The sequence below is a fragment of the Chelmon rostratus genome, chromosome 6 (genome assembly GCF_017976325.1).
Source record: "Chelmon rostratus isolate fCheRos1 chromosome 6, fCheRos1.pri, whole genome shotgun sequence".
Classification (NCBI taxonomy): domain Eukaryota; kingdom Metazoa; phylum Chordata; class Actinopteri; order Chaetodontiformes; family Chaetodontidae; genus Chelmon; species Chelmon rostratus.
Genome location: NC_055663.1, coordinates 8662863 through 8773900, shown reverse-complemented (window position 1 = coordinate 8773900; position 111038 = coordinate 8662863). Strand labels below are relative to the sequence as shown.

Here is a 111038-nt window from a genome sequence, read left to right as displayed (position 1 = left end):
GCATCTCCTGCCGGCTTCAGAGCGGAACAGACGGCGCAGAGTCACATCGAAGGTAAATCACTTCCTCTGCGGGCTTTAAGGGAGCTTTCTCCTTTTCATCCTCGGGAAAAGTTTGCTCATGTGGGAAAAGTTTGCATGAAGGCTCCCTGATAGGATTCACGCTCATTAAAATGTTTCCTAATAGTGCTGATGGCTTTCTTTTCTTTCCTCTCTCCCTCAGATGCAGAGGTGCTTTGGGATTTTTTGCGTGTCGCTCATCTTTTGCGCAACTCTCTCTGAGACCATCGGCTTGGTCATTGCGGTAAGAAGTTCAAGATTCAACACAGCTCTCACAAAAAGACGCAAAAACAATGTCAAAGTGACAAATAGAAAATATAGAATAACAATATAAAAATACCTAAATTCAGAATATGAAATAACAATATACAAAAATGTCAAGGTATGAAGTTTACAGTTTATAATATCAGATTTGAAAAGACAGTGACTTGATATAAGGAGAAAAATGTCAGTATGCTGTAATAGTTGCACTGTAAAATGTGTAGTATGGCAATAGCAATAGATGGTAAAGTGTGGAAGTGAAGGCCTATTTATTGTATTTACTTGTGTTTACTAGTGCAAAGATATCAGAAATAGGCAATAAATAAACCAAAACCTAAGATGATAAAACTGCTTAAACATGAATATATCTGTCAGTGTCGTTAGTCGAGGTGATACCACTCTGGGGTAAAGCTGCGTTTGGGTTTGTGCACCTGTGCGTGTGCATGTCTGTGTGGGAAAGTCCAAAAACACCTATGTGGAACATTCCACAGGTAAACAGGTTGACTGGTAACGGGTGATAGCATCATGATTGGGTATGAGAGGAACATCCTGGAAAGGCTCAGTTGATCATGAGCGAGGATGGAGCAACACAGTGTTTACACTGCATCACAAGAACAAGAGTTCATTTATTGATCTGACTAATTCATTTATTCAGGCTTCAAACATACAGTCAATATGTGGCTATTTTATATTGAGAGAGACTTACAGCACACTTGGTGAAAGAGAGGACATATCAGAAACACTCGTTCTAACAATCAACAGTAAACACACGTGTCTTGTTCCATGATTTGATCATTGTGTGTCTGTGGATCCTGCAGGCGAAGGAGAAACGTGGCTGGACTCTGAACAGTGCTGGCTACCTGTTAGGTCCCCGTAAGTACTGCCTGTGTGCACACACACACACATAAACACACACACCCTACTGTTACAGTGCTGTTATCCAAAACCTCACTTCAACACATTTGGAAATGTAGCTTGAGATGATGCGTGTTTAAAATACTCCACATTTCACTAGAGTTAACAGAATTTCTAGGGCACCTACTCTGTTAAATTATGTTACATTATTTTGGTTACTATTAGGGAATATTTGGCCCTGGTCTGCAATTTTCTGACAACATTTTTTAATGCAAATAAGTGTACTTTTCATTTGAGATCAAGCTATTTTTTACATCTTTTATTCTCATGTTTTATTGAAATTTTGGGTCAGACCAGTATACTTGACGTTGGGCAAATCCTTCTTTCTAAACATATTGACACTGTTGATTCATTCAATCATATTACTGTTGCAGCGGTCGGTAGTTTTTCAATGGGACGCTGGTCTCTTGAACAGTGTTTGGACTAACTTAAACCTCCAGAACTGGTGAAATGTGCACAGCTTGACTATGTGGCAAAAAACTAACCCCCATCACTCAATATCCGACACTCTCTTCCATGTCCGAGCTGCTGATGAACTTTTTTCTAGTTGAATGTAATCTTACTGTCTCTATGCATCATTCTGCCTCTGAGTGCTCACACAGCATCTGGTTTGTCTTGTTGAGTTCTTCAAGTTCTTTAAACACAAAGGCATCAGATGACTAAAATCCAGGCCATGGTCAAGTGTCAGTAGCTAATACCATTTAACACCTAAATGTCCAGACCTCCTTTACCAAAGGCTGATCCAGGAGAGAGGCACTCTCCCTAAAACATAGAAAAAAGAATAAAATAAATGACGCTTGGAAGGATATAATCTGGTCTTTTCAGACTGAAAAACATAAAAAGTGATGCTACAATGGCAACATTTTCAGGAAATCCAGCTAGGATATATTGCCCTCAGCAGAGATCCATTCAAAGTCACAGCAGGTAGCACAGGAGCGCCTGCACACATTTGGACATTTTAGACCATTTTCACTGCAGACATTTGGACTGGTCAGAGCAGGAAAAGTGCGAGTAGAATTAATAACATTAACGATGGCTGCTTTCTGCTTGTGTGAGCCGGTTTCAAGACTCATGCTCACTCGCTGACACGGCTCACCGGGACACTTAATGGAATCAATGTTGTTATTTCCACCTCTGCTCTAAAATGCCTGTTAAAGGTCTGAACTACGTCTCTAAATTTATCAAACACACAGCACACACATTTTAAATTCTTACTCGACTGGCACTAAAGATGCTGCATAAAGGTTCCATGTAAGATTGTTGCTCTCATGGTGACTCTCGCTCTCACTCCAAGACAACAAATAAATTGTTAAATAATGACCTCACGTGCACCGAGAACATCATTTTAAAAAATCTGACACGGCGTAAGATTGAGGAAGAGCTGTGACTAATCTGTTTGAAACACTTGCTGGGTGTTGTTAAGGAGGCCGGAGGTCTCCTGTGTTGCCTGAAAGTGTTGCCTCTGTAACATGGCTTATGAAAGAGACTGTTGAGCTCATGTTCTGTGAATCAGTGCTGCTCTGTTTCTTTATCCCTGTCCACTGTCTCCTTTGTGTCAGACAATTTAGTGTCATTTAAAGATTGCCTCATTACCTTTAGAGGACACATTAAGTGAACACTGGTTATCCAAATGCACGCGTGTGTGTGTGTGTGTGTGTGGTCTTACCAATGTGTGGGGTCCAAATCAGTCAAGAACAGGAACCCTGGAAATGTTGTCCCTCTGTGTGTGTGTTTATGTGTGTGTGCGTGTGTGTGAAGCCCAGGTAAAGGTTGCTCCTGCCTCATCCTGTGTTTCAGGTCGTATTGATCACCTAATTCAGATAAAGGATTCTCCCAGTGCCAGAGGCAGAGACGAGCTGGTCACTCAATGTAAGATAGAAACGTACGGCCGCTGCAGGGCCTTGGTGTCAGGCCGGGAATTGCTCTGTCCAAACATCCCGCCTCTTAGCTGCTTCTGTCACTCATCAGGGGAGGACATCTGTCATCCTACTGCTGTCTGTGCTTATGCATCCAAACGTTGCATTTCTCTCTGCGCTTTAAGCAAACGTATTCATGTTGATCTTCTATGATCTGTCGGGTAAGGAAAGGTGTGGCACAGAGGGAGGATGAAATGCTGACAGGATGGGAGGAACAGGAAACTTGCTGCTACTCTGTCTTGTCAGCATTCATGCATTTTTCTGACATGGTCGCCTCCATTGCGAGCTGGTGCACCAGATTAAATAGCCTTAACAAGTACTAATACTTAGCTACCACACATTTATAAACATTTATGAGCTGAACTGATTTCACAAATGTTAATAATGGCTTTTATTTAGATGAGACTTTAAGAAGGATAGTTATAGGTTGTTGGCCCATCTGTATTTCTTTTAGCCAAGCAGGAGGTTTTGTAATTAACAAACAAAAGCATTTGGCAGCCTAATTCTTTATTTTTAATTTTAAATAAAGCTGAGTGTTTCTGATGGGCCCTTTTGATGTTGAATCCATGAAACTAATCATAATTGAAATTAAAAGAAGTTTCACTATTAATAGAAAATGCACTATAGAACATATCATTATATATAATATGTTAAAGCACTATAAGACATACTGATTAATAATTTGAATTAATACATGACATTTAACCTTGCAGAATATATACTATTAAATGTAAAGACCAAAACACTGAGGGTCCATTGAGACAAGAGGAGCAGTTTATACTTGAAAGACAAAACCATTAAAATCCATTATTTTTCTGCTCCTGCGTCATTTATTTTAATTGGACTTTTAAGTTTATAGCTTAATACACACACACACACAGTGTGCAGGGGGCAACAGGTCAAGCACTACTTCAGCTAATGATGAAGCACCTAAGATGAGTCAAACAATTCCAGCCACTTATTGTCCCTCCTCTACGCTCACTCGTCATGACCACTCAGAGAGCAGTGGTGTGCTAAAAAGAGAATATACCTGAAAAAGACTCAAAATCAAAGAAAACAGTCTAATAAAGAAGATATTTTCTGTAGTTAAGTTCATTAGCTTTATCATCAGCAGGCTCACATACCTAAAAAACTATGTGAGCCATAAATTCTACTTCTCCTGAGTTATTATTAAATTAGAGTATATTAGTAAATGAGACAAGCTATTTCTTGGCCAAATACTCATGTAGAACCTATAAATATGACGCATAAAAAAAAACAAACAAGTTCCTTCCTTGCCTCATTTCCCCCTGCTTCCAGTCTTTGTGCTTAACTAGGCCAAACATACTCTCATTCACTATATGGGAGTCCTGGACGGTTCTGCACTGAGACCTGAACCCTTCTGGTACCGATGTCTTTAAAACCCAGCCCAACCACACCTTACCGGTGCTCCCAAATTTGAGACGTAAACCCCACCCGTGACCGGAAGCTATATTTTTGCCCACATTTCTGATGGTTAGGATTAGCATAGCTCGCCAGGCTACTGCACTGCATCGACTACACATACGGCCTCTTTCCCTCTCCCTTGCCACTGAGAAGGGGCATTTCTTAGAAAAATATGTTTGAAAATAACCCCACTGCAACAAAGCTGAATGTAGCAGAACTAACTCCTGCGTGACTCTTTTAAAAATGACACAGTAGCGCTACCATGAACCACTTAAACTGATTAAAACATGGTTAAGGATGAGGACAAAGACATGTCACTTTATCTGGAGACTCCTGAAAAGTCAGTGCCTCTCTTTAAGTGCGTAGGCTTCATGGGAATATGCTGAGAGCTAATGATGCACCCACCACCATGGCCAAGCAAATCACTTTGCTTATCCATTACTTTATTTTCATTTCTTTCATCATCACTATTCTAACGCATTTCCTTGTTTGTGAAGACTGCCGTCCATCCTATTTTAAATGTGTGCTTTTTTATTTCTTCAGTTGTTCAAATCTCTGTTTTACTGCAATTCCATGAGCCAAGCCCTGCAGGTGGTCCGTAAAAGTTTGAAAATTGAACCCAACAGTTACAAACCAAACACCATGCTGAAATAACCACGTGTACAACAATGTCCTTTAGCTCTTCTTACGAGAATTAGGTTGAGGTGTGCACTGTGTATGTGTGTGTCGCTGTGGGATATTTAGGAAATGTGTGTGTTTTCGGTTGTTATTGTCTTAATTTAGCACTCAGTTCAAACTTGGTAAATTCAAATCATTTTCTTTTCTCATTAGATATTTTCAGTTCAAGCAAATCTAAAAAAAAAAAAAATCATTCGCAGCTGAATACAGGAAAAGCTGGAGCAGCTGGAGATGATTTTCTTGCAGATGAAAGATGAGAAAATAAAGAACTAATCGCTGTAATTCTTTTACCAAGTTGAACTGCACTTTTAGCTTTTTGCTGCATTTCAAGTGAACTGAGCTTAGGGCTGTAACCAGTGGAATCAAATGTTCAGCTGAGCCCTCTGCTGTTTGTATGACTGTCGACTGTGATCACTCCTCATTGTCCAGATGGGATAGATGGACACAGGACACTAGGAGACAAGGCGGGTCTGGCTGGAAAGAGGGACATGGGCCAGGAGGAGGACTTCAGAACAGGTCTGTCTGTCCGTCTCACACACACAGGAACAGGACAATCTTCCTCTATCTGCTGTTACACAGAACACTCTGTGGTGTGTCGTACAGTACGATAGTGCCAAAACATTAACAGGGAGCTGGAAAAACATGTCGCAATTTTTGATCGTGTGAGTTATTGAGCACTTTCACAAAATCAGAAAGTTTTTTTTAAATCTTACTTCAAAAAAGGGCTGAGTTTTGAAAAAAGTTGGACAGCGTTTTCAGTACAACTTCGCAACCACCAAGAATCACCATAGAAACCACCTAATACAGCTTATGATCGACATAGCAACATTTCAGAATTTCCTGGTAAATCATTCAAAGATGGTTCAAGTTTAACATGTCAGTTCTTCAGTCTGCTAACATGCTGTTCATGTTTCATTCAACTCATCATTCCAAGTCAGAAGAGTTTATATTTATTAGTTCTGAAATGGGTCTGAAAGTTGAATTTACTTAAAATTTTTACTGCTTAACGTATTCACTGTACTTAAAGCCACTGATTAAAAATAAGTTGATTCTACTGAATTCGTCCAGGGTGTCTGACAGTGCAAACACCAAGGCAGCCAGATGGTAACACCCCAGCAAACACCTAGCAACACTCTAAAAACCACCCCAGAAGTCCTGTCAAACCGTGCTACCAGCTGTAGATGACATGATAACAGGCTGCACTTTGTTCCTTTACCTCCACAGGCTCCCTGAGGATAGCAGATGGAGACATCATCCACACTGTCATCGACTTCCTGTCATACCTCAAACTTAAAGGTAAGATCACTGCTTCTGTTAACTAAATCTGAAAGTGAGAACTGATGTGAGAAGTCTATGGGCGTGTTAAAGAGTGTGCTGCAGAGTAGTACTGCATCTAAAAACAAATCAAACTCTGGAAGAAACAACAAGCAGAGATGGATGTTGTGGAAATAATCATGTAAAATAGTTGTACCATGCAATTAATTGCTTAATGGCTAACATGTGATTAGGAGACTTTTTTCACAATCTAGTTCTTCCTATCTGTGACAACCCACGAATGCACCACTTTGTCTATATCTGTTAAACACGGAAACACTCTTCTAATAGAATAATCCACACTGTCAACAACATTACCTCACCGATTACCCCCACCACCACAAAGCTAAAAATGACACCAAATTCACTATCAGGTTTAGAGGCACTGTAATAAGACGATAAGATAAGATAAGATAAGATAAGATAAGATAAGACTATTAATCGCCAGCCGGGAAAATTTGGGTGTTACAGGGAGCAGGCGATAGCTGTAGGAAAATAACAACAGAATAGAGAAATACAAATATGTAAAAAATATATATTGCCTTAAAGAACTATAAAAAATATTGCCATAAAAATATACTGCGAAAAGTTGTGTAGAATATTCACAGTTTTAACAGGAATTGAAACTGCACATGGTGGGTATGGATAATATAAGTACAGCATTTACACTATTGCACAGTAATAAATATATATGCAGAATACTGGTATATACACATAGGTGGAGTTAAAGAGGGTGAAAAAGTAATATTGCACCAGGTAATTTGTATATGATAAATCACACATCAGTGCAAAAACAGTCTGAATATGGACCCAGTGCTGCATTAAGCAATGCTGGAGTACAGTGAACACTTTGGCAGCTGTTGGTACAAAGGACCTGCGGTGCCAATTACTGTAATCAATATAATTACAGCATATTAAATATACAAAACAACCCTCAAGTGAACTGTGGTTAGGATGAGAATTCATAAAAGAGGGATAAATGTGAGCCCGAATTTGACATTGATCTATAACAAGCAATACACTAAAACCAGCAAAAACTCGAAGGCCCGCTAACAAGCCTCAGACACTGAATTGTTAATTATGCTCCACAGTAAAAAAGCATGAGATGGAACAACATACTGATACTTTTGCTGTTCTCACAGTCTCACCATTAGTGTGGTTAAAAACCTTGAACCTGACAAATCTCTTGTCTGAGTAATGTTATCTTTGCCCTAAGAAATCCATGTTTGTGTGTGTGGTTACAGAGATGGGAGCCTTGGACAACCTGCCTTCCTCTGTGACATCAGATGAACTGGCCAATCCCTAATGTTCCTGCCTGTCTGCAGTTCATCTCCCTCTACCCAAGTCTATGTTTCTGCTGTCTGGGCTCCCACTGCCCTAAATGTCACCTTGTAGCTCCATTCACACTCTGACTCTGAGTTTGTCCTGGTACCAAAGATCTGATTCTGTATCTCTTTGTGAAAGAGACTGATTATCGCCCAATACAAATATCAGATCTTTCTGCTCCTGTGTAAATAAAACTTTATATCTGCCAAAGGTCAGTTGGAGTCTACTGACTGTAGGTGGATGTAGGTAATTAGGGATGTCTGTTCAGAAATCAACACTGTATTATCATCTTAATATACTATCATCTGATTTAAGAGAATGGAGTGAATAAACAAACAAATGGCACTGGACAGCTTGAGTTTATTTCTTTCCACCTGTCACAATCGCAATATTTATCACTTAGATTAAAAAAAAAAAAAGTAATATATGCTTCACCTTATTTATTTCAGTGTAAAATGTCTGAATTCCCAGTTAACAGTCAGGTTGTACAGCTTGCTTTACTGCTTTGAGTAAGAGCACTGACAAAACACGTTTGTTTCACATTAACTTTGGAGAACAGTCCTGGAGAAGCTGTACCGCAGTCAAAACATAAGTACATATGTTTCCTCATTTTAATGTTGAAGCGTATGTAAAATGACTGTAGCTTCACTCTACACTTTGTGTTCGTCCTCATAATCTTGACCATCAAAGTGGGTGAGATTAATTTGTTACATTCATTCACTGACAAAATAAATTTTATGCTTATGTCTGTTCCCTTCTTCCTATGTGGAAGCCTATTTCTGCCAAGAAATGATGAAAAAAAAAGCCATTGGCACAATTTTAAAAAAGCAGCGGGCCAAGAATAGATCCTTGCAACGCACCTTAAAGAAGCTAACTTGGACCTTTTTGACATGTAACCATCAATAACTACAAACTGTACAGACTCACATATATAACTAACAAAACATTTGAGAACATCCTGGATTTCATATCTTTAAAGCCTGAAAGACAAGAATGTTACAGTCAATATACGTAGCAATTTTTTTTTTCAATTAGCCAGGCTACACTGCCTTGATTATATGTTTTGATTTTATAGAGCAGGTTTTTGATTACACCATAACACAACATGTATTATGCGAACTGGGTCACACCCAGTGCTTCACTTTACCATGCTAAGTTTTCTCCAAGGCAGTCCTTCCTTCCATCTATCTATCTTATGTCTCTCCTCATATCATCCTCTTTTAACTGGACAGTCATGACAAATTGTGCATGGCCTGCCCTTTGTTTTCTTTTTTGGCAATCTGATATGTTGCTATTTACATTTTCATAGAGCCAGGCACAGACCTGTAATTTCATGAGAACAAATACTACTGCATCCAGCTGCATAAATGATGATAGGCTCACTTCGCTGTGAGACTAAGAACCAATCTGATGTTCAGAGGAACAAAACTTCTTGACATTCAAATCTTGTCTAACTGGCAAAAAGAGCAACTTCTTAAGTACCTCTGCCACTCTTAATTTTGTTGTAATGTGAATGCATTGTAAACTCCCCAAATGATAGTCCAGTAGGTGGCAGTAGTACACATCTTACTGACTATAGGCTATAGCAGTTAACCAAAAGCGGGTATGGTTGATAAGCAATCGTGTGTCTAATACAGCCACCTACTGGACTATTATTTTAGCAACCGAGCAGCCGGCTGTGAGTGTAAACAGTACACACACTTTATGTTAAATTGTATTTCACAAGAATATCAATAATGTATCAACAGAATGAAAAAAAATCACACAATTGCTTTGTTTGTAATGAGTACACCAGGCTGTGAGTGAAATTTCAAAACAAAGTTAGCATGCATGCTTCTGATACTGCAATCATAACCTCTATGTCTACCTTTATAAATAGAGAGAATTAGATTATTATTAGCTGTCATGCTGAAGATAGAGTTGGTCTTTTTTAAAGAGCTCCAGGAGGCCTACTCCTTCTTTCGTAAGATACCTGGCATCTAGAAAAAATATTCTGCATCAATTCTAACCATGGTGTTGAAAGGTGTGTGCATAAGTGCATACATGTGTGCATGCATGAATGTGCGGTGCATGTGAGGGTCTTGAAGTTATATTAGAACACAGCTCTGTGGCATCAAACCAGTCAGAGTTGTGTGTTCCCACCAGAGTTTGCCTGAGGGGTCCAAACAGAGAGATTTCTGCATTCGACCACGAAAAAAAGGAGAAAAGAAACGAGAAAAAGGAGAAGAAGGAGAAAAAGGAGAAGAAGGAGATAAAGTAGAAGAAGGAGATAAACGAGAAGAAGGAGATAAAGGAGATAAAGGAGAAGAAGGAGATAAAGGAGATAAAGGAGAAGAAGGAGAAAAAGGAGAAGAAGGAGATAAAGGAGAAGAAGGAGATAAAGGAGAAGAAGGAGAAGAAGGAGATAAAGGAGATAAAGGAGAATAAGGAGAAAAAGGAGAAAAAGGAGATAAAGGAGAAGAAGGAGAAGAAGGAGAAGAAGGCTCCAGGAGAGAAGCCAAACAGTCTCATGTTTGGAAGGTGCTGTTGTCTAACAACAAGGTCAAGGTTCAGGACCAGGTCCAGCCACTGGCCTGATAACATCTTCTCAACACCTTTCTTTTTCCTTTTATTGTTCTTTAAATGACTTTCTGAAATTAGCAATAAATTATCAATAAATATTGCATGTACACTGTGCTGCGTGTTTCCACTGTTTTATCTGTCTGCTTATCAGAATGAATCCTTGAATAACGATGGTCCTCGTTGCCTGTTGGACTCTCACACGGTGAGGCTGAAAAGGAAGCTGACTTTCTCTGTTCCTGACAAACCAGATTAAAGTGCAACACACACATTGCATTTGGCACGTCAGCTGAAGGCCACACACAGACAGCAGAGGTGCAGAGGCATTAGTTAGCCAACATTGCACACCCAGGCAAAATCTTTCATATTCTGCCCTCTGATAAAACACACACATACCATTGAATACAAAGCTTGACAGGCCACAGTAGAGTCTTTCAACCTCTCCCTGCTAATAAAACACAGCCCGAAACATTCAGAAAGACTTGGAACAGTGAACAGTTGGTGAGTTTCTAAAACTTATAATGCAGGGCAGTGGGGTTATAAGTGCATATAAGTTATCTCATATAAGTACACATGTTTATTCCTACAAGTCTAACATTGAAGCAATAGATATTTAAGTTATGTCGAATTATTTTCGACAGAATTTGCAGTTTATATTCTCACCATGTTTCCTCTGCATGGTTGCTGTCTGGAACTTTTTTCAATTTTTTCGAGCTTTGTTAAAAATCTGACTTTAGATCTTTTTTTTAAAATATATATATATATATAGCTTAGGTACTTTCGATACCATCCAACTTGTAATTAACTGAGATCGTTCTGTTTTAAACACATCAGAAAAGTATCAACGTATCAATACTGTTGACAGCCTTAGATGAGATTATCTCTCACTGATGTTTGTCAGTTTGTCAGTACTGCACCTGTTCACATTCAGCAGAATGTTGTTCCATGCGTAAAATTAGAAGAGAAACAGACATGTTAAAACAAGTTATGGATTTTTCAAAAAGCTCAGTACAGTAGTAGCACAGTATAATCAGTAGAAAAAAAATTAAAGTATAAAAGTACAATAATTAAACTGATAACTGACAACATTGTGCATTTATATGATTTTGCTACATTCTGTCTCTCAGGGTCACTGCATTTTGTGCTTCTATCATTTATGCTTCACTACCACTTTCTATTTCATTTTTTATCATTAGTTGTTGTTTTTTACTGATTTCTATCACACCACATTCCTCTTCTTAAAAACAATGATAGTTTTCACTCACTCTGTGGCAACAGGCCATCAAGCTTCCACCACTCTGAAAGCGAGACTGAGACATCACAGAGAGAAACCAGCTAATCTGGAGGTGTACCTGAATCTTGTTTGACTTTATACTTTATATACTTCTATCCTAAGAAGCTCCTGTTTGTGGCAGCATGGATGATATTTCTGCGATATGCTGCTCAAAGGATAAGCAGCTCTCAAAAGTTACCCCAAGTTCTTTGCCATTGACTTAACATTGGCACCAAGTGCACCCAGGGAAGACTGTGTCTGTAGCTTGTGGTGTTCTGGACCAAAGATCAAAATCTCTTTTTTATGTCTATTAAAATGTAGGAAGTCAGCTGCCATCCTGTCCTCGATGGAAGGGAGATTATAACACATACAATACAACAGCTCAGCCTCATAAATAATTGTATCTGTACATTCATATAAGAGATGGAAGTAGTTGCAGTGTTGCATGTTGATACAGACAGTATGCCACTAGATGGCACTGTTGAGTCATATTAAAACAACCGTGCCATTTGTGTGGTACTCTTAAAGCTCACTTCCCCTCTTTTTCTTGAGGTGCCCTGCAAATTTGGGAGGTTGTAAGATAAGCAAAGTAAAGAACTTTTTATCAAGTATGGGTTTCATGTCTTCACATTCAAATTGTCCAGCAAATGATTAGGATTGGGGATCGAACCTTTGCTGCCTTCATGGACTATCGGATATGATATAATTCGTTGATTAGGTCTGGCATAAGGTCAGGTTTGCCAACATGTTTAAGACTTTATCGCGCACCATATCCCAAATCTTTTTTTTTTCTTTATGAGGGCAACACACATTAAACAGCATTTCTGTAAATGTTCCAGTGTTAGCCAGCTGGCTAATTACAGCTGCAGTCTATTGGCGACATGCTTTGAATCCAATAAAGTCACAGGATGCACACAACGAAGACAAGAAGACGCCACAAAGACCGCAAGAACAACTTAAAACGAAAAGGTCTGACATGTATCTGAGAGTGCGCTCGCGCGCGCTATTACGAGGGGCTCGTGAAGGCATCGTGCCTATCACATGGCAGGTGATAGTTGAGGAAGCTCGCGCTCCAGTGCAGCGCGGAGTACAGACGGGGGTCGACACAACAGTCCGGGGCACCTTGCATGTGTGAGTGTGTTTTATGTGTGAGTGAGGGGACATGTGTGTGAGTGAGTGTGTGCGTGTTTGCGTGCTCACGTTACCTTCAAGTGTCCCCCTCAAACAAAATTAAAGGACTGAGTTTGACAGAGCCTCACAGGAGTCGCATTTCGTAAGTAATGTACAACTGAATGCAGCCAGTGACTGTTGTAGTCCGCCTCTGTGGTACACTGTGAGCTTAGCCTGCTGTTGATGTGAAGTGTCTTATTGCTAATTTCTGTGGGGATATCTTTGAGTAATACAGTGAGAGCGTGCTGTGGGAGACAAGTTTGCCTCAAACTCAGCATTTGAGTGTACCAGACATTAGACAACACCATAAATGCTAATTTAAGGGACTGTCATGAGTTTTCTTCGGCTGTCAATATTGAATAATTGTCCGGTTTTAGCATGAACGAGCTTTAAGCTTCTTCTTTTTTTTTTTTTTCAAATTGTTCCTGCTTTTCCGAAAAATAAATCCCATGGCTCATGGACTGTTGTTCCTAGCTAAAAACAATGATAATATAACTTTAATATTTATATCTGGACTTCAGTGCGTGCTGTAGTGAGCTTGCAGTGATTTTGGTACACTTTCATGTACTGTGCTAACAGGAACTAAAATATGCTAATGCTAACACTAGAATATTCCCATGTTAATGTTTATTCGTCTGTGTGGTCACCCTACCATAAGTATTTCATATTGCTCATCCTGTAACAGTCATGTACTGTAGCATGTGTAGGATAGCTATGGAATACTTAATATGCACTTTTGTTGTTTAAGATATACTTTTTTTTCCCCCTGGAAACAGCAAATTTGGCTTGTGTACGAGCAACATGCTCCAGGATAGAAAACATTATACTTTCCTTGTGACACTGGTGCCTCCCCGCTTGCTCAGTCATGTATTGTCAGCTTGGAGCTATTAAATGACGCTTAGTTGCACTGACACATGCTGTGTAATTGCAGATCATCAATTTCTGACAGCGAGTAAAGGAGGGAGGGGGCGAGAGAGGAGGGAGGGAGAACAAGAGGGGGTGCTGATATGCTAATGGAATAATATAGAGGCTGATGTGTGGCTCCCCTCTGCTGAAGCATCTGCTGCATCTAACACTGGAGATGGTGTACACACACACACGTGCACGCACACACGCACAGACATCACAGACAGGCGACTTGAGAGAGCTGAAGGAGCCTCCTGCCACTGAATACAGCAGGCCGCTGCCTCTTTTCTATTGCAAATCTCATTTAAAAGGGAGACAGTTGAAAGGCATCATTGCCGCTGTCAACAGTGAATTGATTAAGGCTGCTTTGGTTAGCACTTGGGTGGCATTAGCACTTAGAAACAGCAGAGGACATAAAAACACAAGCTGAAGTGAAGTGGCGATAGATAAATGCCCCAAATTTATAACTTCATTGTTGTAAGAGTTAGAAAACAGTGTGTCTTGGCAGTATTAACAGCCTACTTTGCTGTAGGTTTTGGAGCCATGTCTGTACACATATGCATGTGTGCATGATGGCACTCATCCCTGTGATTAAAGCTGCTTGTGTAATACCAAGAGTGGTGGTTTTCTCTGCAGCCATGTAGGTTTAGATGATTGCTCTGTCATCTTAACCACTGCTCATTATTACGCCACGACTGTAGTTCAGTGGAGGTAATCTGCTGTTTCCTGATGGTGAGAAGAGACACGGGAAAAAAGATACATGAACAAGAGGCGACGGAGAGATATCGGCGAGATTAAGGCAGAGAAATGGCGAGAAAAGAGAGATGAAAGAGGAAGCTCAGATGGAGGAAAAGGGTAGAGACCAGGAAGACAAAGTCAGGCTGTTAATCTACAAGGAATAATCCTCTGCTTGCTGAGAGAGCAGAAGAAAAGATAGTGGCAGAGAGAGAAGGAGAAAAAAAAGCAGAAAAATGAAATGATTGTAGTTTATTAGAGGGTATCTTTGGTTTGCTGTCAAGGGAAGGAAGATCGGAGGAAAGGAAATGAGAAAAGAGTGGTAGAGAGGAGCAGAGGATAGATGCTACACAGGCTATAGTCATATTCCTGTCAGAGAGAAAGAGACATTAAAAGAGTGCTTCTTGGCCCTCGCTGGATTCCTGGAAAAGAGAAAGAGAATAGAGAGAAAGTAAAGGATGGATTATTCATTTAATTTTTTCCGACATTTCTTTGCTTTTTTGACAGTCCACACCACAGCGACGTAACACATAAGTGGGTGAGGGATGAGTTAAGGGTTTAACATGCGATAAAGCGAAGTATTGTGTTGGTGGAAATGCTCGATAACCTATATAAAAATATGCAAATGTATTTTATCACCATGGATTGTCATGGAGCTTCACAACAACTTTAATCCCCTTTCTGAGTGCGGTAACTGTGGAGCCTGTACTGTCTGGTTTTGGCACGCTCTCTTAAAAGATACTTAAAAGAGTGTTGTTCTATGAGGGAAGAAGCAGGAGAATAATATGGGTTTGAGGTGACTCCCTGGTAGGTGTTTGACTTTGTGCTGCTGTTCAGAAAACCAAACCTGTATTTGTTTATAGGGGCATTATCATCTTGGCAATAAGGGAGCCATTTTTAACCGATAGAATGCCCACGGTTCACATGGTTCACAACAAAAAAATAACCTATAAATTTGCAAATATAATTTCCTACATTTATACTCCATACTTCTATCAATATAGGAAATAGTTATATCTCTATTGTATTGTTTGCTGTATGTAATAATTTAATTTCCTCTGCGTGGAATTTAATAAAGTTTTTATCTTATCTTAAAAATAATAAATATAATGGAATCAGTTATCAGGGTTTACAAATTAATGGTCTAATTTAAAAAAAGTAATGTAATATACTCACACCACTTAAACGTTTGATATGTTTTGACAAATATTGTATTTGCTTCTTTAATACACTGACTGATGTTCAGTAGTGTTTTTTAGGAGAACGCTCACTATAAATATGAACATACATCCACTGATTTTTTTTTTTACCTGGACAAGTTTGCAAAGTTTGCAGTCTCTTTTTAGTCCTGAGTAGTGCCTGCAGGGCTTCCTCTCAGGCCGCAGGTACAACCGGCCAAACCAGGACCAAATATGTCAGCTCATCGTCCGCTGCTGCTTGTAAAGCCTTGGTAATACGTGAAAGTGATGCACATATCAACAGTTTTATCAACTCATCTTTTGGCATCTCTACAGTCTGAAGAGCCTATGTAGAGAGATTTTAGAGGGTAAATAAGACTGAAACCTGAATAAAGAGGGGGACAAACATAGGATTTTGAAAAGTGAGTACATGTCAGAGCCTTACCCTTGGTAAGACCAACCTTTGGACCTGCTCAGTATGATTTGTTTGCATTTGTAATTTGTAGTAATGTTCATTCAGTTTTACATTTCTGTTATTGTGTTTCTGTTAATCCATTATCGGGCCTAACAAGTGTTGAATGTGTTCCTCCTGTACAGAGGGTTGTGTTAGTGGAGTTAAACTGTGCAGCTTCGTACATGTTGAATAAAGGCAGAAAATGGAGGGCAGTAGCCTTATTACTGACATTACTGAACCGACCTGCAGCCACCGCATTTCATCCTTCTCTCTTTTCATAAACATGTCTTCAGAATTCACTCCACGGAGGCACCAACTTTGATTAGTCTGTGACACAACAGTGAAACCTCTGAAACAAAAAAAGTGACTCGGTCCAGTATTGCTGACAGGGATGGGCGGCAGGGTTGAGTACAGGAAGCGTTAAAATGGCAAATAAAGATGGAAAGAAGGGAAATAGCTGTGTCTTTAACCAGCGAGTGGAGGATAAAAGCTTGTATTATTCGATTTTCTTTCCATCAGCTCTTACTGTGCTCACTGAGAAGAACAGGGAGTGATTGTCAGACTGCCTAGATGATGTAGCACTTTAGGAGCAGAGCCAGCTTTATTAACACATTTCACAGTTGTTAAATCGTTTCTGCCTTTCAGCATTAATAGAAAGTTAAGTATGTGCTTTTACAGGTTGGGTGTAAGGGTTGTATTGATGCTAAATTTGTTAATTCTTGGGCATTCACTGCTCTGAATACATTTCACACGACACGTGATCCTTCTCTAACAAAGTGAGGATGTGAGCATCGCTGTAGTAAAATCTATCTCCGTTTGACTTGTCAGAAGCAATTTCAAACAGACCAGCTGACGAGCAGAGGAGCGAGGAGGTGAGGAGGGAAGAAACGATGAGGGAGAGAGGGCAGGAGAGGAGCAGCAGAGGAAAGCATGCAGGGGCAGTTTGAGAAAAGAGGGATGGTGGTAGGGAGGAGAGGTCAGTGCTGGACGACAGCTGGAGTCGGGGAGAGGTGATGGGTATGAGGTCCAATTCTTTTAATGCTTTTCTCTTTTCTTTGTTTTCCTTTTGTGATGCTCAAGAATCCACTTTGCTTCACCCAGTGAGTGGAGTGTTTGCTTATGTGCTTTGCTATGAGCTATGCTATATTTGATCATTCCCCTTACAAAAACGCAACATAGATTGCGTTTTTGTAAGTGCTCCTCTGCTACACGGATGTGATCCTCTTCATGCAGTAGTTTAACTCAGACCCGTGGTGATAGTCACCCTATGGGACAGGTCCCATGTCAATATTTGATCTGGATTTGATTTCAGCGTATTATTTGTCTTAGCTCTACCCTCAGTTGCAAGTATTTCCAATGCATATACTGCACTGACTGGTCTGTGTTGGGGTTTCGGCGTATGATAGCCCGGTGTTTTATTCTGCCTTTTGGGAAAGTTTCACATCTGTGTTTTACTGAAGCAGCTTGGAGATCTCAGCAGCACCAAACTCACGCAGACACACACATCCATAGAGAGAGAGAAAAACTCATGAGGCCTAAATGAGTGTATTATCAATCATATCTCAGTTTGAAATGAAATTGTTCAGTTTCCTTAAGCGAGAAGATTTCATTGCACAGATAAAATGTGTGAATTAGGAAGAAAGAATGAGATGTAAATGGTATCGAAGCTTTAAATATTTAACCCAGTCGCTGGCTTTTCTGGTGTCTGTGGAGACATTAATTCACGTTCTTCTCTTTTCAAATCAAAGTGGAGACCGGAAGCAAACTTTAATTTGTTTGAGCATTAGTCCTCACAAAACAGATGGAGCAATAGCTTCTTTTTTAGCCCAGATGCAGATTGTTGTGTCTCCATCCACAGCAGCACAACAGTTTGTGTGTGTGTGTGTGTGTGTGTGTGTGTGTGTGTGTGTGTGTGTGTGTGTGTGTGTGTGTGTGCGTGTGCGTGTGCGTGTGCCGCCTTCATGATGGCATTCACCTGAGACAGGCATATGTGGCTGATGCTTGTGTGACTGTAACATTAGCCTGTAACGTGACCGCTCTCTGTTCTTGTCCACATGGCTTGCTAACAGGTCGTGACTCTGCCTCTTTGTAACTCTAGTCTAACTCTAGTATCTGTAGCCAAGGTGCCGGCCTCTTATGTGTAACACTTCACTCTTTTGTCCGGCTCTACATGCTTGGCTGTCATTGTGGAGATAGAAACTTTTATCACCTTGCTACCTAGTGCTTAGTCTTTTTTCAGTTGGTGGAAAATTGTTCTCTTTAGACTGAATTTGGATGGAGGCTGATGAGGACGCCGGTTGACTGCACTCACAAAGCTGGTGGGAAAAAAACCTCGAGCTCCTTTGAAATCAACTAGCACAAATGGTTCATGGTCTCAGCTGGTTTACTCCACTGGGGCTCCAGCATGGTGCGGCTCTGGCATTCACCAGTATTGTTATTATTGCGTGCTGGTCGAGGTCTGATTTCTGAAGATGATCACCTACCCAAGACATTTCGCTTAGCATCTTGCACTTTCATGTAAAATTTGAATTTGTCAGGTTTTGGGGTGACTGGCCTGATGATGACAAAGGTAGGCTTTGTGTGGAAAAACTGTACTGACAGAAAGCTGGCTGTGTTTTGGCTCAGAGAAGCATTTCATCCAATTATACACATAAAGGTCAGTTTTCTTGTCATGAGGAGGAACTCTCAGCCTGTAAAAACAGTTGTATATATAGTTGTATTCTGTGCCTCTGAAGGAGTTCTTTCATGTAAAAATGAGAAATAATACTAGAGACCATCTTGTGATGGGATCACACCAGCCGCATCGCCCATCAATATGTTGATGTTTCCGACCCATGAGTATTCAGTACTCATTACTGCATTATTACATGAGTACTCAGTGTTTATGGGTCAGACCACACCCATCATTGAACTCCGCCTTTCATTTTGATCTCAGTTACACACCTGTGGAGTTTCATAACTGCATCTTGCACAGTTGTGATGTTGCCGCAAAATCTGTCCATAGATGCAAAGATGCACACACACGTACTGTACATACACACACATACATACACCTGCCTGCCATACAAGTACTGAAAATCACTGTGATAGTTCTTGCTACAGTAGGTGTCTGCAGGACCACATTTTGCCACAATAGCACAGACAGACAGACTCGATGGTGAAAACAACAAAAGTTACGCTATCACAGGTGGTAGAAAAGCAACCCAACAGCACAGCACATTGCTCCCTATAGGGTCCTGCAATTTAACAGAAGTGCAATACAACACTGATTTCTGGAAAGATGGCCTGTAGGTCAAATCCTGGCTAAGATATTCCACACCTGACCCACCCCTTCACATAATTCAGAGGCACTATCAGACCTTGAATTTATTCAGCATTGTAAAGTTAAGGTCGTAATGACTGAAACTTGATTCTTTGCTCAGATTTGGTATTCTGTGGCTAAAATTATAGTGACACTTCAACATAAACGATGTCGACAAGGCTTAAATTATCTGACATATAATGACATATTAATGTAATGTGCCAGCTTTAGATGTTAAAGAACTCATAACAAACAACCAGCAGTGGCATTTTACCTCTAAAATTTGAGTTTAGTAGTGCACAGTATATAATGGCATGTGAGTGAACTGCCTCGATAGCACATGTGCCTGTTCCTCCCATAATGCTTTGCTTCCTCATCTCATCAGCTTCAACAACGTGGCAGAATGAGTCCACTATCTAACTGTCCAAGTTGTTACTCTCAGTAGCTCCCATTGGCTTTTTCTGTTCCCAGCTAAGTGCCGATTGGTTAGTCCCAGCTGTCACATGAGGTCGTGACAGTCTTTAATGTGTATGTTTTAAGTGGTGTTGACATGTTGTTTTTACAGCACTGGCTTGCTGACACTGGTCTTTGAGCTCTCTGCTGGTTTTTATGCCTCAGGCTATTTCATGGCTTTAGAATGAACTGGAAAATAAAATCTGCATGTGCTCTCCTCTGCACAGCTGTACTTCCTATTCCAGGTGTTGCTCAGAATGAAGCCAAAGTTTGTTTTTTTCCTTTTATTCTGCACAGGAGAGATTTGAAAAGGCAATTTTAGTTTTGTTATGATGCTAATAAAGTATGAAGTTTTTTCCTCAGGCAAGGAATATATGCAATGAGTCTGTCCTCCTGTGATTATGATCCTGGAGTTGTAAAAACAAACCAACAAAAAAACCTTGAGCACCACTCTGTGAAAAATAAAGCTCCAGAGAAGAGGGACCACCAAAGTTTTCATCTCTGAGCAAGTCAGAAATACGGCAAATAATGTTGTATCTTGAGACTTAAAGGGAAAGATGAAGTGATGAGTCAGTGGGACAGGTCCTGCGTCAGGAGACCTCTGTACCATCTCCGCTCTGTTTTGGAGGCCCTTTCTGGAACAGAAATAAAACAGGTTTATTACATTACTAGTAACACTTGTTTTTATTGCATTTAGACTCATGCCAGGAGTGAAACGTGCACAGAAATGGTGTCAAAGTTAAGACTTTTCTTTTCTTGCTTCCAGAAACTTCTACCATATGTTTTCTCTCTATTACACTCAGCTTTTTGAAAGCCTCATAAAAGAAAATAAGTATGTCGGACTGGCGACTCTCCACTGGAGCCCCATCAGACTAGATTTTAAACTAAGAGGCCGGTGCTGTGTATAAACATCTAACATCATGTAACAAATTTACACATCAACCTGATATTGCACACCTGGAACAAAGCTGGAGCCGGATCATTTATAGACATCACTGGCATAATTGATCAAAGTGAATACTGGGTGATTCTACTTGAAGCATTTTCCATTAGCAGAAACGAACAGTCTGGTTTGTTGATGGCTTAAAAGACTCCAAGGAAGGAAAGTTGTTTACACGAGAGAGCGAGAGCTTGAGAGCAGTGGGTGTGGATAAGTAATGTCCTCACAAACAGTGCAGTTCAACTACTTTGATTGAGCTTCCTGTGAGTATAAACTGCTGAGACAAGAGTCAAATAGTAAAAATAGTACAAGTAAGTAAATAGTAAATAGTACAAATAAATCTCTTGAATAAACTGTGATAACTTATTGTTCTGTTGCTAACTGACAGCTAGCTCGCTGTATGTGCAGCTAGCGTTTCAGTGGTGAGCCCACCAGCTGCTGTAGCTTCATCACATCAGCGGTCGTCTGGAAGTCTTCTAGAACAACATATTTTGCATGTGGATGAACTTGGCTGAGCCACTTTCAGGTGTGACTGGGCCAGAATTGATGCAAATGAGCAATCGGCTTGTCGGTTTAATTTATTCACAGTTTTTGCCTAAAATCGAAATTCCACCAGGTGCCTAACATCCGCGACGCGTCCGACAGAGCTGAGCGCTGCCATTCTAGACAAGGCTTGCAATTCCACTGAATGCGTAGCGTCTCCTCTTCAGAAGTGTCCCTGAAGCGTTATACGAGCGAGTCTATTTTTGACTGACAATCTGCACAGAGCAGATCGAGCGAGACAGGAAGTCAAGCACAGGACCGGTGTAGAGAATCTGGTAAATTTTCTAAATAAACCACACAAAGAAAGAAAGTATGAAGCCAATTTACCCATCATAGAAGCACAAATATCAATGGAAAATGAGCAAACAAGTTAACAAAATCAGGCAGGCAAAATGATCTGCTTCTGAAAGCTCCTGGTGGGAACAAAAACGCAATGCACACGTGCCGGTGAAATCTCAGAGTACAACCTTTCCCTCCTCCTTGTGATGCTTTTAAACCACAAGCTTGAAAACTGTCAAAACTGTTTGTTTTTCTTTTGTTTTGTTTTTGGCAGTAGCTCTTAAAATCTTCGAAAGTCTTTATTCTATATCAAGGAATGTGGCTGCTACAGAGACCCTACTGTACGATTTAGGATGTTAGCCAAAATGCTTTCAGACCGAGAGAATGAAATGTAATTGTCACATAAATGACATCGTAACTTTTCAGTTTTTGTGATGCCAGCTGTGTTGTTGAAGATAGTCATGCTGTGTGCATTCAACTGCAGATGTCAGCTTACAGAAATGCGGTGTTGCAGACACAGAGGTTGCAGGCACATGGAGAGGAACAGGCCAACACTTACCAGCGCTGTGTGTACGTGAGGCTGTCATTGTGCTCTACCTGACAAACTCGCTGCCACTGCTGCGGATGTGTGTGACAGAGCCGCTCAACCTCTCTTGTCAAAGAAATTTCACTCTGGTCATTGCACCGACGCACTCTTTCATGTATGAGACCTAACTAACGATCATTTGTTAGCCAACTAGTGTGGAAGGTTTTTGAGGTGAAGGAGCTAAATTTAGCCCTGGAAATGTTGGGTTTCATCAAACCTTTTGCCGCTGTTCTGTGGAAACTGTGGACGCTAAAACGATCCACACTGTGAGAATCAGTGTATGCAGTTGCTGCCTGTTGATTTTTAGCCTTGGCTGCAGTTTGATTTTGCTCATTTGCCACAATAATTTAATAAAGATGTTGTCTGACTGCTTGGGTTTGGACAATATTTAACATTAAGAGGAACGGTTCTTAGGTGTTCCAACACTAGACTAATAGACAAAACCCAACGCTAGTCAGGGATAATGGAAGTTTCTCATACAAAGCAATTAAAGTAAAGGGCTCAGTTGCCACAATAAAGATGAATTGAACTGTGGTGCATTCAACATATTCTAAGTGAGTAACAATGACGGGACCATACCTGCTTCTGAATGAAAAGCTCAAAACAGCCAAATATAAATAGAGATCTGGGTTTAGGCCTGAAGCTGACCTAAACAAGCTGGCGTTATTTCTGTGATGCCTCACATGTAAACTGATGAAGAACACTGAAACATATGTGCAATTACACTTTTATTCATTTCCATTAAACTCTAAACACTCATGTTCTGCTTGCAGGACCAGGGACCAAGCGGACATCGTCCCGAACATTTAGCTGTCTCGGTAGACCCTTATGTTTCCGCTCATGGTATCATGTGTTTCAGATTTCAGATTCAGATTCAGATTCAGATTTCTTTATTGTCATTGAGCATGACATGTCAATGAAATTTGCATTGCAACCCCCATTAAGTCGTGCACTTCTTTCGATTGCCATGCACGAAATGACGGATTGCAAGTGTGATGATTTATAATCATAAGCAAGTAATTCTTCTGGGTTCAGTCATTCCACGGCACGTTCACATCCACACAGTGGAGGTCGGACAGAAGCATTTCATGTTATTGTCTTCAAACCCTGTGTCATAACCACAGTGACACCAGTGAGCACACAGTCTCTGGACACTGAATGACTTCCACAGTCACAGGCTGCCTTCATATCTGGTTTGTTCGAATTCGTAACAGTGGTACTTGAGAGAGCATACATGTTTGTCTTAGCACCGATATGCTAGTTTAGCTCAAGTTTTATTGTTAACACCAGTTGCTTCACTACAGAGATGACCAAGTGGTGAAAATGAAAAAGAGAGAAAGAGAGAGAGACTGAACTTAAGGACGGAACAGGGAACATCCCCGTCTTAAATGTCAGTGGTTCCGTCGCATTGATGTTAATTGGTGAAGAATCTGGTGTTTCTTGTTGGCTTGGCTCCACACACACACACACACACACACACACACACACACACACACACACACACACACACACACACTCGCACAGAGTTGTATTTACCCTGTGTGACAGGAGGGCCTGGGGGGCTTAGGTCTGGCCTCTAGCTGGTGACACTAATCCAAACAGGCTAAGCCAAATGAGGAGGAACGGTAAACTCACACACACACGCCCCTCAGAGTGTGTGTGTGTGTCTCTCTCTCTCTGTTGTGTATCTCTGTGTTAATGTTTAAGCCGTCTTCTCAGCCGTACAGGTTCACATGCAGTCTGGCATTTCCTGTTCTCAGCTCAATAATTGAACCTTGTGAAGGTTTTGGTGATGTTGGAATTTCAAATGTGGAGATTCCCACTTTGCAAAACACTCGCAGCTTTCTGGAAATGTTTGACAAGTAGCTTCACTCAACATTTAACATGTTACGTGTGATCTTTTGGCTAGTTTTTGGTCACTGCATGTAGTTTTGTGCTTTAGCGTGATACTCTTACGTAACTGTGAAGACTTTTTTTGAGGAGGTTTCATCATTTGCATGTGTAATGTATGCACATCCAAATGTCTTGGCCAGATTCTGTATATATGTGAGCACGCTGGAATAATGTTCCCAACCTTCTGTTCCTGTCAGCCGAGTTAGAAAACAAACTGCAGATGGAACATTTTCTTCGCATAGATCTCGACTGTTGCCGGTTCACTGCCTCACCTCCCTAAAATTTCCCTTTGTGTTATTATCTTGAATGCAGTGAAGCATGAACCCACCTTTATATTTACAGTGAAAAGTAAAAAAAAAAGAAAAAAATCTTCCACGTGCATACTGATTAAATGATGGAGTTTAATTAATAGCATCAAACATGATTTAGTCAAGAACATATTTTCATGGTCCTTTTGGGATGCTGTAGGGTTTAATATCTGGTTTACGTTACAGTGTATTTATGTTATTATTCCATGTATAAAGTCTGCCACATTTTCAGTGAAGCAATGAAACACAGACGAGAAATGGAGTAGTGAAATGACAATACTGTCATCTGTTGAAAATAGGGATTAGACATTAATCAAGGACTTAAAGGGCTAATATTAATGCTTCTCTTTAGTTTATAGTGCTGCAAGCTCATTGTGCTGGATGGAGATTTTTTGTTTTATATCAAATAATAAAAGGAAAAGAGTTTCTGCTGAAAATCCTTTTTGCTCATTTTACTTTTTCACATGACAGTAGGTGCGAAAGGGATTCACCAGTTAGATGAGCAACAGAACATTAATTGGCAGTAATTTTGCATTAGTTCAGGTCATATGTCAAACATCTCATCATCTAATGTGGGGATTTGTTGTGTTTCTCTGTTTTATATCATTGTAAACTGAATATTTTTTGGTTTTGGACTGTTGGTCTGACAAAGCGAACAGACGCAGCCATCTCGGGCTCTGGGAGCCTGTGACGGCCATATTTCACTGCTTATATTTCATAGATGAGAACGATTAGTGGATTCATGATTGTTGGTTGCAGCCTCAGTGACAGTCAACGTTCAGACCGACATTAGCCCTGCCTGAAAAAACACAGCTGCTGTATTAGTACTGATCATCACAATGACTGATTAAATGATTGCCACCATGATCATTTTCCAGAGTAGCAACATCCTCCCTCATAATATAATAAACCGCTGTGCAGCGTTTGGCTCTTCCATAAGCTTCAAACTCGTGGGTGTATTACTCAAACTGTACTTCCTGGCTCATATTTCATCGTCTCAGCAGTACCTGCAACAACACAGCACCTTGCATTTCTTAAACACAGTGTTTTCTATCTGAATGCCTGCTGATAGAGCAATATTTATAACGTCTGCTCACCCTTTGAAGGTGTGGAAGAGAAGCTTCTAACTCTAAAATTCCTACACATTTCATGTACATTAGATTATGTTATGTAGGGGCATGTTAAGGGCAGTATAATCCAAAGAAAAATAGCCAAATCCATGCTTGACAAACGTTGCTAAATTAGCCTAGCTTGCTTTCCAAGATCAGACCAGCTGAACTAGTTAGCCTGCCACTGAAACTGTTCCCTTTGTCACAGACAAAAGTGAAAAAAGTCAGCTGCAGTTCAGTGAGTTTCAGTCGGCCTTTGACAAAAAAAAACCAAACTCACAATGGCTAATAAGCAGTGCATCCCATATTGCTTTCCTTGACTCTTCATTTTATTTTTGCCTCCAGAGCAGCCCTGCCTCTGAGATATGTATACTGAACAAAAAGTGCAATCTGTACTGAATTAGCAGTCAAAACATTATAATCATTATAATGATTCTCTGGAGCTTCTCCACTGACTGAATGAATAGTGGGCTGACACTGGGGAAATTACTGTGAAAATGAGGATGTTTCACTGACATACAGCCCAGTTGTGTGTGACTGTGTGTCTCCATCCTCTTCTGATTACAGTAAGTCAGCTTGATGATAAGTAATAAGCTATGCTTATGATAATAGTCCAGAGGCTAAGTGTCGTACATCAATCCGCTCAGTGTCAGCTCATATCAGCTCTGCTGTTTGCCTTTGTTGGAGCAGCTCTGCCTGGGGTGAAATCTTTTTACCACTGTCTCTTTATAGTTCATCTCTTCTTCACTTCGCCTCTTTATCTTTCTGTTTCTGTCACTGTTGATCTGTTTCTGTCTTGCAGTACATTCAGTTGCATCATGTTGTAATATTTAAATGCTTTTAATCATTACATCCCAGGCAAAGTTGCCTAAGAATCTGTGAGAAGAATAAGTGAGCCAAATGCTATTTGATGGCATTTGCTGCTAATACAGAAGGTTTACTTGGAAGTCATTAATTATACTGGCTGTTGTTCATTCCAACGACCAGTCCAAAAACACACGCATGGTTCCTTTACAGGGTTAATCTATTGATCTTAGCTGTTGGTGCCCTTGGGCGAGTTGTTACACTGATGATTACTAGTCAAGCTGCACAACTGACACTACAAGAATGTGGCAGTACTGGACCCCTGCCAGCAGTTTTAGGGCTAACTGCAGCCTTGCAAACTGTCCTAAACATAAGAGGTGTGCGGTTGACTTGTGTGTTAATACAGCAAGGTGGTGTGTTTGTTGCGAAGTCTGCAATTGCTTCACTATAATTAACAACCATGTGAAATGACTAATCGGCCCTCTGACAAGTTTCCCTTTGAATGAGAAATGAAATCCCAGGGAATCATTATGGGTTACAGTAAAGGTTTCACACACACTGTTGTTGTCTCCTCAGCGTTGACACCTCCTCTTTGCTGGACCGCATCAACAACACCAAAACTCTTCTCAAAAGTGTTCCTGGGCTAAAATTAGGTCAGAAAGTGGTTCTTTGCTGTAGTGTATCTGTCTGAGGGTCAGAGCATTATAGTTGTTTGATAGCGTTGTGATGGGATATGGTTGCTTGGACTTGTTTGTTGTTCCTCTACCCTTCCTGTGACTCTTGTCAACGGCACGCTAGTTCAAACATGGAAAGATCAACTCAAAGTGCGCTCCATGAGTACTAGTCTTTATTGTTGTGTATTATTGTGTGTGAGGGTACTCCCACCTTACCTCAGTTTCCCCAGCGTTTTTTATTTGTAGGTTTTTCCCATCATATGATTTACATGTGTTGTACACGTTGACAGTTGGGGGTATTCTAAAGGAGAAAGTTCACATTGCTTTTTGTTAGCCTCATGCTGATCATCGACTGGAAGTCATGTGTTGCTTTGTGTTATGGTTCATTACCCTCACTCTGAGGGCAAAATAGATTACAGCAGAAATGAGAGCAGAAGACAACTGGACTGACCAGAGAATAACACAGAGCACGGTCAAAGAGGAAAGAATCAGATAATGTATGAAGGGAGCAGAAAACAGAGCCATATTTCCTTGAGAGAACTGAGCAGAGCTGAATCAAATGCACTTTAGCAGGACTAAATAGGACAATAAAGAGCAGAGCAGCTCCACACAGAGCAGTACAGATGAGTGCAGCGCTGGGAGTCACATGAAACTATATATTCGCGCTCCCCCAGCAGCCATGCATCAGCCACGGTTCACAGATCACACACTACCCACAGTCATACACTAGAAAAGATAATCTAACCAGTGTTCAAGCCCACGGACTTAGCTCTGAGAGGATACTTTTTTTATATAGCTTTTCTCTCTTTCCTGTGTCTGTGTGTTGGGCTGGGAGTCAGCCTGAGGAGAAAGTAGCCCACTTAGAGAAATAATCTTACTAAATAAAAAAGTTCTGCTTCTTTCTGTCTTCACAAAGCAGAAAGTGTGTCGTCATGCCAGTTAGACACGTTCAAGGTCAATATAAAGCTGCCTCAGCAGCGAGAAGAGGTGTCACACAATATTGTTGTAATTGTTTGTAATTCAATAATTTGCCCAAAGCACTTTGTTTTACCACGAGTGTGTTCATGTGCAGCATGGCTGACCTTAGTGAAAATCAAAGCAGAAACTGTGGCTGTGTTGGTGCCTTGCTCTACTAAGCCTACTGTATAAAACTGTATGCAGAATCACTATCATATAGCCAACTGGGTTGCGATGGTATGAGCTTTTCATGGTACGATAACTGAAGTGTTACACTGACACGGTGTCCTGGTGTCATGGCATACGGTATTACACAAGTATTATTGACAGGATTTTTTTGACACTTTAATTGTGAGTTCACAAAATATCTGACAGACATGAAACTTGCTGTAATCTTAAAAAGAATTTGATAGATAAGCTAATGTACATGAAATGGTAGCCGCCAATTTTCATAGCACGGTGTGCTGTGAAACCAGCTGCAACCCTGGTGGGCTACAGTTTTCATGCTACCACAATCGGCCGCCCGATCAGCTAACACAGCCTCCTGCCTTCACACTGATCCTTGATTATAAGTGGGTTGGATTCTTACTTGGCTCTACCTGTCAGTGACACTAAGTTTCTAAAATATTTAAGTGGTATTACATCAATGATAAGCTTCTGCAAAGGAACTGATGCCTTGGAACCTTTTGCATCTCACTTGGTCAAAAATGTTTTGACCACTAATCCCATTTTAAGAATAATTACCAGCTTCTTAGTTTGAATAACATCAAGACCAAATCTGAAATCTGAGGCTGTGTTAATCAATATTTTTATATTATATTATTAATGTGAAAGAGGTATCTTGTAGTGATGAAACCTGTAACGAATGATCATCCGCTTTTGCAGTTCCCATCGGCTCTACTCATGTTGTGTCTCAAGTTGGCACCTAGCTGGTGAACATAGTGGAGCATTTAGCATCAAGCAAGTTGTGTGCACTAAACCACAACTGAATGTAGAGTAAATATCAAATATGTAAATGGCAGATAGGTTTGCTAAGACATTAGCTTGAACAACTTTATAGCCAGATAATATGTCAGTGTTGCGATTCCACTACAAGCTCAGTTTATGTCTCGCTTGACATAAACTGCAACAGCCATACACTGTAGTCATGACAACACACCTTATTCACTTCGATATGTCACAGCAGGAAAATCGCAGGTATAATTAATAACATTGTTAACGGCTGCATTCAATTTAGATGAGCCAGTTGCACAGCATGCTGGCTTACCGGATTAGTCTTAATGAAACTGAGGCATCATTAATGTTATTAGTTACACCTGTGCTTTTCCTGCTGTGCAGAGTCCAAATCTCTGCAGTGAAAAATGTCCCCTGCAAAACCTCATTTTAACTCACCTTTGCTGATAAGCTATGGCTCGTCTCCACGTTGTGCAAAATGCTGCAAGAAGACTTCTGACCAGCTCTGAAATGAATCAATTGTTTGTGCAATTGTGTAATATTTTTACTCAACTTTTAGCCTTTTTAACTCTTTTTGCTTTTAACCCATTTCAGCTGTTTCCTCAGCCTCCTCTGTGTGCTTTTCTTCGCTCTCTCCCTTATCTGCTTTATGATGATCTTTATCGTATTATTTGACTTTTCCTTATTATTGCTGTGTGGTGCTTCTCTGTCCTCATATGCCTGTCGTCACTTTTGTTTAGAAATGTGCAGGATGAATCAGGCTTACTAATACTGTTTTGATGAGACAACCAAAATGGCGCGGGTCCATGCAGAGACAGGAATTGGCAAATCAATAAGGACAACAGCGGGCGGTGCGGCAGAAGTGTGTAATGAAAAGAGGAGTTATTTACAAAAGTTTTTATGTGCATGGCTTTAAACCCCAGTGGTTTCTCAAGGTTTGTCAGCTTGTCGATGTGCAGAGCGGCAGGAGTTGTGCAGAGCAGTAATGAAGAGCAGAGCTGGATGACAGTAATGCACTGAGGCCTGGTGATGCTCCTGATGGAACTAATCATGAAGCTGATAGCAGCAGAGCCACTCGGCTCACAGACAGCGAGATAGCCACAGCTTCTGGATGGGCGCTTGCTCTAAGCTGTGGGCAGCTGAGCACACAGACACGCTCACTGCCTAATCACTCACCTCCTCTCTCCTCTTCTCCCTCTCCTCTCTCTCTCATACGGTGATCTCTGTGTGGCTGAGTCGGACTGAGACTGGAGGTGAGAGGAGGCGTGAAAGCAGCAGACGCACTGCTTTGTTTTCTGTTGTCACAGGTGCAGTACATGAGAAAGATCTCTTGATATGATCGTTTGCATACAGGCACCGAGCAGATGTTTCATCACAGGGCATCTTCATGTTCAGATATTGGCTAACCATTGGTGAACCACTCTCACACCTGATTTGAAATCCAGTCGTGGAAACTAGATTGTGTGTTGGTGTCTGACAGGTGAAGCATCAGTGTTATTTTTTCTGTCTGAGTGGAAGATATTGTTGTAAACCCCATTGGTGCCCACCCGACAAGGCCCCAGTGTAATATCTGAAAGAAAAAGACTGCAGACTGCTGGATTTAAAGATCTTTTAGGTGGTGGCTTAATCCTCTCAGAGCAGGAGGCAGTAGGTGTTTGCATAGGGGGTGTGTGCATGTGTGTGTGTGCGTGTGTGTGCGTGTGTGTGCGTGTGTGCGCGTGTGTGCGCGTGTGTGTGTGTCCATCATGCATTGTTGTCAGTAAACTGCTCTGTCAACATGGAAACACAGTTGACCTGCTTGTTTTGATGACATCTTGTTGAAAAGTAGCAAAACCTCTTGATTTTAGGTTGATTCGCATTTTTAATTAATTCAGCATGAGCCGTTTGACTTTCTTAACTGTCAGCATTGTGAAAAAGTAGTAGTAGTAGTAGTAGTAGTAGGCACGAATTCGTAGTTGCCTTCCAGCACTTTGCTAAATTGTACGTGCTGTCTGCTGCAAACAGTAATCCAAACAATTCTTGCCACTGTCCAAAATGTCCAGCTGTAAACATTTCAGGACTGGGTATGTTATCAGCACCTGATAACATTTCTTTCATTCTTGGTGAAGCTGTCCAGATTGTGCAGACAGCCAGCTCGCCTTTTCACTCAGAAGAGACATGTGTCAACAGCGAGGCGGGTGTAGCTATGAGAAACAGGACACATAACGTCATGTTTGACGAACTTGTTTTTCTGGACTGTATCTCCCGTCCTGAGAAAAGACGTGTCTGTTTCAACGTCCTTCTACTAGACGTGAGTAACAACTCAGAATGTGATTTAAGATCACAAGATCCTGCCCTTCAGTTTAACAGGGATTTTCCTTGAATACCTGTCTGCGTAAAATGAAAACAATGGCATGATTATTTTGTGTGTAATTATTATTTAGAGAGTAATCCACAGCAGTAACTGCATGCTAATGCAATTGCTGTTTTTGTGGTAACAACTTAAGTAAACTATGTACTTAGCTTAGTTTTTCACACAGTTACGAAAAAGGCAAAACACATCATGTAACAATTGGCAAATCTATGGTGGCCCTGAAAGCTCAATGCACTGCAACACACGTGCAAATAGACGACATAACAGAAGCTGAGAACGAATACTTGTTATCTCGAACTCACGAGGTAATTATTTTATCATCTCAAGATAACTAAAGGCTGATTTCTCAAGATACTGAGATGCTTTATCTGGAGAATACAACTTCCTAAGATTCATAAGAGTGGACCGTGACATACACACACTGCTCTGTGGGTGGGTTTGGGAGTTTCAAAGTAAACATCTGAACTTTGGCCGTTTGCTGTAAGAATGTTTCCCCTAGTGAGTTGATATGAGGGGATTTACATAATGGCTCATTATTGTAAGGGATAGTCTTACATCCAGTGGTCTTTGCAGATGTGTGGACTGTCCAGGAGGCTACAGCCAAACAAATTCTCTTTGGCAGAGAGGAACTGGAAAACCACCCACATTGTTGGGTGTTTGAGTGGCATAATAAAGTATGTATATAAACAAGTACGACTGTAGTACATTATGATGCGCTGATCAACAACAGGTACTCATGTTGTGATATTTTCATCTTAAGTCAGTTGCCACAGTTGTCAATACACCATCAACAGGGCCACCGTACAAATCTCAGTTAAAAAGAGATAAAAAGGACAGTTTCTCATGTCTGTGTTTCAAACATTCCATTTTCAGCTCAAATATCGTGTGGCTAAAGAAAGCTCAGAACATTTTCATCCAAAATTTGCCTCTGAAGCAGTTCCATTCATTAGACGTGTCTTTACCAAATTTAATCCAAGATCACGAGGAGCTCCAGAGAGCGTCACAGACACGGACACACCCTCACTATTCTGCCTCTCACTCGCTTTCCCACAAGCGCACACACACAAGCTGATTTCCACACACACAGCAGCAGTTGCACAGATTGTGAAAAATGGGGGACAGGGTTGTGACAGTTAGTCTTGTCAACTCTGTGCTAGAACAGGACAGTAATCTCTATATCAGCACCTTGTATACACACAGCGTCACAATGGAACACACAGTCATGAAAACCCAATAGTTTCCTTGCGTACACAGTGCACACAATCTTTCTCCCTCTCTCTCACACACACACACTCAGACAAAGGCATTATTGTCCTGCTGAGGTCAGGTCAGGTTGAACAGAGTCAGTCTGTCATAGTGTCTGCATGGTGCTGTCACCCTCTGTCTCAACATGACTCGTACGTAGCCATCTAGAATTATTAACAATAAAATTACCATGCTTTTTTCAAACACACACATCTGCATATGCACACACACATGCATCATGGAAGCAGCTTTGACCAAAAAATGGGAGAATTGTGATGGTGCCACAGTTGTAATGACAGCATGTTACTGTACGTCTGTTGACTGTGTTTTTTACAGATTGCCACTGTCAGCTGTCATGATAAGTTGTGGCTGTGAAAGTTAGCGCTAATGTAGATGAGCATTAGGCTGCTCTGCAGGGGGGTTTATGCTCCCAAGGCGTCAGTAGATTACATCACTGTCCTTCCCCTTGATTTCCGCATGTTGATGCCTGTTTGTCTGTAAGTCAGCATGACAGCATGACAGAGGGATGAGCGCCTTGAAGGAGAGATGACAGAAGGGATGAGTGCCAAGCAATGATGGGGTGACAGGAGGGAGGAAAAGCAGGAAACAAGGATGGCAGAAGCTGGAGGGGCAGCCAGAGGCAGCGATGATAGATGAAAAGTCAATCCTGCTTCGAGGAATTAAAAAGTGTCTCTGTGTGTGTGTGCGTTTTGTGAGGCTGTGTGTGTGTGTAATCGGTCCTGGTGACTTCAGTATTGCCTGCAGCGGTGGTTTTCACAGACAAGTGTGCCTGTATGGGTTTATTCATATGTAGAAAATAAAATAAATAAACACAGTATATGGTATCAGTGGGGAAATCCTCAAAACTTAGCAAACAACCTAACTTGCATAAAGCAGAGCTTGGGCATTTGGAAAACTTTTAACTTTTTGGACCTCTGTTGGTGACCAGTAGAAATTGCAGCAACAATTTAACTCCTGCTCATCATTCAAGCAATCATTGAGCATTGGTATTGATCAATAATCATTCCCTCATTCTCTCAGTATTTTATGGTCATTTTATTACCTGCAGCAGTAAAGCAAAATACTTTATTGCTCTTTTAATTAAATGTACCTGCATTAAAAAAAGATCAGAGATTATTATGTGCCAAGATAAACATTATCCATGAAGCATCATGTGATGTGAAAACATTATTATGTTTTCATGTAAGTGGCATCATGGGCAGCTCTTTCCAGCTACAGAAAATATTCCATTACAGATCACTTAGATGTAAATGGTAAATGGGCTGCATTTATGTAGCGCTTTTGTGGTCTAATGTGACCACTCAAAGCTTTACTACACCACATGCCACATCCAATTCAGCAGGGTTCAGCATCTTGCCCAAGGTTACTTTGACATGTGGACTGGAGGAGCCTGAGATCAAACCATACTTTACATACTACACAACGACATCTATTTCATTTTCTCTTTCAGCACAACATCAGAACACCTGAGATCTGATGCTTCCTGCCATCACCATGGAAACTGAGGCCAGTCACATGCTGGAGGCGGCGCTGGAGCAGATGGATGACATCATCGCAGGTAAGCCGTGTCACCCCTCTCTCAGTAGCGACATATTCTCAAGTGTGTGTGTGTGTGTGTGTGTGTGTGTGTGTGTGTGTGTGTGTGTGTGTGTGTGTGTGTGTGTGTGTATATAACTGAGGTCATGTTTGCTGCAACTAGTTCAGCCTTGGCCAGCAAGCTTTAACTAGTGGGGTAAATGTTTAATGTGCTGCACTGACGGCATGTGGGAAAACAAGAGTCGAGCAGAGCGACAGAGGGAGAGACAGAGACCGGAGACTTTGGGTTATTGTGAATTCCTCAACATTACATCAACATTTTCTGTGACTCATAATTACCACATTTGTGACACTCGTGCATCGAGGATTGTGTCCTCTCACCCTCAGAATCAACATACCAGCTGATAATGAACCTCATAGCACGAGTGGACAAAAGATTATTTACAGGTACCACTGTTGCATCTGACGCTCATCAAGTCACTCCTGTTTGCCCAAAACACACTGACCTCATCGAGCACTCCGAGTTTGCTATTCCGGCTCTCAGTGACCACAAATAGAAATACATTAGAAATCCCATTAGCGATAACATCAGCCGCTAACAAGGAAATTAGAGACACTTATCAACAGAATTTAGATATGTTGGTCATATTGCATTCCATGATCAACATTTCTTTTCTCTCTGGTTAAGCATCATGTGGGATTATTAGTGAAAGCGTCCCACTGGATAACAAGAGTTGGACCCAGTTTTTGCCATTAACCCCTGGCCACAGTTTAGAGTGGTCTACAATAAGAATATATATATATATACTGTGTGTGTGTGTGTATATGTGTGTGTGTGTATATATGTATATATACACACACACAAGAATAAAATGGATGAGAATACTTTTGAGATTAGAGGCTGTGCATTTGTAGTACTTACAGCTCAGACAGCATGAACAGGTAAAGGTAATCAAAAGAAGTATATGGCTGTGTATAATGGCATTGCCACAATATATTACTAATGACAAAAGAATACAAGGATCCTTGAGCTGTAACCCAAATCTACACTACTCATTATTGTAAGCAGGTTTTACGCTGGACCAATGGAAACTGGATTTAGGCCAACATTCTTTTATAAACACACATAGGTCAACTGCAAAGCTCTTTGGATGAAATCACTATATAAATGCAGTTTGATAAGGATACCTTAATTTGTCATTTTAGTGAACTGTCATCATACATATGTACTGAGCAGGACATGAAAAATAAACTAGACAAATTACACAAATTGCGTAATGAAGGCACTGTTCATAAATGACCTCAAACATATCTCTGACATTTCTGTACAGACAGTTGTTTTGACACAGCTTCTTTCACCATGAGGACTTAAAAGAAGCAAGAAATGGACAAAATACCATTTTAAACCATAACATCTCCTCAATCAAACAAGTAGGTTTGTGGTCCTTAGAGGCTTTAACACCTTGACAGTTAATGTTACAACTAGACTTTTAGAGCTTTTTTATTTTGGACTATACAGGAGCATTATACAAATCTCAGTAGCTTTGCCCAATATGTCTGTATTTTTAGATGAGCACCCCTAATCTTTTGCTTATGCAACAGTCGTGTGTATAACTGGTCTTTGACCTTTGACCTCCTTGTGGAAGAAATTGTGTGTAAATACTGTACAGTAGTAAATGTACAAGAGATTCAAACCTGACACTCAAAACAATATCAAATAGGTAACTTGTGCTCCTACTGCAGTTGTTTTCTACCTGTGCTGGAGGTGGTGCTGTAGTTTGTATGTAGACTGAGTTGCAGAGAGCATGAATAATTTCCTCTGTGTGCTCTGGCCCAAATACACTGAAATCTGCATGGATGGATGGATGGATAGAGAGATGAATGGGAGAATGGGTACGTGATCTGTTTCTCTGTTCATGTTGTAAATGCTCATGTTCGCATCTCCCCAACCAGCCTGAAGATATTTGTTAATACAGTGTGTAGTAAACGCAGCAGTGAGTTAGTCCCACTGTGTCACTGTTCATGCTTCAACCTTTAATACCTACTTTGTGCCTATCCTACATCCTACATCCTGCATACTATCTGTCTGGGTAAATGACTATGTAATATTTCTTTGGACTATTTAATCTGTACAGTGATAACCCCACAGATTAGAAGTGATCTGTTTCTTTATTGCACTCGTGTACAGAAAGAGTTAGCTTTCAGCTCGCCTTTTTCTCTCAGGCTCTGTTTTACAGAGATATTCAAACAAAGGTTGTTTTCATTATGTGCTCTGTAATAATATGTTTGAAAGCACTGTAATGTGTGGCTGTTTTTCAGAGTCACAGTTATTGTAGTGCATCCAGATGTGTGTGTGTGTCAGGGAAATGATCCAGGTGACACATGGACATTTTGGAAACATTCAAGAGGATATATGGCTCTGATTAAATTCTGCTTTCCAAGTATTCAAAGCTCCAGTCTAGGTCATCTTATAAAATGGCTGGTAATAAAGCTAATGGAGTAGTTTTGTATTGCAGTCACGGTTCAGTTTTTATTTTGGTATTAATGATCTTTCTGTGGTAAGTGATTGTCTCTCCTCTCCTCCTCTCTTCCGCACACTCTCCAGGCTCGAAAGCTGCTGCGGTGGAGTTTTCTAACAGCATGTATGACCTGGGATCTCCCGTCAGTGCTGGTCCGCTGCAGGTCGTCCAGTTAGCCGAGGACCTTAAACTTGCCTTGGAGCTCCAACCCAACCAGGAGGGAAGAGACAGCCTCAGAGCACAACTACCTACAGAAACAGCACAGGCTCTCATGGACTGGCTGCAGACCGGAGCTGTGAGTACACTGACTGCTTTAAATCCACTTCCATCTTACTGTGACATTTGGTCTTGTTTGAAGTCTTAAGATAATGCTTTCTGCAGTATAGAGTTCAAAAGTGTTATTGGGGCCATGTCAACTCGAGATGTCACATTTGATTTATCCGTTTCACATCAAGCTGCGTCATAATGTGTCTCTGTGGTGATTTTTTTAAAGTCTTTTAATGAGCAGTCAACAAGAATTTGATTCCAGTTTGTGTAATATTATTTCAGCATGATGGATTGTCTGTGCTTTGTGTTGTTTTTAATCTTCTTTGGTTCATTTTTTTAAAACACAGCAAAGAGCTGAAGATGAGCATCAGTCCAGAGTATAGATTCTGCTTGGCTCGTTTTGTTGTGCTCAGCTTTTCAAGCATGAGGAACTGTTTTCTTATTCCCATAAAGCCTTGTCTTTGTTGTTGTTTTCTCTGGTAGATTACATTCTCACTCCCAGTGAACCTCAGTTCTCTTGGAGAGTGGCTCATACTTTGTTTCAAGGTGCTCAGCTTGTTTAGTCAGTGCCTCCAAAGTTTGAATGACATTTGTTTCACATGCACAAGTCCTAATGCACCTAATGTCATTAACAGTGAAGTTATTGATGACATTTAAACTTGAATTCATTAAATATGTGACTTTGGCTCTCTGATGTAGTATCGCTGCTCATTTTCCCTGAAGCTAAATGATCTTAATATTATATTTGGGCAAAATATAATAATTTATTCTGACATTAGGAGAGGTTCCCTTTAATTCAAGTGGGACAGGGTGCATCCATTGTTAAAGACTGTGGGAATCAAGACAAAAATGATAAACTCTTAAAAGAAAATATTAGGATCTGGTCCCGAAGCACCCACAGAGGTTGTGTGGGCCGTATGTGGCCCACAACACCATTTGATTCAGCCCGCAAGGCACTTCAAAAATACAAAAAGCAATGACCTTTTTTCAGTGATAAAGAGAGTAACATTGTTAACTAAACATGCTTTCCGAGGGATCCATGAACACAACACACACATAGAAGTGGATATCGCATCAATGTCAGCAAAACAAGTCGATGCAGAGTTTCGTGCTTTCCAAGAGAAATGATCAGACAATTATTTTTTGTTGAAGTAGAAGGCAAACCAGTGTTCCAAAGTTAGTTTATGGGGACGAATTTGCAGTGATGAAAAAGGCTAATCTTAAGAGTCATTACAGCCTGAAACATGCTAAACTGGATGAGCTGCAAGGACAAATGTGCATGAACAAAGTTATCCTGTAAAGTTGGGGCTTTCACAAGACCACATTCAGACAGAGACAGTGTTATTTAGGCAAGTTTTTTGGTGAGCGAGCTAATAGCTAAGAAACCTCATTCAGAAGGAGAATTTGTGAAGGAGAGCCTTGTTGCTGCTGCAGAGCTGCTAGCAGCAGGCAAATTAAAACTGTTCCAAAGTGTCAGTTTGTCTGGAATAAGTTGTAGAGATGAAGGAAAACCTGACGTGGAAACTCAGTGATAGCAAGTGTCTGTGTGGTTTGTCCATCATGGTGGACCAAGAACCTCTCAGAGCTGGACCTCCAGCTCCAGCAGCTTCTCAGCTCTCTGCTTTCAAATGTGAAATCATTTGAAGTGAAATTAAAGCAGTTGCAACTGGAAAGAGGAAACACTGCATTTTCCTATTCTGCAAGAGCAAAAGCTGATTTGACATCTGAATATGCTGCTGAGAGTGAAAACTCCTTCATGTGTTTCATGAGGGGTTTCAGAACATGAAATGTGAACAAAAGAAATGAACATATTTGCTGTTTAATGTGGAATCAGCTGATGCATTTGGCAACCTACAACATGAAATCATTGAGCTGAGAGCAGCTCTTTTCTTGGTTCTCCTTAAGACTGACTGACCCAGACTGACCCAAACCTGGAAAACCAGCTGCGAGTAGCATCACCATCGTCACTGCCATCTGACATCAAACACCTTCCCAAAGAGATGACATTTCTGGGCCCTTGATAGGAAAAAGGGTTCCCACCTTCATTCATTTAGTGGCAGTAATAACTGTTAATGTGCTAGCTTTTGTTTCAACCAGGCTTACACATGTCTACACCGCAGGTGTAGTGTGAGCAGTATGTTAGCAAGCATCAGCTTCACTGTTCCATCTGTTTGTACAGAGAATGCGTCACGCCACAGTATTACTGTGGGTCATCTGCATTTGGCAGCACTTTGAGCTCAATACACAATCACTGTAGGTAGGCCTGTATAATGGAAGAAAAAAATGCTTTGGGGAAAATATAACATATTTAAAGCAGCCTGTACAGACAGCTGGATTCATCTGAATAAGAGCATATCTGTTTTGCTTTGAGCTAAATGTTAATGTCAGCATGCAACATGCTCACAATGACAAAGCTACATGCCAGTGTTTAAAAGGTATAATGCTTACTCTGTTCATCATTGAATTTAGTGATTTTACAAATTGGCTGAGGCTGATGGGAACATTGTTTATCCAATAGTTGTAAAGACATTTCACTCAAAGCCACAAATTGGCACCTCATGGTGGCACTAGAGAAAAAGCCAGAAGATCACCAAAGTCAGTAGGATTCATCTTCTGGGGACCATTAATGTCTGTACAAAATTTCATGGAAATCAATCCATAAATTCAGTCTGGACCAAAGTGATTAGCCAACTAATGGACTGGCATTGACATCCATAGAGTCACACTGATAACAGGGCTAAACAGCTTGCAAAACCTTTTAGATTTCATTTTTCTGTGTCAAAAGTTTAGTTTATAGAGCTGCTCGTTTTCAATTTGTGCTGAAACTCTCACTATCCTCACGGATTACACAGCTGGGTTAGAAAGTGCACTGTGCGCTCAGTGTACCTGTCTCTGTGAATAAAAGTTGTGTTCACCCACACGCAGAACATCATGCATTGCTTGGTGATGCACAAGTTATAGAAGTATATTCATCATGATGTTTTGGTTGGCTATCTCTGAGAAATGGAGTCAAACGTGCAGCATGCTAACACAAGAAACAGCTGTAATATGCTGAAAGGTATCTGTCAGCAAGGAATACTTGTGTTTGTAGTGCACAGTTTTTGGTCTTCTCTCAAGAGGATGGTGAATGGCTGCCATGTCTCAAGCTTTGTTTTGTTTTGTTAATTTTTTATTTATCATGTGCGCAGCCCAAAGGAACCCTGTCACACAATATGATAGAGAACAACTTTTGCTCATCAGGTTGTTGGTGGACAACACTTTCTCTACAATCAGCAAACAATAAGGCCCTACACTGCCCCCGGCCTTCAGCAAATCAAATCATGTCTCAGATCTGCTTTTCCCTGCCTATAGGCTGAGACTAAAGCAACACACAACAATAATATGGACCATTCAGCTCAGGACAACAGTACTGATACATACATGGATGTGGTCATTGGCTACGTTGGCAAATGCATCAATGTCGTTGTACCAAGGGCTGCTATACCAACATTCCCTAATCAGAAGCCCTGAGTTAACGGGGACGTCCCTGCCAAACTTAAAAAACAGGTCGACACACACAGGTCGGGTGATTTGATACAGGAAATCCAGCTGTGCAGTCCAGAGAGCTATCAGCAGTGTCCAGAAACAATACACAAACTGATCTAACTACCATACACATCTGTTGGTTGGAGGGAGCTTGAGATCTAAGAATTTAATTCTTGCCTGCTTCACTGTGATTGTTGTGCACGTGAAAATAAAGAACTTGAAGTTCTTCCTTCCACGTTAGAAAAGAGAGGCCGGATTAATCTGTTCATTCACCAGGGGTTAGAACAGGAGGCTGGTTTCAGAGCAGTGCTGGTCCAGGATCCCAAACACAAATCTGCTTTCATTAGCATATTTTTCTGCACCGCTAATGTTCACAGCCATTCTGTATTAATGCTTGTAGAGTGTGTTTGTGAATTAATTTGTTCAAACGGATGTTCTTGATGATAGTAATCGATCATGTGCTGTTCTCCCAGTAGAGGGACAGCTACAGCGGGGTCACACAGGTTCATCTGAAGGGTCCGAGGGAGAGGGGAGGAATTTAGCTGCTGTGCTACAGAACAGCTATTCTCTGCTGCAGTAGGTTGGCATGTCCCTGTTAGGATGAACTCAGGGCTCATTTGGTCTCTGTCCCAGTCTTACACCAGCCTCTTCATCTATTCGCCTGTTTCTTCTGCTTTGTTCTTTGTTTGTTCTTTCGTTCTTTCTTCTATAATATATTCTTGACTAAATACTGGAAAGGAGCAACCTGAATGCAATAAAGATATTAGTTATGGCAGTGCAATCATGATCACTCATTTCAGGTTTTGGGTAAACACTTGTTCATCATGTATTATTTTGAATTCATTTGTATTCATGTACTGGATTCATGGACTCCGCTACATTCCAAGCAAACGGTCAATGCTCCACACTTGTTGCTTATGTCGTTCTTACAGCCTGCATAATGTAGTGACAGATGCATGCATAAATTATATATTTTATTTATTGGCACCTTTCCAAACAGTTTTATAAAGTGCTTTACAAAGGACAAACAAACTTAAAACAAAAAGAGGCATCCATTAAGACATCCATTACATATATAGAATAGAATCAAATGCTCAAAATGCAAATAAATAAGATAAAAAATATAAAATAAACAAATGAAACATAACATAATAAAACCTAGTGGAAATGTGTTGCCCTGTTCCAGCTTGGGTGTAGCTACAGGGGCTACATGGCTCTGATTGTAACGTCTTGTGTGGAGCTGTAAATTTGGCTTTAGCGATTCTTTACATACATTATACCATCAAGTAAGGGTTGAGCTCAAAATAATAAGACTGATTGTTCTGACGTGTCTGCAGTCGCCATGTTTTAATTGCCATCCTCGTCATTACTCTTCCAGCTACAGTTAATGTTTTCAAAGGAAGGAGGAGAAGGAGGGAAGGGAACAAGGGGAGAGGTTTGGAACGGGTTCCATCAAGTTTTCCTCAGAGACACTATTACAACTGAACTATTATCAACTTCCTGCGCTGAGCTCCCTCCCTCACACCCTCTGCCTGTCCTGCGTGGCCTTCCAGCCGTTCTGGCTTCTCTGTTTACAGCTACCCTCACTATTTTACCCCTCTCTCTCTCTCTCTTTTCCTTCACTCTCTTCCTCTTTCACTGCACACTGCTACTCTCCCCTCTTCCCCTCTCACTGCTGCTCTGCATGTTTGAACACCCTCCCTCCACTTTCTGACGTGAGTCTGTTTGTAAATGAGGTACTTAGTGTAGTAGTCAGGCTCTGAAGGCTCTTACAAGAGGACTGGGTTGCTCAGGACTGTTAAGGTACGTTAAAACTGCTCAAATAAGTTGAAAGAAAGTTTTTAGCTGTTTTGTGACATCCTGGCTGAATTTGATGCACTATTTGTACAACTACTTATCACTTTTGTTTCTTTTTTTGCAAATCACAAGGGTGATGCTTTGAATTTCTAGCTTCTTTCTCATTTCACTGACATACAGCTGTTAGATTCAGTCTGCTGCTGTTGCTGGGTGTTGTCCTGCAGAGGCTGCTGTTTTCTGCTCAGAAAGCCGTGTGGAGTTTTACACGCTGCTTGAGACGGTTGAAGCTGAAAAGGGAAAGTGGAACTTGGACCCAGTTCAGCAGCTTTTTGAGCTCCTATATTGTTTCAACAGCAGATGTCTCACATGTTCCACACAGCCACTGGCCAACCCTCCCTCCTTAGGCTTATTTCTTTCTTTGATTCCTCCAACTCTCTCTCCCCCTTTTCTCCCCGCTCTCTCATTCACCCTTCCCTCCCTCCCTCCCTGCCTCCCTCCACCCCTCCACTGTCCCAATTTTCTCTCCAGGTTCAGTTTGTTGTTCTGTTGTGATATGCAGGCAGTGTAATGTGGTGCTGTCATCTTTATTAATCTGTTCATTTACTTTAGTTGTGCTGAGCTGGTATCATGTACAGGAGAGGGTTCAGTTGATGAAATAGAGAAAAAGGTGATGTGTTTTGAATCAGTCCCTGAAGTAATATTCAGCTTAAGTGAAATGTTTATTCCTCTGCTCTGCTCTAAAGGGATTTGTGATGGGCCTTTAATCAACTGTAGTAAAAGCTGTTTTGATTTTGATCAAACTGCAAAGAATATCTGTTTTGTAAAGGAGCAGATGGGTTTATGATAAATTTTGACCCAGATTTTAAACCCCCAGGTATGCAGACCTTGTGTTTCCTGTTGCACACTTGTTGACTCTTGTTCATCACAGTTTACAGTAAACAAGGTGCTCTGGTTGTGAGCATGTCTCATAGTTGGCTTCCAGAAATATCTTGTAGGTAAAGAGAAAACAGGAGGAAAATTTACTGCAGTGCTTCTGTCGCAAATGTATTTTTATTGTCCAGATTTATATTTAATGCCTAAATTAGAAAGAGTCGGCAGTAGAGAGATGACAGGAAATGAGGGGGGAGAGAGATGGGGAAAGCAAGAAAGGTTCATAAACTAGAGTTAGGCAACAAAACCACTTGGTTGGGTTTAGGGTTAACAGTTAAAAAATCTGTCAGGGTTAAGATTGGCATTGGTTACTGTGGATGATCCCCAATCCTCTTTGTCAACAGTGGAATATTTCATCAGTGGAAAGCAGTTCCAGTGAAAACTGATCATTTGGCCTGTGAATTTCAATAGCAGACGAACAAAAGCCTGGCAGATTATCAAGGCAGTGAATATGTAAGGTTGGCCGCTCCCACTTGTCCTCGTTCTGTCCACCTTCTCCCCCTTCCTCCTCCTCCCTGCTGACCTAGAGGAACAGGATCAAAGACACTCATGCTCTGCAATTAGTCTGCACCCTGTGGGCTTCTCTCCAGGGGTGTAACACACACACACACACACACACACAGATACACACATAAACACAGGAAGTATCATAAGTGTATTATTGGCAGGAAGTTGTGATACCCTGTGACTGCTGGGCCATAGATGTTAGCATGTCTTCAGACGATCCTGTGTTTCTGACTGGGTTGATGATATTTGGAGTTTCGGAGTTTAGGGAGCTTTTGGGACAAATTTTATCAGTGATTTTATAGCTTTGAATGTCTGCTGTTTGGAGTTGGGCAGGTAGTGAACAGTGGATTCATCAGTGTGAACCAAGACAGTAAAGCTGCAGAAACTAAAACAAAAACAATGAGCCGAAAGATGCTGTTTAGTTCAATAGAAGTGAGAACTGCAGAGTTGTACAGTAGGTTCATCACTATGAGTGACTCCTTTCACATTGCACATCAATCACAGTCAATTGATCAATTGTTAATGTAAAAAGCTGCAGCATTAAAACATTTTAAAGTTCTAGGTGACCAACTTCAAAGAACTTTTCTGTGGTCTGTGACTTTGGTGACATACGAGTGTTGAAAACAATTCAAAAGTGATATAAAAGGAGCAGATTCAAACACTACTGTCACAGTAATCCTCCCATTGTCCTTCATGCTGCAAAACCGACACACCCAGCTCTGCACAGTATGTACTGCATTAGATATCTCCTTATGTGTATGTGTTTGGCATATGTGCAGTTGATGTATTTTTTATGTACATTCCAGAGGCTAGTAAATTTTGGGCAGCGTAGATGAGCTGCCCGAAACGTCCGTCATAGAGAGACTTGCAGATGTGCAGATGTAGAAGGTACAATTTGGGCTCATCAGAGGTATACAACACAACAACAAACACAGACAAACTTTTTCTCATTTGAGGCACTTGTGTGTGTGTCTGTGTGTGTGTGTGCGCCCGCGTGCGCGTGTGTGTGCGCGTGTGTGTGCGTGTGTGTGCGTGTGTGCGCGCGTGTGTGTCTGTGTGTGTCTGTGTGTGTAAATGACCTGTCATTGAGACAAATGGCTGACATTGTTAGGGTGAACAGTTTTATAAAATACACAGGAAATGGAAACCTGAGCTAATGGGTTTAAACATGAAGATGATAAGCCACAGAAAGACAGACAGATGGGGAGAGAGGGAGAGACAGAGAGAGAGAGAGAGGTAAAGAGGGAGAGAGAGTCTCTCATTTGTGCAAACGTGTTTTGAAGTCTCCCGGTGCTCTGACTGTAACTTCATTAAAAGAGAGCACAAGCAAGAGTGGGGGGCAGATCTGGCATGGTTTCTGTTTGTGCTGACATTACAGCCTGTTGCTGCTTTGTTCGCGTGTCTGACATCAGCTGCTGCTGGTTTAGTGTGTGTTTGTGTGTGTGCGTGTGTGTGTGTGTGTGTAAGTGAGAGAGAAAACATGCGCCAACAATCAGACTTGAACAGATGACAGAGGAAGAAGAAAAACCCAAACCCTCCCACCAGCCCCCTCCTTTCTGGGCTCAGCCATTTGGCTGTCAGACGGACCTCAGCAGGGAGAGAGAGCAAAAGTCGGGGAGCGACTTAGAAGTGAAGAAAGGAAGAAAAGAGAGAGTTGGGGAAAGAGAGGAGTGATGTTAAAGTGACGAAGAGAAGAAGAAAAAAATGCAACACCTTCAACCAGATCGGGGAAAGAGAGAAGGCAGCTTAAGTCCGATGGAAGGAGTGATAAGTGTGGGAATACAAGTGAGGAGAAAGTAGGGAGAGAGAGAGACAAAGTAGTGTAGGTGGAGAGTAGGAGGAGGGGGGCGAATCAGGGGGGAGTTGTCCCACTAAGAAGGCAGAGATCGTAAAACGCCTTCCTCCACAGCTGTGAAGACACACACACACAGACATTCACACACATGACAGGGCTCACATGCTGCAGCAGTCTGCAGACACAAGAATCCAGTCTTACTTTGTCCAGTGTGTGGGCCGTGCACACACACACACACACAGACAATCGGCCTGATAGAGTCGGACAGAAACCCAGTGGACACAGGCAGGGCAGCGATGGGCTGGGAGCATGGAGACTCCCATTGACTTCTACAGGCACTTCTCCTGGCTCAAAAAGGTGAGCGCTGAGTTTAACTTTGTCATGCTTCTTTTTTCTTTTCCACATCTTTCCTTGTGTCACATTCCTTCCATTGAACAGATGCCTTGAAGGAGTTTCGAGCATGTTCTTTGGAGTAGAGAGAAGAGGCATGTTTATAGGAAAAGGGGGAAGCTCCTCTGTCCCTGTGAGATAATTCTCCTTCCAGCTCAGATGCATGTCATTGTCCTGTTCTTACTGTGTTATTTCCCGGCGACGGACTGTTTTCTGATGTAATTTCCTTTGGCTTAAGAGCTGGGCTGCATCTCATCTTGTTGCAGTGTTGTTAGGGCATTGTGTGTGTGTGTGTGTGTGTGTGTGTAGAGGCACGTATCACAAGGACTGTTATCAGATTAGGAGCATTATCCATCAGCTGATTGTTGTTGACAAAGCAGCATCTGATACTGCTGGATTCAATCAGAGAGAGACTTTGCCACGGGAGATCTGTGCTGCTGTTGAGACATGAAGTTTCAGGAATAAGAGTGTCGAGTTTGGCCTGAGTTTCTGTGTTGTCTTGAAGTCATATAAGTGGATCACTGTAGTTATGCTTTGACAAGTCTGTGCTATTTTGTCAGATGACTTTGATATATGTAACTTTAAGACCATAAAGACCATTCAGACTTTTCATGTTCATTTGTTTTAGCATTACACAGTGACCTCTAAACTGACCTTCACAGACCACTAAGAGGGATTTAGTATTTTGAAACAACTGCTCAGCCTACAAGCCCACAGAATGAAAATCACCATGTAGTGATTTTATTGCAAGAAATGGCTCCAAATGTGATATTTCCCCAAATAAACTTTCTGATCTCGCCTAAGTTATGTCTGGTGCATTCTGGGTACTTTTCGCTCTGCTGATCCGCTGACAGTTGAGCCTGCAAAGCAGATATCCTGCTATTTCTAGCGCACTCTATCCCACATTCAATGCACTGACACAGCAGATAAATAAATAGAGTGAAGCTGATTAAGATGTGTTTGATTCTGAAGTCTTTTCAGGCAGGGATCTGCTTCCAGTTAATGGACTTAACTTTCTGTGACCTTAAATACTTCTGTGAAAGAGGCCCACATGTTGCACAGTACATTCAAACTGCCACAGTGACACAGGCAGTTTGTCCTGCTCATTCTTAAAATAAAAAATCAGTTTTTTTAAACGCCATACTTGAGAACTGAAATGTCTGCAGTCACTGCAGTGAAACTTTGTCCGATTTGATCTTTAAAAAACTGAACAAAGCTATTAAATAATGTTACCAAACCTTTTCTGTGGTGATGAGTAACACAATTTAAAACAGATTACAGTCTCCAACAAATAAAAGCATAAATCCAGACCCATCAAACCTGTTCTTTATCTCTTCAGGGAAATGTTAGAATTACAGCTGGTTAGGTGCAGAAACAATGTGTGAGTGCAGTGGAAGATGCCACACCAAACGCCACCCACTGCACCAACCTGCCACATTCATCCTGTGCTTTGGTTTGGTGCATTTGATGACAGTTAACAGCAGTTGTTTACCTGTGTTTATCGGTGTGTGCAGAATGATTAAAATGTTTAGAGCATGCATAACACTATCAAGAAAAAGTACATTTCGATCTAAACTGAGCACTGCAGGTACAATGAATGTAAAGTCATCCAGAATGCCACCAGCTCACCTTCAAACTCACTTTCCACACTCGCTGTTGATTGTCAAGCTGTGCAGACATAAAATTGAATTGGAGCAGCTTTTAAATTCGATTTAGAGACACGGTGGTGTGACTAGAGAGACTACCTCAGCTAATGTGTTCCACATGCTCCAGGAGCAAATCAAATCAACACTCACCACCGGATTTAAGAAAATGTTTCCTACCACAGAATCAGTTTGATCAGTGTTTTTGCTTCAAAATCAATTGTTTTGGATGGAGAGGAATTGTATGATTATACAGTAGACTGTCCTGACAAAGCGACCACACTTTAACATGAGTTAGTGGGTTTAAGTAAAAGTGAAGGCTGGCTTTGAGGCAGCGTAACTAATATATGTGCTGCATATGTCCAGTAAAGTGACAGTTTTATTGAGCTTTATTTGTGAATCATTAAAAGTAGGTGCTGTCCTGCATGTTGTCATGCATTCATAGACAGTGGGATCATATACGACACTGTACGTCATCAGGAGTCCCACCCACTCGGCTGGCCAGAGCGGCCACAGCCTTCAAGAGACAAACATACTGCACTGTTATATAACTACAACCACAGCGCTGCCACTTGTCTTACATACAGGCTTCAGTATTTGGTCTTTATTCCCATCAGGCTTGGAAAAATAGCCACAGAAGTGATAATGTAAGGAACCAAACTCTGTCCTCAATCCACCAGGCGATGACAGACAGCACCAGACTGGCCTGGTCGTCCTTATTGGCCCCTTCAAGTGCAGTGTCACCTCCCTGAAATGGCCCTGCCTCGCTGCAGTCTGATGGGAATATCTGTGATTACAGCATGTTTCACATACTTCCTGACTTCTCCCACTGGAGTGACCAATCAAAAGGCATGCTGGAACAGTACTGTAAACCTAAATATTAGCAGTTAAGGCTCAGACTTTCAGACACAAGCTCTCAGTTTTTGAAACTTTTTGAAAAGTAAAGTCTTTTGATCCCACACTTCCCCTCTCTGCCCCCTTGTCTCTCTGTTTAGTTTACAGTATGTTAATCAGTTTAATTGGTCCATATGGTCATTGTCAGGTCTCCCGCTCTGTATACATCCTCTGAGCCCACTGACCTCAGCTGCAGACAGATCACGAAGGATTACGTGCTGATTTCAGGGTCTTTTGTCTGTGTTCTTAGACCGTCACAGAGAGATGTATGACTGACAAAGAACTAAGATCTTCTCATCTGTGTCCTTTCTTTTAAATGTGATATGGCCGTGAAAATGTTATTGGGGTACTAACCGTTGTACTCTCTGCTTTTGATCTAGCACTTCAATTTTTCCAACAATTTCTACTGACCTTGCTCTGCATGTACTGCACCATCAGATAAGAGTCTCAGCTAAAGGCCTTAAATGCAGGTGTTTACATTCTCCTCTTCAAAACCGGGTTATCGTCATGAAGGCAGGAAGGGCCTCTTATAAGCAAGTATTTCTGCACTTAGCACATATCTTAGGTTCCAGGCTTTTTGTATCCTCTTGGGAAGTGTCAGACTATTTCAAACTGTTTTGGCCATAGTTTAGACAGCTGTAGGGTGGACTGTAGATGTACATTCAAGCATTGATTACTATATAAACAAAATAATTTTCATGTGTCCCCATGAATCCTGATACAATCACCTTATGAAGTCCTTATTGCATACTTGTCAGTGAACAGTTGCTTATTTACACACCCAGCATTCACCCAACAACATTAGCATTCATTTGGAGTTGTTTTTATGGCCACCTGATGAATAAAAGCTCATTAATCACTCTTTTTTCAGTTCGTTTTTTTTGGTCTCCGCCAACTCCCTCTGGCTCTTTATCTGCTATGTGCTCCACTGTGTTCACCAGCTCACATCTAACTTTGCCTGTCTGCTGTTTGGTGCTGAAAAGGTAGTGCGTAGTAGGTTTGTCAGACCCTTCTTCCTGAAAACGCTGCTGGAAATGAGGTTGATGGGAGTGAAAGAGAGCACAAAAACAATGAGGTTGCAGGTCGTAAAACCAATGAGTTAAAACGCTCTGTAGAACTGAGAGCTACTGCAGAGCAGGCTGACGACTTCTCTGAGGGTTTGTCACAATGAGCGACAACTTTCACTATATACACAAGTCATTTTATCTGCTGTTAATGTGTGATTATTGATTGATGCAGCTTTAAATTTCAATTAGTCTGTTAAAATGTTCCTTAAATGTCTGCTTAAATGTTGTACCTAATGTCGTGCCTAACCCTAAGACTGAAAATAATAATTGTAATAATAATTGTAATAATATACCAATTTGGCTTTTGTTATAAGAAGAAGATCTTTTTATGCCCCAACCGACAACATTACGTTATCATGTGATGAATATCTCTATCAATCCTCTGTGCTCCTCTGGAAAAATAGTCTCTTAGTAGAGACAGCATGTTTCTACCTGGACATTATTCACCGGATCATACATGTCAGTATGGTGATAACTTCCATTTCACCAAAAAATACACTTAATACCTTCTTAAATCCCCTCAAAGTCTTTACTACATGTATTGTATGACTCTGGTCAGACATGGATGACTACAACTTGGCTGGTTGGTGGGGGCAGACAACCACAAGGCGGTAATTCTAGTTTGTCACATAGAATCATACTCTGTTAACACATCCCTGAGGACCAGTGGGCAGCCACTGTGCGGTGCCCGGGGACCGACTCCAGCTCCGAGCCAGTGCCTTGATCAAGGGCGCTGACAGGAGAATTGACCTGAAATACTTGTTTTGTTGGTGGGGGAAAGCAGAGCCCCCGGGAGAAAACCCACGCAAGCACGGGGAGGACATGCAGATTCCGTAGAGAAAAGCCCTGCCTCAGCCGGGAATCGAACCCAGACCTTCTATCCGTGAGGCAACAGTGCTGATAAGTTTGTCGTGATAATGACTCGGTGATGATAGAATGTGTCACATGCTGCATTTAGGAGCTTCTTATTAGTGTATTGGAAAACCACCTGTGATACAGTTTAATGTGAAAGAACTTTTTTGAGGCAAATCCACCATCCTTAGATATTTGTGCTCTAGTTTGTAGTTTGGTAGAGCTACAACGTTTCATGGCATCAGAATCAATCTTGATGAACATTGTTCAAATGAAGATGAGGATTTCTGACCATATGGCGTGTGAAGGGACTGTGGAGCTTTCCCTTTGTTGAGAGATGCGCAGAAACCATCACATTATCATGTCCATGCTTCATAGCTGGATAATAATGATTTCCTCCTTCTCAGCTTCCCTGTTAACAGCAGCAGCAGGCTGAGGAGTCAAGGAGTCAGCAGCCCTGGACACACACACACACACACACTCAAAGACAGGATAAGCTGACTCTTTAGAGAGAAATGGAAACTGTACTGACTACATCATTTAAGCCTAACAGCATATGAAATAGTTATGCTTGATTTTCAGTTTTACTTCCTGAGTTGCGGAACAGTGATCCTGCCATAACCTTAATAGCTACGGACCACAAAACTGGCAGAAGAGCGTTGACCAAAAGGAAAGATCTCTTTCACAGTGTTTGCATGAATACATATTAGCAAGCATTTCTATTTCTAGGCAGAGGCTGACACAGCTTTTTCTCTCGCTTGGCTGTGTGGCTGCTCGAAAAACAACCATACCTGTTTATTTCAGACATGTTTGTTTCAGCGTGCTCAGTGAAGGAAATGGTGCGATCCTGGAAATCACTTGACATTTATTCCTGTGGTAATTATGGACAGATGGGAGTCAGAGAAGTCAGATGATCTTTCATAACTCCTCATCAGGTGATTTGTAAAAAATATGTATTTGAACAGCAGCAGCTCTGTCAGCTCTTTGTGCAGGAGTCAGTCAGCAGTTTAGCTCAGAGCAGCAACACGAAGCAGGCATCAGTGGATCAGCATTTACATTAATACACTGCAAACATCTATAATACTCACAGCTTCCTCCTACAGCCACAGGCCAGAGAGGCTTAAAAGCTAGAGAACAAGATGTCATTCAGGTGTTGTTTGAAGCTCCAGACAGCAAAAATAGACCCTATAAAAGAAGCGTTCACTCACCCCCAGAAGTTTTCATGTTTGAATATTTTACAACCTGGAACCAATATTTATTAATTAAGACATATTGTGATTTAGTGTGGCTTTTTATCACATTAATCTACAGAAAGGCCCTTTAATATTAATGTGAAAACATATTGATTACATTGATAAAATACTTAATATATGCTTGTATAAGTTTTCTCCCCCTTTAATGGGGCACACCTAAATCATCAGTGGTACAGCCCATCCATAACGGAGTCACATCATACGTTAAATGGAGATTATCTGTGTGTAACCAAGAGGTTTCAGATCGAGCTAACTCAGTCAACGCTCAGGTGTTTTACCTGTTTTTTTCCTCTGCCTTTATCCAGGTGAACCTGTGTTCTCCAGCCAACAATGAAACCTACCAAGAACGACTGCTCCGCCTAGAGGGAGACAAGGAGTCTCTGGTGCTACAGGTCAGAACTCTGTGTGTGTGTGTGTGTGTGTGTGTGTGTGTCTGTGTGTGTGTGTGTGTGTGTCTGTGTGTGTGTGTGTGTGTGTGTGTACATGCTGGTAAATTGCATCAGTTTCTTCTGAGACTGCTCATGTTCACAGTTAGTTCCACTAAACTTTTGCTATAAGCTGACCCTGATCCTGAACTATGTGCTATAAACTTATTGGAGTCCCTGGTTCAATTCCGGTGAGGAACCCACGTTTCCTGTCGCTCTCTACCGTCACATTTCAAAATAAAAGCGAAAAAATGGCAAGAACAACAAAGACTTTTTTAATTGGAATTGAAATTTCAGCTCGTTTGTGTTTATTTGGACATAATTATTTGAATCCCTGCTTTGAGTAAATGAGCCAGGGATTTGTCTGGAAGGATTGCTGCCACACTGGAAAACAGCTTAGTTTCTAGACTTTAATCCTAGTGCTTCAGATATTTCGTGTTATTTCATAACAAAACATGCACAGACACTTTCAAACCGCCTGAGCATGTGTTTACTGACGACTTTTACAGTAACTATCAACATCGGCGCTTGTGTGGTAAAGCAGAAGATTGCATATCTCTGTACTATATGATGTCAACAGGCTCTCTCTGCCCTTAGATCACTTTAATAGCTGGTTCATGCAGCTGTGATCTTCTTGACATTCCTCCCACTTAAATCACAGTTTTCAAACTGCTCCTCAGGCTCTCTCCAGCCGTCTGCATGTGAGCGTTCGTTTCGTTCTGTGGGTAAGGTTATATGAGTGGATCTTTTTTAAATGTTGAGTTGGAAGTGCACCACCCACCTGGACGACTCTGGTTCATAAAGTCGTCTTAAATTCCGTATCTCATTTCTCGCCACCACCACTCACACACACACGCCTACTTGTTACACATTCCTCCTGTGAGACCTGCTTTGATTGGTTGATATACAAGGTGACTAGGGCTTATTTTTCCTGACAGACGATTTAACTGGCTGCTGACAGGCTGCCCCCTTCCAAGTTCTTTGCTTCACTTTCTCTTCACCTGCCTGTCCTTCAGGTGTCGTCTTGTTTCACACTCTGTGTTTAGTGGCTAACTTCCCTGTAGCTCAGTAGGGAACTTTCACCTGCATTTGTATGTGTAGCTCAGCAGCGGAGCACAGAGGAGGTAAGACTTTGTAGTCATATCAAAGCCATGTCTTAATAATGTTGTATAACATTTGTCAGGAAGTCAAATACATGTTTTCGGCGCTAAACCACACGGGATCTGGGCTGTAACTCATTCAGATACGCGTTCATTCATTTACTCACCTGTTCATGGTTCACCTACTGATTGCTAGGTAGCCCGGGCTGCCAGATCATTCACTCGTCTCCCGGCCTGCCCTTGTTTTCTTTGTACTCTGGATTTTGATACATGTTGAGCCAGAAACTTTGATTCTTTATTGCCGGAGCGCTGAGAGACGGGATGTGGCTGCAGGGTAAAAATCAGGGAAGCCGAAGTGACAGAGAAACAGCTGCTGTCAGAGGGTTTTGGCGTAGTGGAAGGGAACGGGAGAATTGTGGTGTGTGATGTTTGGCAGGAGGTGAGTGTGTTGTCAGGGAGATTATTGTAAATGTGCAACATGTTCCTGAGTGACAGACTGCTGAGTAAATGCGTGTGGTTATGGAGTTGAGGTATGCAAGGACGAATGTGTGTTTGTGTGAGTAATGAAAGAAGAGAAAGAGACTTGGGGATGTGGGTATGAAAATAATTTTCTATTTCTTGGTGTCTACCAGCAAAAAAGTCATAGCCCCTACACAACTGTGTGTGTTTTACTTGTTTTTGTGGGTATGTTTGTGCGTACAATGTGTGTATATGCAACTCTTTGTGACATGAGTGTGCGTCTTTTCCTGTGTCACGCCGATTCAGCTCTGTGTCTCAGTAGTGCTAACAGAGAATGAACGTGTTTCCCATTAGGTGAGCGTTCTGACCGACCAGGTGGAGGCGCAGGGAGAGAAGATCAGAGACCTAGAAAGTTCTCTGGAGGAACACCGGCAGAAACTGGCCTCCACAGAGGAAATGCTGCAGCAGGTAATGCACACACACACACATTCGAAAACAATATCTGTGACACAAGTCTGTAAACTGCGTTGCAATATGTTATAGGCTCTTTTCAAAAGTGTGACAGGGAATTTGTGAGTCTCCAGGCAGCTAATTACTGTTACTGTTAAATGCTGTTACTTCGTTATGTGTTGGAAGGCATTTTCGGTGCGGCACACTGGCTTCAAGTTCTCTGATTAATGGCATCCTGAGGAGACCAAATCACTTTGTATGTATCTTTTAGGTCTAACAAACACTGAAGTTTTTTCCTCATGAAGCATTTGTGATGCTGCTGTAACTTAAAGGTCCAACTGAACCTACAGTCATATCACTGATCATTCAGGTGATTCATTAAGTGTTCTCAAATTAGTGAATGGCAGCCTTATGGGATAAAATCAGGCTGAATCTGCAAAGTGTACACTTAGAGGACATGGAATAATAATTAAGATGGCATATTGCTCTTAATTGATTTTATTTTATTTGAATAAGTGTCTAGCCATCTCAAGTAATAGCATTAATAATTTTTGCCAGCTGTTAAACAGGACACACACATTAGAGGAGCGGTGCGATGAAGTTGGTACTGTACATGAATAAATAAAGGAGTGTTTCATTTAGAGAATTCCAGCTTGACTTTATACTGTCGACTTCCTCTGACTCATCACCTCTTCCATTACGTGTGGGTATTAGATTTTACAGGTCAAAGCTTGACATTACAGTGTGTTTCTTTAGTCATTACTAGATAAGACAACGTTTACTCTGAAAACAAACAGAGTTTGATGGTGACCTTTGGATGAAGGACCGTGGACGGTTCTGCAGCCACTGTTGTTTCATACTCTGTCAGTTTGAAGCACGACTATTGGCTTTGCATCACAGAGGCCCTAAAATGTTCTGTTTTTGGTTCGGTCAGTTGTTATTGGCCCTAGAGTAAAACGTTCCACTTGAGATAACAGAGGACAGAGATTCGCTTCAATCAGAGCCAAGAAATAAAGCATTCCTGATTAGGATACAGCAGCGTGATAGATGAGGCAAACTGAAAACCGAACACTGCTGTTTAGGTTTGTGTCTTTCAGTAGCCATCAGTACAAGCTTGTCTGAAAGGATTTTAGAGAGAATGACTCACCTGTCTGGATTAAAAACATCTGATGAATCTGCAAGTGCTGCCATAACAGATCAATCAACACCAATCAGGTGTTAAATCATTAAATTCAAACCTTTAATCCTGCTGTTCATCTTCACTTCATTCCAGACTGAACAACAAATATCGACATCTCTCTACAAAACTAACGACATTCCCATCATCCTCAGCTGATCTTTGTGTTTAGCGCTCATTCCAAAACATGCTGAATTAAGATGGTGACCATGGCAAACATATGTTAGCATTTTCATTTTTAGCATATTAGCATGCTGTAGCATGTTGCATGGCTGTGTACTCATAGTCTTGTTGTCAGGATCTTCAGGGACACACCTTTGCTACTTCACATAGGCAGTGTGAAGTAGCGAGAAACACTAAATGTCTGCAAGTAGTTCCTTTTTTCTTTTTTTTTTAAACATGACGTCATAAATACGGCAAACTCATGAGCTCTGCCAGGCTGGACACAACAAGACCACAGCTCTGTGCATCACAGAATCAACCCTCTGTTTCCACTCCACAACAGGCTCTTTGTCCTCGTTGTTGTCAAGCCTGAGGATAAAAAGGCCACAGCCTCAAAATAAATACCCCACAAGGGCTGTGACGTTTATCATCTTCATCCAGCTTGCTTTTACAATCCACTAATTTATGCTGTCTGCACTGAATCAAGAACAGTTATAGAAAAAGCTGCAGGAATCAACAGAGGCTCTTCCCTTTTTCTAAGGAGGGGAGTTCTCCTCTGTTTTTTCTCAGCTGCAGAGGATAAAAAGAATTTGTACCAACGCTGTGGTAAAATGGAAGCACTTTGCTCCACAGCTCTCAACAGTGTTAAGTCTGTTGTTTTTACAGTATGCAACATTTCAAACTGAGTGTAGATCTCAACCTGCCACTGCACCTGATCTTCTTTACAATCCTTCGTGACCTGTGTAGGTCTGGAGGTCTGATTGGATTTAACTGCACTGATCTACAGCTGTTGTCCTGGTTTGTGTGTGAGTGTGTGTGTGTGTAAAACACTGTCCCATTTCACAGTTAATGACTGCTGGTCAAAGCTAATGTGATACGGGATATTTGCTGAGATGGATGAAGGTGTGGACAAAGATAACGGTTGTCTGGCTTCTGGGTTTGTGTGCCTGTTGCATTGTATTGTGTCGTCTTTTACAGTATTTCTCATCTCCTCAATATATAATTAGAAGGTAAGTTTGAAGGATTTAAAGGTGACAACATGTCTGCGGCAGTACGTCCTCCATCTGTGTCACTTTGTTTAGTGTGTGTGTGTGTGTGTGTGTGTGTTTGAGTGAGAGAGAAGAGGAGAAGAGAAGAAGAGACAGCCATTTAACATAATGTGTCAGTGCTCCAGGGCTGCTGCTCGCTGTGGGAACCACAACTAATCTAATAAGAAATAGTCCTTAGTCAGCACACGCACACGCACACACACGCACACACACAGTACAATGTTCTCATGCTAGAGGGGATCCACCCACACATGTAGTCATACTGGGACTACGTGTCCTACTGTGCCTTTATTTAGACACAGAAATGACTGTACTGAGACATTTCCATGTATTTGGAATACACACACACACACATACACACACAACTTCAGTCAAGGGTCATTGTCTTTCTGGATGTCTTCACAGATAAAATTAATCGACTCTGCATCAGTCCCTAAATTTAGTCAACATAATTCTCATTAGCATTAAGTGTCTCGGCTGTACATCACTAACAACAGTTTTCGGTTTCCATCACTTCATTATGGTACAACATGGTACGACAGACATGAAGCCGTTAAGATGCCACAAATTAGGAGCATTTTAAGAAATTACTATATACAATATCTCTGTTTGCCTGTTGTTTGTCTGCTGGGTTTAATTAGTAAATGCAAAAGCTTTATGGCAGCTGACGCTTAAATCTCAGATGCACTGAACTTCTGGTACTCACTCTTTGAGCCACTATTCTGAGAAAAGTCTTCTGCTTGGGTTCAGTTTGATGTTTCTTTGTGGAGGTGGAACACCAAAGTAGCTTAATGTCTCTTGTTTTTTGGACATCTGCCGCAGTAGGTTACTGTGTTGTCAAATGTGTTGACAAGAAACGTGTGTAGATGAGAAATGTGCAGTTATGACCAGCGACAGATGCTGCCGTCTTCTTCTTCTGTTGAGTTTTATGGCAGTCTGCATCCCGAAATGTTGCATTACAGCCATCTGCTGGACTGTATCAGCTTCACGGTGCAAACTATTCACAAAGTCCACCCAAAGTGACCCCATTCATGACATTGTCCATTTTATAGCCCAGACCCCCACAACTGGATGTTGCGCATGTCTGATCTTTGTAGTGCATGCGTGCCATCATACCAGTTATGTGCAGTCCTGTACATAAAACGCTTTGCTTCTATTTTTTTTTTAGATTAACACTGGGTCAAATGATCACATGGAACATGAAAGGTGTTGCATGAAGTGACAAGCGACTCAGAACTTTACTGTTTCGGTTCATAGTTGGACTCCATCAGGTGGCCAGAAGCAGGACTCCAAATGAGTGCTGATGTTGCTCCGTATCTGCTGAATGTGTGAATATTTCATTATTGTGTCTACACCTGTTGCCCTTGTTAATAGACATGGTGCATCCCAGGTTAAAGGAAGCAATGGGTTTGGTGTTGGTGATCACAGTGCAACCCTGACTGCCTCCAACTACGTCCATTGCCCAGTCTTAATGAGGTACGGGTGTCAGGGTATAGTACTTAAGATGGGGGTCACAAGGGGTGTCTCAAATTGTGCAGGTTTCATTTTGAAAGTCCAGATGAGCTCTGTTGTGTGACTGTGTTGTGTTTCACACTGTTCAGTTTTGGAGAGGAGTGCAGCCTCTTTAAAGAGATCTATAAATGCTGTAGAGAGGATGATAATTTGTCACATGCTGCTGCTCATAACTGAGGGAAAGCAAATGTCAGGCAGCTGAGCCGTAGGCCACGACCACAGAGTTCTGATAAATTACTTCTAAAGACTGTGGCTTATCCAGCTGTAAGTGACGCTGGTGTTAGATTGCAAAGTGACAGTCAGCTGCCATAACTAAGCAGATTTTCTGTGTGTGTGTGTGTGTATGTGTGTGTATGTGGCTGCTGAGCTGGAGTGATTATGGGGTTTTAACTGTCTGGCTGTGGCGTTGACAGAATTTGTTTACCATGTGATCTTTTCATTTGGACGGTATGGTGTCCCTGTGTGGTCAAACAGAGTTGACTCTAATGTGTTTAACATGGCAACCAAATGTCCTTAAAAGGAAAAAGAAAGGTCATAAAATATTTATCAGCATGACTTAGTGTAGCACAAGTATGTATAAATATTCAATGATATTTTTAGGGATGGCTGTAAGAGCTGGTTGGTTGGTTGTTTCACCACCGCGTCAGTTTTTTCACAGACATTCGTTGTGCTCACACGATGTGACTTAATGACTTTCATGATTCTCTGATTTTTTTTCCTCTAGTGCAACTGTGAGGTTGATATTATAGTCCTCTGTGAAATGTGTTAATCACTGTTCTATCCACAACACTAATTGTGCTTGTGCACATGCTGACCATGGAAAACACTACCTGCTAAACACCAGCACATCCGTCATTTTGAGCGTGTTAGCACACTGATGTTAGCATTTAGCTCAAAGTATCGCTGTGCCTAAGTTGAGCCTCACAGAGCTGCTCGCGTCGCTGTAGACTCTTATTCTTGTTTGATGTTGCGCTGCATTTATAATAGAAATACATATGTCCTCATATCAAATTCAGGAAGCATGAACAAGTCAAATTTGGCTTTCTATGACATGCACACGAGGAGTATTTTTTGAATAAGGAGAACTGTTCAATGTTCACTTCAATGTCATTGTAAGATGTTCTTCTATAGATTTGCATTATTTTGGTGGAACACCTTCTCATGAGAGGTCAGTCTGGCTATAACAGACAAAAGCACCAACAATCGTCTTTGTTTTTCTTCTTTCATTTCTCCTTGTTAGAGTTTGAATACAGTGTGTAGGCAGGAAGGATAGAGGGAAATCTGAACCCGACCGTTATTACGATTTTACTTTTGTCTCGAAAATCATCTCCAAACTGCACTATTGCACAAGTCGTGTGTAAAGTTACAGTACATCCCTGTACTTAAGTCGGTCTGTTTGTTCATGACTCATTAAGTCCCCATTTTCTCAAGACCTGGTTCATCAAATCAGTTGGCAAACGGTCTGCAGGCTCATTTGTGTAAGACGATGGATGTCAGAGGCTTAAACAACAATCCAAGGCAACTAAAGGTCGAGTTTAGAGAAGGGGAAGTGGGATTAGAAGTAGTTAAGATGAGGAAACGAAATCAGTACAAACACACACACAATTGGCAAAGGGATGTGTGTGTTGGGTGAGTCAGAGAAAAAACACACTTCTTCATGCTCAGTTGAAGCATACACTCTGTCTGCCTCTCTCTTTTAGACACACTTTCTTTTGCTCTGTCCCATACCAAAGAAGCGCAGAGATATATTAATAGAGTCCCTAGCTCGCCTGTGTGTGTGTGAGTGTGTATATTTAGCTTTCTGGGGTCTGGGCCCCCAGCCTAGCCTGCTCTGTTAGTGTGGGAAGAACATTGCACGGAGTGGAGCAGCATACTGACTTCTCACCGCATTGATCTCAGATATCTGTGCGTGTTTGACGTCTTCTATAGGTGTGGTTAGTAAAAGCTGCTCATGTGCTGGTTTCGTCCAACTCAAAGTGTCTGTGTGTGTTTTATCCAGGAGCTGATGAGCAGGACCTCTCTGGAGACTCAGAAGCTGGATCTGATGGACGAGGTGTCGTACCTCAAACTGAAGCTGGTCAGCATGGAGGAGACCCAGACCAACGCACACCCACAGGATCCCGCGGATACAGAGCAGGACAAAGCCGAGGTATGGAAAAGGATTTCTGTGATCTCTGCTTAGCCTGAGTGAAGTTTCCACCCGTACTTCATATGCACATCAGTTTGATGCTGTATGCGGTGATGATAGAAGTTTTGTCATCAATCTGAGATTTTTGTATACTTTTTCTAACACTATTGTATGCTGAGAAAGAAGATTTTAAGCCGGGCCATCTATGGATGGGAATTACGGTCTATGCGTCAGTCCACCACTTAAAATATCATCTTCTTATTGCCTACATACTTAAGTGCTAATTAGCAAATCTAGTAAACATTATACCTGCTGAACATCAGCATGTTAGCATTGTCATTGTAAGCATGTTAACACAAATATTCAAACATGCTTTAGCCTTTGTTCCTGTGGTCCTGAGTGGGTACAACAACGGCACTAGCACAGTTAAGTCTAGTGGTTTAGTCTTCCAGCAAGACCTCCTTGGTGCCTTGGATGAAGTTACCCCACAAAAAAGCATAACTTTAAAGATGATGCAGATGTTTTTCCATTGAAACAAGCTTTATTCTGTTCCAAACATAAATGGCACTGAAAAAGAGATAGACATACGTCTGTGAGTTGAAGGACAACAATCAGATTCCATCAGGGCGTATTTGAGGATGTATGGGGCTGCCCGTTACTCTTGGACCTGCTGTATAAGCGTGTATGTCGTTGTTGTAAGTCTCTTCTCATTGTTTTCACTGTATCTGAGCCAAAGAGAGTAGTAACAACATTTACTGCTGGCTGCTGTGGTCACAGTAATCCACCACAACTCCAACCAAAATAAATGGTTTCCCAGACATGGAACTGATCCCATTAGGGTTTTTGGGAAGAGAGACGCAGATTAAGATGAGTTTTTTGTATACAGAACATGTATTTTTCTGTCTTACTTGTAAATTGATATCTTCAAGATAGCTTTTTTTTTTTTTACTGAAGTCTTACTTTAGTGCTGCCGTGGTGTTTTAAAGTTGTGCTTCTCAGAGGTTGCACAATGAACATTGTTCCTTTTTCGCTTGCATTTCATGTGTTGCTCTTTAATTTGTGTCCACAAAGTCATTGCTCACGCTAACATCTTCTATTTATTCCAAACAAATAAGCGTTGTTACTTCTGGAGTGAAATGCATCACTTCCTGTTTGGCAGAGGATATTTCTTGCAGGAAGGAGCTACAAGACACTGATTATCCAGCAAATGTTAAGTCTTTTGCCAATATTATGCAGAAAAATGCATATGTTTACTTGAAAAGTAATATGACTTGATGTACTGGAATACATGGAACAAATTCCTCTCAGCTCATATTCGTGTGAACTCACCTGTTGGCTCATGGCAGACGATGAGTGTGATTGGTGGAATGTGTGTTTGATGTGCACCGGGTCTGTTCACAGATCTGCTAACAGCCTCAGTGTTGTCAGCTGGTGAGAGGTGACAGCTAATTCACACAGAGCAGGGACTGTGTCAGAAAGCTAATTCCGTGCAATATCCACAAAGATGAATTACATAAAAAGCATCAATACATCCTGCACCAGAACGAAAACTAGAAATTATAGAACAAAGAAAGCTAAATTGCTACTTTCACTTATAGAGTATTTGTAGTGTCTGATGCTTTTTATGTAAACAAGAGTCCTATTATTGGGAAATAATGAATACAGTTCTAAATATACATCAATATCCATACCAATTTTCCTTAAAATCTATTCAAGCATAAACAAGCACCCAAAAAAGACCCAAAAAAATTCTGCAACTTTAATTCCCTGTTTGAACATGTTCAAACCATTTGGTACATTGGGCCACTGATAACATGACAAAAACAGTCTCAGCTTTCACTAGAAGTGCTGTTGTTGGCTCACATTTCCAAAACTGACATCTAAAGTTGCTACAGTTGGTGTTTTTCAGGTTTGGTTTTCCCTCTGAGGCAGTCAACAAGTCCTACACGTTGGGCTTTCCAGCAGCTCTTTGCCAGCACAAAGTGAAAATCGTCCAATAACATCCAAAGTCTACTCAGTTGATGAAGGGTTGTTCCAGCACCATGCTGCAATCAGATCTGTCACCCAATTAATAAACAGACAAATAGTGAAAACATGCTCAACAGCTAACTTCAGTGGCTGCAGTTATCATGAAATGTGTCTGGATGAGATTCAAGATTCAGTGTTGAGGCTCTGAAACAAGCCACAACACATCAAACGGTTGCTCCAGACAGTTTCAACAACACCCTGTAGACGGCCTGCCAGACAGACAGCTGACACCAAACTGTAAAGTCAACAATGCAGAAAATATCAAACTTAAAAAGTCATGCAAACATTTAGAGTGTTGACTTAAGTTGTCCCACAAAATTCAGTACTGTCTTTACTTTAAAGGCCCTGAAAAGATATTTCCTCACTCAGTCTTACTATAAGTGTTGGCTATTGTCTGTTTCTCAGTAGGAAAAAGTCACTCACAAATCTCTCACATCCACCTAGCAGACTTTAGCAACATTTGAATCAAGTCTGATGTGTCAATTGCTGTGTTGTCTGTTTATGTTGCCACTAAATTATACCTGATCAAACCACACCCACACAGTTCGGATAGAGCAGATTAGCTGAGTTTCTGAGATTTTTATTTTTATTTTTGAGCCACCGTTATCAGATTTTATGCTGCACATGACGTGAGTCTGCAAGTAGCAGGGCTCAGTGAAAGGAGTCAGTTGCTTTGCTGAGAAGCTGGAGGTGTGCAGCCTGTTGCCTTCAGCTCTTCATCGAACAGCCCACTGTGGCTGCTCCTTCTTGTTCCATTATTACCTGTAATATTTCACACTGATCCGCTGTCAAAAATGCTGAAAATGACAGTTGTCTTGTTTTGTAGACACATTTTGATGAATGATAGCGGTCAGTGCAAAGTTCACTGACAAGTGACTATAGGAGACAACAATTTTTACGTTTTTTCAGTATTGAATGAGAGCGCTCAGCCGCCCACCTCGAAACAGGCTGCAACATAATGCCTGCAGGCATTTACGCACCGTCAGTGAACGTCCACTAAAAGTGTTTGTTTCTGCCTCTGACAGGCTCATATTGTTATAATTAGTGCCTGACAACATTAGGAAAGGATCCCTACAGAGATACCTTCTTGTTAAAGAGTCATTTTGTTTAACCGGAAACAGTTGTGATGCTCTGCCCAAAGCCACCAGACTCCATTCACATAATTTTTTAAATTATTTTGTCATTGTAAAACACACTTCTTTCAAACATGACTGAAACAACATGTAACTCACCAAAAACTTCTTGGTTCATCTTTTCACTTTTTTGTGACTCCTGTCCGTCATTCAGTGCAGCCACAGCGCTGCTTGTTTTTTTCCACAGTCGAATATTAATTTTCACCTTTGAATGTATGGATTTTTTTACAATTTGTATATATAAATTTGTATTTAGAATATTAATTAGCCCTAACATGCATGCACATACACACACAGGTACGCACGCCACCCAAGTCTAGTTGAGCAGTCTTTGCTTGTCCTCACTATTTTCTTTGTGAAGGCTTTGTTCATTGTGGCAGCCAGCTGCTGCTCTCCACTGGCACCACGAGATACTGAAGCTGCTCTTGTGGTTTAGCTCAGTGTGTGTGTGTGTGTGTGTGTGTGTGTGCGCGTGTGTGCGTCTGTGCGCGCGTGTGTGTGCGTGTGTGTGTGTGTGTGTGTGTGTGTGTGGGGGGGGCTATCACAAGGCATCCAGCACCCATGGCCGTGCTTTGATTGAATAAACAGGATACAACGTTTTTGACACGCAGAGGCCCATGCTCTGCACACACACACGGATGGAGCGTGATAAGCATCAGCGGAAGTAGACAGAAAGGGAGAGGCGGTGAGGAGAGGGCACGACAAGAGAGGGAGCACCGAGGGCGGGGAGAAAAGGAAGAGAGGGCACAAGAGGGACAAGATGAGAGACAGTGACAGACAGATGGAAAGATAAGAAATGACAGGATGTACTGTGGAAATATTGCTTTCTGTCCTGCAAGGCCCACACACAAAGTGAGCATGCAGGACATTCACACTACAAATCCTGCAGGATGTAGTGTGATCTGACTCGTCTGGCAACATTTTCTGCCTCTGCAAAAGCTCTTGTGAAACAAGGAAAATTCTCTCAGCAGTTGATTTCAGACGGCAGAAGGCGCATTTGAAAATAAACTTGCATTTAGTAAGATCCTTAAATGTGTCGTTGTTTGATGCAAACAATCACCAGATTTCCACAGCTGGTTATTAATAAAGTTGATCTTATCTTACTTGTTGCTGTAGTGTTTTGGTACTGTGGTTCTAAGAGATCACTGATGAAATAAGCTTCTTGCTTTGTGGCTGTTATTTCTATAGGTTACAAACAGACTATGCTCATCAAAGTAATTACTGAGATGTGAGAACATGAGCTTGAGTCCATTTGGAGGTAAAGCTGGAATGATAATTCCTCATTGTACAGGAAAACTGTCCATGCAAAACTATGCAAAGTTATGATAATGGATGAACCAAACTGTGATGCATGTTTACAGTGGACATTTGGGATACTAGCTTAACCTTTTGCAGTCGCCCTCTCCACCAAATAAGATCATCGCTTGTTGAGCTTGAACTTATTGCCAATAAGAGTGATGGCCAAAATAAAGAAAACAATGCCCAAGTTTTAATAAAGTGGTACTATCCTTTGTGAAGACTATGAAGTGTGTCCAAATGTAGATAATGTGACTTTGATGTCAGTAGGCTTCATTCTACATATGTCTGTACACAATCTCATGGTAATACAACCAATATCTGTTGAGACGTTCAGGTCTGGACCGTAGTGGTGGACTGACCGACCAACCAACCAACCAACACTGCCATCCTTAAAGCCTCGCTGCTAGCATGGCTGAAAACTAAAAACACGACTGCTATCTTTCACTCTGTCAGGTGTTTTTCTTTGACATAAGTAAGTGTTGGCTGTGCGCACTTCTTTCATGGTCAGACTGTGACGGACATTAAATAATCACATGCACGGCTGAAGGGTCCTTCAGTGGTGGTTTGCTGAGGAGCAGCGCTCATGCATTTCCTTATGTCTGAGTCTCCAGGTGGTGCTGGGATCAGAAGGCTGCTCCCCTGAGCTTCAGGCTCCACCACCTAAATCCTGACACCAGTCCTGTTAAACATTGACAGGTTGATGCTTAGTTGTTGTAGTAATTAGATGCTGTGTCTGATCTTATACAGTACAAATGGACGGACACCCAAGTCCATCATATCCGATGTACGGCGGATGTGTTTTGCTTTGGTCACATTTCAGTTGCAACTGACACCAGCCTCGATTTTTGTCAGCAAAGTGTGTGCGTGTGTTTGTGGTTAGCAACAGCTGCGAGGCTCCGGTCGGCTGGCGGGAGGAATGGCGGGCATCCATTCTGAGCATTCCTGAGGGCCAAACACTTTCACCTCAGGAAACCACCCCAGCACCACACACAAACTCGCCGCTGCCCGGTCAACGCTCTGGATCACAGAAACAGCAGGTTTTCAGGAACAGGGTTTTGAAACCGGTCATCAGGCCTTTCTGTTTGTTTGTTTTTTGTGGTGACATTCTCTGGCTGTAGATGTGACAGAAGCCTCCATTTAAGGGCACTTTAAAAAAAGCTGCGTGCATTCTTCTGTCTACCCAAACGTCTGATGTTGTTCCTCTCTGTCTGCACTACCTCGGCCTTCTCTTCCTGTCTTGCTCTGTTGGTCTAAATTCTGAGTCACGGTCCTGTTTCAGGGTGGGGCTGTTATGTGGACATTTAAGAGCCTGTAATGGTCCACTGAAAGACATATCACGTCAGTGGGTGTGCTTTAGGGTATAAACTTTGCTGTACTTTTTAACAAAGTGAAATGTATTGATTAAAACAACACAACAGGAGGAGTGTGCGGCTGCCTGGTAGCTTTTTACCTGTAAAAAATGATGTGATAAACTCTAAGAGCTGTGGGATGTGAGTGGGGTGCTAAAACAAAGAGCGCCACCAAACAACATCTACAGAGCATCCAATAAACACTCATGTAGTTGTTTTAAGCTTGAGAAGTTTCTAGACATGATGTGCAGACATCGGAGTATTGGTCGTGCACATCCTCAGAAATGAGTTCTGTGCATCTGCAAGCTCCAGCTAAGTCTGTGAATGGTACTTCCATACTGGATATAAATTCTGTGGTTGAAGGTTTTGGAGCTTTTCACTGACTCCTGCAGCCTACCTCAGGGAATGGAAAGGCCGATACTTCATAATGATATGTTGACCCTTTTTTTCCTATTACATAAACACGCAACATTTAAAAAAAAATCTTAATACTGATCCCTTGAATTTGTTAACTCATCAACTCCCATATACGCTGATACAGATACATATCTGTGATGAGGCAACATCAGCTGATGTATCAGCCTGGCCGATTGGTTGGTCTCACTCTTGCAGAAACACCACAGCAATGAGTAGCAACTAAAATGTTGCATCACGTACGTTTGCAGACCCTTGAGTTAACATATTTACACTGGGGTCAGTCAAAAAACGGCGACTTAACGACTTAAGTACTGCACAGAGTCCCTTCAGACCTCTAAAGCCATCTGAAACAAATTTGCAATTTTTTTGCTCTATAAATTAAAGCTGGCATGATCAGGCACGATGATCCATCCACTCCTCGAGAGTGCAGTTATTCCAAAGACCATAATCCAACCCTGACCCGCCGCTCCCCATTTTAGACGACCGTGGACACTGCTGTACTGGGCCGTCCACCTTCTGCAGTGACCCCAGAATAACCTGAAACTTAACTCATCGCTCTTGTCCCGTCAGTCCTCACATGGCACCAAAAGACAAGTGGCGCAGAGAGACTTGTACTGTGTGTGTGTGTGTGTGTGTGTGTGTGTGTGTGTGTGTGTGTGTGTTCAGTTGTGTGCTTGAACACGTATCTGTTTCTCACACTGTTTCAACAATGTGAGATGGTGAGGCTTGAGATGCCTCGCCTGCATCTGTCTCACACACTCTCACTGCCCAAACACGGACTCTTATTGGAGGATAAAATATTGGCCAGTTGTCTTACCACTACATAATGTTTGTTTGCATTCAGGGAAGGTGCTTTTAGGTTCTATGTCATTTGTGATGCTGATGATGTGTTTTTTCTGCGCTTTATCTTTCAACTTCTTCTCAGTTCAGAAAGTTCTCCATTACACAGCTGCTGTTCATTCTTCTGCATTCATTTTTGCAGTTAATATTTCTGGTATGTGTTGCTTAGATCAGGCATGTCAAACTGATTCCATAAAGGGCCGTGTGGCTGAAGGTTTTCGTTCCAACCAAGGAGGAGCACACCTGGCTGGAATCAATTAATCAGCTGATCTCAGTCTTCAGCTGATAACTAAGTGATCCCTTGATGTTGATTGGTTGGCCTGGTGTGCTCCTCCTTGGTTGGAACAAAAACCTGCAGCCACACGGCCCTTTATGGAATGAGTTTGACATGCCTGGCTTAGATGTTTTGTGGTCTTTTGAGCTGTTTCTGTGAGGGGTTGAGTTTCCTCAACACTTCCTCAACAGCAGTCATGGAGATATGGAAACAGGCATCCCCAAATACTGACTAGATTAACAGAGAGTGTAAGTTCATGTCTGATTCTCCTCTCCTCACAACTCACTGTCATTCCCTCCTCTTTTTCTTCTCTTCATCTCACCAATTTATCCCTTCCGCTGCCCTTCATTTGTCCTCCGTTGCTCCTGCCCTCCCAGTGTGTGGTAAATCTCATCAGTGAGCTCCAGGAGCAGATGTGCAGGTTTCAGGAGGAGATCAGCACTCGCATCCAGGAGAAACGGGCCCTGGAGGAGAGGGAGGCCCAGCAGGGGGAGCCCAGAGGCAGCCAAGCCGAGGGCCACTGCCCCCAGGTCGGGTCGGCCGGCTCAGACCTGAGCCTGTCTGGCTCTGACGCCCGGATGCGCAATGGAGGACAGACTGTACACGTAGGGAGACTTGATGGATGAACTCATCTTCCCCTCCTTCCCCATCATTTCTTCTCTTCCTCTCCTCTCCCTTTTTAACCAGTCCACACACCACCCGGTATTTGGAAATTTCCACAGAATCAAACTAACACTCTCTCTTGTAGTGTGTCTGTGTGTGTACTGCAGGATTGTGGGTTCACACTTTACCCTGGTTCTTACAGATCAGTCTCCAGTCATAAAGACTTTTGATTGGATTTCCAAATACTTCATACATTTGAGGGGTTATTAAAATTGTTGAAGCAAAGTCAGTAACCATATAGTAAAGTAAGGAACCCTCCAATAGCTATAAGTACTATCTCCCACTGTAATATTTGCAGGTACATGCTAAGGCCATAGTAACTTAGATATGTGTTCCTTTTGTTGCCTAAGTCCTCAAGGATTTGAAGAATTTGGAAAAACATATCTCAGCCCCATCTCGATTTTGATTTTGTCTTTATGAATTCTTTCCAATTGGGTTTTGGACCAGCCGTTGTGTTTTTACTTGATTTGATGTGGTTTGCTTGCATGACACTGGTTCCTCCCTCTACTAACAAAGATTACATCTGTCTGTTTCCTCCTACACTGACCAGGTGGATGGGTCATGTAACTGTTCCTATAATAATATGAAATGCTATACAAGGTTTCCCTGGCACAGCGGCACTGTGCGCCTGGCAGATGTGCAGCCTGGACGGCTTTCAGTCTTGTTCTGGGTCCTCCGGTTCATCCTTTTCCTGGTTGTTGATAACTGCACGCTGTGGTATCTGTTTCAGGAGGATCGTGTTTCCTATATTAACCACTGTACTGTCCAGCCCTGGAGACCTTTAACTGCACTGAATGTCAACCTGATGTTTGAATACCCTCCCATTTAAATGTTGGCATGTGTGCAGTTCAGTAATGTTGTTGATTTTGATTGTTTATGTAATTTTCAGAGTTTCAGATAAAGTAGGTGAACTCACCTGCATGACTGTTTACTCTGTTGAATGTGGCTTTGAAAAAGACGGATGAAGTAAAAGATGCTGTTTTTTTGTTTTCTGCAGGATTTGCTGCTAGAAGTGAAGCAGCTAAAGAGCAGGGTGGAGGAGCTGGAGGGGGAGAAGGGCCAGTATGAGAGGAAACTAAGAGGCACCAAGGTACGTGTTAAACCAACGTCTCAATCAGCCGAGCTGAACTGGTCACACGTAAATAAATGTAGGTTACATGTTGTGTGTTTAACGCTGTAGGTAAAGAAGTATGTTTTTGCTTTGTATCAGTGTGACAGATTACAGCGGCCTGGATGGAAAAGTGAGTTGGTAATGTTCAGCATATTGTACACAGCTGTAGAAGATATATTAAATACAGCTGTTGGGTTCATGTGGTCTGGTTATATCAGATCAGCGCTTACAAAGTAATGTACCGTAACTATAGCGAGCGTCATTACAAATGCAGTCAAAACGCTCAAATACAAAAACAGTGAATTACACACAATTCTTGTTTTGGGCTTTGTCTCGAGATCAGATCACTAAACCAGGGACTCACAACACCAGTGTGTTTTCCTCCACTTTAAGGAATATTTAGACATTTAGGGAAAACCGCTTTCTGAAGTCTTTACCCCAGCATTAGGTTGTTTTACACTTCAGTTTTTGTACATTGAACTATAGCCCGACCGTTACTGGATTTTTGAGGCTGATATGTCATTTTTTAAGTAAGAATAAAATAAGATACATTTATTTTGATAAAAATTTGATAATGATATCTCAGTCGTTGATATTTTTCTTAAATAAGAACACAACACAAAAGTCTTCGTAATCTCTTGGATTTATTTATTTTTTATTGTGCTCTAAATACATACTAAGCAGAACAATTTAGTTTATAAATCAACTAATCAATCATTGCTCTCTGTTAGACAGACTGTGATGGTGACACTGTTTCTAAATGACTTTGTGTGGCATTGTTGTACGACAATTTCTTACTGGCCAACATATACACTAAGATATATCTGCAGTAAGCTAATATCAGCCGATTTATCAGCCTAACTCTAGATTAAACAAACAAGATACATTTTGTTAATTATTGAGCCTTAGAGGCTGGTGGTGGTGATTTTTTTTACTTTTGAACAGAGGCAGGCCAGCTGTTTCCCCCTGTACCCAGTCTTTATGCTAAGCTAAACTAATTGAAGCAGTAGCTTCATATTTACAGTACAGACTTGAGAGTGGTGTCAGTTGTCTCATCAAACTCTCTGCATCAAAGTGAAAAAGCCTATTTCTCAAAATGTGGTTATCCAGGTTACAGTCAGCTCTTTGCAGCGACCACAATTGTGACGCGTCACAGACCTGGTTTCTGTATTCAGGATGAGGGATTAGAGAAACTATTCCAAGATAGATTCCTCCTGGAAAAAGCCAGTTTTGTCGGCCACATGAACGTGTAACTGGATTTCTAATCTGCTGTTTCCACATGGGGATATATCGTTGTGAATGCAGAGCAGCTGTAAAAAGGAGAAATCATTACGACCATCAGAACAACCGTGTATTTAAAATAATTCCAGGAAAAGGCTGATCTGAGGACTGGAAGATTAAAGTGGCATTAAGTCATTAATGGCTAACAGCCTGCTTGCATTGGCCTGCAGCTGACACACAAGTGTGCGTGTTACATTGCAGAGTGATAAGGTGGCTGATTAGAGGCACATGTTGCAGGAATTGAGGTATTACTACTAAGATAGTAAAATACTGTACTGTGATTTTGTCATGTGGACTAAGTGAACTTCCCTCAACTTAATCCATTTACAACACAGCGTGACGCTTCTCCTGACTCACTTATTGATTTAACCTCTTAAACCTCTGATTGACTTTTACATTTCTTTAAAGGTAAAAGCAAACACGTTTCTACATGGATGTGTGTATTCTTTATCTATGAAGCGTTGCAGTGCGTACACTGAACCAAGTATTCCCCACAAGTATGCCTGACCTAATTCAAAATGAAACTAGTGCTTTATGAGTTTGAGCATGTTGTTGTGGTTGTACAACATGACTTTATACGATGGGTGAGCAGGGTTTAAGAGGTTAACATGTCACTCCTAACATATTGTTTGTTATTGGTTGATTTGAAGGTGGTCAAACTGCCGTTGCTTTCTCTGTGCTCACAGTGCTTCCTTCCTCCTCTCCCTCCTTCACTCTGTATCTGTATCCCCTCTTCTTCTCTATTAACCCCTCTCTGCGACTTGCCCTCTTCACTCTTTTCCCGCTCTCCTTTTCTTTCTCCTCTCCTCATCTCTAAATCGCCCCCCGTCATTACCCTCTTCCTGTGTCTCTGCTCTCTCTAGCTCTCCATCTCTTACTCTCTCCATGTGTGTTACCAGTCGCTCATGACCCAGCTGTCCAGCCTCAAGCTGACTGTGGAGCACACACAGCTGGAGAAGCAGCACTGGGAGGAGCGCTGGCGCAGCGCACAGGTGCCTCCTCTTCCTCCTTCTCTTCCTCCTCTTCTGCCTCTTGCTCTTGTTGCTCGTCAACTCGCTTCTCTGTGTTTGTTCCTTTCCCCTGATTAGCACTGAGTCTTTTTGCTAATAGTCGGCCTCCCCCTTTTCTACCACCTCCCCACCTGTCGTCTCCTTTTGCACATGTTTTCTGCTTGCGGCTCTTTTTTTCTTTTCTTCCTCCTCTTGATCCTCCTTGTGTTTCTCTTGATTGTCTTCTGAACTTTAGTTTCAAATCACAAATACTTAAGTGGGAAGGAACGGGAGAAAATAATTAGATAGTAAAACATTCAGATTTTGACAAGATCAAGGTGTCTGTGCTCATGTGTCAGAGAGCAGAAGCAGCAAAAAGGAAAATCCGTCCGCTTCTTCTGACTCTCCTCCCCTTTCTGTCATTTTGTTTTGCATGGATAATCGATATGATTGTCATGTGTACGCATGTGTGTGATCCCAGGTTGGATAGTTAATGCTTTCTCGTTCAGAGTCAGCACCGAAAGCTGCACAGCCGGCAGTGAAGTGTAGATCAAAGTATACAAGACCCAACCATCGGTTTTATAGCAGCATACCAAACTGATGAAAAAAACGGCTTAAATAGAAACATTTCAAACTATTGGCCTTTAAGTTATTCTATGCCTCAGCCCACTTCACTCCTCCATTGTCCTTCCACTGTAGGCCTCAAGGCTTCCTTTGCTAATAGGCTTTTATTGTGAGGCAGCTGCAAGAGGTGTTAAGTTTGCATTTATAGCATACCGGCATTGTAAACACGTCTGTGCACGCACCTGTTTTCTGACACCTGTTGTCTGCAACTGCCAGCCTTCAGCAGCTTTGTCCCTATTATGTGTTTTTCTTTTTTCTTCAACTCAAATGAGGCTGTTAAAAAAACGCATGAACTCCCCCTGTTTACCAGGCGGGAATAAAATCCCAAGCTCAGAAAGAGGGCCCACATGGGGCCAACAGCATTTTGCTGTTGTGTTAACCTGAGGTGCAACTGCTTAAGTCGTAGGTGATTTTTTTCTGATTTTTTGGGGGGCATTCATGTCTTTATTTGATAGCTGAGAGTGGAGAGATAACAGGAATGACATCCGACAAAAGCCCTGAGACCGGAAACAAACTAGGGACATTGCTTTTCATGGTTGGTGCATTGCTTCAGTCAGCAGTGAAGAGGAAGACGGCAAACAATTAGGGAGGAGTATAACGTGCAACAAAGGTGCAGCTATCGAACTACGGACATCGTTGCACCAAAACACATTCTTTAAGTCCTCTGTCATGTGGGCTTCAGTGGAAGTGATGAGAGGTGTAAAAAATGTTCTCAGACACTGGTGCACGTGTGATCAAGCCTTTAGCTGTTAGTCAGGAGGCAGTCAGGTCAGTCATGTGAGAGTCATCTATGGCACATTATTAGAGACGTGACCTGAGGTTGGAAAGCATGGTGCCTTTCAGGGATGGTTGCTCTAGTGACACTCTGACTCTCAATAAAACACTGTAAGTTGCTCTTTTCAAATGAGTGTCTTCCTTTCTTTAGCTTCCTCAGTGCTGCCATGAGACATCGACATGGAAACCACGTGCAGAAATTAAATTCTGAGTAGCCAGTAGACCTGAGAAAGTATTCTTGTTATTAAGAGGATGCTGCAAGTCCAGTTGTCTTAAACTCCCTACAACAGCTAGTTGTCCAGTGACCTGGAAGACTGACACAGTTCACAGTCATGTACTCTGCTTTTCTCCACAGGCAGAAATCTCAGAGCTGCAGCAGCTCCTGGCCTCCAAAGACGCTGAGATTGAGTGCCTGCAAACCCAGCTGCTGGCCAGAGGCAGCACCGCCAATGACAACGCAGAGAGAGGTACACACAGCTGACAGTCTGACCAATCACTTCAGATCCACATCTGTCAGTGTGGATGTGTGCTTGAGAGCCAGCGATATGCATGTCTGTCAACTCTGATAACTGTAACATCTAATCAACATGTCCCTCTCTCCTCTGCTGTATACTTGACTCGTTTCTGACTCTCTGCTGCCCTCTGCTGTAGAGGAGGTGTATGTCAAGCAGCTGATTAACAAATGTAAGGCATGGTGTGCTTTTGCTGTGGGTCTAATTTTCAGCCAAACTCTGCCTATACAGCCACTTGACAACTTGATTTTTTACTTTTTGTCATGATGAACGGTTCATTCAGTATATCTCAACAAATCTGAAACATGAAACCAGCAAGTTGTCACTCTAAATGACGTTTTGCTTTAGCGGTCTCTTAAACAGGTGTCTGGCAGCAGACTGTTTGGCTTGAGATTTGGACCACAGCTGAGCTTCAGTTTGTGTTGGTCGTAGTAAATGTTCCAGATTCACTAAATCAAAGTGCAGTAAGACTCTATATCCTTTCAAACCTCCTGTCTACCAGTGCAACATGGAACATACTCACTTCCAGAAGCATTACCGCTGATGTTATGGCCCCTTACCAACAAAATGCCATATGTAGGTCTTTTATTGACTTAAATAGCTATCTTCGATCTCACTTCTCTGTGTTAAACAGAAAATGAAATATTTTTCCTGGACCTTAAAATTCCTGTCGTATGGGCAACATCTAGCTAAGGCTGGAGGAGGAGTTGGTGCATTAACTTACTACACCTTTGTCATAGGTGTGTGGTTATACTATGTGGTCATCCACACCTTCCAGGCAGGGTTTGCCTGCAACGAGACATATTATTATATTTTAAATGGTTAATCCAGCAATTTATTATTGCACTTCCAGAAGTTAGGCCATTACCAGAGACAGTGACAAAGAATAGTCAAAATTAATACAGCGAGGCCAAGATGTCCTGAAACACTGGTTCCTACATTTCCTGTAATGCAACCAGCAGCATCTTTTTTTGGTAGACCCTCCCTGCCTGATAAATGGCAACGGTTTTCAAACATCACCTCTTCTTTGTTTCTTTTCTGAATTTGTAGTCTCCAGCCCTAGCTGAGATAACCCTGATGACATCACTGTGACATAATTAGGGTTATTCTTGCAGACAAAAAACCACAGAGAACATTATGCAGCTGTACTCACAGGCTGCGCAGTACTAGTAAATTGGTGGAGTTCCCCTTTAAGACATGTCTGGATTTGAAAGGCTATGGAGCGACACCTGGCCCAGGTCTGTGTGTGTATGTGTGTGTGCGTGCGTGCGTGTGTGTTTTGTTGCTTGTAAAAGCCTCATCGCTTTAAAAATGTCATTATAGGAATCCAGAAGATAGCTCTTGCTTGTTGTTGGTATTGGCACCACCGCGACACACAACAGCAGTTGTATCATTGTGAAAAGCTGCAGTGTTTGTCCCAGGTGATGGTGTATGGGCAGTCTTGCTGTCATTGTCTATTTGTTTTGCTTGTTGATTCTTATTAGCATGGCTATCCTGTCTGTCGCCAACACCGCATCAGACTCCCATTATGTCCCAAATTCACAAGACACAAGGTTACTGTGAGACCAAAATAACATTTAAATGCCTGTTTTTTCTTTGTTAGACCAGGAATACCAGAGGTTGAAGGTGGGGATGGAGTCTTTGTTAGCTTCAAATGATGAGAAGGTAAATGAAACCTGTTTTTCACGCAGCTGCTGCAATGAAGGTTCTCTTTAACATTTGTTCTGATGAAAAATAAAGCACCCCGTCGTTTTACTTGATTTACAAAATATTTGTGTCTTGCTGATAACAGGATCGACGTATAGAGGAGCTGACCGTTCTGCTGGGCCAGTACAGAAAGATGAGGGAAGTCATGGCTCTCACACAGGGTAAGAATTACATCCTTTTCTTTACTGAAATATGGGTTTTGGAAGAACTCCAACATAGGAAACTCTGCATACGGTAACCTCTCCTCTCGCCCTCCAGTTTTTCGTGATGGTGTTGATATCTGTCTTTTTAACCAACCAGGGAGTAGTGAAGAGGAGCTGAGTGGCAGTTTGAGACTCAGAGCCATCACACACAAAGCACACTCCGACTTCCTCAGGTCAGAGGTAAGATGATCAAATCTAAAAACCGTTTTCACAACATCCAACAGTTGGATGCAATTTTTAGTCAGTAATCCATGTATCATCTCACCTGATTCATCCCCTGAAAAATACTTTCCCCTAAAATGCTGATATTTCACCTGTAGAACTGTCTACAAAACTGAAAAAACTAAATAATGTGTTGTGTGTGCATAGATGTCATCAAGAGGCTCTTCTCCACTTATGTTATCCTCCTCTCCTTATCAGAGAGAATTGGACTCCAGGTATGAACACTTGAAATGCACAGACACACACAGACACACAGACAAACACACACACCTTCCTATTAATCTTATCTCTTGACATTTGTTTAGTATCCAGAACTCTATGGACACGTCGCTGGTGTCCACTGCAGATACAAGCTTCTTTAACGGATCGTGGTAAGTAGAAGCCCTCAGTGCGCTATGCAGTGTCCAAAAGTAAAATGTTGCTTTCACTCAACTTAAAGTGGTGTACGCAGTCATCATAGCCATGATGCGATGACAGATCTTTCTGTTTCTCCAACTCGGTAATCGTTTTTTCCAGGCATCAGCGCAGGTTGCTGTCCAGCAGTCTTGAAGAGTTGCAGAGTGGCTCCTTACAAAAGGTTTGTCAGTGCATATCAAATCAGTTCTTTACTGCTACTGACTGACTTTCGTTATACTACCACCTAATCTGTAATCATAATAAGACTTTTTATTAATAGCACTTCACAACAGCAGATTTCCAATAAAATAACTATAAAACAGCATAAAAGAATAAACCAAAATAATATGATAAGATATTAAAATAATAAAACAATAGAATACATTATTAGAAATACACATCAAGGAATTGAATAAGTGAAAGCACATTTTAAAAAGTGCATTTTTAAAAGATATTTAAAAGAGATCAAAGATGTGGTTGCTTGATCTCTTCTGCCGAGTCGTTCCAGAGCACGGTGCCCTGATGAGTCACTCCTGGGGGATTAAACATTCATTAGGGTACTCAGGGCCAGTTCCATCCTGGTATTAACAACCTGTTAAGTACAGTCATGGGCCATCAGACTGTGAACTGCACAACTTAAACTGCTACGTTTAAGTTTGTACTCATGCAACATATATTTGGAAAGCTAAGATCCTTGACATTCGATGCATCATTTCAAATAAGCGGGCAGATGTGCTAATCTTCAGCATGTTCTCCATCATGACCTCATCACCTCACTTGACCCAACTGGAGCTTCAACATCCTGACCACAGCCTACAATAGCCAATGAGAGTGAAAAGAAGTACCTGCCCCTCTTCTTTTGCGTTAAGACAAGCTTGTTGCAACCGATTGTACAGATGACTGATGCTTCATATAGCCAATGAAATTCCAGAAACCAGGATATGCATAACTTTAGAGCCACAGCAAGGAATCCCATGCAGATATTTATTACACAGGGTTTGAAATGATCAATGTAGTAAATGGTCTCAATATAATTACAAATGGCCAAAATATAAATAGAGATATTTATCTAACTAAATATAATAAACTGCTTTTTTTGGAGAACACAGAGATTGTGGTCCCATTGTGTTTTCCAGCTAATAAGTCTGTTTCTGTTTGCAAAAAATATTCAGGCCTTAATTGTGTTCAGTCTTATGTAACTCAATGTCAGCAGCACTTAAAATGATCCTGAGTTTTGAGGTAATAAACTTCAGAGTGTTACATTTGAAAAGACACCAAAACCATCTGCTGCTGCTTCTTAAAGACCTGATCAACATGCACACTAACTTTGTTCTCTCTGCTCTGCTTGATGCTCTTTTAATCTGACTGTGTGATTGCTAACCTGCTAACTCTGGGTTTCTGTGTACATGTGTGTACATGTGTATGTTCTTTCCTCTCTCCTGTGTCTGTGTTGGCTATAGGCTGTAGAGATCCAGCCAGTTGAAAGTGAATCAGACGTAGGGGCAGAGGTACTGATCTGCTGCATGACTTCACACAACCTAACCTTCAGCGAGCAGAAACTCACAAACACACACACCATACATCCCTGTTCATGATATAGCAGGAATAGGGCCTACATGATTTGACTTCAGTGGACCCATCACAGTTATAAATATCAAATTGTTCTCCTGGTGTTTTAGCTGTATTTTGGACTCCTGGCCAAAGAGAGTGTCTGACGTTGTGTAGGCTCAAAAATTTGTACTTATGACAAGTTGTGTGTAGTTTACGTGAAATTATGTATTGGATTTGCAAGAAACAAGCATGTGCTACAGAGGCTTAAGCTGCAATCCATCGCAATTCGGAAGTCAATAGAGTTCCATAAAGAGTTTGTATTCCCGACTTCCAATCTAAAGACCTCTGCTCAGGAAAACATGGACACCCACGCTCGCAAAGAAGTCTATCAAGCACAAACGACTGCATGGAAATGGCAGTGGCAAGTTTTTACAACACATGTTTCCCAACACAAACACTACATAATGCAAAAATAGATGAAAAGGTAATGTCACTTACTGTGCAGCCATTTTGCTGCTAGGTCAGGTGTGTTTATGTCAGCGAACTCGGCCTAGATGGATGTTGCCCGATTTTCCGACTTGTAATTCAGACTAGAATGACCGTTCTATTGCAATTTCTATGTGAGAGGTCGTGTTGAGTACAATGGATTGCAGCATTAGTACCTCTGTGGCATTTAATAAGGTACCTCCAAATATACAGTACATTACCTCTGTGAATTTTCTTGTGTTTCACCTAAAAAGAAGAGGACTTTTTGTTAGAATCCCATTAAAATACTGAGATTAAGTTAGTGATACTATGTCTTATAACCTGTTAGCCTTATGTCAAACAGCACAGACAGTGATGTAATGCTCCACGTACCCCTTGACCTCGTGTTCCCAGGGTGACAAGCAAAGTTCACAGCTGAGTTTTCCCCCTGAGTAAAAGAAAGCAATGTCTCCTATGTGATCACAGCCTTACACTCACATACATATCCATTGCTCCGCACAGGCAAACACATAACCACACCGCGTTCATGCACAAACACACACACATAAAGGGCCAGGACCCACCTGAAGTGGCTGTCAGTAGTGCTCGGCGTCATGGCTGCCTCCCAGCTGTTTCTCTCTGCTGGCCTTTCTCCTCTTATTCCTTCAGAGCCCCGCTGACTTTGATGTCTGGTCAGATGCCGACATCATCAGACATTCACCCTCCAAAAGACACTCTGTTACGCAACAGAGCAAAGAGGCAAAATCAAACCATGACTCCACTGTTACCTTATATTTAGATGGGACTGGCCAGCCTGTATATACCAACGTAGATGTGGAGGAAATGTGATATATTATAATAAACACACAAATCACTGGGTTTCTGAGTTGCATTAGAGGTTAGGAGCAGAAAGAAAATGCGTCCACTTCATTCTGATCCAGGTTATCAATTAATAATAACATTTTACTTTTTAATTCAAAGCAGGAACTAATGAATTTTGAAGACTAGTAAATAGGTTTCTGTTACCATACTTTCAACACATATTATTTTCATTTATTTTAAAGTTGGTTCTCGACCAGACTAAAAAAAGGATGCATGGTTTTGTTTTCTGCATTCAACAGAATCCACCTCCGGAGCTGAGCAAGTACCAGACTCTGCCGGGAAAACGCAGTAAAAAGAGCGAGCTGACTGCCGAGCTGAATGGTAGCAGAGAGGGAGATGGAGAGTATTTATCTCCTGTCCAGCTCTCCGCTGTCCACAGCCATGACCAGGACTACAGTCTCAGTGAGTGCCGACATCTTTAATCAACGGGAGACGAGTAAAGTCGCCCGTCACACTTTGGAAAGATCATTTTCAGTATTTTCTGCCTTTAAAAGCAAAATGTTTTAATGGAAGATGTTGACAGTGAAGTATGAAGACTATGTGGGAAACTGGGTGTCATGCAAGAACCATTAGTACTGACAACCTCATTGTTAAGTGGAAGTTTTTTATGAAAATATGTCGCATTCGCCAATTTTCTTGAATGTAGAATTTGTTCTTAGTGCATGTTTTGTCCCAGATTGTTGACATGAGGGCACGCAAACTGCACAACTGATCTCAGACCAGGTGTACTGATTACAAGGTGATCCCATTTAGAGAAATTCAAGACTGGATCAAATGATCACAATATTGGCAGAAAATCCCATGAGAGGTGACTGACTCACTGTGGGGCAGCTCGTGGCAGGTTTTTGGGTGCAGATGTGCTGAATTCTTCCTCAGACACATGTGACACTCTGGTGTTTGCATCAAACAAAAACACAAAACAGACACATATACATATATATATATATATTTGAGCCACAAGAAAGGTTATGTTTCTCAAAATAAATTGACTTTTAGTCTGAACTAAAATAACTAAAGGAATAAAACCCATTCATAGTAGGAATTAGAGAAAAAAAAGGTCTTCAGTGGAAAACAAAACAGATGTCGGGGAGTTGTGGTTCTCGACTTCGATTTGAACTTGACATTGAAGTCATTGTAATATCTCTACAGACTACAACTGAGCTATAATATATTTTTTTTACTGCATTTGCCTCAGTGCTCAACTGAGACATCAGGTGTATCAACACCATCTCAGCTGCACTCAGTGCTCTGGCAGCGTGTGGGACGGCTCAGGATGAGGTGAAGACATTGAGTCTCTGAACTGCCCCCACGAGCTCGAGCGTGGCTTCTGTGCCGACTCTGGGGTTTTAATCTGAGATCAAAGACGTTCGTCTGAGACAGGCAAATAGTGGCAGGAGTCTTGGAAACCGCTCTAGTCCTCAGTCTGACAGCTGCCTCGGGGTCTTTATGCAGGTCACCTTCTGTAGGCTATAATTTCTCTCCCCCGATATCTCCTCAACTGTCACGTCCACTGGACCGCCTCTCATATTAGCCATGGACAGCTTTGTTGAAGCAAGCCAATTTCTGACAGCTCCGATGGCACCTAGATGGTATGTTATTAATATTTCATAGGTGTGCTGGGTCTTTATACGACTGCTAACACTGCTAGATGTGGTCTGTTTTCGTTTGATGATTTCTGACAGCAGGACTTGCTGCACTGCGGTGCGAAATTCTTTCGCTCTTGGGTAACCCCGAGGTCGAGCCTTTGCTCACCGAGCTCCGCTTCTCTGCAATAATCTGCACGTTTGGGAGGCAAGCTCCGTTCATACTCTCAAATCCAGGCTAAACAACACACCCGTTTTCTCTTCACTGTGATCTCTCCTCAATTCAGCGGCTGGAAGTCCAAATCCTTCTGTCTGTTTTTCCTCACTGACAAGTGGGCTAGCTACCCCAACCCTGTCACAGTTAAATTGTATGATCTCTTTTTAAACTTACTGACCTCAACATTGTTGTCATATTAACATTATTACCTGTGTGTTTGTGTGTGTACTTCCCATATAACATTGCATGCTCTCTCTTCTGTTGTTTTTGCTGATTTGCACTTTTTTATGAATGGAATTGCCCACAGACAGAGCAGCACCGACAACCTCGTGCTGCTGATTATGCTAACGATCACATCTCCCATCAGAGACACCTCCTCATGCATTGTTGGTGTTTTCATCCAGTTGAACCGAGCACATTCATGACTTGAGAGAGTTTGGTGCATCTGACTTGAAACACTGGGACGAGCAAACCTCACAGAGAGAGAACAGTCAGAGAGGTTCAGGATGAGAACACACACACTTTCTTGCACGAGGCCTGTTGCTGTTGCTGCTGTAATCACTACAAATGGACTTCCACTCACCTCAGTTGCAGCCACCTACACGACTAAATACCGCAGGGGTTAAGTGGGAAAATGTGTTCTTGAACAACTTGAACTAACTTTGCTTCAACTGCTTCCCTCTCTGTGCCCTTTCTCCCTCTCTCCTCCTCCTGTCTGCTCTGCTCTGCTGTCGGATTGCTCTTTTCTCTGTTTGTGCTCTGGCTGCAGTTCGCTGCAGGAGCGCCAGTGCTCCGGCTCTAGGTACCGTATGCTCACACAACATTCAAATGTCAGCACTGGAGATACACAGGAGAATTGAGTCAGCTAAAGTTGTTGCTCCGAATCTGAAGTCATGCGGACGAGTCCTCTGACAAACAAAATTCAGTTATCGCACGAACAAAACGAGATTGTCCCCGTCACAGCAGAACCTCAGAGGTGAGCCGAGTCGGAGTGAGTAACACCGAGGATCAAGCTGCTCTAAAGCCGGGATTATTAGGACTCCCTCGACTCAGAGAGCTGTCGAAGATAATGCCCGGCTCTCTCGCATCAGCATTAACTGAAACACACATGCACGCACTTCGAGCTAATAGGCGTATAAGCGCACAGCCAGCCATGTATCATCCTACACAGAGCCAGAGCTTAAAGCAGGAGGGTAATCAGAGGGCTGTGAGAGGGCGAGGAGTGCCAGGCTTAAAGATGTTTGCAGTTCAACTAGCTTAGACATCTAAAGTAAACAAAGAAGGATGCAACCTGTCATGCCCCTTCTCCTCACCCGGTGCACTCTCACCGACAATCTAAGCAGAGCAAGTTGTGCAAGTGGTCAAAGTAAACGGGTGGAGGATAAAAAATAATTGATTACCCTCCTCATCAAACTCTTATATACGTGTAATGAGGTAGCAGCAAAATTGCATGAGTTTGTTTTAGCTCCACTTCTGTTCAGTAGGAATTCTCTGTTCAGCCTCTTGTCAGGTTGTCAGGAGGATGTTTCAGGTGAAGAAACTAATCAAGAAATGGGTGTGGGGTGGCCTCATTCCACTCCTCGTGTATGGCTTGTACACTGAGCTTGGAGGCTAACAAAGCCCCCCCCACCCAAACAAATACAAGTTTCATGTAAACAAGCAGACTCAGTCTTTTCTTCTGTGTTTCTGGCCCAGTTAGGCGCCTGCCTGAGGCTTGTAGATTTGCTGCTTGATGCACTAAACATGTATATAACATACATTTTGGAGATAAAGAGGGTGTGACTAATGCTCACTTCTGCTTTCTGTCTGCTTGCTTTCTTCTCACTTCACTAATCTCCTCTGCCTCAGGATCTCCTGGAAAACATGACCTCTATGATGTTGGTGGGTATTTCCTCTCAACACCAGTGTGAAATTCTGTCACCAGTTGATTTTCTTTGGACACGTGGCGCCAGAAGAACCAGCGAAAGATGTTGTTAACATGTTAGCAAACAGTAGCCTATTTACTGTAGGCATCCATCAGACACTGAGCACCAATAGTACCTTGTGGGGTTGTGTTTCTCCCCACCTGATGAATCAAAGTCCAATATGTTTTAGTCTCCACAGACCTCTGAGGACAAAGGGTCGTGTACAGTGGGTTTATTAGATCTTTCTCACTAGAACAATGACTTAGAAAAAACTAAAAAGCTCCCTCAAGCTGAGGGAAACTGCAGACTTGGTTGATAAATCTCTGCTGTGTTATCATTGAAACAGCCACTTTTCACAATAAACACAGTCATGTGATCCATTTTTACTACAAACAACATTTATTATTGCTGCTTTGAATTAATGATGCTTCTCAGTAAACTATATTATGAAGTATATAATAATAAATGTAAAATAGGCTACCAATATGAGACGGAGCAAAAGTGCATGAACTTGGAGCAGACATTCAGTTGGCATGGACTGTACTGTTGAGCATCAGTGATTGTATTCTTGTGTTTTTGTCTGGCAGAGCGTCCAGAGAAGCTAGAGGAGTGTGTCCTGTCAGACCAGTCCCCTCTGTCCTCTGGAGTGGACTCTGGACAGCAGTCCCCTGTCTCACCAGAAAACAGGAAGAGTCACAGAGGAATTAAAAAACTCTGGGGGAAGTAAGTTTTCAAGCTGTTAAACATTAACAATATCCTTTTCTGTTTCTTTTTCTTTTGCCCAGCCACACTCAGTCCTCGTAGCTCTGTCCAGTTTCCCTTCACCCACTCATCAGTGCTTTGGTTGTTCTTAGGATCCGTCGCAGCCAGTCAGGCAGCCCTGCTCAGGCTCATGACCCTGAGCTGGGGGAGTTCAAGAGGGGAGGCTTCAGAGCTACAGCTGGACCAAGACTGTCCCGTTCAGGGAACACACGGTATAAAAACACAATTGCACTCATATATATGTATAACTACCTGGACGGTACTGTAGGAACGATGCATTAAGACTTTACAGTTTGGGTTCCAGGTCCATTCATCTCATTTACAACATGTGTCTCTCTTCAGTGTTAATTTTGTTGTCTTTTCACCATGTCAGAGACCTGAAGATGCCTTTTGCCAAGTGGAGCGCAGAGCAGGTTTGTGACTGGCTTGAGGAGATTGGACTCGGTCAGTACGGCATCCTCGCTCGCCACTGGGTCACCAGTGGTCAGACTCTACTGTCAGCCACACCGCAAGACCTAGAGAGGGTACACACACACTCACACACACCCCACCTACTCTATATGGAGCGTGTTTCCTCATTTGGTTTGACTGACACAATAATCTTCCATTCAGCCTGTCAGATAGTTGTCAGTTCTACCTGTCTCATCATTGTTGCTGTTTGTCTGTCCATTTGGCATTTAGCAATGCCTGTCCCTGCTTTTCAACCTGCTTGTTAGTTTCGCCTTCAACACTGGCACCTCAGACCCCCCCCTCCCTGGACCTGTCTGACTCTCTCAGTAGAATCATTTTAATTAGATAATTCACTCTAGTGGTGGTGTATTCTCCCTCTCTCAGGTGGGCCTGTGATGTCATCTGTGCGATTTAAGTAACTGTGACAAGGTGTTATTTTTCCTCTGCTGTGTCTCCAGGAGCTGGCGATGAAGAATCCGCTCCACAGGAAGAAGCTCCAGTTAGCCATCAAGACGATCAGCGGCAAGCAGGCTGAAAAGTCTGCAGAGCTTGATTACGTCTGGGTCACTCGTACGTACTGAAAGCACACATGATAAAACGCTCGCTGCCAGAGCTTCGCTCTGAGGTTTCCTTACCGTGGTGTTTTATGTCCCTAAGGCTGGCTCGATGACATCGGCCTTCCTCAATACAAAGACCAGTTTAATGATGGAAGAGTGGACGGGCAGATGCTGCAGTACCTCACTGTGGTGAGTTTGTAACTAATGATGTGAAGGTCAAGTCACAGCACTGCTTTAAAGTTATAGCAGGGTTCATGGATTAGTAAAACCAGGGAGTTTTAATGAGCTAGATTCACATGTTTCACCTGACCCAAACTGACCCAAAACTTTGCTGCAGAGATCCGATGCTCACTTTCCCTTTCCCTTGTTGTAGCTGCACTCATCTCTCTGTGTTCTGCCTTCAGAATGACTTGTTATTCCTGAAAGTGACCAGCCAGCTGCATCACCTCAGCATCAAGTGCGCCATTCATGTTCTCCACGTCAGCAAGTTCCACCCTAACTGCCTGAAGCGCAGGCCCAGCAATGAGGTAAGTCTGTGTGTGTATGTCTGTGTGTGTGCGCATGTGTTTCGGGGATGGTATTAATTAAAACAAGAGCTAAAGTGTAGTTTTAGCTTCTTGAGCAGCGTTTAGTTTCAATACATCATCTGAACAAACTGCCAGAAAACTTGAGACTCTCATTTCTTTTCAACTTTTCTGCTTGCAAATGTATTTTAAGAAACTATAGTTGGAATAATATTTCACATCCTGGGCTGCGCTGTGACTTTTATTTTCCTGTGTCATCAGTTTTATTCAATTTTAGCTCATTTTCCTCTGACCTTTTCAGAAACCTTTTTATATTTCCTTCTGTTTCTTCTATATGTTTTCTTAAAGTTCAGCACTTTGAATTACTATACACATTAACTCCCCTTGCTTTGCCATAATTTCGCTGCAGGTTATACAGTTTAAGATTTTTTATGTGTTTTTTTTTCATTCCAGACAACCATTGACTTCCATTCATTTCCATTTGCTTTGCTTTTGGTGTCTAATCCATATTCATATTAACACTGAACATCAATTCTCCAATAAAAGTTTTGAGATTTTCAAAGATTTTCACATGCATGGAAAATGGATCGAAAGTGATAAAAAATAAGAGGAAAAAATGTTGTCATTTGTGTGTTTGTGTGTGTTAGAACCAGTTCACTCCCAGTGAGGTGGTGCAGTGGTCCAACCACAGAGTCATGGAGTGGCTGAGATCTGTGGATCTAGCAGAGTATGCACCAAACCTGAGGGGCAGCGGCGTGCACGGAGGGCTAGTAGTGAGTAAAGGAAACCACACAGTTCACGGGACAACAAAACAAAAGCGCTACGGAAAGCATCATAAATTTGTCTCTCCTCTCATAGATGCTGGAGCCTCGGTTTAACTCGGACACGCTGGCCATGCTGCTTAACATCCCTCCTCAGAAAACACTGCTGAGACGCCACCTAACCACCAACTTCAACAACCTGGTGGGAGCACAAGCTCAGCAGGAGAAGAGGGAGTACACTGAGTCAGCAGGGTACACCCCACTCAGCATCACAGCTAAAGTCAAGGTACGATGATGAAGTACGGGCACCATACAGCTTGGAGAGGAAGAGGAAATTCTCAGAGGCAACAGTGCTGCATTAGAGAACACACACACACACACAGCTATCCCGTCCTCTCTTCCTGCATGTGTGAGAGAAAGCACCTTAATCCAAGGTGAAACCTTGATGTGCCAGCTCAGTTTAAGCTGTGAGCCCTTCAGTGTGTTTAAGCGTGTGAGGAGAGTAAACCGGGGACTGCGCTGCTCCTCCTCACAGCTTTAGGATCCAGCCATTAGCTGCAGCCTCAGCTTTAAGTCCCTCTTTGCTCTGCTGAAGAAAAACGGAAGAATAATCCACCCCAAAAATACAATACGCACTTGCTGTTGACCCAGTTATGACCTCGGACACTTAGATCTGAAATTTCTGAAGCTACGCTGTGAGCACTAAATACTTATGCAGATGGTTTTGTGAAGAAATCTAACCTGGAGAGCTAAATAGACTGGATAAAAAAAAAAAAGATTTATTTGTGTGTGTGGATTCCCTCCGTGTGGGCCAGCCAGCTACCCAGTGATATCCTATAGTGCTTTGTGATAATATCACAGTGGCTTTAGTCAGCAAGAGCAAGCTTAGAGGACACATTGCTATAAGCTGCAGTCTGGTGCTGCTTGGTATCTCTTATTACTCGCACTGAATGCAACAATAAAGCACAAGGAAACACTGTCACAACCTTGCTGAAAGTATGTGCCAGAAGAGGGAGACCACAGATGGTCTATAAATAATGCCAGCTATTTTAAAGAAAAAAAGTAAACACTGCAATAGAGTGTGCCAGTCATCAGATCAGTGTGGTTGCTAAAAATGACAGAGATGTTAACAGCAAGGTGAACCAAAACAGCAACTCTGCAGACTGTAAAACCAAAACAACAAGCTGAAAGATGCCATAAAGCTCTGTAGAGATGAGGGGAGCTGCTGAGCTGGGTGATAATTCTCTGTGGAGTAGTCACAAAGAGCAGCTCCATTCATATTACACATGGTCCTTTTTTAAAACAAAAATATTGAATAGAGCAGCTTTAATTGCTGGAATCTGGGACCACGATGATAAGAAAAATGTCAGACAAGACAGGCAAGAAACACAAGCACACAAATCAAAACACAAATCAAAACACAAATTAAAACACAAATTAAAACTTTGAATCAAATCCCTGAGTTAGTCAGACTTATTTAGAGGGAAGTCAGATGGTAAAATTATTACCCAAACAGTCCATTGTCACATCCATCACAGTGATCTGTAGATCTACTTCCTCATTTACATTTAATCAACTGTATTTGTTGTTAGCCACATTTCAGGTGTGTCCTCTTTGGGCCTTTCAAGTAAAGTGGTTTAGCTAACCTGGTTTAAGAACGCTGGCTTGTTGACAGCCTGTCTGATAGACTGCTTGAGTCTTGCCCTGTTGAACTTTGCTGTAGCGATGTTGTCCTATTTTTGATGCATACAGTGTTGTCAGAAACAGGGAAACGATAAATCCAAGTTGTAAAGAACTAAAATGATCCTGAGACTTGTTCAAGTGATCAGGTCTTAATCACAATTTTCAGTCCCGTCACCCGTGATGCAGATCAGCCGTATCGTATCTGTCGTATCACTGTCATTTCTTCTCATTGCAGCCAAAGAAACTGGGCTTCTCTAACTTGACTCACCTCCGGAGGAGACGGGCGGATGAATCCACAGACTACGTCTGTCCAATCGAGTCGTCCTCGCCTCAGTCAGGACAGTCCACAGTGAACGGGGTGCAGGTGCGGCCCTACGCCGGCTTCAGAGGCCTGAGTCCCATCCTGGACCGAGAGTCCGACCGCTCCAGGGACCAGGTGGGGCTCGACGACAGCAGAGCTGACACATCTCCGTGAGAGCTGTGACAACGACATGACGATACTGTGTTGTCACGCTTTTCATCAGCCAGTCAGCTGTCACTGCTACCACTCTGCTTCCTTTGCTTGCGGCCCATAATACCTCAGTCCATCCGCTCCCTGCTCCTCTAAACCCCCGCCCATCAGCCCGACCCTGTGCCTTACGAGTGGAGAGATTCAGAGACGCCCAGATAAACCTGCCGACTGTGTTACAGTCACAGCTGCTTGTCATGAAGGGTGTACTGAGATGATGAATCTACACACTTGAAGTATTTTGATTTCATTTCCAGTCAGATGCCTAACTAACCCGACCTCAGCCTCAAACCTGTGCCATGATCTAACTCATCATGAGAGAGCACAGCATCTCTCTGGACTCCACTTCCTGTGACATCACTTCCTGTAACCCATACACTATATATGGACATCTCTTGTTGTACAGTATTAAGCCATTGTTCTGAGGTTTGTGCGCCACCATTATATGATTTTATATGTGTGTGAGTCAGTCATCACATCATTTACAACTTTGATTTTCCAGTTAAATACAGTTTTGTCACATGGTCGAGATGAACTTGTGCAATATTTGCATAATATTATGGAGGGATTTTATTTAATATTTATGTCATTGCAGAGGAAATTATATAATAGCATGTTTTAGTTTGAACCTGAGGTGGTGATTTTGTACTGTTATTTTCATATTTTCTGTAATAGTATTTTTATAGCAAAGAAAATCCTGCTCCGCAAAGGAGGCTTACATGTGGTCATGGAAATGTAAAAAGATTTATCAAATCATTTCATAAATAAAATCATTCGTGTGTAAAGTTGATTCATTCTTTCTACACAAAGGCAGAAAGGTCAGAGTAGACTGAGCCATATAAAGCAGTGGATTTCATTTTTATTCATTTATTTTGGATGTAGAATATATACTATATTATATTGTTATATCCTTCATTTCTCTTTTTACATCATCAGTGCCCAAAGATAAGGAAAGATAGAGAAAAGCAGATTTGGTGTAGAATGTTTTTTTTAAGCTTCCAAACAGCTGATGTGGACAAAATAAAGTCACTCTAGTGGAGCCACAATGGACGGCATGCCTGAGTAATCTGCATCAACCACTAACCTGCTTTCATCATCATCATCCTCACCATCATGGTGGCTGTCATGGCTGCTTATGACACCAGCTTCCCCCTCGGCGGACCGATCTGAGCCAAGATGGCTGCTGACCATTGCCATGGTAACCCTGTTCAAGATGACATGGGAAGTGCATGTTTGAGTATGGCTTAATGGCAACGCATAGTTCACTTCAGCATACTTACATGAATGCAAGTTGTGTTAATTGCCATATTCCAAAGCCTCATCATTGTTTCACTGAAAGTCTGTAATCGTGGCTTGTAATGGGTTCACGAGACTGTGTGTGCGTGTGCGTGCGTGTGTGTGTGTGTGTGTGTGTTGCAGATGGCGATCACAGAGGGTACCATGTTGCAAATAGAAGCTCTGTCTGAAAGCATCAACAACCTCACAGTAAGCACCAACACACACGCTGCCAGTAATGAATTGTGCAGCTGATTCACTCACCAAGTAGCTGCCCCCCCTCATCGGTGTAACAGAAGTGTGAGTCACTTGGATGGAGAGCTCTGGATTGTATCTGAGGGAGAAACGACATTAAAACACCACAGATCTGTGTGATAATGATAAAGGAGCATGATGACTTCTGGAGTGAAACATGCTCGCTGGTGCTTCATTATTTGCTGTTATCAGGCAGATGCCAGTCTTGGTTGTTCTGCTCCTGTTCTGTTTGCTGAAGTCATCTGAGTAACTAAACCCAAAGGCTTTGGATAACAAACATGTGAAACGGCGTCTTGAGCCGCCTAAAGCAACATCTCCAGCGCACCAGATGAGCCTTGACAAAAATGTGACCATTATTTTATTAATATCTAAAAAGATTCATTTCAAAGGTGAAAGATTCAATTCTTTTTACATTTTACATACAACAATGTGAATGAAAGCTTTCATTTATTATTTCAGAAACAGTCACCATTTGTATGCTCCCCATGGTACTAAAAACGCCACAGGCCTAAATTAATCAAACTGACTGATGAGTAACATTCTGAGATGTCATATAATTAATAACATTAATTACAACATTGTATTCTATGCAGGTTTGCTAGTGTCAGGGTATTGTGCATGCTGGCTTACTCTCACAGTAAGTGAAAGTAATTAACAAATAAAGTGTGTCTGAGTAAAGCCTTCATTGAAGTTTTGACCTGAAGTTCACCAGTTAGCTTGTTGCAGCCAGTTTGTTATATTTGTCAGCCACAAGCAGTAACGTCCTGGAGAAATGGCCCTTTTCTGAGCAGAATGTGAGATATCACATTAGTGGATTATTATTGAGGCCTCATCATTTAAGAAGCATTTTATTGTAGCTGGTCGAGGTGGAGCTCATTGCAACTGATGTGAACTGATATGCTGTTAGGAGAGTTTTGAATGGAAAAATCTGAATCTACAAAGTAACTATTATTGATAGCTGTGAAAATATTACAAGTAGGAGCAGCAGAGAAAACACCTTGTGGTTGTATTAGTTCCACCTGCTGTGAAGATGGCCTGGTGTTGCTGAACTCTGTAGGGAAGCTGGTTGTGTGCTGGCTTGGGACTCTCCTCATACATGTTGCAAGGTGCTATATGTTACATGTTCACACAATTGGAAGCCCTTCCTGTTCATCAGGACCACATTTCCCATAAATCCTTGTTGCCTCTTAAAGAATTAGCTGTTGTAATAAAACAAATTGCTGAGCATAAAGCCATCTGACGCAAAATAAGACTCTCTGATGGCCTTATTTGTTTATGTTCTCATATAGACCCAAACTAATGTGTAATCTGATCCCAGCTCAGCGGCAAACACCAACCTCCAAGCTTTCTAACCCATTACCACTCCCATGATGCTTTGCTTCCAGTACCTGCTCAGCCGAGATGAGCTGCGGAAGGAGCTGAGGCGGTCGCACACGGCGCTAGTCTGAAGGACAAGGACCCGACGCTGTTGGCTCACTAATGCTGTCAATCAACCGCAGAGACCCGTAGCAACCAATCTCACACCTGTACTGTACCTCAAGCCCCGGCCTAACACTGCTGTGCGGAGCTCTCACATCTTCTTCTACTAGCCGCTGATACCTCATGTAACGTGCAGTTACAGTGGACCTAGAGACGCCAGTGGACGTACACAGCGTGGAAAACATTCATCAAGGGTTGCTTACACAAGTCTTTGTTTAATTTCTATATTAATGAACTGAACTGTCACTCACTTGGGGCATTTTTTAACTGCTTTCCTCGATTCCCTATGCAATGTACCCTCTAATGATCATACTGACCACTGTGTATTATATATACTGTGCTGGTGAACCAAAGGGGAGAAGAGGGCCACATTAGCCACAATGACAATCATTTGAAATGCAGAATATCATTTCGCGAGAGGGGCCAAAAAAGAGCCACGTTCAAAATCTAAACATGCAATGACAATGTGTTTTAAGTTCCCCAATATTATCATTTTGAATTTTCGAGACATAACGAGAATGATGTGCTCAAACTGGCTTTTTTGTATCTGTCAGTCAAGTAGGAAGTAGGAGAGTAGGAAGAGAGTACAGCTCAGAATTAAAAACTGTTTTCATTGTGTAGTTTGTCTACCAGAGAGGACTGACAAGTTTATTTAAACACGTCTTGGTTACAATTGTGAATAAATAAATCTGCACTAATCAATATTTTTACAGAAAAAATTTGTGTCAGATGAATGTGTGAAATGTGGAAGCTGTTACCCGTAGGATGAACCCACAGAGAATTATTTGTACCACAACTTCACTGTTTCTCTTGTCTGTTCCAGCCAGTCTTGAGTGAAAAAGCCTTGTACACTACCTGCTCAGCACCAAACTGCACATGGTGGAGCATTTAGCAGCAAAAGAGCCAGACATTTCTCTCAGGAATTGGTGGAGACCAAAACAGAGCTAAAAGGAGAGGGTGAATATAGGACTTAGATTCATCAGGTGAATGGAAACATGACTTGAATTGAATGCTAATGCTGGCCTGGTCAGGGTCATGGTGTGTCTTCGACTTGTTCAGCTGCCAAGCGACCAAACAGTCTGTCGAGAATCCTTTTCAAAGACACATTTTTATGTTATGTGTTCATTTTAAATCGGAATATTGGCAGACTTATCGTATTTTGGGAACTCTCAAATCAGCCACAAAACAGTTTGTGTTAGTTGGGCTCAAATGTCCATGGATGTTCAGCCGTTATAACATGATGAGAATATTTTGTCAGCACAAACTGTGGCTCATCATGTGACCCTGTTCTCTCCGTATTGTACTGTATACGCTCAAGTACGGCACTGTTTGTGTAACTGACCTGGTCCATTTAGGTAAGACTTTGACAAAGTATGTGTATGACCGCACAAATGACCACAGAGTGGTCAGGTAGGCCAGTAGATTGTTATGTTTGGTTGACAAAATAAAAGCACTTTGACGAACTTTGGCTCCTCTGAGTGGCAAACAGCTCATGTTAAGGGACACTGGACGCCCCTACAGCTGGACTACCTTACACACAGATCAAGTCCCACCTTTGACAGAACATGTCAGATGTGTACCTCCTAACCATCCAACCATTCCACAGCAACTACTTTTCCTTCTTAAATCTAAAGTTAAACTCCGCTCTCATCCTCTAATGTGACATTACAATACAAAGCCAGTTGTGCTTCCTCCTGAAAAGAGACAGTTAAGCATTTTGTTTACCCACCAAACCCTTCAGGCTTACCTAAGTCCTCGAGCTGCTGCTGCTGCTGCTGCTGCAGTTAACTGGTAAGATGAGTCTTTTGTTGACTTAACTAAAACTTGACAGGTCACAGACACCACACCCTGTCAACAGGAACTCCACCTCCAGACCTGGAACAGAAAATCCTCTTTATTCTACTGAAAGTTCTGTACATGTCAGGGGACTGAAGACTGAGCTTCACATACAGCGCCATACACACACATACACACACTGTGTATCTCAGCAGGGCAGGGGACAAGACTGGAGGGCAGGTAGTGGACTTGGGACTACAGAAACTTCCAGACCCATCCTGGTAAGTATCTGGAATTGAAGCTATTTTTAAATAGATATCAGACATAATGTATTAGTGCATTGCATAGGTGGACAGAAAACTGGTTGATCTTCAGTGTGCAACATGGAGAAATACTCATTAAGTCATTGTTAAAGGAAGGAGCAGACAGTAGTTCCCTCTGATGTGTTTACTTTTGTATCTCAAGACCACAGCTATTAAAATATTTGACCCAACTTTTACCATCCAGGTGTCCATCTGTCCCACTGTGCTTTGTAATCTAATGGTACAAATCTTTCCAGTGCATCAGGGAGACCACCCTCTGACCTCCCGCCCTCCCAGCATCAGTCCACCATGGGCCAGAGCATCAGCAAACCCACGTCTAACCCCTTCCAGAACTCCAACTTCTTCTCCTCTTTTAAACGTGGCCCCTCCAGCCCCCCCGCCTCCAGTCCCTCCTACGATCAGCCCGCGTCAACTCGACCGAGCATCTTCGCGACACTCAGGAGACCCCCCGTCCCCAAACCCAACGATTTCATTCCTCTCTTCAACGACTGTATCTATGCCGCCTCGTCCAGAACCCAAGAGTACCTCCTCTTCAAAGACCCGGAGGACAAGTTCCACCCGAGCCCTGAGGTGTTCACTCAGGTAGGTAGCTATATTGTTCTGCAGAAAGCGCCTTTTTAGAACTTCACAAAATTGCTGTTAAGTGGCCCCTAAGACATCTCATCCTCCTTCAGGTCTTCCTAATGACCTACATCTCTCAGAGCATCAGCCTCAACATAACCGACGCCTTCAACTGCACAGCCATGACGCCCGAACAGCGCATCCTCCTGGGGGCTGACTGGGTTTGGGCCGTGCTGGAGAAGCCCACCAAGAACCCTCGGATCCAGATCGCTGTGCAAGTCCTGCATATGCCTGACAAGGAGGACGTCGAGGAGAACGACATCCCCCCAGAGGCCTGCAGTGAATCCGTCCAGATTGCTCAGAAGGAGTCCAGCAACAAGTCCATGTATGAGAGGATGGTGGACTTCTGCACCTCCATTGGCAAGGACTGCTACGCCCTGTTCTTGTTCATGGGGAAGAAAAACGATAAGGGGAATATCTACGGCGTTCTCAGCAACAACTTTGAGGCGGCAATCGGCAAGTGCAACAAGATTGACAGAGCTCTTATCGAGAACTTCTTCAAAGGCTCGAGGTATCTCCACACACCTTCAGGAATGATGCAGGCAATTGTCACCAAGAAAGACGGAGAGCCTCTCACTCTCATGATTAAATTCAGCTGAACCAAAGGGACTCATAACATTTAATGGCCAATAACTAGCACAGTGACACAGTAATAAACTCTCTGCAATAAAAATGTAGGGCCCATTGATGTATCTTTTGAGAAACAACCTCCAGACCGACTAAAATGAAAGTAGAAAGCAAGAAAGAAAATTCTGGTTATTTTGAACCTACCCCAGCTGTCGATGTATGCATGTCGAAGTATGTCAGTCCACTTGTGCAGTTTGCTGCTGTTTACATAGAGTCGTCTTTTCTGAAAGCTTAATCTAGGAACTCATTAAAAACAAGACCAAACATATCATGCTCATACGCGTCTTTAAAGTAATGTATGAGTGAATTTCTCCATTGTGAGATCAATAAAGTCTGATCTGATCTAATCTAATCTAATCTAATCTAAAGAACTGTAAAGTTTCATCATACCTTTCTGGAATAACATCAAGTCTTAATGGGTAACTGTCGAGCTAGGCAGATCCCACTGCAGTGTCTTAATGTGCGTTAAAGAAAAGCTGTGTCACAGTGTGTATCTGACAGCGTGTTTTTACTGAGAACTACAGCACATGATGGTAAAAACAAGGACAGACTATACCCAAAGTTGGAGCCCCACTAAAACTAAAATCATTCAGATTTCTTAACATCATTCTCACAGTGGACTTACTGACCTGCCAAACACTGGTGTTCCATTTACATATTTCACTTCAAGGCTTCTACTAAAGGCATTTTGATAGCAGACATTTTGACTTTACATTGTGAGAAACTGAAGCAGCTAAATGGAATTCAGCCATCGTTCATGTTATATTACATGTGCCTGTGCTTCTCCTACGACATGTCAAACTGTCCTCAGTGACAAAGGCCTGTTCTCACAGCAGTAATTCCAGTTACAGGTGTAACTAATGACATTAATGATGGCTGCGTGTTATTAGTTACACCTGTGCTTTTCCAGCGTTGACACGTCAAAATAGGAAAAAAAGGCCTGTTAAATGTGACTGACAGCAGAACTTCTCACCTGTCAGCTCCCTCCAAAACAACCACGGCCAATCGGAACGTGTTCTTTAAAGACAGACAGCAGGACTGACGATACACGCTCGCAACAGGTTCCCTGTTTTGTAACCGCTTCCTGTTGTGTTTGGATAACCTGTACATTTAAGTTGAACTGAAGCCTTTTCAGTGATGTTTTGCATATTTCCACTGAGCAGCTTGAGCTACATAATTTTGCATGAACTATTTTACTGTTTGGATTTCGGCAGATGGTCCATAAGTACTTTTATCTGAAACTACTGTTTGTGAGGGGGATTTTCTTGTTTTCTATAAATATGCATAATAACTTGCATTGCGTTAAATTGGAGGCCAGTTTCTGTAAATATGAGTGTGTGGTGTATTTGGTTTTGGGCAGAGTAGCTAAAAACATGTTGCTGAAAAGAACTGACATGTCTTTGATCTACAGAGACACAGAGACACTGACTGTTATTAGCATGCAGAGGGTTAGAAAACATTGTTTTCTTGTCAACTATGGTATTGTTTGGATGATGTCACCATAGTTCATCAGTATACAGTGGGTCCAAAAAAGTACATTTCTTTTCATTGTTTATCAAAGATTATTGTAATGTGACTATTGTAAATGCAATGACTTTTTTAGATCTTTAACGTGATTGTATTAATTTGGATTGTTACAGATTTCATTCAAATATTACCACAAATCTTCTCAAATTATCTGACTCAGCTGTTTTCATTAGTGTTGCCCTGTGCATTGGTGTCGTTTTTCTTTTCATAAAATATTTGCAACGGTCACGTTTTTCTTCCCTTGTGGTTTTCCAGGATAATTTAAGGTTCGAACGTGTGAACACATGCAGCTGTACAGTATGACACCACATGGGGACACATAAAGACTATACTGAAGGCTGAGTCACACTCTCAGACCACCGACAGACATGTTTATGACAGGCAGAGGTCACTGTATCAACTGTCAAACACAAGATATATTTAAGATGGATTTATTTTAAGATAATACTGTAAAAATGCAAAGGCACGTGTACAAAACAGCAAATATATCCTCAGTTTCTTGCATTACTAACAGCTTTACAAAGGACACAACACACAGGTAAAAACTAAGAGTGGTATTATCATTTTGAGGGCAGTGTCCTGCAGCCTCGTCTTGAAATGGACAGAGTTTTTATTGCAGATCAGTCCTCAAACTTCCTTTACTGTCCACAATAAAAGCAACAATTTGAATTGAAATGCGTAGTTGTAAACAGTGAAATTCACATTTTCTTGTGAGCATCAGGAACATATTATTATTATTATTATTATTATTATTATCCTCGGGCTTTACATGTCAGGAATGTTTCAAAGAAAAAATGACAATAACTAAGAACTCTAGACGGACTCCATCATAGTTCATCTTTCACGCTGGTTTCTTCTTTGTGGCTTTTCCGCTCACACGTACACACCGCAGTGTGGTCGTCCGGCTGCGGCACCACCTCCATGTCTGCATGTCGTGTTGGCTGTCCTGTCTGCCGCTCTGAGTACATGTGCAGCACTCTGTAGTAGTAACAGTACAGTCTGCTGGGCTGCAGCAGCTCTCTGGCCAGCGTCTGACCCGCTCTGGCGATCTTTTGCGCCTCAGCGTTGTTCTCTTTGGCCCATTTGATTTTCTCCAACAGGTCTGACAGGTTTCTCTTCACGGGCACGTAGTGAGTGCCTGCTTTAAGTTGGCTGTAGAAATATTCATAATACTGTGAGTCCTGCTTTAGAACCAGACTGCTCCCAAGCATCAGGTAAGGAAAGCGATACGCTGCCACTGTTCCATCCACGTTCACCTGGTACTTGTACTAAAACAAGGGAAACAGTAAAGCCATTTTAAACATCAAGAGTGTAAATTATGTACACATTTATCCATTTATCATGGTGAGGCCACTTGACCAAAAAGAGGAAACCACATCAAAAACATCGGAAAGTAGCGAAAAAAAAAACAATGACATAAAATGAAATGAAAAAGGAAAAAGCACCTGCTCAACCAGAAAAGTTAAACAATGCAGCTCTAAGTTTAGAGTAAATTATCATAAAGTATTCATTTATTTACTAATTGTCCTCACCTTGAAGAAGTCAAAGAATCCAACAAGCGGCGCTTTGCCGACTTGTTTCTCCCTGTCTCTGAAGAAGAACCATCCTGTGATGCCTGCATCCAGCAGCTCGGGGTTTTCCTTGGACAGAGAGACCAGATGAAGACGCTCCTCTCGACTGTCTCGGCCACGGAAAAATGCCCGATCTGTCTTGTTAATCCAAGGAGGACCTGGGATAAAGTGGTCCAGATGTTACACAAAAAGGCAGAAAATGTGAGGATATGAGGTCAAAGGGGCTCCAAGTGACAGAATTTAAAAATATCAACTTTACTAAATAATCAGACACATAATAGAGAGTATTACTCTGACACTGGTGTACAAAGCCAAGCAGTCAAAGGAGAGCACATTTTACAGTCTAAAACTGTAAGTGAGTAATGGGCTTTCATTCCAGGTCAGTAAAATAACTTGTATGTACAGCATTTCCATAACAGGTAATGAGTATTTGTCAGGGTTTAACTTGTTCTATAAGGACACATGATGCCTGAGGTAAGGGTGGCTACATCACCTGACTCATTAGTTAATTCACTTTAACCACTGCCAGTTCTTTCTCACTAGTCTGATTAAAAGGAAACATCAGTCAGACGCTAAAATCCACATTCACACGTATTTAAACACTATAAAGAGTATGGTAGGAATGACTGATTTATTTATTTGACCTTTATTTGATTAGGCTGGATTCCTGTGTTTGAAATCCCATGAAACCTGGTCAGCTGGTCAGATCCTGTGGTAAATGTCAAGGCACCGCTGTAATACAGTATCTGTACAATGTGGAAGCTGCTGGTCTTTTCCTCACTTTGGGATTTACAGAGTGAAATTAAAAAGAAACTGCAGATTACCAAATACTGCTGATACTGCAGGTTCACAACGACAGGTCACTGAATCATCCACATTCGTGGGTTACTGACTTTGAACGGTTCTCCACACGATCATTTATATACACTGTAACACCAAAGTGGCCCAGTACTGAGCCATGTGGCGCCCCCAGGTGGACACTTTAAGTATAAGCGGGGAATAAATTCCACCTGTGAGTGGTGCAGATGGCAGCCTGTCCTAGATTCTTCATCTTTGAAGCTCTGTTTTCAAAACCTTTGGACAGTCATACAACTCCTGTGCTATGCATGTCCTGTGACGTCAGGCAAACATAGTCACATAACTGGGGCCCAACATACAGTTCAGCAGCAAAATGATTCAGCACAAAATTAATAGAAACAAAGAAAACAAATTTAAATTCTGCTCAAACTAGGCTGTTGAAATAGACACTAAAATCATCTTTTTTTATCACTGATCTGTTACCAAATCACTACTACCAATCACAACACTGCACAAATGCTCATCTTTGAACAACTCTTATTCTTTTATTTTTATACCTTAGTGTATTTGTACTTTTCTGTATTTGTTCAATACTGGTATGTTCAAAACCCACAAACAGAGTTTTACGTGAGGTTCCTGATTCAGTCCCTGTGGCTCCGTACATCCTGGTACTATTTTGATAGTAAAGAAATCCATTCAAACCACTGTCAGTCTTTTTCTACAACTGTGGTCCACATTATTAAAAACTTTCCATAAATCATTAAAAATCTCTGAGCCATGCTGACCTTAGTCAAGGGCTTCAATGTAATTAACCACCTTCACAGCTGCATTTATAGAACAACTTGATCTATGAAATTCTGCCTGATAGTAGGCCTAATATTTCTACAAATAGTTCAGTACAAATAAAAGTCTCCATAACTAGCTTTCTAGATTTGGGGGACGTACATTTACAAGACTAATAATAACAACTATGCTTTGCAGCTGAATGGACTTCATCCCCATTAACTGATGGATACCTTACACAGAAAGACACAAAATTCAATGTCTGAGCTTCACATCTCGACTACAGCAGGCCTCACAGTGGCACAGGAGAGAGTGTGTGAGTGTGAGTGTGTGTGTGTGTGTGTGTGTTACCTGTGTTTCCCTGGACAGACAGCAGGTCATTGGTGACACCTCTCATGGTCTCCAGGGTGGAGTGTGTGACCTCATAAGTTGGGAGGACAATGTCCCGTGTGTCTGTAGAGCCACACCACGACAACACTGGAACAGGGTCCGTTCTCCTGGTCTCTAAAGGCCAGTCGCCGACATTGATGTAAAACTCCACATCAGGCACCCTCACCTTCAACAGCAAAGACCCCAGGACAGTAAAGTCAGCAATCACATGATGCCACGTGCAGTTTGCAGTTTCTTGGCAGTAACATTGAGAAACTACATGTAGCAAATGTGCCAAAACATGCAAAAATACCTAAATGATCCTTAAACATGCCTAAAACTCAGAGAATACCTTTCTCATTAGAGAGAGCAGCATTTCATCAGAGAACATCTTGAAGTCGGTGTATTTTCCCAAAGTGCGGCGGTACAGCTGGTTGTTGATGATAGCGTAGTGAATGAGGCCTCCTCTGTTGACGAATCTGTGAGGCACTTCCTGTCTGAGACGCTGCAGGTCGACTGCTGGAAAGGATTTAAAGTCCGCCAGAATCTGAGGCTCCTCAGCAGGACACTGCATGGCGCTCTGCCAGGTGGAGGCATCGGGTTCTGGACAGTTGCAGTATTCATGATAGACCGGACCTGAGCGTTGAAAATAATACTGAGGGTTAGATGAGGGGGCCAGAGCAAGTCAAAGCAAGGGGCCATTAGTTTAATCTGTCCTGTATCACATTGTGATGTTGCTTTGTGTACAACACCGGCATCCTGATATATGAAACGCTGGTAGACCGTGTCGAACATTCCTGATACAGGACAAACTCACGTTGCACTATTTCTCCACGTTTCAAAGCATCTGCTGTTTTTAGGTGAGGGGCGACATGAGATGATATTCAGTGAATCTGCATAAGAATGACTGTGACAGGCTCAGTGAGGTTTTGTGTTAAGACCAGCACTCATTATGCACAGATGTGGTCATTCTGGTGATGCAGCGTGGGGGTTCTTTTGCAACACAGCCCTTTAATGTGTCATGCCTGTCTGTGTGCCCTGGGAGAGGGATCCGTCCTCTGTCGGACGCAGGCTGTTGTGTGGTGTGCATTCAAAATTCCGGATTTTGGGCTGCAGAAAGAAAGAGAACTTGTCTATTGAACCTGACAGTGTTTATTAATGCACGACACAGCACAAACCTTGGATGGTGTAGGGTGACTTGGCGACAGCAGCATCTTGGTGGAGGACCTCCACCTTCAGGCCCTTCAGCACAGTCCCGTAGAGCCGGTACCTGACCAGGAAGGAGCCGTCTCGTCTGTCCAAAGGTGGAGGGACGTGGATGCGGATGTGCTCCTTCTTGTCCAGCGGACTTATCCTCACTTTAAATGTGTCCGCACCTAAACAGCACATGTGAAGAACATTTCAGTGGCCTGTGCGGCTTAATTTTGTCTTGCTGCAGGGCTTAATGAATGGCATCGACTTCCATTATGTGTTGTAGAAATGCACCTGCCCGGCCCTGATGCACGAGCCTTTGTTGTTAGCTGAGCAAAGACACCAAAGCCTCGTGTTTTAGGGCTGTAGGGCACCGAGCATGATTAAAAACAGCTTTGGAGGGTGAATGAGGAAGTTATGATGACTAAACTCGTGTTTAATAATCACGTCTCGTCGATAATAACACGAACAAACCGCGGCTGAATCTAGCTAGCTAGCGTTACGTCTGTTGATGAAGTTTAATGTTCCCAGATCAGTTGGGGTCGCAGGAGATTAGCTAGCAGCGACCGATTCACTGGTGCTATGCTGAACATAATGACACTTCCGGCACACACCGTGTTTGTGGTCGCTTTACCTGGAGACACAGTCAGGTTTTCTCCGTTTGAACTGACCGCCTGAATAATGAAGTACCGGACTGGTAAAACTATGTCGGGGTTCAGCCCTGGACCCCAGACGAGACATCTCTCTGGAGTGATCCGTTCACAGTCACAACCCGTGAGGTTTATGCTGAGAAACACCGCTAAAACTATAACCTTACTGAATACAGCACTGGGTACAGACTTAACTAAGTCTACTTCACGCTCACACACCATGTTCCTCCAAGTGCTCACTGCTGAACGCCTAAACTTCCTAAATACCGACTGTAAAGTTTTGATAGAAACTCTAAGCCGACATGTTGGCGGAGAGAAACACGCCCATTATCCAGTGATGCCTTCACTGGATGTTGGAATCGTTGGACGCAGAATGTGACGCCCCACCAAAGACCCAAATACTGCCCACTGCACAGTATTGACAAAAGCGATTCAACCACTCAAGGTCCACTTAACACATTTGTTCTAGAGAGCTTTCGACCAAACCTGAAAAATGCAACAGATAACACCTAATTTGTTCCAGATGGTCCCAGCTCACATACAGCTCCTTAAAACCATAGAGTAGTGGTTTTCCTTGTGCTTTCTGGTCTTATATCATTCATCTTGTCTGCTCACAGTCTGTTGTCGTGGTTAGTTTGAATGTAAAGTTGTTGGATTTTAGACTTTGCAATATAACTTAGCATCTTAGCAGTGAATTAAATAATATGTTGCTCACTGAAAGTGGAAGACTATTAAATATTCACTATTAACTTCATGTTAGGCGAAGTGCTTTACTTTGGTGTATGGTATATAGAATACTATAAGAGGCTTATAGAATACTTAGAACATTTGAGAGTTTTACACAAGTAAAATGACAGAAAAAGTACAACACATTAGTGCTCTAAGTGTACGAAGCATTGTGTATTAAAACCAACATTGTTGTTTTTATGTCTTTATTCCACAAAAATGTACACTTTGGCCTAAAAAAGAGATTAAAATGAATGTTGTCTTGTACAAAATGTAATCACACATAGCAGGTCTGATGACATACTGTTTACTGTAAGACTACATCTGAGGCCCCAGACATTCCCATAGTGACGTCCCTGAGTAATTTTGATGGCAATTACAAACCCATTGTACGGCACAGGTCTGCCGTAGGTGTTCTCATGTCACTGACATAAAAAAATCATCAAAAATCATCATGCTTCAATGAAAAGCATAATTTATGGACAGTATGACATAAACAGTGTTAATAGAGTTGGTTTAGTGATAGACTGATTGAAGAAAAAAAACTGTTTTGTAGTTAATTAGAACACTAATATGCAAAAATGTTTTCTGTTTTGTGTCCCAGCTTGTCCAGATTTGGCAGACAGGCGTACTGGATCATCGGCGGAGGACCGCACAGGACAATGAGGACATCGCTGGACGGAGCAGGGAGGTGGTCCTTGATCATGTCATAAGTCACAAACCCTGAACTATAGCTCCAATCTGAAGGACAAGAGAGAGAAAGAAAGATCAACCTTCTACTGCAGAGAAAAAGATTTTGAACAATTTGCATCTCAATGGTTTCTAATTTTTAAACAATTTTTAAAAAATTCAGACTAGAATGTGTTCAATCATTTTCCTTAAAAAAGTTCCATTTCGACACAGCTGTGTGTCATATTTACAACCATTAATGTAAAAGCACGTCCATCCTCTGTGCTGGCATAATGTGTAATTTCTTGTTCTCAGGGGAGACGACATGGGACATTCAAAGACTGAATGAAATCAGTAATGTAATTAAACAACTGAAATAAGAAACACACAGAGGCTGGTTCAACTTGTGCTTTCATCGACTGATAGTCATCTCTCCCTCCGAGGCAACCAAATAATGACACTGCTAACGAAGAGCAAGCACACCTCTTCTAATGAATAATGATCAAGGGCTGATGTGTTTCTGTTCCCTGTGGAACTAATGACAGACAAGACCGAATGTGAGCAGCGTTGGAGGCCTTCACAACGCAGATTATGTAACAATATTGTGCTCATTAATTTCTGCTCGCTTTAAGGATTATGCAAAGGAAGACATGAGCGTTTTGCTAAGCTACTGTAACACCTTGTTGGAGCTATCGCTCTCCTCAGCCTGCAGGAATTTTCCTTTAGCCGAACAGTCTTTGTTTGCTTTCCCACTCTAAATATTCAGCAGTGAAACCAAAGGTCTGGGCTTTCAGACTTTAGAGACATTTGAGATTTATTCAGCTTCATATAGCCTGGCACAGAGCTGTATGTCCTTTATGGTAACATGATAAAACTAGAATTACCGCCTAGTAGTAGTACGACTCCATTAACCTGCAGCAGTCTACATCCATGTTTGTCCAGACTCATATAAGTGTCTTTTTTGGTGACATGAATGATTCCAGTGAATCATTTCCAGTGAGTTTATCCATCCTGTCATAATTAGAGTATGAATTCTTGAGTTATGTTCAAAAATGTGTTTTGTGATCTTTGACCAGCAAAATCTAATCCGTTCATCCTTGAGTCCAAGTGAACAAATCTTAAGAAATTCCCTCAAAGCGAGAACGGGACGGATGGACGGACAACCTGAGAACATCACGCCTTCAGCCACAGCTTTTCCTGACACAAAGGTATAATTAGGCATGGCAAATGTTAACTCCAGATCCCACATGATGAGAAGTAAACACACGGAAGTGTTTTACTCTGCTATGTTTTGCTCTTTTTTTGTCTTCTGTTATGATGTTATGTGGTGTATAGCAAATAAAGTTTACAATCTAATATAATTTCTACTTAAATTAATATTTCTTAAATTAAATTCTGCTGCTGTGATGAATGAACTGTGATATCTTCATCCTCCAAAGTTTGATCACAGGGAAAATCTGTTTTTTCTTTGTAGCCTCCTTGACGCAGAACTCAGCAATACAATAAATTTGACATATTAAAACCTTAAAAAACTGATATAGCTAACGTGTTAGCCAACTGCTCAGTACACACAGCTTGCTGAGACATCCAGCAGGCACAGAGCCACATTAGCATGTATTTGGAGCCGTGTTTCTGGCATTTTCGGCAGCTTCGGTTTGTCTCCAGCTTCTTTAGAAAGACATCTGTCTCTGTAGCTGCTAAATGCTCCGCAGCTACTGCAGCTGCCAGCCTTGTCTGTCTGGTGCTGGGCATGTAGCGGGCAGTGGGTTTATTAGAACTTTTCCTCTGAAAAAAGCTGCCTGCTGATGCTGGAAATGAGATCAATGATAGCGGTGAGACTGAACCAACAGTTACGCTGTGGGCCATAAAGCCAAAACAATTAACTGAAAAATGCTGAAAAGCTCTGCGGAGCTGAGGAGAACTGCTGAGCTGGGCAATAATGTTCTGTGGGTTCATCACTGCACGCGACTCCTTTCCCATTACATGTTGCCATGTGATTGATTGTGCAGGATTTTTGCTTTGTACTAAAAACATGGTAACATCCATCTGGTGTTAATATGTCAAAATTAAGGCTGCGTTACACAGACAACCTGTTTCTGCTTCGGTCAGAGGTGATTTCCCCCAATAATTGCTTCACTGTAGTTGTTTCTGATATGACAATAAATAACTTGAACTTGATAGTTGAAGAAATGCTGCCTGACCTTGTGGAGGTTTGTCCAGAGTGAACCACACTTTAACTTTGTCAGGATGGTTCTTCTTCGCCTCCTCCAGCTCCTCCCTCAGCAGGATATCTTTCTCAGTCTGAGAGGGAGCAAGTGAAAGCAATTTAATTTCTCCAGAGCATTTCCATTTATGTACAGCACAGTAACACTCGTTAACAATGAGACACAAGGGAAAGATTTCCCAGAACAATGTGCTGCACGGAGCTGACCTGGTTGGCAAATATAAGCGAGCACTTGGTGTTGTCAGTGGGGTCTGATGTGATGCTGCGGATTAGCTGCAGCATGGGAGTGATACCTGAGATGGTAGAAGACACTCACGTTAGTCTCAGAGAGGAATGAGGGTATTAATGTTTCCTTTTCTCAGTTTTCAAAAGAATGATATTGTCAAAGTGAAAAAAAAAATAATCACATGGCCCTGAAAGTTAAACTATATGACAGCTTTGGGTGTCATTTCTGTGTTATAAGAGAGAAAAGCCACTGCAGAAGTTTTCTTTTCCCGCTCCTCACCTATAAAACATATATTTCCAACATACATGTAAGGTCCTGTTATACAGCAGGTACTGCATGATGCAAAGTATTCATATCGGTGAGTGCTCTGAGGGAATCACGTCACAGAGAAGAATATGTTATTCTGCAGTGATTGCAGCCTGCTGAGCCTCTGTGATGCTCTATGAATACATGCATTAATGTACATTAGAGTGATTGAAAGTATATGGAAATGTAATTGAACCTGTTCCACCAGCGATCATTCCAACGTGTCTGAACTTTCGAGCCCTCGCCTCTGACTTCTTGTCTGGTCGGATGGAAAACTGCCCTGATGAGGAGAGAGTCTCAGTATCAGTCTGTGTCTGGGCAGCTGAAGCTGCTCGGACGGTCTCGTATTGTACCACAGTGACATCTGCTGGAGACAGCAGCTTGCCTTTTCTCTTTTCACACATGCACACACCATTTCCTTCATACACCAGCAGTCCATTGGGTCCTCTGAAGTCAATGGTATCACCAATAGCCATGTCGTCCAGGTGCTGAGACATCTTCCCTCCCTCCGGGAAGGACGGGTGGCTGTTCTTGTAGTACACCTGGAGAAGTTTCCATACGGACACAACAATTTAATTCTCTCTGTTACTGACTCATTGTCTCTACAGTGTATTAAAAATCTCCTCTTGTTAGAATAGCCAGTAGTTTGCCCTGCTAACAGGACAATTGAAAGGCACCCGAGTGTGGATAATCTTGACTTTGTGACAAGCAGCATCCAAAATATAAAGCCAAGTGTAAACATTACACTGACTTATTATCACCTTATAAAGTTGATATGGCAAACGTATTAGCAAGCAATAGCTTATCAACACATCATGCAGACATGTTTCAAGGCCATTGTAGGTCTAACGTTCCTTCTCCCTTCAGCTCGGTTTTGGTCTGCATCAACTCCTGAGAAACATATCTGGCTTTTAGGCTGCTAAATGCTCCACTCTGTTCACCAGCAGGTCGCTGACTTTGTCTGGTGCTGAGAAGGTAGTGTAGTGGATAAAATCTGGCTGGGATATTTCTTCCTATTGCAGCATCACACTTGATTGGTCTTTTCATCTCTTTAGATCATCAGGGGTTCTTTTAATGGACGGGAAAAGAGCTGCAGAGCATTTGGACCATTTATTAATGACTTATTATCAACATTTGTAATTGCAGACGTAATAGATTATTAGAAAGTGAGAAAGTAAGGCGCTTTATTCAGGGCTTGCCACCCATCTGACAACCAATATGCAATATAATCTGTAAAGCATCAGTAACTGACTTCTTAGAATTAATAAAGCCAATAATTGTAACATACAAAGTAATTGAAAAAGAAGCACTTGGCCTAAATAACCCCCAAATACCTCCAGCAGTCAACACTTCGGCCAACCAGTGCCGGTAAACTTGTGTTGTTCTGTGCCATACATCATTAATGTTGATTACCTTGACCACGAGGTCAACGTATCCCTGGTCTTCATCACTGGAGACTGGAGTGTAGGCTCTGACCACCAGACTGCCCTTCACCTTGGCTGACAGGTACACATGCTGACCTGGTCCACAGGACAGAGAGGAAGAGGGAAGAAGTGAGGACGGGTGAGGTTTTCAAATGCCTGTATAACTATCTAACTATACTAACTATTATATATATATAACAGCATATACTGCACCATAAGTGGAAAAGGAGACTTTGTATTGCTCCATAGCTCTCATTTTACCTATACGTCACATCCTTTAATGCATTTCAGTTTAATCAGTGGAATCGCTGATAAATATTACAAACAGAGTAAGTGAATGTATTCTCATTTATTGCCATATTTCAAGAGACTTAGAATCAAAGATCAAGTCAGACCAACATTCAGCACAATTCAGGCTTCAAGTGCTGGATATTTACAAGAAGTCGTACAAAGTAACACAGCTGTGTGCAACTCACGCTCGGACATGAGAGTGTAAATACTTCCTTATCACCATGATACTTGGAAATCTTTGTAAGTGTGAGGAGTTTTATATGTTTCAGTACCTATTGGCAGTCCAAGGACATGAGTTGCAGATGGAAGGCCAAACCGAAACTTCTTTGTGTCATGGCTGATTTCCTGCACAAGGACGCACACGGGTTAGAAATAAATACAATAAAGAAATAGCACATACCAATATCAATGCTGCTAGCTTGGAAAATAAATGACTTGAGACCTCAATTCAAGACCGGATGGTCTTCAGAGTATATTTAATGTATATTTATCTAATGTACCAAACTTTGAAACTAGATGATGAAACATGAGTGTGTTTTCTCCGGTTTTCCAGAGTGCACAAATAGGAGCGTCACAGCAGTTTGGCCTGTGCACTAAAAAATACAAAAATAACAAAACCTGCTGTCATGGTTTAATTTAAAAACTGCGGTTGGCCAACTTCTTGTGACTCCATGCTGAATTGTCAGTTCAATAAGGCGTGAAACACCAGCTGGAACATGACTGGGAGTGCAGGTCTCGCTTTCTGCTGCCAGGTAGATGCAACATTGTTCCCTCACAGTACTGAAGTCATAGCATAGCAGTTGAATATTAACTCACTGTATCATAATCAATGACAATTTGAATGTGTCTGCGAGAATAGGGTACTGTAATATTGTTAGGTATGGGTGTCCGTCTGCAGTCTACCTTTTTGCTTATAAGGGGAAGGGGATATTTGACCGTAGAATCCTGCAGAGTGATGGGCTGTTTCTTCTTCTTCTGTCCTGCAGAACTTTGCAGGTAGTACAGCACGGTCACTACCACCACAGAAACAGCCACCACCAATGGGATCATCTGCAAGACAAAGATCACATCATCTCCGCTGTACGTGCACTGACTTACTGTAAGTACAGTGCACAGAACAGTCAAGGCTCTAGTTTTGTACAAAATGCATTATCAATGAGTTGTAACAACATAGATAAGGAATAAGGAAAGAGGAATGAGCATGTAAATAAAATCTCACAGTCTGAGTAAGATCTTCTTCAAGGAATATAACATACAGACACCAAAAAAGATAAAGTGGAATAATTCTAGAAGGAAGTGAAGTGAAAGCTCATTCTCACCAAGGAGCGATCCATAGTTTACCGTGTCACAGAGTGTGCTAGTGTGCTCTGTCCTCATGGAGAGACCAGAGTCCACACACAGTGGAGGCAAGGACAGCCTTCACAGTCTCTCTCTCTCTCTCTCTCTCTCTCTCTCTCTCTCTCTCTCTCTCTCTCTCTCTCTCTCTCTCCCACACACACACACACACACACAAAGTAAAGGCCTCCAAAGGGGTGTGGCTTCCTGCTGGGGGAAAGGTGACACAAGGTCCAAAGCACCAATAAGAAGACAGATCTCACCATGACACTATATAGTACAGAGGTGGTGTTCATGCAGTGAGGAGCAGCGCTATGAGATCACACCACTGAGAGAGGGGTGGAGAGAGAGAGAGAGAGAGACACAGGGATTACATAACAAACACTGAGAGAAAAAGTTTTTTCTTTACAGAGAAGAATTGACCAGTACTTACACACTCAGAGCCGATATTCCTGACTGTGTGGGCAGAAAACATACTGCACAGAAATGTGCACCTTTATGTGATACATGACAGAAAAGTCTGACTGCAGACGAAGAGGAGGGTGACTTCTCAGAGGGCTGCAATCAAATCAAAGTTATAAAAACAAGTGCCATAAAAATCTAAAAGTTTCTGACCTACCTGTGGCATCACCATGCAGTAAAACAAAGATCATATAAACTTTAACTACAATGGCCTCTAATAGATGAAGTACAAAGTGCTCCACATAAATGACACAACACCTGTGAACATAATACACCTCTCAGAATGTAAAAACCATAAAACTTTGTGTCCTATTTAGCATTTAGAAGAAGCATTTGTAAGACACTCCAATGTAGTTATCCTCATATACAGGCTTTTGTGATATTAAAGTATTTGACCTATTTCCCCTGTGAAGATATGATTTCGCATTATTACGTGTATGACTATTTATTATGTCATTCATTACCTGTTTATACACCAACCTCCACTTCTGCATGGCCACAGTTACAGTTGTTGACAAATACATCAATAACCACTTACATCTGCTTACAACTACTTTATAGTGTGTTATAAATCATTTTATAACTGCCACATAGGGGAACTTACTCTATGTGTTGACCCTGTATTTACAGCAGTTTTAAAGCAGGTGTTTGACTGTGTTTCAAGTTATGTCCTGAAGAGTATAAATCCATCTCTGCAAACAGGCCTCTTCCAAGATGCCTTCAAAATAGCTGTAATAAAACCATTACTTAAGAAACCCAACCCAGATAATGATGCAATCACCAGCTATACACCGACATCCAACCTTTCATTCATAAGTAAGAGCCTGGAAAAGATAGTTTCAGTGCAAATTAACTCATTTCTTAAAGAAAACAACATTCTGGAGGAATTTCAGTCAGACTTCAGAACAAACCACAACACTGAAACTGATCTGACTAAAATAATCAGTGACCTCTAAAGACTAAATTCTGATGAAAATGAGCTCTCAGTTCTTGTCCTCTTACACCTCAGTGCAGTGTTTGATACGATTGACCATGATATCTTAGATCAATGGTCTTGAACAGTTGGTTGGTCTTTCTATCTGTGTATTAAACTGATTTAAAACAAACATCATGGGGAGAAAGTTTGACGTCAGTCTTGGAGATCATCTGTCTGAGAAACACGTCATCTGTTTTGGGGCTGCAGTCAGCTGCTTTGGTCCATTACTGTACCTCACTGTACCTGCTGCCACTTGGTGACATCATTAGAGAGCAAAATGTATGTTTCCATTGTTATACAGATGACGCACAAGTGTACATCTCTGCCTAACCAAAAGATGCTGCAGACAAAACTGAAATCCTACTAGTCCTAAAACAAAACGAGAAAGGCTGTTTAATAATCTGGGGAAATTAACTGCCTGAATTAAATCTGAGGTTACAAATCTTGGTGTTATTTTAAATTAAATAAATTGAGTATGACCATTTATAGATATATATAAAAAAGATGATTCATGCCTTTATTTTAAGCCGACTCCATTATTGTTACACATATACCGGCCTCCTGAAAAAAAAGAGACTTTAGCTCATTCAAAACTCTGCAGCTCAAGAGGAGAGAGCATATCAGTCCAGTTTTAGCTGCTATGAACTGTCTTCCATTTAACACTCATCCTCCTCCTTGTATACAAAGCCCTTAATGGACTAGGACCAAGCTACATTGCTAACTAGATCATCTATTATCCGCCTAAAGGAACACTGTGATCATCTGCTGCTGGTCAACTGGAGGTTTCTAGCAACAGCTGAAAGAAAATCAGGGATGCAGCCTTTGTCCATTATGCCCCATAGCTCTGGAAAACAGTAACTACAGATATCAGGGAAGCAGCTCGCTGAATATTTTTAGAAGATCTTTTCACTTTAGCTAGCTATGACTTCCTGATACAGCTCAGAAACCTTTGTGCATTGTCTTGCACTTATGCACTGCTGCACTAAATTTATGTATTTTACTTGATTTTTTTTGCATTCAATGTACTCAGTTTTTAACATCATTATTCTTAGTATTATTCAGCAGGTTTTATTTTATCTTATTTGTCATTTATTTTCTATCCCTGTTTTTATGGTCATGCTATGTCTTTTTATGTGAAGCACTTGGTGCTTTTGATTTCTGTGCTGTAAAGTACTTTGAGCTGCATTTTTTTGTATGAAAGGTGCTATACAGCTAATTCTTATTATTCTTAATATGTACCATCTTAGCATGCTAACATTTGCTAATCAGCACTAAACACAAAGACTGATGGGAAAGTCAAGACAACTTGAAAATTGGACCTGATGATGGCAGTGGATGAAAAGTCAGAGGGCTTATCCATTTTAATGTCAAGACACTGACACCGGCAAGAAAATAAGGAAACAACAAGAGGAACAATAATGTCAACAAGTGGATTTATTTCACCCTGTTCAGAGTTTTTTT

At 41.8% G+C, this 111038-nt stretch overlaps 5 protein-coding genes across 11 annotated transcripts; 3 read left to right on the top strand and 2 right to left on the bottom strand.

Moving 5' to 3' along the window:
- The first annotated feature begins 220 nt into the window (after positions 1 to 220).
- gal (galanin/GMAP prepropeptide) lies at positions 221 to 7872 on the top strand. Its single transcript, XM_041939692.1, has 6 exons — positions 221 to 301; positions 1137 to 1191; positions 3031 to 3102; positions 5682 to 5768; positions 6477 to 6548; positions 7811 to 7872. Exons 1-6 carry the CDS (start codon positions 221 to 223, stop codon positions 7870 to 7872), a joined length of 429 nt encoding a protein of 142 aa, XP_041795626.1.
- A 4939-nt stretch (positions 7873 to 12811) lies between these two features.
- Positions 12812 to 91925, top strand: ppfibp2b (PPFIA binding protein 2b). Of its 7 annotated transcripts, XM_041938222.1 has the most exons (27): positions 12812 to 12997; positions 34038 to 34145; positions 36729 to 36937; positions 51868 to 51954; positions 53901 to 54014; positions 59896 to 60045; positions 67742 to 67969; positions 69025 to 69117; positions 73162 to 73273; positions 74922 to 74983; positions 75111 to 75186; positions 75326 to 75408; positions 75598 to 75665; positions 75756 to 75821; positions 75967 to 76027; positions 78984 to 79146; positions 83036 to 83171; positions 83303 to 83422; positions 83584 to 83734; positions 84119 to 84230; positions 84318 to 84406; positions 84622 to 84744; positions 85389 to 85514; positions 85600 to 85788; positions 87421 to 87621; positions 89113 to 89178; positions 90609 to 91925. In XM_041938222.1, the coding sequence occupies exons 2-27, from the start codon at positions 34064 to 34066 to the stop codon at positions 90669 to 90671; spliced, it is 3030 nt and encodes a 1009-aa protein (XP_041794156.1). In that variant the 5' UTR covers positions 12812 to 12997; positions 34038 to 34063; the 3' UTR covers positions 90672 to 91925. The 7 variants fall into 7 exon arrangements, with proteins under 7 accessions (XP_041794156.1, XP_041794149.1, XP_041794152.1 ...); XM_041938215.1 differs by lacking the exons at positions 89113 to 89178; positions 90609 to 91925 and adding an exon at positions 82393 to 82425 and having other exon boundaries at positions 87421 to 88458; XM_041938218.1 differs by lacking the exons at positions 67742 to 67969; positions 89113 to 89178; positions 90609 to 91925 and adding an exon at positions 82393 to 82425 and having other exon boundaries at positions 87421 to 88458.
- Positions 91926 to 93089: 1164 nt separating this feature from the next.
- On the top strand, positions 93090 to 94021 carry rep15 (RAB15 effector protein). The gene is made up of 2 exons (XM_041938603.1): positions 93090 to 93383; positions 93476 to 94021. The coding sequence occupies exons 1-2, from the start codon at positions 93090 to 93092 to the stop codon at positions 94019 to 94021; spliced, it is 840 nt and encodes a 279-aa protein (XP_041794537.1).
- A 1980-nt stretch (positions 94022 to 96001) lies between these two features.
- On the bottom strand, positions 96002 to 101239 carry poglut3 (protein O-glucosyltransferase 3). The gene is made up of 6 exons (XM_041939331.1): positions 100923 to 101239; positions 100276 to 100473; positions 99450 to 99733; positions 99080 to 99284; positions 97109 to 97305; positions 96002 to 96844 (listed from the first exon to the last, which is right to left on the bottom strand). Exons 1-6 carry the CDS (start codon positions 101158 to 101160, stop codon positions 96404 to 96406), a joined length of 1563 nt encoding a protein of 520 aa, XP_041795265.1. The 5' UTR covers positions 101161 to 101239; the 3' UTR covers positions 96002 to 96403.
- A 646-nt stretch (positions 101240 to 101885) lies between these two features.
- On the bottom strand, positions 101886 to 108138 carry LOC121607671 (NADH-cytochrome b5 reductase 2). The gene is made up of 9 exons (XM_041938602.1): positions 108124 to 108138; positions 107708 to 107854; positions 107077 to 107149; positions 106503 to 106609; positions 105502 to 105631; positions 105286 to 105369; positions 104765 to 104850; positions 104535 to 104634; positions 101886 to 102405 (listed from the first exon to the last, which is right to left on the bottom strand). Exons 1-9 carry the CDS (start codon positions 108136 to 108138, stop codon positions 102233 to 102235), a joined length of 915 nt encoding a protein of 304 aa, XP_041794536.1. The 3' UTR covers positions 101886 to 102232.
- Between the last annotated feature and the right edge of the window lie 2900 nt (positions 108139 to 111038).

What these genes read in the sequence shown, in the direction of transcription:
- gal (XM_041939692.1), top strand. Translation starts at nt 221, where the DNA reads ATGCAGAGGTGCTTTGGGATTTTTTGCGTGTCGCTCATCTTTTGCGCA. An exon ending in AGACGAGCTGGTCACTCAAT is followed by an intron (nt 3,103 to 5,681) that starts GTAAGATAGAAA and finishes CTCATTGTCCAG; the next exon opens with ATGGGATAGATGGACACAGG. An exon ending in GTCATACCTCAAACTTAAAG is followed by an intron (nt 6,549 to 7,810) that starts GTAAGATCACTG and finishes GTGTGGTTACAG; the next exon opens with AGATGGGAGCCTTGGACAAC.
- ppfibp2b (XM_041938222.1), top strand. Translation starts at nt 34,064, where the DNA reads ATGCTTCCTGCCATCACCATGGAAACTGAGGCCAGTCACATGCTGGAG. An exon ending in CAGAGAGAATTGGACTCCAG is followed by an intron (nt 75,666 to 75,755) that starts GTATGAACACTT and finishes ACATTTGTTTAG; the next exon opens with TATCCAGAACTCTATGGACA. An exon ending in CCGACCGCTCCAGGGACCAG is followed by an intron (nt 87,622 to 89,112) that starts GTGGGGCTCGAC and finishes TGTGTGTTGCAG; the next exon opens with ATGGCGATCACAGAGGGTAC.
- rep15 (XM_041938603.1), top strand. Translation starts at nt 93,090, where the DNA reads ATGGGCCAGAGCATCAGCAAACCCACGTCTAACCCCTTCCAGAACTCC. An exon ending in GCCCTGAGGTGTTCACTCAG is followed by an intron (nt 93,384 to 93,475) that starts GTAGGTAGCTAT and finishes ATCCTCCTTCAG; the next exon opens with GTCTTCCTAATGACCTACAT.
- poglut3 (XM_041939331.1), bottom strand. Translation starts at nt 101,160, where the DNA reads ATGGTGTGTGAGCGTGAAGTAGACTTAGTTAAGTCTGTACCCAGTGCT. An exon ending in GTCACCCTACACCATCCAAG is followed by an intron (nt 99,734 to 100,275) that starts GTTTGTGCTGTG and finishes TTCAACGCTCAG; the next exon opens with GTCCGGTCTATCATGAATAC. An exon ending in TGCTCTCTCTAATGAGAAAG is followed by an intron (nt 99,285 to 99,449) that starts GTATTCTCTGAG and finishes TTGCTGTTGAAG; the next exon opens with GTGAGGGTGCCTGATGTGGA.
- LOC121607671 (XM_041938602.1), bottom strand. An exon ending in CGCTTATATTTGCCAACCAG is followed by an intron (nt 104,635 to 104,764) that starts GTCAGCTCCGTG and finishes GCTCCCTCTCAG; the next exon opens with ACTGAGAAAGATATCCTGCT. An exon ending in TCTGGACAAACCTCCACAAG is followed by an intron (nt 102,406 to 104,534) that starts GTCAGGCAGCAT and finishes CTTGTCCTTCAG; the next exon opens with ATTGGAGCTATAGTTCAGGG.